We start from the raw sequence: 144,179 nt of genomic DNA, 5'->3' as shown, positions 1-144,179 counted from the left end.
AAGTTTTATAGTTCTGATAATACTGATTCACCCCCCCCCCCCCCCCCCCCTCTCAGTATTATTTCCAACAATTGGTATCAGAGCAGGTCCTTTGGTAGAAGCTTGATCGCTTGAAGGAGATCCGTGGAACAATGGGAAAGAAGCTTAAGAGGAAAGCTCATAAGAAGAAGAAGACATCTCAGAAGATCTATGACAGTGGGAGAGTCGATTGGGGATTAGGTATAAGAAGTTCTTCAGATTCAGAATCAAATTCAGAATCATTATCAGGTATGAATGTGTTATACTCTGATGTTCCTGCTATATTTCCTTGTGAAAGTGATGGAAGTGATAGTGAAACTACTGAACATGCTTTTATGGGTGAGCAAGAAAAGTATCGAATAGAGGCAGTATTTAGAAGGCTTGCAGACAAAGTTAAAGATCAACAAGATCTATTAAACAAAAGGGAATGTGCTTTCAAAGAAGAAGTTACCAAACTAAAGGCCCAACTAGAAGAAGGAAACAAGGTAAGAAAGCTACTCAAGGACAAGGAAGACCAATGTCAAAAATTGCAGCATGAAGTGACATCATTAAGAAAAGAAGTCAACGAAAGAAGCACAACCATCAAGAAACTCAAAGATAGATCCAGCTACTATGAAAATCTTGAAGCTACAATCCCCTCACTAAAAGGAGATCTTGAAGAATCAAAGAAGCAGAATACAGATCTACTCCAAGCTATTGCAAAACAAGAAAACGAAGTCACCAGCTTAAAATCTCAACTAGAATGTGCCTTCCGAGTTCGTCAAATGCAGCGGGATCTGAATGAAGAACAAGAAAAGGAGATTCTCAAACTAAGGCATCAGTTGGAAGAAGGAAGGAAAGATGGAGAAGACATGAAGAAGCAATGTCTAGAAAAGGAGGAACAACTTCAAGTTGAGGTAAATATCTTGAAAGGTAAAATAGAAGAAAAGGATAAGCTTTTACGATTTCAAGATAGTTCTAAAGTCTTGGATGATATTCTTAGTAGTCAAAGGTCTCCTGCTATCAAGACTGGTCTTGGTTTCCATGAATCTATTGAAGGTGAATCTAGTTCACAAGGTGAGGCAAGGAACTCTAAAGAGAAATCCAAAATGATCAACAAGGAGATGAAAGGTCAATCTCATCATCAACCAAGGAAAGAAAGTCTTCAAAGAAAATCTTTTACTCCTCCTATGAATAATGTTGAATGTTATGTATGTCATAATCTTGGACATGTTGCAGCTAGATGTAGAAGAAGAAGAGTTCAAGAATATTATGCAGACAGGTCATCTCAATCAAGGTACTTTAATGGATATTGCTTTGCTTGCAATATGTATGGTCACAAAGCTGCTGATTGCTACAGGAGGAATATGAAACATGTAAGATGTTATACATGTAACAAGCCTGGACATATAGCAAAGGAATGCAGGAACAAAGGATGGACATCACACGAAAAGGAGAAAACCTCATCACACTTGAAGATATGGAGGAAGAAGGAAGTACAGTCAGCACAATGTACTGAGACACAGCACAGCACAGACATATCAGACTCAGGGGGAGCTGAAAGTGTAAAACTTCAGTGTTCTGAATCTCATACGCAAGTTCCTTAAAGGGAATCCGTGTATATACGCGGGTTAGACACTGCAAAGTCGCGTATATGTCAGTCTGAGGAAAAGCAGTGGGGACAGGATCAGAAAAAGGATCTGATATGATTCAGTCTGTTATTTGCTCTATTGGTTACAGTCTGCTGAGGATGTGTGAAAATGTTTTGTTACTTGTATGATGTCTAGAAGTGTTTTTGATCCTAACTTGAGGATGATGATGTTTTGATGCTTATTGCTGATATATGCATGATCAGATCTAACAGATGGCACTAGTTGAGGGGGAGCATATGCCCTTAGTAATTCATTGTTGGCATTATGGTTAATAATCCTTGGTGATGATTCTTATATGGCTAAATGATATATCTTGCTATGATATGATGTTGTGAGTTGTCTATGATAAACTCTCATATGATTCTTGAGGTTACATAGTTGATGATCAGATCAGATTTATGATTGATTCCTTGATGATGCATATATGGTGCTTACATGGTGATCTTCATAAGGACAAGGAGAAGTACAAAGCTTGAATACACATCTTCCTCACTTGATGATGAGTCACTCATATACTGCTGTTGTCATATGCATAAAGATCATACAGTTATGATGCAGGCACTCATGTGGATAAGGATTGTTGCTGTTGATGATATCAAGAAGCTTTGTCAAAAGAGTTTGAGCTCAAGATACATAGTGTTGATTCATGGATGACTACTCAAGGATGCTTCGTTGGAGACATGGTGATGAGTTCTTATCTATATGATGATAGGTTGATACTTACATATGTTGATTGATGCAGATGTTCCCAAGTAATAATACTTGGATCATGTAGATCTTGACGTTGATGAAATGGCTATGGTGGTTTCACACATGATATAATGTGAATGACTCTGAATTCTGTTCAAAGGGATGAATTGATGCAGACATACCTTGTTATAGGTTGATGACTTATTCTCTACAGGACATTTACAGGTTGCTGATATGGAAAGTTGTGTACGCGAGTTGGATAAGGACTATCCGCGTATATACGCTTGTTTATGAAGATACAGTCGCGTATATGATAATTTGAAGGAAATCAGTGGGTCAAACTCAGAATGAGAAGATTCTGATATGGGTCTGACAGAGACCATCTGGCACAGGTTCAGGTGGAGCAGATAATCTTCCAATGATGCATTGTTGGCATTTGGTTCTAGTTCACAAGTTGTTGTTGATTTCAGGTGAAACAAAGTCAGAGGAAGAACAAAAGGATCTCTTGGTTGCTGATCTGAATGGTGATTGACAAGATGCTGGCGATATCAGTTATTTGTGACTTTCATAAGTCTTGGTCTAGATTTGTTGTCTCTATGTCATGTATCTCTTTTATCTCTTTTATGGTGTCAAGGTCATGTAACGGCCTATGTTGGTTTTCCCACTATGCCTGGGATGAAAATGTAATGCTCTTGCCTTATCATGTGTAAACTTTTGATGTATCCCCACTTGGTTGGGTGGATGAGTCAATTTTTGTATATCCTCACTTAGTTGAGAGATGGATGTATGTATGAGTCTTTGGTGATAGGAAGGTCTTTTATGATGCAGAGAGTCATGTTCTTCTTGAAGAACATCTTTTGTAGATCTTGCCTACAGTCAGGAAAAGCATGAACAACACACTTCAGCGGTACAGAGATTCAGCATGTACTCAGAGGGAGCATGGACAGATTGGTACACCTTGGCATATACAAAGGGGGAGATTATTCAAAGATTTCAGCAGGTACTCAGGGGGAGTATGGACAGTGAAATGATTCAGCAAAGGAAGAGAATATCTTGGTCCACCCTTTGCCCTTGATGTCAAAGGGGGAGAGTGATTTGGTGTTGTTGCCATCAAGTCCAAAGGGGGAGATTGTTGGCATTATGATGCATGTGTTGTACTTGATGGCAACCCTCTCATAGAAGAATATCTCACTTATGTATAACTGGATGAATGTTCAGAAAACATATCAGATGTGACTGATGGAGGACGGCTCAAAGGAATCAGATGATAGTTCTAAGTGTGACAAGTTAGTTTTGCCATCAAGTCCAAAGGGGGAGATTGTTGGCATTATGAGACAAGTGTTGTCCTTGATGGCAAACCACACTGATGAGAAATCATAGTGCAGAAGGACAGCAGCAAGGAATTGATGATCAGACTATAAGAAGAAGAGAAAGTTCATACACGCAGGTTCATTAAGCCCAAGTCGCGTGTACACGCAGGTTTGCTTCAGTAAAAGAGCGTGTATATGGAAAACTTATCTTTGGTCCACGGCGGTTATTCCTTGGAAGTTGTGCCTATGGTTTTGGACCTTGGTGTCTCGACGGACGTGTTGATCCCTAGTTTTGAAGTTGATGGTATTGGATTTCTATGGTTGTGGCCCTTGGTATTGAACAAGGCCTAAGGCTATATAAGGAGAAGGAAATCATTAGGCAAAAGTATCTGATCTGTCTTGAATATCTGATGAAGCATTAGATCCAGTATGCAGAGTTATGGGTTGATGATGCATTGCTTAATCTGAGCTAAGGAGAGATCTCACCGGTTGATGGAGAACAAGATCTAAGGAGAGATCGGGATCAAATGGTTTGAAATGAACTATCTTTATGATGCTTATTCTAGATCTACATACTGACGCATGTATTGTTCTATAAGTGTTATGAGTATGACTGATGTCTGGTACAGCTGCAAGTTATGAGAAATTATTTTTAGATCTGTACGCGGGTTGTCTTTGGAAAAAGCGCGTATACACGCGGGTTTGATTCATCTAAGTAGTGTATACATTGTAAAGCTTGATATTTGAAGTTGCAGATGGATTTGATGGTTATTACAGAGTTCTGTGTCTGCTCTGTGTTCTGGTGACTGTTGTTAACAGGGTTTCAGTGATTCAAGGTTTGATGATTGTTTTGAGCTTCAATGATAGTTATGGGTCCAGTATGAAAATTGGATGAAAAGTGGCCTTACAGATTATGTGTTGTGCTTCAGTGTATCTAGTCTGAAAATTGATGAAACATGGTACCTGGAGGTGAGAAGATTGTAGGCAAGCACCTACGTACTAGTATCTAAGCTAGTACAAAAGCTAAAGGAGATCTTTAGAGCATTGTAGCAGGTAGCAGCCTGCGTACTAGTAAATGGATCGGCTAGTACAAGAGAAAAGGGGGTTGTAGCTCCCGTACTGGTATAAGACTGCACCAGTACAAATATTGTAAAAGGATTTTCTTATTAAGAAGAAGATTGAGATGACTTGCAGCAGGTGGTTTTCACCCACATTGGGTTTCCACCTTATATCTTTGTGTTAATATGTGTGGCTCTTGTGTGATGTTCTGTTCTGTTATTCTGCACCTGGTTACTGTTAATATGCTTAATAATGATCTGATGTATTTACTGAAGACTAAGCTAATTGAATCATAAGATTTCTGGATATACGCAAGTTTCTTTAGACACAGTAGCGTGTACACGCGGGTTCGCTTAACTGAAGTAGCGTATATGTTTCTGAGCATTGAAAAAGTTTTATAGTTCTGATAATACTGATTCACCCCCCCCCCCCCCCTCTCAGTATTATTTCCAACATGGAGTTGTGACGAGTTGTACATTAGCTAGAGAGTCAGAGTAATTTGTAAGGGTAGATTGGTTGTCAAAGGAATGACACCAAGCCCTAGTTGTTGTTTTCTTATATCAGTGGATGTATGAGGGCCATTATCACTAGTACATAAACCATAGACTATTGTATTCTTAGTTTGTTAATATAACAAAGTTCGGTTGTAAAAATTTGTAAAAAGTTGTCTATATTTGTGTATGTGTTGATTTACTATTGTATATTATTATACTATGCAAAGTAGCCTTGTTCTGATACTAGGATTGGTAACATTAGTGATTTAAGATTCTATCCTAGACTCTTGTATCACGTAAAAAAAACATAGTATCAAAGCGACTTTGAAGGGGCCGTGAATCAGAGTGTGCATTGTGAAGCAAATCAAAGGGAGCCAGATTATCTAAAGCATGGAGCAAAGGGTTCAAATGAAGTCATGGAGGTGTGGTCTTGAATAGCTTGGAAGTGAAATTGACCAGGAGTTTTGGTGGATTAGTGGAGAACCTAGTGAAAAATAGTTTCTTGTAGGGTAGGTGGTTGATCATGAACTTCCTCTAACATTCCATGGATTTTTGGGAAAGCTCAAGGATTTATTTGACATAGATGATATTGGTTTGATCGATATTGCTTCATGTGATGGAATGGAGATTGGCACGCTAGTTTCTTCATTAGATTGTGATGTTGCATATCTTAGAGGGGAGTATGTGCATAGGTGGTGTTTGATCCAGAAGGATGACTGCTAGTAGGATTGAGTTGGGTTGATGATAGAACATGTTTAACCACAACTTAGACTGGCCTTATAGGACATGAGGTCAGTAATAGATTAATTCATTGGAGACCATGTAGACACAGAGGGAGTCTAGCTTCGGAGGGGGTAACCCGATGGAAGTGTTGAGATCTTCAGGTTAAGATGAGATGATGCAAAGGATCTATCGATATCACAAGGTTAATTCTACATAGTATACTGTAGTGATGGATGCCATATGGGATAGTGTTGTCAGTGATGAAGTTGATGGAGACTTCCTAATGTTGGAGGTGCCTCCCTCGCTAAGAGGAAGTGTTGATATTTGTAGCTTGAGAGGTATTCCAAACACTAAGATAATGGGTTTTGGAAGAATTGGCAGACAAAAGTGACTTGTGAATAAAGAACCCAAGTCTGTGGGCTTTGTATGCAAGCTTGTGGGTGTGAAACCACCAAGAGAAACCATGGTTTGACATAGGGAGGTGAAGGGGTGGCCCTAGAGGAACTAGGGGCCACTTCAAGAACTTAAAAAGGATGTATCAAAATGGAGTTGTGAATTTTTATATGTGGTTGTGGGTTAATTTGTCAAGGAGAGCAGGTCGGATAGGGATAGATTAGCCCTCTTGATAGTTCATTAGGAGCCACATGTTTTTGTATAAATAAGATTTAAGTGGAAGGAATTTCAACACATCTAAGTGCAAAAATATCACAAGGACTACATTTGTTTTGGGCCGCATATATAAGGAGCATACTTCATCAAAGATTAAAGGATTTATGGATGATCTCTAGTGATTGCTGATGGTCTAGTTTGATCTATGGAGGAGGCCAAGACTTGAGAGACAAGTCTAGTTCTATTTGTGCATAGTTTTGGTGGCATATTTCCTATTTTTAGGTGCCAAGATACACTATATGTGGGCCAAGGTAATTATGGGAAGATTGGTGAAATATTTATGTGTGGGAATATCTCCAAAAGGAGTCACATTCTTTTACAATAGTTGGATATGAGGGCTAAAGCCTTGTACCTTCGTTGGAAGGTGTCCAAAAGGCCTAAACAGTGGCTGGAAAGTTCCTTAGATACTAGCATATGGGAGAAATAGCATAAGGGACAAAGGCCACAATATAGGAGGTTGTTGGAGCATTTTGGAAAGTGATAATAGGCTATTAGAAGCACTAACCAGAGGATACAACATAGAGAATCCAACCCTAAGGTATGTATTGATGATGTTTTCAAGGGTGATTTGTTGCTAGAGGATAGGGTCCAAATTGGAAATTTGTATTGGAAACTCATGGACTATTGGAGGGAAGAATGAGAGTGGACCAAGTGTGGCCTAGAGTAGCACCTTAATTGACGAAGGTGACTTCTAGAAGATGCGAAGTTGGATCAACCTAAAGAGAAACTTGTGGAGGGTTGTAGGGGATTTATTCAAGCCCTACGAAACAATTCCCTTAAAGGATTAAGGGATTGTTAGAAGTGGAAAAATAAGATCTCACAAGTATGATCAGCTAGGAGCAGTTTGTAGCCCTAAACTTGTCTTGTGAGAAGGACATCTACAATAGAAATTGGGTAGTCCTCCATACCCTAAGTTCATTATTGGAGAAGGACATTCGATAGTGATAGTGGGAACCCCTCCAGCCCTAAGTGTGTCTTCCATTGGGAAACACAGGAATGCACTAGTGGGAAGAAAGTCCTAAAAGAGATGAGGAGTAGTAGTGGGGGGTTGAGAGTTGTGAACAACTCTACAAGAGTCTCAAGGTGTTAATGTCTTGAAGGACTAATGATCAACTAGAGGGTAGTTGGAGACAATTTTAGTGACCTAATGGAGCTGGTTCATTAATAGAGTCAGATTAGAGTTGTTTCAAATTGGGAACAAAAAGACAAGGCAAATGTGTATAGGGTATGAAAAATGCAACTGTGAGGAGCTCTACATCATCTAGACATTCAAAGTACTTTGTAAGGGTAGAATGTTTGTCAAAAGACTGAAAGTAAGCCCTAGTTGTTGTTATATTGTATCAAAGGATGTATGAGGGCCATTATCTGTAGTATGGAAGCCCTAGACTATTGTATTATCAATTTGTTAGTATAATGAAGTTGGGTTGTAAAAATTTGTAAATACGTTTTCTATATTTGTGCACATGTTAATTTACTACTATATATTATTCCACTATGAAAAGTAGTCTTATTGTGATACTTGGATTGGTAGCATCAGTGATTTAAGAATTTGTCATAGACTCCAGTATTATATAAAAAAAATAGTATGGTTTGGTAAAAAAATCCTAAACATGTCATGGTAAATGGCTATGATGCCTATGTACACATTCTAAAGAAAACAAGGTCTAAACTATGTATCTTTATTGGCTATAAATATGGTTTAAAAGGTTATAAGATTTGGAACATAGAAACTAAGAAGATTATGTATAGTTGAGATGTAGTATTTAGAGAAATCAAATATAATTTAAAATAGGAAGTCCTTCCAAGGGAGATAAAACCCAAGAAGATAGAGTTTCAATTGAATGATGATGTATTAAAATCTACATAAAAGAAAAAAATAGATAGAAGAAGAACCACATATTTCATTATTGGTAAGATCAAATCAGGAAAAAAGGGAGCGTGCAAGATAATGATGTTCTTTCATGACACATTAGTGGCAATGCAGAAATGGAAAAATATCAATCTATTACTTCGAGGATGATTAGAGGTACATAAACAAAGAATTTCAAGATGGTGTAAAAATATGAAATATAGACAAATAAATTAGCTTTCCACATATATAATTTTTATATATAGAAGTGGTGTTTAACTATGTGAATTTTGATTTTTCCTATCATTCATATGTTATATTTCATGTAAAATGCATCTGTTTCCATTTGTGCAATGTTTGACTACCTAAATGATGGAATCTTGCAAGAAAAACTTGTAGAGTTGTAGAGAATACAATGCTCATGTGCACAACTATTTTTTCAAAATTTATTATCTTCATTATATATATATATATATATCTATATATATATATATATATATATATATATATATATATATATATATGTATGTATATGTATGTATATGTATATATATGTATATGTATATGTATATGTATATGTATATATAGATATAGATATATATCTATATATATATATATGTATATGTATATATATGTATATGTATATGTATATGTATATATATATGTATATCTATATCTATATATACATATACATATACATATACATATACATATACATATACATATATATACATATACATACATATATATATATATATATATATATATATATATATATATATATATATATAGATATATATATATTCAATTATGAAAGTCATTATACCTGTGAATTTACAAGACCCTAGTGCAACATAAATGGTTCTTAACATCATCAAACACTCATTTTTTTCTTTCTTTAGCATTGTAGATCGTAATGTCTTCTAGTACACCATATAAATTTTTTTCCAAATGTTTAGGCCCAAAAAAATACACCGAAAATATACAAGGGATTTATTTAAGATTTTGACGTATGTCAAGGGAAAAAAATATTAAAAATAGTAAACATTGTTGACATTAAAAAAAATATATATATTTAAAATTCTCAAGGCACTACAAGGAAAAGACCTTCTAGCAGAGGTTTTTGCAAAATCCCCTATAAAAGCCCAAAAATATGTTTGTAGCAGAGGTCACTAACGGAGGTGGGTGGACAGATGTTTTAGCGAATGTTTTTTTAACAATGCATCTACAATATACAAACACGTCGGTGCTTTACTATCCATAAAAGTATTGGTGTTGAATAGAACACAGTTCACTGTGCAAAATAACAAAACACATCAATGCTTGAATAATCGATAGCAACGGAAAAAGGTTAAATTTTAAAAACTCCAGGTGTTATATACGCCCACACACAATTTCCCTTATTGTAGTAAAACGCCCTGGTGCATACATAGAAAGAGCACCACTATAGTTTTTAATTTTAAAAAAAATGTGGTGTTATATTCCTGTGAAGCAATGGTGTTGTTAATGTATTAAAATGCCTCGGTGCGTCTTATAAAGAGCATCACTATGCAGTTTAATTTTTTTTTTAAATGCAGTGCTATAGTCCAACAAAGAACCTATATGGTACATGTATGAGAATTCCCCAAGGTTTCTTAACAAAATCACCATTGTAGGTTTTTTAATTTAAAAAAGAAAAGCGGTGCTCTTGGATATCTGATGCAAAGGTGTGGTTATGATAATGCACCGGAAGAGAGTTAAATAATAATTAAAAAACTCCCGACTGTAAATTTAATTTTTACTAATTATAGTGTGGATATCTATGAAGCACTGGTGCCACTCTTGCCTCATGAAAACAACCTGGCATAGGTGCTTCTCTCTCTTACCATTCTTTCATATTGTCCTCAGTGTGTGGCTTTCCAATTTTCTCAAATGGTCATGAAATTGGTTTTTCTCAATTACGTGTAAACAATGCCTCCCAGATGAGAAAATGTACAGTTAATGTCTATGTTTATCTCTTAAGTTAATTTTTTACTGCATTAGAATTGAAAATTAACTAAAAAATTCAGTTGTTTTTGAAAAAAAAAAATCTTTCACAGTGCACTCGACATCTTTGGCTCGCACTAATAATGGTCCACCCTATAAATTTATAAGGTGCACTGTCGTTTGTTGTGTGAACATAACACACCACTATTTTGCAATGTGTTTTCTAAATGAAAATGTGCTGGGAAAAGCTATAAATTATACGTTGGTGCATATAATTTTAGGTTACGCTGAGTGCATTTATATCTACCAAATGCATTGCAAAAGTAACATTAAAAAATATAGCTCGGTGCGTTTGATAACCTGAATGTTCCGGACTAGTGAAAAATGGTTATACATGCAGACCAATGAAAATTTTAAGATGCACTGTGATGAAAATTTAAATATGTGAACCAACAATGGTGCATAATGATAGAGATGATCTGTGATGATATGTGATGACACTTGAAGGTTCCATAATGGCATATTGATCAATGGACAGATATTGGTAGGTGGAATTCTCCCTAGTTGAGAGGGAGCATTAATTTTTGAAACTGTGGACAAATTCCACCTTAGACATCTCAAATGACTGAGATAATGATTTCATTATATTCCTATTTTCAAGAGGACCGAAATCGTCCTAAATATCACCCAATTTGGTCAAGCGGAAGTTGCGTTATGACTTATTTTATTCATACATGTATTAAGGAATGGGTCAGCCCTAACCACATGGGTAATTGCTTAACCCCAAGTGGACCCTCATGAAATCCTATAAATAGAATATACCTTAAGCTCATTTAGACACATTCAATCAAGCCATCTTCTATTCTCTTATTGTCTTGGTTTGCATATGTTTTTCGGAGGAAAGTTCGCACAAGGGTCTGCAATCTCAAGATCAAAGCGCACACTGATCTAGGGCTTTCTAGCCCTGGATGTTGGCACAAAACTAGGCATTTTAGTACCTGGACACTTGCACACAAGCCTATGAGAGAACTGGAGACCCATAGACATTGGCACAGAATGTTATGAGAGCGTCCAAGGTTCTAGAGGCAGATCTGGAGATGTCGGTCCCTGGACGTTCGCATAGAGTGGTCCTGAGAGGGTCTACGAGGTCCCGAATGCATGCACAATAACTATAAGAGAGTGTCCAAGGATTTTTTAGCACATCTAGTGAGTTGGTCTCTAGACGCATGCACATAATGGTTTGGGAGCATTCAGGTTTCCATAGACACTGGCATATAGTTCACAGAGAGTGCCGAGGTCTATTATAAATGTTCACACAACTCCTCCTCCCTGCGTCTAAGACTCAAAGATAAGATTTCATTATTCTGAAGTTTCCGCTTAGTGTTTGGTAGTGTTCAACACACTGATAGTAGTATCAAGCAGTCATCTATAGTCAGTGACAACATATTACATTCATCAGAATCAGGGTTTTATTTTCAAGCATGATTAGATCCGTTTCATGGATATCGTATTTTTTTTGTTGCATAGATAAAGTTATGGATCATTGTACTCTCTTTTTCTAAATCATTTGATGACAATCTAAGAATAAGAATATTTGCAAAGGTTTTCCCCATAGTGGGTTTTTCCCTTGTCTCAGACCAATCCTGTTGTCTCTATGTGTGTGCATGCTTTTCTTTTACTATTCCTTTTATGTTATGTTGCATTGATGATGATAATGATCATGTTATTTCTATATAATTGCATATGATGATGTATAATGGTGTAGATCTGGATAATTTCATGATGATATGGGGTAAACTTATTGTATTAATGATGAAAAGTAATTATCAAAACAAAGAAAAATGTACCCCTATGAAAATTTAACAAAAACAAATTCTAATATTAATTGTCGTGTTAACAAATCAAAACAATCTGCCATATATGGGGTGGACGAGGTTTGAAGCCTATCCGCCCCCACCAAATCTTCCAAGCTTAACCATTGGGCCAATGGCCCATAACTTGGCTAATCTGCCAAAAAAATTATATAAGATCTCAATCCATTTTCCTAGGGAGGGCAGCGGAGATCTGGGCGTGGATCCATAAGTGGTAGGGACAGTGGAACCATAAGCGAGGAAATCCACTAGGTGCTAAAAAGATTCCCTTAGAGGGCTAGAGATGCCAATGTCAGAATTTGACAATTTTATAGTCATTTTTGCACATTTTCTCTCTAGGAGTCCAACTTTGTGATCTGTTTCCCCATCTAAGCAACAAAAATTCAGGCATCCAATAGTAAGGAATCATTACATAATCTTGTGCAATATAAAACATTCCTTTGGAGACTAATTTTTTACCGAGGCCAAATGATGCCAACTTTATTGTAATTTTTCATAAAATTTCATAGGGAGTGTATCAGTAAGCTCAGAATATTCATTCAAGTAGCAAATTTTTTGGCCATCCTTGGGAAAGAATCTTTAGGGAATCTTCGAGATTCCCCATGGTCGAAAATTTGATGGTGTCATAAAGGGGCAAATTTTATAGTCGTTTGACACAATTTTGCACCACGAATTTAGTGGTGCAGTCCATTTTATTAGCTGAGATTTTCATTTTCTAGCCATCGCTTAAAGTGGAGGTAAATGATGCAGTTATGCCATGTTTTTCTTCTGATTTGCTGAGATGATGTTTGTTGTTGAGGTCCTTCTTATTATTGTGTTGAAAGAATGCTTGTATGCCACATCATGGTATCGACCCAATTAATATACCCTCTATTTTGTAGGTTTTAACTGTATACAATTAATTATTGCACATAGATTCTTAATTAAATAGAAAATACTCAATTGCAAACACACATTAACACAAATATTTTATCCTAGAAACCCAAACTCGGAAAACCAATAAGATTTTTCTAATATATTTTTCGATATAGTGTTATAACACAATATATATCCCACGACATCCATAAACCACCAATAAATTAACCATAGATTAGAATACAATTGTAGTTTTTTAACTGAAACTAGAAAAACCATGGGCAAAAGCTCCATATACCACAAAACCACTTTTAGCAAAAAACGATGTGCAAAAAACCACCATTATTTTTTTTTGGATCTGGGGGGGGAGGGAACTACCTTCAAACCCCCATGAAAGGGGGCTACTACCCCCCTGTAGCCCCCTCACTATTCCCAAAAAATTGTATAAGACATGGGGATAGTCATGCAAAGAAGATAACACATTCCGAACATATCTCCAAATATATTTTTCCTATATCTAGCTAAGTCTCTTGAGCGAGGCCTTCTAAAATATCCATTTGAACACCTATCATTGCAAATGTCATATGTGACCCTTCTTTAATTTTTCAAAGATGCAATAATGGATTTTTCTAATATCATTTTCAATATTAGAGAGGATCAAATGAGGATATAATTGAAGATGATTATTACAAAGCCTTTCCCATAGGGTTAATAAGGATAATCAACACAAGGAGGGGTTAAAGGTAGGGTATCATAGTTTCATGGAAATTCCAACATACTACAGAACTATGGGATAGAGTGGAGAATAAAGTCTTTACCAACTATTGCATCAAATTTGATGATGAAATTCCCCTAAGCACATGAATAAATATAATACTTCTTTAATAGAAGGGGCTCCTAGCTATATAAACATACCAATATAGGCCACATATTAGTGAAAAAATAGATAATACCATCCTTATCAAAGAAACAAGACTAGCATCTCATTGAGATAGAGATATCAATGGTAGGGATAGGGACCACCTAAAGAGAAAAGGCCATGGCGACACCCAACAGAGTCACCTGAGGGCCCCTTTTTCATTGCATCCTAAAAGGTTGAGCCTTTTACCCCTCCTTCAACAAGGGTACCCTAATTTCTTTTAGCTAAAGAAAACACAATTTATAAACCCAAACGTGTGAAATTTTATGACCTTGTAGGCCATGTGATATGAAGGGTACAAATTTTATCCTAGTTCCCCTTGGGTGGACAAAAATGACTTAGTATTATTAGCCCCCATCTTCATTATATAAGAATCTATGATGCTTGTTGTAACTATTCCCTAGTGGGTGGCAACTCCTTCCCTTAATGGGAATTCATATGTCTGGACCAAACTTTGGAGATAGTGTGGTTTGGATCTATTAGGACGCATGGATTATAGGAACATTTATTATTATTGTCCCTATAACACTTATCAGACTATGTAAGGGTGGAAACACCTATTTCATTATTATCTTAGCACATGTAACTTTTATTCCCCACAATAAATATTTATCTTCTGTATGCACACCACTTTGGCCATGGTCCTCATTTTTCATGGCAGTCTCAAAATACACAATTATTTCACAATCCAAGAGGCATTTATTTTTATTATCCAAGGCAAGAAATAGGCCTATTACACTCTTCATGTAATTACAAATTAACTCCAAGTTAGAGCATCCAAAATTCCCTACTCAAAATTCATTTTCTAATTGATTTTAATCCCTTGGGAGGGGTTCATGGGGGCTTCACTAGGGGAGAAATACCATACCATGTGCATTCATATTGGGGGGTATATATTGAGGAAAGAATGAAATAATATATTGAGCATATATTAGGACGTAAATTGTTTTTATATTGGGAGGTATAAAAAATGGAGATCAAAGTTAGTGAAAAAGTATAAAAGGGTATAGAAAATGTTAATGAAAAAATGGAGATCTACAATATCTAGTGAAAGTAGAGGTTTTTTAAATTGGGAAGGTGTATTGGGTTTGTATTGGTAGGGAGTTAAATAATGTGATTTTTAGAGGTATTTTCTAATACATATCCAAATTAGGAGTATTTTTTAGTATGCCATGAATGCACGTGATATGACAAAAGTTCATTGAGTGAAGCCCCCGTGGAGGGGTTAACTTCTCCTTGGGGAAGTAATGGGGTTAAATGTGGAAATTTTGTACCTTCTACAAGTGAAAAAAGGGTCAAATCAGTTCAATAAAGCATCTATGGAACATTCTCAATCCAAGAAGAAAGGAAAGAAAACCCTAACAAATTAAATGAAGTAAATTCAAATGAAAGCCAAGCAAATTAAAGGAGTTTTCTACTTAATATTTGAATGTTGAGCCTCCTCTACAAAACATTGAGCAAGATAAGGAGAACATTGGATCTTTATTAACCTTGGAAGAAGGAGGATTTGCATACACACACACACACATATATACATACATCTTGCAGTGTGCTTCAAGTAGGAAAGACCAGAACGTCAAGCTCTTACCGATCTATCAATCAATTTGTATAGGGTAGGGGAAAAAATGTAATGATGAATTTTAATGTAATGACTTAGTCTTCAAGTATGTTGTGGATAACAAGTTAATACTTCTTAATGCTTCTTAGCATAAACTAAGGATTTAAAGGAAGATAGTTGTCAAAAGCCTCATCTATGAATATGAGAGCTCCCTCTCCTCCCAAATTGTTGTAATTGTTGGGATCATTGTGCCATAATGCAATATTTCCACGAACCTTTGGTGGAAAATTTTAAGTATCTTTTTCTTGGTTATTCTTCATAATATTAAGATAATATTGTGATAATTCAATATTGCTAGAAGACTATCAAGATCAATCCATTTTAAGGGAAACATTGTCACTTGGAGGGAGACATCTAGGATAAATGTCTCACCTCTCCTTTGTTGGTGTGAGGTAAGCATTAAATTACCTTATTCGGCCATACCCTAGAGGTGCCTCAACAAGGGTTTGATTTTATTCCATTCCGTAATTAATTATGTGGTTGAATGCTTCTCCTTGGAGGGATCCATTCTAGTGGGTCTTGGTTTCACAAATTGTCTTAATTAGAAAACAGGTTAATTTAACCTCTCAGGGTACCATCCTCTTGTCCTAATCCACAAGAATTAGATAACCAACTTAAGAGGGGCATCCATATTGACCCAATTAAGCCTCAATGGAGATGAGCCATTAGCGCTAAAGCCAAAAACCAACCACTTTTTTTTACAAAATTCAATTTCTTGTCTTTTTATTTATTTATGTTATTAAAAAATCCATAAAAATAGAAAACAAAAAAAATAGAAAAAATTTCTAAAAGATAAAAGTACCAAAAATATTCATTTTCAAAGGTTGATGTCCTGGGATATGCACTATTTTTGCATCATCTAACATCCCAAGTATAAATTGTCCCTCTTGTGTATACTATAAATTACTCTAACATTTGTTGTTGAAGGTTTTTTAAGGTCTTGTCATATCTAGAATTAATTTGCAGCTATATTCTTCAAGGATTTGTGAAGCCCCAAGCCTAGGTTTTGAAGGGAAAATGTGAAATATAACCCTTGTAACCATAGATTCACTATGATTTGTTTCAAGTTCTTATTTATTTTATTTAGAAGTAGTTTCTTTCCCCGAACGAGACAAAAAGTGTTTATATTTTAGTGGGAGATCATTTGGGCTTGACTCTAGAGGTAATTCCCTCTTATATATGAAAAATATACTCCAAATTGTTGTCGCATCAATTTTAATTACATAGACCCATTGTTGGGCTATTATCCTATTGGGTCATTTAATTTTTTATTGATCAATTTTGATCGAAAATTGTTGGCAGAAAGAAGAAAGTGAGAACTGGAAAGAGGATATATGGATCAAGCTATTATAGTTGGAAATTTTCAAGTGAGCATGGAAGAAAAATTGACCACATCAAGTGAGCAGTAGTTAGATTGATTTTGTCGGAATGATGTTAGATTGATTTCGTCAAAGAATGGGAGTTAAGTTTCACAATATCAAAGGAGTAGGGTAATTGACGATGTTAATAGGCCAAATCCATAAAAGAAGTCACAAGGTGAGTTACAAGATAGAAACATACACAAAAAAAGACACAAAGAGAGAGAAACCAAAGGAGAGAATTGACACGCATTCGGAAATTGTATTCTTGCTATGATCATGGTATTTTGTATCTATAATTGTCACTTTGATAAGATTTATTTTATTAGTCATAGATATAACTTTGTGGATCAATGGGAATAAGGTTGTAATTTATTATCTAACCTAATTTAATGAAATGGGACAGTTTGTATGGAAATATCTGGTGTAATGTGTCTAGTGTATCTCTGTTTAGTTTTTTTTCTTTATTTCCTAATTAATAGATCACTTCCTTGCGATGATTAATAACTTATTTAAATGGTAAATGAACTTAATCACATTCACAAAACCTCGTCACCATACTTAAAACTCTTAGTAGCACTTTGGGTGGGACCTTCTTCTCTTGCAAAAAATTTAAAATGAAAGCGTAGGATAGACTACGACATAACCATTTTGTTGGCCCCTAAAGCAGAACCGTAGTATTTTCATTATTTTTTTTAACAAATGGTTCTATTACCGAGACCTTGAAATTTAAACAAGGTTTTTCTGATAATTGTGAGTAGGATCTTAAAGAGAAGTATTCATACATGGTGGGAGGAAAAGTGTTATTCTTTCATTCGTCAACAAGAATAGTGACAATTGAAGAAGCTTGATTGGATTCATGAAGAAATCCTTTTATCTGAGCCTACTAGTGACTAGTACAAAATATTTTGGGTTGACTTACTCAAAAATCTATATCAGAGGTTGTGACGGTTGCGGGAGTATTTAAGAGATCGAGGTTCTAGTCAAGTTTACTAGAATTATACTTCATCATATATGGTTGTGTTACATTGCCTAGATCACGAACTTACCAGGGTTGTTTATTTTTGGGTAAAAACTACATTGGAAGGGTATATTATTGAATTTATTGTAGAAAATCATCGGTCTTCCTCGAAAGCAAAAGAATTTTGCATTTTTGGGTTTAGATTAATATTGTTGAAGGAATCCCTTTGTGGATAAAGATCCTATTGGTAGAGGAAAGGTTTCTACCCTTCCCCTCAACTCAACATGGGAGCTTAAAACCCTCGTGCTAGGGGGAGGATCTTGGGGGAGAAAATGACCTATTGCAAAATATAGGGAAGAGTTGCAGTGGAAGGGGAAGAAAGTTGGAGTGATAGAGATTTTAGGGTATCAAGAAGGGATGATATATCTAAGGAATGGAGGGAGATAAATATGAAGGAGACAAGAAGGAGTCAAGAAGAGTTAAAGCAAATAGAGGAATTGTTGGACAACCCAAAGTTGCAGAAGAAAGGGTTGAAAGGAAGTGAGAGTTCTAGCAAAGGAAAGGAAGCTAGAGAAAGGTTTTTAGGAGAACAAAGTTGTGGTTATGATGCCCATCAGGAATGAGGTGAAGCCCAAATACCATACCAAAAGATCGTAGTGATCGACCCTATTACACCTATAGATGAATACATGAATTTTTTATGCATAAGTTGTTACAAGGAGACACTCCTTGCCATGAAATTAGTATTCAACAAGATAGTAGCATGATTGGTTCTCCTCCATCTGTTCCCCTTGAGATTTATTTAAATCTAGTAATTTTATTCTCTAATCTTTCTAAGACTATGAAGTTTCACAATTTTCACAAAGTAGATATATTTGGTAATTCCTCTAGTGGTAGTCAACAAAATTTGGTGATTTTTTCGCAACCTGGTCCAAACGAGTTTGTTTTAGTTTTATCTAGTCTTACTCCAATAGTTGGTAATATAGCGATATCTTTCACTCGATACCGTAAGTTTCGGGGCCGATGAGATGAAGAAGTTGAAAAAAATTGGTACCCATGTGATGTCATTTGGAGGTCCAGACCAACTCTAGACGTGACTAAGTTGGTTGAGTTTTAGACTACATTGAGGGGAAGACCCCCTATATTGTACATCAAGTTTATACCAAGCCTTCAAAATTTGACCTTGGACATATTGGAAGAAGACTTCATTAAAGAATTTAAATTTCCCTAGTTTTAGCAACAGACTTTGACTGAGTTGTGGGACATCAAATAGAAGGAAGGAGAATCTGCATGGGAGTGCCTGTAAATATTCGAAGATTTTGTAGGGAAACTAACCCGTCCCATCCATCTAGATCATCAGAAAGAGTGGTTCATTCAGGATTTGTTACCATTAACAATAATACCCTTGACAAAGTCTGGTTGAACCTTCTTCACCATTCGGAGGCTGCGATATGGTGGCCTTTGATTGGTCTATATGTTGCACAATCACTTTTCCAAATTTACGTATTTTCCAAATTTGCATGCTATATCAGCATGTCGAGTCTGTTTCTTTTTCCATATCATTGTTGTCTGGTTGGACCTTCTTTGCCATTCAGAGGCTACCACGTAGTGGCGTTTGATTGGTCCACATGTTACATAACCACTTTGTCAAATTTGCATGTTTGCTAAATCTGCATGCTACATCAGCATGTCGAGTTAGTTGTTCTTGCCACATCATCACTTGTGCCACATGCTTCTCTTAATTGGAGAATTGTCTTCCACATCATCACTTGTGTTATGTGTTGCTCTTAATTGGGGCATTATTTTCCACATCATCACTAGTAAAACAATACTCCCAGATATTTTTCCAATGCGCTATCATGTCAGTGTTTGTACTACCACGTGAACCTCTGCAAACTTTTTCTCTATTTATTTAAAACTTTAGAACATTATAAATTCTTCATACGACATCTCTTTGAACTCGTTTAGCTAGCGTCGGAAAGTTTTCTCCGAACCCTTTATCATGGAGACCGTTTAGCTAGCATTAGAAATTTTTTGCCGAGCCCTATATCATGGAGACCATTTTTAGCAAAATTTGTAACCATCAATTCTTAAAGGTTTTGAATATCTTTCCGATTCAAATGGAAATTCCTATACTTTAAGTATGGGTACATATGTGCTTCATAAAAAAACAACCAAACACCCCAAGATTAATGAAATAAAAATCAAAACTAAATATTAATGAGATAGGGACCAAAACTAAGTTCTTATTCAGCCACTTCAAAATATCCTTTACCATTTATGAGTATGGTTATCCTTGTACTTGATTTTACCATAAAAATGCTAAGTATCCAATATTGAAAAAATGATAAACAAAACAAGCTTTATCTTAAATCAATTTGGGATGTAATATTTATGGTTATCCATATGAAATGTCCTTTAACATTATTAGTGTTGAATCATTATACTACAATAAATCAAAGCATATTCATAATACAATAAATCAACTATATTAGTAAATGTCACTATCCAATTATGACTACTTCCATTAATATAAAGACTTGAAAAGTATATGCCTCACAAAAAAGCCATGGTCTAACTCAAAGATTATATATATATATAGGGCAAGCACAGACAGGACCATGATCAGGAACGTCATTTGGGAATTCTATATTCTCGCATCCAAAGGTTGCCAACGATCATTTATATTTAAATGAATGAGTCCCTGTGACCTGGCCAATCGTGTCCTCGTACTCATCGTGAACAATGATTAGTATAATGAAAGACATGTTGGGTTGTTGCTTCTGTTGAGAATTTCAAGAAGGCATGTTCTACGCGAATCTCCATTTGCCAGCAACCAGTTGGGATTATATATTTTCTGGTCTGCATAGGCGAATTGTGATTATCTATATATTTAATTAATCATAAAGCTACATTGTTCTGATCTGTACCAAAATATATAAAACATTCCCTATTGGGTTGTCCTATGGTCTTAGCAAAGTGGTAGAATTTTATCACAAACTAGTTCAGCTTTTATATTTTGAAGGCTTTTTTGCACAATAGTTTGCAGTGCAGTAGTTTCTGTGAAGAGAAAAAATTATGATTGCTTTAAAGTTGGCTATTGCTATGATGCTTGTGCTCTCTGTAATGCAGTTTGTTATTTCAGGAAATAATAATGTTCACAATGTTGAGACGCGGGCACTCTTGGCTCTCAATTCTGGTATCATCGATAAATCCGACAGTCTCAAAGACTGGGGCCGCATACAAAGCCCGTCAAATCCTTGCCTCTGGTCAGGCATCATTTGCGATCACAACAACAATGTGATAACTAGCCTGGATCTCTCAAACAAGGAACTCGACAGAGTAATTTTAGCCCAATTTCAATTGTTATCCGACCTCAGGACTCTGAATCTGAGCACCAATTTTTTTTCTAGCTGGTTCCAGCCCACCATTTTCAATCTTAGTGAACTTCAATCGCTAGACATCAGCCAGAACGAATTCCTCAGCCATTGACCCATTAGCATCTCTCGACTCAAAAGCCCAGTGGAATTCAATGCCTACAACAATAATTTCACGGTCTGATTCCCATAGAATTTGCACAGTTGCCCTTCTCCTATGTATGAATTTAGCTGGGAGTTTCTTCGAAGGATGAATTCCATCCTCATTCGGCTCGATTGCCACGTTCACATTTCTTGATCTCACGGGCAATAATCTCACAAGGGCTCTCCCTTCGGAATTGGGGAAACTCAGCAATGTGGAGCACGTCGAGATCGGCTACTATTCCTTCTCTAGCAAAATCCCCCGCCAAATAGGCCACATGACCAAGCTTGGATACCTGGACATTGCACCTTCAGGCCTCTCAGGGACTCTGTCGGTCGAATTAAGCGAACTACGAAACCTTCACTCATTGTATCTCTTTAAAAAGCGAACTACGAAACCTTCACTCATTGTATCTCTTTAAAAACAATCTGAGAGACCTGACTCTTCTAGAGCTGGGAATCCTCCCCGTACTCTGGGACCTAGACCTGTCCCAAAATGGACTCACTGACCCCATTCCGGAGACCTTCATATGGCTCAAACCTCTGAGACTCCTGAACCTGATGATCAACCGCATGACAGGTCAGGTTTCGCGTAGAGTCACAGACTTTCCCAAGCAAGAAACACTAATGATCTCAACTAATTCTTTTACCGACACATTCCCATGGAAGCTTGGAAAAAACCAAAAGCTCAATTCCCTGGATGCCTCGGGCAACCGTCTAGTAGGGCCGATTCCTCTGGGTCTCTGCGTGGCATGTAGCCTTGCAAAGCTCATTCTATTCAACAACGGATTCACATGTGAAATACCTTCAGCTCTCGCTCATTGCCCGACATTGTGGTGTGCAGGACTCGAATCGTGATAGGCTCAATGGTCAGATACCCACTAGGCTCGACCTGCTATAGAACCTAAGCCATTTCGATGTTCGCATAATGACAAGAAATAACTATCAACTGCAAGAAAACATTGGCTGAGCAGTAAATATAATTTCAAATTTCAAATTCCGAGTGGTAAATATAAATTCAAATTCCTATGGCCGTATCTCGCATTCCATTGATTGTCCGTCGTCCATATTTCATAGAATATGTAGTTATATAGCAAGCCAATGATTACATTTGTTTTATTAATTCCAGGTTCTGCGTGCTCAGAAAAATGGAGCCATTGGAAGACATGGAGTAACATGCATGCTCAGCGCGTCACATCTCAGATGTACCTTTAGATGCATAGCATGGTGGATGGCTGCTATCCATTTCATAGAATGGTTAGCATGGCATCTGGTACTGTCATATACTGTCTTAGAGACATTAAATACCCAATAGCATAGAAAATATTGCTTACCACCAAATAACATGGAATGTCATATAAACCGACACATGTTAAGAGCTTGTGTAGATACACGATGAGATATGGCATGTGTTTATAAAGTTTAGAAAGATGACGAGATACGGAAAATGACGAAGGACTTAGGGAAAATACGCTTGTAAAAATTGTTTTATTCGTAAAATGTGAAGTTATGTGTGAATGTTTTTATGTTCATAAGTCCCCGATGGGGGTGCTTCTACGGAAAAATTCATCACGGTCAACTCTCCAAGAGCACATCAAGAAGCAAGTTTCAAGGCAACTATCGTATTACGGGGGACATTACCACGCATTATTAATGATTAGCATGCGGGCCTATTGTTTGGAGATAAGGGTGGTGGTCTTTGATGAGAATGTGTTTGTGCTATATAACAACTCTTCTCATTTCAAAAATTTTAGTATAATACTTTAATAAGAAATGGGCCGCTTTAGAATATAAATAAAATCAATAAAACATTTGAAAATAATTTTTTATAATAGGTCATATAAAATTTGCTTTCAAGGTAGGTTAGATCGCAATTTGCAAAACTTTTGAACCCATGGAAGTCCTTTAAAGAAAATCCGATCCAATCTGATTCATAATAAAACCTTATTGTAAAAAGCTTTATCAAAGGAAATAATTATAAAAGCGAATTGTCCCATCGCTGCATCCTTTATCTCAACGGTGGACTTAAAGTGTTCCATTGAGATCCGTCGATGTGATAACTCTATCGGAAATCGCATATCACTACTCGTTAAGAAACTGTCTCATGTGTTGCATGGAAAACCTCTGATGCAATAAGCTGATCGTAATCGCACATCGCTAAAATCATAAGACACATCCCAAAAAATCCTTTGAAATCTTTCGATGTGATTTCATTATCATATAGCGTGCTTTCGATAAAGGTAAAATATGAAGTATTGTGAACATATGCGGTTTAAAGTTATAAGTCAATTATAAAGAAAATTTAAACGATTTATCAATTTTAAAGCATGCTGCCTCCCCATGTCAGCTCACCACCGATCACAATCGCAACCATGTAGAGGAACCATTTAAGCATGGCACTTGTAACTCCCGATCTGCGATATGCGATTATCGCTAATCGTAGATCGGGGAGTCACAATATCCATTCTAAAAAGGACCTTTGTAAATTTACGATGCGACATACCATTACGGCATTAAAGTTTCACGTTGGAAGTTACAGGGAAATCATTAAGGAGCAGTTATGGCTGAATACTTCAAAGATTTCATCCGTGGTGGCTTAATATATCCTACATTCGTACCATCTATTACGCTTAATAATTGTTAGTCTTGTGCATTGTGTATTAGCATTTAACAAGTTTTTCTACTATTACTCCTTCTATTTCATTTTGCAGAGCTAATCTAAAATCATCAGTCCAGCAAAAATGTCTAAGAAATCTCGAAAAGTAAAGGTCCCCGTCATAGCGAAAGATGAACCAGCAAAGTTGGTGCTGATACTACCTGTCTGGGCCTTGGCAAGACTTCATGGGAGGGTATATATAATCTACTTGGAGCCGAGGATCCAACCAAAATTGAAGAAGTAGGAGGAACGATTAATTCAAGTGATAAATCAGAAAATACTCATAAGCATTTAGCCAGCTCCTTCACAAAATAGCAGCCCATGCAAAAGTGTTACCATACAATGACCTGGTGAGATGGGTAATAGAGAGTATCAGCATAACCTAGAGCATTCTTTATAGCCGATGGAAGGATTTTTGGGACATTCAAGGCAGAAGATGTCCAGAAGATATATCATTTTCCAAACCCCCAGAAACATTACAACAAGGCACTTTTAGAAGCTTTCGCCAAGGAGAATGAGGTACAGTCAGACCCTATTAAGCAATGGAGACATTTCCCAAACAAGCATAAGCATGAATCCTCTGGTATGTACTCCATGGACTCCTTAGCCTCTCACTATTGCTACGCTGGTGCTATGATATGTAGACTCTTTGGAGCCTTTGATTCAGCTAGATTTTCCATAGAAATGGTGCCTTTAATGGAAGCAGCAATTAACTCTTTTATCATGGATTGGGCAACCATTTTATCAGATAAAATGGCCAACCAAATCCTTGATTATAGAAGAAATAGGTATGTAACTACCCGGATAGTACCCCAATTCTATATGAGCACCTACATTATGGATACTATCTGTTTCAATTCTGACTTCCCCATTCTAGGTTGGAAATGGACTCCTCAAGGCCCAATTCCTATTCACATTTATCATAAATATTTGTGGAAGGCCCATTATAAAGATCATATATATATATATATATATATATATATATATATATATATATATATATATATATATATATACATGGTTTTGTTTTACCTGTCCATTAGGCCATATTCAACAGACCTACTCCTCCGTTATCTGATGAGGCCAGCATTGACCTAACATCAATCGGTAGTTGGTTCGGTGAAGAAAAGTTCACCTATGTCAAAGTTTTTGGCAGCATCATAGATCCATATGTTCTACCATTGTACATTCCCGATAATTTATTGGCTAGAGAAATGTCTTGACAGATAACAGAGAAAGGAATGTCCAGGAACCTCAAAGAATCCAAGAAATAAATGTGGTCTACATTTCCCCTCCAATGTGGTACTTACTCACTGCATGATTTCAAACATGCCAAGAGAGAAGCAAAGAAGATAAAAATTCTGAGTTAGCAGTCATCCCTAAGAGACAGTATGACCCAAACGAAGTGGCTTACAACTTTACCACTCAGATGAAAATTTCCAAATTTGAACATGAGAAAGATGACTATGATGACTTGTTCGCTTCAACTGAGTCGTTTTCACAGGTAAAACATCTAACAAGGATCAAATTTAGAGCAGGGGAGATAGATAAGTTTATGTAGTTCAAGACACAGAGGTTACAAACACAACCTCTAGATTTATTGAACACTACCCCTATGGTGCAACAAGAAGTCCACAATGAAGAACACACTACTGAGAAGATTCCCAAAAAGGAGCAGACAAATGAAAAAACCAGCGAGCTCCTAGATACCAATGTGCATATTGATTCCAACTTAATCAAGGAATGGGAGCAATTTGATCATCAAATCAAGAACTATAATGACTCCCAAAACATCATTATACCAAAATCGCCAGCAACACAGGAGCCTATTTTTACTAGTATTACAATTGAAGGGGCAGTCGGCACAGTTGGCACTTAGCATGATATTGAAATAATTCCAGAAAATACTTCTGAAGAGATTGTATTGAAGGTTGAGGAAATACCACCCCTGCATGTATTTTACAGTCCAAAGCATAGGGCTATGGTCAAAAGAGAGAGGAAAAAGAGGAAAATTGACCAGGGACCATACTCAACTCCTCAAGCTGAACTTATGAATGTGCTATGGAAAGACTTAGAAGTAAATCCTTCTGAGGATTTAACTAAGTTATTGCAATATGCAGGTGCCTATACAGCCACTACAAAGGACAAGGCCTCCGAAGTTAGCCAACTGATCAAAGAAAAGGATCTGAGGATCACCCAACTTGAAGAGAAAAAGGCAGTGGAACATCAGAAGATTGGTCAGCTTGAGTAACAGCTAGCGGATCAAAAACAACAGAATGATCAACTGAAAGAACAGTTAAATCTGGAGAAACAAAAGATCGATCAGCAGGCTCTCTAGAAACAACAAAAGTTGTCTCAAGAACTCATCAAGCTTCAAGTGGCACTTCAATAGGGAAAGAAGGCCAAAGAAGAACAAATCGAACAATTGCAATTACATGTAGAGAAATTCAAAGGTTATCCGAAGATTTATGAATTCAAGAAAGAAGCCCTGGAAGTGACTAGAGCCTTATCTCGGCAACTGAATATCCTTTTCCATAAAATATCATTGGTTGACCCATTGTGCATCATCACTGCATCACTCATTGAACAGGCAATTAACACCAGGTTAGAATGTGAAGACGTAGATGACAAGGTCATAAGCTTTCTCTCTTGACAAAGTAGACAAGAGGGCATGGCTACTAATCTACCGAAAATACAAGAATCACACAAAGAATTCTTGCTTTCGAAGTGGAAATCACAGTTAATAAAGGCCGAAAGAGATACTTCCAGAGCCAGGGCTACAATGAACAATCTGATCGAGTTGGTAAATGACAGCTTATATGGAGCTAACTTGATCTCCGATTGCTCCCCAGGAAAGCTCCGAAGGAAAAAGCGCTAGAAAATAAATGGAGACAAGGTCTGGCCAACAGAGAAGAACAAATCGACAAAGTGCAAAACTTGACTTGGGATGCATTTTGGTTCTTCCTAGTCAAACCGCATAGCCAGCAGATGGCCACCAAATGCCTTGCCGACGCTATCAATTGCATGGTTCTTGAGCTTTCAGATGCCACATACACAGGTCAACTACATTCTAGGCCGAGTCATCCTCTGGAAATTCAGGAAATGCTCTCAATTTGTCAGCTGCAAGTGCAAGAGAAGAAGTAGATACAATGAATCAGTTCAAAGGTTATCGCATTGCTATTTTCATAAATCAAATCCCAGATTTTCATGTTTGCAGTTTCAACAGTGCGAAGCGATTTTTATTGACAGTTAGTTATTATTTTGTTATTTAAACCCTTTCATGTGTTTTAAGAAAGGGTCCTCAATTTGTATAGAACTTGACTTGAGAAGTTACACTTTTGTACTTCTAATTATATTTTTATTAGTAGTGGATCAAGGTTCTACATTTTTGTGAAGAAATTTTTTTTAAGAACTGCACTTTTGTATCTCTTGGAAGTTTTCTCAAATAAGAAAGTGGAATTGGAGTGTTATTTACATTGGAAAGACTCAAATGAATGCAATATTTCTATCACTGTTATTTTGTCTTGTTTCCTTATGTGATGAAGCATTCCTTTTAAAAGTTGTTATTGTTGATATATGTATGCTCTTCAAACAATTCTTTATCATGTCATTTATAAAGATTTAGAATTGTTATACTTTAAAGATATATGTCAGTGATATATATTGTTATGAATGCGATATGATTTTTATAATTACTTTGTTTATTTTCTTAAACAAAGTAATCATTATCTATGAATGCATCTTTCTATCGATCAGTAATTCATCTATATGATTATTTGTCTGTTAGGAATAATCAGAAATCACATTGTTAATACATTACTCGGGTTAGATAAGTATATTTGTATATTTTTGAGTTATAGGTTAAAGCACTTATCATCTTTATTATACATTATAAAACAATCATCCATCAAACCATTCATTATATGGGAAACTGGTCCCATAATATCCCATCGGAGCCACCATACCAAACGGCAAAGGAGTTGTACTAAGGTCCGGACCAGGTGGTTATCCTTAATGTTGGTGCTAGGATTTTAGAGGCATCAACATTTTTGGCACTAGAAGGAGGGCATGAACTATGAATGGCGAGCGAATCCAAATCTATAGGCCATTCCAAGAGTAAAACTCCCTCACCATCTCCTCCAACTTCTCCTTCACATTCTAAATCTCAGATTTCTAGGGAAGAAGTTGAAAAGAAAAATACAAAACCCACTGCTAAAACTCTAAACACACCATACAACTCTTCTCTTGAACCCCCTGAAGTGTAGTCTTTAATTCATAAGCTCTATGGGTTTTCGCTATCTCAATAAGAGTCTGAGCTATACCAAGGTAGTGTGACTTCGCAATATATTCCATCCCAGCCTCTTACTAGAGCACAGAGTGAAAATATTTGTATTCCACCAACTGAATTTCCTCTGCCAAGTCGAAAAAGAGCTAGGAAGACACCTTTAGAGTCTGACAGTGAGACTCTTTCCTCCTCATCATCCATTCCATCTAAACCATTACAAAGTCAACCATCTATTTCACAACTCCAAATCATATTCCAAAAGGGTAAAAGTACTCCAACATCCTCTACCCAATCACTTTCAACTGCCTCCTCACTTTCTTCTACTGTTAGCGCAAGAATGGCACAACCTCAACCAAGGCCATGGACCAATCCAGGAGCTATCGCAATGCCTGCACCCTTGACTCAATTACCAGCTCATCCTGAAAAATGGTTACCAAAGTTATTGAGAGCTACAAGTTGGTTTTCTTATTCAAACTCCGTTACTGTATGAGTCAATAGGTCAGTTGTTGTTTACTTAGATGATATAATTGTCTTTTCCAAGAAAAGGGCCAATCATCTACATGATTTAAAAAAGATCTTTGAATGATGTAAAAGGTATGGGATTTCTCTAAATCCCAAGAAATCATTCTTTTCACTTAATGAAGGAAAACTCTTAGGGTTTATTGTATCCAAAGATGGCATATATATTGATCTTGATAGGATAAAAGAGATTTCTGATATACCTTTGCCACATAACAAGAAGTTAATGCAATCATTTTTGAGACAAATAAATTTTGTAAAAATAATTGTTCCTGATTTTTCTCATATAGTCTTGCCTTTGCAAACTATTATTAAGAAAAATTCTGTTTTCAAATGGGGACATAACGAGAAAGAAGCCTTTGACTCAATCAAGCAAGCAGTCATTAATGCTCCTGCATTGAATACTCCCAATCTTTCTAATCATTTTATTTTGTATACTTTGGCCACTGAAACATCTTATGTTGTTGTTTTAACACAAATCAATGATCAGCAAATAGAAGCACCTATATCCTTCTTTAGTTTCAATTTTAGGGTGCCGAACATAACTATTTTGAAGTAGAAAAACAAGCTTTTGTTGTGTTTAAATCTATCAAACACTTTAGACCATTTCTCCTAAAAACACACACAAAAGTAATAGTCCTTTTCTCCACAGTGTGGCAATTGCTAGTGCAGAGGGAAGTAGGAGACAAGAGAGCTAATTGGGTAACAACTTTACAAGAGTGTGATATTGATATTAAACCAACGAAAATTGTGAGAGGGCAAGGTTCTTGCAAGTTATTAGCAGGAGCTTCTAATATTCCAAAACATGAAGATCCAGATAATACTCTTCAAGTGAATGAGATAAGTATCATAAATTTTGAATCTCAATATGTTGATCTGATATTTTATTTGAGAAATGGATATGCGCCCCCTGATTTCAGTTACAAAAACAAATGTGCTTTAAGATTAAAAGCAAAACATTTCGAATCATTGATGATGTGTTATTTAGAAGAAATTATGATTCAATTTTATTAAGATGCCTTGAAAAAATGGAGCACAAAAGGTTTTGCAGGAATTACATGATGGTCCTGCAGGTGGACATTTTGGAGGAGATACTATAGCTCACAAGATAGTACATGCTGGATATTATTGGCCCACTTTGTTTAAATATGTCCATGATTATGTCAGGAAATGCAAGCTATGCCAAACCGCTAGTGGGAGACAAAGGAAACCAACCTTTCCTTTACAGCCAGTAAACATTAAGCAACCATTTGAACAATGGGGGCTTGATATCATAGGAGAGATTGTTCCACATTCTTCCAAGCAACACAGATACATCCTTATAGCCACGGACTACTTCACAAAGTGGGTAGAAGAAATTCCATTAAAGGTAGCCAATTTTGATGCAATCATTGAATTCATTGATCAATTCATCATTACCAGGTTTGGTGTACCTAATGCCCTTATTTTTGATAATGCATCTTATTTTTCTAGGAGTAGTATAGTTGAATTTTCTCTTAAGAGAGGTTTTAAATTAAAATATTCTACAAATTACTATCCTCAAGGTAATGGTTTGGTAGAGTCAACTAATAAGAATCTCATTAACATTATTAAAAGAACTGTTGATCAAAATCAAAAGAATTAGCATAAATCTTTAAATCAAGAGAAGGCCTCAATAGGCACTTCTCCTTTTAACTTAGTGTATGGGAAAGAAGCTGTAATACCTTCAAACTTAGCACTCCCATCTCTAGCCCTAATACAATTTATTGAAGAAAATATTTCTTCCTCTATTCAATTAAGATTTGATCAAATCCTCAAATTGGAGGAAGAAAGAGAGAAGGTCAAAATCATTCATGCTAAAGATCAACAAGTCATTAAATCTTCTTCTGATGCAAGTTCTACTGCCTCAAAAACATTACAAATCAGTGATCTCGTGTTGAAATGGAACAAAGCACATGAAGACAAAGGAAAACATACCAAATTTCAAAAGATGTGGCTTGGACCATTTCAAATCATTGAAAAGATAAGCTCATCAACATTCATACTGCAAGATTTATCAGGAAAGAGAGATTCTCTTCATGTGAATGGGCTTATCTTAAAGAAATTTTTTCGTTAAGGAGGTAACCCCTTCTTACCTATATATATTTTTATGCAAGTTTGTCTATTTTAGAAAATAATGTTGTAAATAGTCTTCCATTGGCCTTTTACTATTGAAAATCTCTTTGAGAGAATATTGTGAATACTTGCTTTCAATAGGTGGAAACTTTTAAGGAAATGATTACAATTTTGGAAAGTTGAATAAAACATGAAACTCTGAGAACCTCTTTAAAGTTTGTAAAATCTTCCAAAACCTTGAAAATACTGTAAATCATTCTACGTTTTATAAAATCGAGAAAGGTTATTCATAAAAAGTAAAGACTTTTCCAAACTTAGCATCCATAACTCTAAAAATTGTCATCCATAAACTCTTAAGGAGAAAGTCATTCACCCCATCCACTAAGTTTATGATTTTTCAGAGTGTAATTCTAAAATATGTCTGATATAAAAGATAAGAAGTCTCATCATGAGCCTGCTTACCATGAAACTAATTAAATTGACATTACCAATACTGCATATCAAAATAGGGTAATGGTTTATAATCATATGACAAGGAGTCTCATTACGAGCCAATTTTTTCATTTCAATTACAAACAGTGAATGACATTGTTATAAGCTGTCTCCCAAACTAGGACAATGACTTCTTATCTTAAAAAATTAAAAGAATATAAAATCAAAAAATATATATGTAAACATATCTTTATGGATTTATCTTTCAAAAGTTATACTCTTAGATGGATGGGACAATGAATGATTGATGGTCAAAAGGTAACCCTGTCAAGACTGTAGATGTTTGCTGGCAGCAGAGGCACTACCTGTGACAAAAGAGTAAATTTAAAAGCTAAGTTGGAGGAGCCCCCTACTTTATCTTTATCAACCAATCAAAGCTTGAAGAAACCAAATTTTTTTTATTTTTAAGGGATTGTAAAAGAAATTGCAAATTTTTTTTATTTTATTCAAAGTTAATTTTTATCTAGCTATTCTTAGATAGTTTTCTTTGCCCTCAATTGTTTCCAATTAAGAAAGTTTTAGATATTGCATTATTTTTCAGAGATAACTGTTTCTCCCGGTGAATCGCCAATTGCTATGTTATACAACAATCCTCCCCATTTCAAAATTTTTCATATAAAACTTTAATAAGAAATGGGTCCCCTTTAAAATATAAATAAAATCAATAAAACGTTTGAAAATAAATTTTTATAATAGGTCATATAAAATTTGATTTCAGGGTAGGTTAGATCACAATTTGCAAAACTTTTGAACCCATGGAAGTCCTTTTAAGAAAATCCGATTTGATTTGAGTCATAATAAAACCTTATTGTAAACAGTTTTTTCAAAGGAAATAATTATAAAAGTGAATTGTCACTATTATCACTCAGAAGTCTTCCCTACAAGTTATAAAAAGAAGGAATAATACGATATCTGGAATTTATCAAGGACAAAGAATTAAAGGTATTATAGACTCATGTGCATGGATGTGCCTATGTTACTTTATGCAACAGGTTGATAAGATTGCGAAATACATAGACATTGAAGCAGTTAGAGAAAACACAACAGGAAAACATGTAATACAACAAGTTTAATAAGGAGTTCACCCAATTCTCCTGGGCTACGTCTCCTAATCTAGCCTTCAGTGGTGGCCTCTCTGTTATGTTTTCAATGCAGAGTTTTTACAACAGCGAGCTCAGTTTGAGTCTCACTCAATAGATATGAATTATTAGGATTGGAGTACACAGACTCTCCTTACTGAAACTTGACCTCTACTAGTCACAGTAGTATGAGCCCAATCTGAGACTCATACATGACAGGCCTATGCCGATGAGTTTGCTTGAACCTCTCAAGCCTTCTCTGGAGTGTACAGACTCTCTGACTCTCTTTGGCTCTGTCTCGATGTTGCCTTTGCTCTACAGGTCATCTTGACTTACTTTCTCTGTTCTCTGCTCTTAGCTTTCTTGCTCGCTTTTCTCATTTCTTTCTAGTTGCTTGCTTTATCTCTGTCAGTTTGTGGCTTTAAAGCCAATCTTCTTTATTATTGTTCGTTTTTACTTCCTGGCGTTTTGGTTCTCTTGCCTCTGTCCATTTGAATTCCCCTGTTCTACGTCATCATCATTGTGTAACGCTTCACAGGGAGGTGGCCACCTGTTTCATAACGAACTAAGTGTCAGTTCTCTTGGAAATGTTTGAATGATCGTTATTTCCATTTAACTCCCAGATTTCCCACAAACATGATTCTCCTGCCAACTCATCATTCATGTCGGACTTCAAACTTTATATAACTTAGCTTGTTTACCCCGTTGAATCCGGTCATCCGTTAGATTGCATGTTCGCCATCGATTTGGAGCTTCTAGATCCTACGGTCTCCATCCATATCGGACGGGTAAGTTGCATGATGTTTACCCATCCGATGTGAGCGATTTTCTCTCTCTTCCACCGGATGCGTGGCACCCAGTGTGTGGCATTGGGCAGGACTCGGTTGAAGCCGCTTACCGCTCGAAGCCCTTCCAATATCCTATTGGTTTTCGTGTGGGACTCGCCTCTGACGGAATCGATGAATTTCGTATGGTTATTGACTTTTTGGTTCCAGTCGCTTGGGGATTTTCCTTCACTGAGGGGTTTTCTCAGCGATATCGCATATCAAAAACCTCCCCCGTTTCTCCAAAAGACTTCTTGTTTTTATGTTTCGTGGCAGCACGCATTACCATGGGCCAACAGTCTACGCGCTTGACCGAGGGTCCTCGTTGTTTCACGTCACTCACAAATTACAACTGTTCCGAGGGTATTCCTGATAAGCTCAACCTTTGTAAGTCTTTGAAACTTTGGCATGAATTTTATAGAGTTATGAAAACTTAGAGAGTGTTTTAGGATCCAATTCGGATCAGGGCCTTCCCATTGAAAATGCTTTTGGACCACCAAAAGTTGGTTTTTAAGCATCCATCAAGTGAGGGTACTGATTCCTCGCTTGCCCAATTTCTATCCATTTTGCACGGCTTGGTTTTGAACCTTTGAGTCCAATATTGAGGTACTCAACATCCCTCTGTGTGTAGTTCTCACCTTCCAGTCCATAACTATATCTTCCTGCAATTCATTAAGATATTCAGGCAACAGATCATCAATAGAAGGCAATTGACTCTGCTCTTCAGGATCTTCAATTAAAGAAGGTTCAAATAGTCTCAAGCTGTCTGCATTAACAATTGAGTAGATGTGCATGTAGGCTGGTAAATCAAGGTGAAAAGCATTCTCACCATTTTTCTCAAGTATCTTGAAAGGTCCATACCTTATTGGCTTCAGCTTCTTACCTTCACCTTGCATTTTGTCTTTGCTGATATACAGCCAGACTTGATCACCAACTTGGAAACTATGCTCCATCTGATACTTATCATGCCTTGCCTTGTACTTGGCTTGGCTCTTTTCCAATTGTTCCTGTACTGCCTGGTGAATCTCTTGGATTTGTTCGATGAAATTGGTTGCCTTGTCCACATCACTATTTCCATCAACCGCTATGTCTTTACCAAAGACAAAATCCAAGGGAGACCTTGGTGTGAAACCAAAACAGGTCTCAAAAGGAGATCTCTGTGTAGAAGAATGTTTAGCTCAGTTGTAAGCATGTTGCACATAACATAAGTGTTCATCCCAAAGCTTGGGATGCTTGCTGCATTAGCCTCTAAGCAACTGGATCATTGTCCTATTGACCACTTCTATTTGGCCATCTATTTGCGAATGAAAAGTTGTGCTCTTTTTCTGTTTCGTGTCCATCAATTCCAACAAACTTGACCAAAATTTCCAACAAATCAGGTATCTCGATTAGATATAATGGAAGTGGGTAATCCAAAATGAACCCATACATGCTGAAAGAACAACTTTACAGTTTGTTTAGCTGTAATATGTTTGTTACAAGGTATTAAAATACACATTTTGCTAAACCTATCCACAACAACATATAAATAGTCATGAACTTTCCTAGATTTAGGCAGTCCCCCAACGAAGTCCATGGAAACACTTTCCCAAGGATGAGAAGGAACTGGTAGTGGAGTGTACAAGCCTAGTTTTCTATTGTTGGGCTTGCTTTTAGCACACATGGTACACCCTCTTACATATCTAGAAATTGTCTCATTCATTTTTGGCCAATAACAAAATCTTTACAGTTGTGCAACTGTTTTACTTACACCAAAGTGACTTGATATTAAAGAAGTGTGTGCTTCTCAAATTATCTTTACTGTTTCAGTTTGTGGAATGTATAACTTTCCAAAATGATACAAGAGTTGGTCCTTAACATGATAGTCCAATTCTTCTACTTGTTTGCCATGACTTAAAGTTGCATATACATCTTTAAAATCTATATCTTAAGCATATTGTTCAATGTATCTTTCATGTAATACTAAATTATGATTAAGTATAGTAGACGCATTGATGATTGGTTTGGACAACATATCTGCAACTTTATTGTGTATGCCCTTTTTATATCTGATGACTAGATGAAACTGTTGTAGAAAACCCATCCATCTATAGTGTCTTGATTGCTGCAACTTAGTTTGGGAGTGTAAATATTGAAGTGGTTGATGATCAGTATGCATAACTGTCTCTTTGCCCATTAAATAATGTTTCCACTTTTTCACACTCTATACTAATGCATACAATTCTTTATCATATGTGGGATAGTTAACTACTGCATAATTAAATGTCTCAGAATGTTAACATATGGGTTTACCGTGCTACGTCAACACTACTCCCATGGCATAGTCACTGGCATCTATTTCAATCTCAAATGGTCTTTGAATATCGGGCAGTGTTAGTACTGGTTCTGTACTAATATTTTTTTTTAAGGTGTCGAAGGCATTCTGTTGTGTGCCTCCCCACTGAAACACCTTGTTCAATCCTATTAAAGCGTGTAAGGGAGCTGCAATTAAGGAAAAGTTAGCAATAAACTTTCTCCAATATTGTGCTGCTCCTAAGAAGCTTCTAACTTCTGTAGTAGTTTTGGGTTCAGGCTAGTTTATAATGATTGCAACCTTAGAGGGATCTATCTTCAATTCACCACCCCCTACAATATGACCCAAATAATTCAAAGATGTTTTTCCAAATTCACATTTTGAGAGCTTAACATAAATATTTTCTCTTTTCAAAACATCTAGAGTTTGCTTGACATGCTTTAAATGTTCTTCCCATGTTTTACTGAATATAAGAATGTCATCCAAATATACAATGACAAAATCATCAAAAAAAGGTTTGAGTACATCATTCATTACTCTCATGAAAGTAGTAGGAGCATTAGTTAAGCCAAAAGGCATAACCAACCACTCATACAATCCCTGCTTTGTTTTGAAAGCAGTCTTCCATGCATCTTGCTCTATAACTCTGACTTGATGATAGCCACTATGCAAGTCCAACTTGGAAAAATAAACAACTTCTTTTAATTGATCTAATAGATCATCTATGCGAGGAAGGGGGTAACGATTTTTTATCGTTATCTTATTCAGTGCTCGGTAATCAATGCACATTCTCCATGAGCCATCTTTCTTTCTCACTAAGACAAAAGGAGACCCACATGGTGATGTGCTAGGTCTTATGAACCCTTTCTTGAGCAGCTCCTGTACCTACTTCTTGATTTATGCATTCTCTAAAGCAGACAACCTGTACATTCCGATGTTAGGCAATGGAGCATCTTGCTGCAAATTAATATCATGTACTATTTCATTTTGGGGTGGTAGACTTTTAGGTTCTTGAAATAGTATATCATATTCTGAAACAACTTTTTCTAAATCAAGTTGCTGTTTAGCATCACAACCCTCAAATACATTGGTTTTATCAGGTTTCTTTTCCTTTACAACCATCAGTAAAAATTGTTTGCATGAATTTACAATTCTTTTCATCTGCCCTGAGTTTATGAAAGTATAATTATTCTTGAGTTTATGAGCTCTTACAATATATTCGATTCCATCTTTAATGAGTTGATACTTGTTCTTAGCTCTATAGAAAATAGCTTTCCTATCATACAAGTAAGGACTTCCTGAAACAATTCCACATATATTCAAAGGAACTATATCTAACTCAACCTCATCTACAAATGCTGACCCAAAAGAAAACTTAAGTTTACATTGTCTAGTCACTTGTAACTTTGTTTTATCACATAACCAACCTAATGGATATGGTTTCTTGTGAGGTATGGTTAGTAATCCCAACTTCTTTACAATTGATTCAGAAATTAAATTTACTTGTGAGCCGCTATCAAACAAAGTATCAATCTTTTGATGCTTGGAAATAACTCGAATATGAAAAAGCTCATGTCTTTTCCTCTCATTTTCTTCATTATTAGTAGATTGTGCAGAATTACTAGTAGATGCTTCAAATTTTTACCTTTTATACCTGTGACTGTGATTGTTGTTTCATCTCCTGAGTCTAACCCCAAATCATTTTGAATCTATGCAACAGTCTTCTTCTTTTTGCCCTCGAACTTCTTGGGTCTCAGCTCTAGATGTAGGATCCAACAATGTTCATCATCATGCCCATCCTTCTTACAGTGAGTGCATGAAGATTTGGTCTTTTGTACAGTATTTGTCTTCCTCTCTTTCCATTTATGTTTTCTCTTTTCCTTGCTTTTGCTTGCAGTGGGTTTTGATGATCCCCCAACTTTTGGGTTCACATTCTTGCCTCTAGCCTCTAGATATGTAGCCTAAATAGATACCTCATCTATGCTAGTGGGATTAAAAATGAGAATAGTGTGCCTTAAGTAGCTGTGTAGACCACCTATATACTTCAGTATAGTTTCAGGTGAGTCTAAAGAAATTCCTAGAATCAAAGCTCTTTTCCTAAATTCTTGAGTGTAGCCTTGTACACTTTTCCCTTTTAATTGGCGAAGTGTTTTCCAGCTCATCATGGCTTGCTGCATATAGGCTAGTGGATAGAATTGCTTTTTAATTGCAGAAACAAATTCACTCTAGACAGAAAATATTTTACCATCCTTCTTCATGTCAGCTTGTGTCCTGCCTTCCCACCATACCAAGGCAGTGCCTTTAAGGCATAGGCTAGCCAGCTGAATCTTACTCTTGTCTGAATCGATCCTCTGCACTCTGCAATAAACATCAATCTATCTGATCCAATTATCCAGCTTCTCTGCATTCAACTCTCCATCATATATCGACAAATCAAATTTAACATCTAATTTAATCAAAGATGTTTTCTTTTTATTTTCAGGGCTACTAGGAGGTGTGGGAAGTTTCTCTTCATTCCCTTCACCTTTAGAGTGGTCATGGAGGAGAGATTCTTCTACTCCTTTATCTTGTTTGGAGTTTGATGGATCTTCTTCTCTACCTTTCTTAAATTTTCTATACATTTCCTCTACCATGGCTTTCATGGTCATGAAACCATCCATGAACTGGGAGTCTAATTCCAAGGGACTTTCTTCTGACATTTTCCTCTTAGGATAGACTCTTCCAATTTCAGGGTTAGCTTCAACCAATTCTTCTTCTCCTAATTTAAGCTTTGATCTAGTTAGCATTCAACAACAAAATCCAGCACAAGCTTGTCTAACCTTAGTAACCTAGAGCTCTGATACCACTTGATCTGGAATTTATCTAGGACAAAGAATTAAAGGTATTACAGACTCATGTGCATGGATGTGCCTATGTTATTTTATGCAACGGATCGATAAGATTGTGAAATAAATAGAAATTGAAGCAGTTAGAGAAAACACAATAGGAAAACATGTAATACAACAAGTTTAATAAGGAGTTCACCCAATGCTCCTGGGCCATGTCTTCTAGTTCAGCCTTCAGTGGTGGCCTCTCTATTATGTTTTCAAAGTAGAGTTTTTACAATAGTGAGCTCAATTTGAGTCTCACTCAATAGGTATGAATCAGTAGGACTGGAGTACACAGACTCTCCTTACTGAAACTTGACCTCTACTGGTCACAGTAGTATGAGCCCAATCTGAGACTCATACATGACAGGCCTATGCCGAGGAGTTCACTTGAACCTCTCAAGCCTTCTCTCGATTGCACAAACTCTTTGACTCTCTCGGGCTTTGTCTCGATGCTGCCTTTGCTCTGTAGGTAAGCTCGACTTACTTTCTCTGTTCTCTGCTCTTAGCTTTCTTACTCGCTTTTCTCACTACTTTCTAGATGCTTGCTTTGTTTCGATCAATTTGTGGCTTTAAAGCCAATCTGCTTTCTTACTGTTCATTTTTGCTTCCCGGCATTCTATTTCTCCTACCTCTGTTCATTTGAATTCCCCTGTTCTACATCATCATCAATGTGTAATGCTTCACAGGGAGGTGGCCACCTGTTTCATAATGAACTGAGTGTCAATTCTCTTGGAAATGTTTGAACGGTCGTTATTTCTATTTAACTCCCAAATTTCCTGTGAACATGATTCTCCTACCAACTCATCGTTCATGCCGGACTTCAAACTTTATATAACTCAGCCTGTTTACCCCATTGAATCTGATCATCCGTCGGATCGCATGTTCGCCATCCAACTAGAGCCTCTAGATCCTACGGTCTGCTTCCATATCGGGTAGGTAAGTTGCATGATGTTTACCCATCCTATGTGAGCAATTTTCTCTCTCTTCCATGGACGCATGGCACCCAGTGTGTGGCATCGGGCAGGACTCGGTTGAAACCACTTACCGCTCGAAGCCCTTCTGATATCCTACTAGTTTTCGTGTGGGACCTGCCTCTGAAGGAATCGGCGAATTCCATACGATTATTGACCTTTTGGTTCCGGTCGCTTGGGGCTTTTCGTTCACTGAGGGGTTTGCCAAGCAATATGCGATTAGTGACTTGTCACTAATTGTATATCAGAAACCTCCCTTGTTTCTCCAAAAGAACTCTCATTTTGTTGTTTCGTGGCAGCGCACGTTACCATGGGCCAATGGTCTACGCACTTGACAGAGGGTCCTCGTTGCTCTGCGCTGCTCACAAATTACAACTATTTTGAGGGTATTCCTAATAAGCTCAACCTTTGTAAGTCTTTGAAACTTTGGCATGAATTTTACAGAGTTATGAAAACTTAGAGAGTGTTTTAGGATCCAATTTGGATCAAACCACAAACCTAATCTTTTAGACTCGGCTTCTAGCCAACCTAAGTCCAAAGAGGGCTCTCTCTTTATAATTCAACTTTGTTTTGGGTGGGATTTTAGGCTAGTTCTTAGTGCTCATGATGTTTTTATTTTCTTTGGGTGGTGGACTTATGGGAACAGATGGGTAGAGGAAGCCTTCAGGCTATTGGGCTACGGAGTCAATCAAAGAGTGGCTTAACTGGAGAAGATCAATTACTAGAGGAGGAGTTCACAGGGCAAGCTAGCACAGCAAAAAGAAAATCTATAGGTTCAAATGGATGAGGTACTCCTAACCAGGGTAAAAGGGCAATGAAGAATCCTTAAATCGGGATCAAGATGAAGAACAGAAGGAGATCAGTAGAAAAGTGTGTTTGGTATTTAATTACTAGGGTAAGTTAAGCTCTTAATTCCTTTATCAACCTGGGAAAGTATGCTTAGAGGTGCTTACCTAAAGTATATAGATCTAGAAAGATCTAAGACTCTAATGACTGCCTAGTGAACGAAATTAACAGTGCTCCCTACAAGAGATCCTTAATTTCCTTTCAATCACTCAAGCATCAATCTAAATGAAACAAATCCTATGAAATTCTAATTGCCTCAATAACAAAAACAAAGTATTGATGATTGATTAAAATCCTACATTCCATTACAAGAATATTGCTCAATAGATTTTTTACAATCACAACAATCCAAAGTACTATCAATAACAAATTAAATCACACAGTGAATAAGATGAGTAGTGTTGCAAATCAATAACAGTTGGATATTTTACAAGAATCACTTATCAAACTGAAAATTGAATTTCACAACTACAATCTAAATCACTTGGAAATAAAAACTAGAACTATCTTTCAAAATCAAAGCCAATAAACAAATTTGGAAATTGTATGACAACAAGCATCTAGATATCAGTTTCAAGATCAGAATTAGTTGGGTCCTTTTACAAGGCTCTTTTCACAACGAATACAAGCTCTTTTCAACTGATAACTCTAATAACATAACATTTACTTTTGCACATAAAATAACTAATTCCTAAATTCGAATTTGCAGCTAGTAAGGAAACTGAATAAAAACAGAGTGTACCAGCGTAGTGATGAGGGCCCTTCAACACTTCACAAGCACACTATACAATGATTCAAAAGAGTGTAGCTACTAGATCTTGAGACATAAAATTGCTGATGAAGTCTGTATTAAGTCTGGAATCAAAAATGCACAAACTGTGTTTTCATATGTTCACAATCCATTCTCCTCTTCATAGTCTTCTTTCATAGGTTATTTATAATAAGTCCTTATAACAAAAGAAGCTATTATTCCTCCATATTATCCTAACAACATTCTATTAATTACATCCCAAGAGGTCAAAATTAGGTCTGTTCCTCTATTTATGCAAAATTCTCAAAATAGAAATTATCTTGTGCAAAAAAATATGGAAAAAGTGTTGAAGTGGCTAGGTTTGACTAGCGTTGATTGGACACTTGTTTTCTTCAAAAATGAAAGTAGATAGGTAATCTACCATCCATGTACATTTAGTTTCATGCCCATATCCTTTGAATTTTCCCACCTATGCTGCAATGTGTCAAACAATGGAGCAATTATGGGTTGTTACAACTTCCTGTAATTTTCTGAAGAATGTCATTTTTAACATAAAAATTTCGAATATTAATGTCAAGCTAAAAATAATGAAAATGAAAACATATCATTTAGTTTCTAAGGATTATAGCTAGAATATGAAGGTTAAATGGTCAAAATGAAAATTAATAGAGGAATTTTAGGTGAAATGGACAGTCATATCTTAATACCAATATTCCCCCAAACTCAGGATTTTGCATGCTCTCATGCAATTGATTTCTAACCTGTCAAACTCTACCTTCAGCCCCTGCTTCTACCTCTGCTGCTTGAAGTAAAGTGTTGATATTTATTTGGGTTGCATACTCTGTCTTCAGAATTTGATACTTGGTCTTGATTGCCCTCTTTTGCTTGTAGAGTTTGTAAGCCCTCCTACAAATTTTCATTTTATAAGGTGTTAGTTTTTTAACCTTACTTTTTAATTTCTCATTCTCATCTTGGAGTTTCTTACTTTGTATTTTGAGTGTTTCATTTTCCTTTTTCACAACTCTTTCCAAGACCTCTGATTCCGTAAGTTGTTGTTGTAGCTTCTCAACTTTCCTCTCCAATTTTCTTTTCTTTTTACTTGAGATCTTCTGTTCTTGTTGCTCCTTTTCCTTGTCTTTATTTTCCAATCCCTGTATGTATTCATACTATGCCTATTGTAGAACATCATCTTCCTCCACCATTTTCCCTCTCTGCCCCATCTTAGTATTTCTATACTTTCTTGTGTAATTAGAGAAAATTTATCTTGTTCAGCTCTTTTAGCCTCCTCCCTTACCATCCTCCTTGTTCTGATACTACTATTGGATGGAACAGAGTTACTTAATCTGTACTCTGAAAAGTCTTCCTCTATAACATCTACATCAATTACTAGTTCTGCATGTTGCTGCTCTTCCTGTAAATTTTGCTGCGTTGCTTGCTTCTCATATGTCATAAACTCATTAGTTACCAAGAACTTCTCCCAGGTTACATTCATTTTTTGCGGTTCAAATTCAATCAAGATTTTTATCAAACCAAAATGATGTAGAATCTTATCCTTGCTTTTCCTTTGCTTTTGTACAGTCTTCGACATTTTGGTTAAACTTTGCAAGAGAAAATAGGGAAAACTTATACTGCAATCTCCTCTTAAGTGCATTAACAATTCGATATGGTAAAGACAGACAACATTAAATATACCCTCACAAGTTATAAATTTTTGAATGATATATACCATTTCATCCCATGGGTGAATTAACCAGCTCCTAGGAATCCTTGATTTCTAGTCAACTGAGGATACCCTTGTCCCAAACGTAAAAGGTGTCCATGATTTCTCTTTGAATTGTTTGGTTTTAAAATATATTTCCCCTTCTGGGCTGATACCTATTGCTTGAGAAATTGTGTCTTCTAAAACCTAAAGGACAAATTCCCTATAATAGCTCTTTCCCCATTAAATGAAGAAGCAAATTCCCTTGTCGTTTTTTCATTATGCCCACTGTATTTTTCTAAAAATGTCAGCCATTGTTTTTCCCTAAGAATATGTATGTAATCGTTATGGTATTCAGAAGGGTCAAATTGTCGAGGTTCTATTCTAACTGCCATGAGGGAAAAAAATTTACTTCTGATTACCATGTGTGTAAGAAGAATTTACAGTTTGTAAAAGCATTCTACCATAGTCTATAAAAAAAAATTACTGTATTCCTTTTTGTTGTGAATCAAATTTTACCAAAGTTATGGTAAGTCAACTACCTAGGCCTGAATATTATGCGTATCTCTTGGAGAATGCTACCAATAAAGTTGAAATTGTCTTTAACCTGGTTACGGTGAGTCTCCCCTGCGTCGAGCCCTTTTACTCGTATGTTGACATTGCCATTGTCAACATACTCGTAACGTTATTCCCTTATGAAATTTTGAAAGAAAACTGGTTTATAACTTTTAGAACAACAATTCTATTTCATAGCGTTTTCTACAAGTTAAAATGTCTACCTATATCTCATAATGAACTCACTTCCTTCATTCATTACCTATTTATGCAATAAACCCTCAATCTCTCCACGCAACATAGTTTTCATTGATACTCCCGTTTAATGTCTTACACAAGGATTTTTAAGTCTTCGGAATCCTGGCAACGGTGAATGACTTACACACAGATTTTTTAATGATATCTTCGGAGTCCTGGTAGCATAAATGGCTTACACATGAATTTTTAATGATGGCCTTCAGATTCCTGGCAACAATCTTTGGATGATTTCCGTGAGCTGGTTGTTAATCCTTCCTTATGATCACATACTCTTCATTTATCGATCATGGTTTATTTCCTAGATTTTAAAACAAAATTTGTAGGTTGAAAACCATACAAATTTTGTAAATCCTTCTTATGCATGACCTATTCTGTGGCTTGATAAATCCTCTGTATTCATGCCCTGATCTTTTTCTTCAAAATTCAATCCTTAAGTAGGCATTTCAATCCTTAAGTATGCATGCTTAATTTGGATAGGTCTGTTGGTATTTATGACTATAGGTCGATTAGAATTGTATATACAAGATCACATCTTAAGGAATATATACAAGGTAAGATTAAGGTTCAGCAATAGGAAATACGTTATAGTTACAGGATATAGGTAAAAGGGCAGGAATAATTCCTACAGGATATAAGAATGAATGATATAGGATAAGCTAGGTATTTAGAAACTAAAATCAATAATTATCATAAATCATCATCTAAAATTTGAAATTAATAAAAGAAATTAAATATTAAAATGAAAATTCTTACAACCCTCCAATATCTCTTTTTGTGGGAGCTGGCTTTTGTTGCTGGATATGTTTAGGTAGAATGTAATGGTGTCCATTTCTCTTTTAAATGTAGTCTCTGTCTTCTTAAGTACAGTCCAGTCTTCAATCTTCTTCTTATTTTCAATCTTCTTCTTCTTGTATGCAATCTTCCTTTTTGCTAAAGTAGTCTTCCTCTGAACATATCCAATTCTAAAAATGTGCTTAGAACAGGTCCCTTGCCTAAGAAATTAATAACAGGTCCCTTTCTGAGAAATTATGTTGAACAGGTCCGTTTCTGAGAATTATGTTGAATAGGCCCTCTCTACGAATTATGTTGAACAGGTCCCTTTCTGATAATTATGTTGAACAGGTTCCTTTCTGAGAATTATGTTGAACAGGTCCCTCTCTAAGAAATTCTATGTAACAGGTCCCTTTTTGAGATATGTTCTGAGTTTACAAACAAATCTTTTTGAAAAATAATCATTTCTTAAGAACCCATTAGAAAATGTAAAGACAAATCTTTTCCTATGTCGGAGATGAATTTTTAGGAAAATAGGAAAGCATGAACAAGTTCAGACTTTCTTCTCCCCAACTGATGATTTGACTTGTCCTCAAGTCATTTTTTTCATTCAGATTCCTTGGATTTTTATTTGCACACTTAACTGAATTAAAAAAGGGAATTCTTACAAGCCAATTTCTTGGTTTTCTAATAAGAACTCGTGTTTAGATGATCCCATCTCTGGTTTTCATATCTAAACATTATTATTATTCTTATTTTATATATATATATATATATTATGTTATATATATATATATATATATATATATATATATATATATATATATATATATATATATATATATATATATATATATATATATATATATATATATATATATATATAGAAATCAAAAACTAATTAAGGTTTGGATATTACAGCTGATTGTTGTACTATCTGTACTTCCTTTTGCTGTGAGATAGTCCTCATGAAGTCTTCTCTGCTTACTGGCTTGTGATAGATCTTTAGCATGTGTCCGTTGACAAGATATGTCTGTCCTTCTTGGTCTATTGAAGTTACTTTGACTGATCCATTCTCAAAGACTTCAAGGATCTCATAAGGGCCCATCCAATGGGCTGTAAATTTAGCTTTATGATCCTTGAATTTTGAGTCAAAGAGTAATTCCCAGTCACCAATTTGAAATTCCTTCTTCTTAATTCTCCTGTCGTGCCACTGTCTCCTTTGTTGTTGTATCATTGTTGTCCTTTGCACTGCCTCTTGTTTCATTTCATCAAGTTGGTTCAATTGCATGATTCTTTCTTGTTGGGCCTCTGAGATGTCTATTCCTAAATCTGCTGCAATTTTATATGTATGTATTTGGAATTCTATTAGCAGCATGACCTCTTTACCATACACTAGCTGATAGGGTATGAACCCTGTAGTGTTTTTCCAAGTAATTCTATATGTCCAAAGTGCTTCATTGAGCTTGTCTGCCCAATCCTTTCTGTTTGTTGCCACTGTTTTTGTCATGATTCCCTCTAATGTTTTGTTTGTAGACTCCACTTGGCCATTGGCCTGTCGATGGTAGGGTGTGCTTCATCTATGCTTGATTTGATACTTCTCTTTAATTTCTTGAACTGGTCTTGATGTGAATTGAGTCCCTTGTACTGTTACTATCTCTCTAGGTACTCTGTATCTAACAAAAATTTCTTCGAAAAGGAAATTGATTACTGTTTGTTCAGTTGCCCTTGCAAGTGCTTTTGCTTCAGCCCATTTAGTCACATAGTCGGTACATACAAGAATGTTCTTCATACCTTTGGATGGTGGATTGATGAGTCCGACAAAGTCGAGAGCCCATTTTTCAAATGGCTCTAGATGCACTTGCGGCTTGAGTGGCATTTCATCGGAAGTGGTTGGTCGTCCCATGCGTTGGCAGCTATCACAACTTCTCACATACTTCTTTGAATCTTTAAAAATTGATGGCCAATAATAGCCAAGGCTTAGAATTTTGTGCACTGTCCTCTTTACTGCAAAATGGCCACCACAAGGTTGATCATGGTAAGATGTTAGTACATCAATTATTTCATCATCTCTAATGCATCTTTTAATGATTATATCATAACCAGTGTAGAACAAATCTCCATTGACCCATGTGTATCTTGTGCTTTTTTTGATCAACCTTTTCTTCTCCTTTGAAGTAAACGATGGTGGTACCTTTCCTATAGACAAATAGTTAGCTAAATCAACATACCATGGAGCTATTACTAAAATTGCAAACAAGTGTTCGTCAGGAAATGAATCTTCAACTTGGATGGCTTCACCTGAATTTTGTAGTCTATAAAAGTAGTTTGCTACTTAGTTCTTTTTCCTTGGTCTGCCTAGTATGGTGAGACTAAATTCCTGCAGTAAGAGTAACCATCTTGTGATCCTACCATTAGTAATAGGTTTGTTCATTAAATACCTAATGGTGGAGTGGTCTGTGTGAACAAGGACTTCATATCATGTTATATAATGATGAAATTTGTTCACGCATGTATAATTGCAAGCATTTCCTTTTCCGTTACTGTATAATTGAGTTCAGCAAGAGTCAAATTTTTATTAATAAAGTAAATGGCATAAATTAAAGTGTCTTCTTTTTGTCCTAAAGAAGCTCCTACTGCCGTGTCAGAAGCATCATTTGAAATATGAAGAGCTAAAGTCCAATTGGATCCTCTTAAAACTAGGGCAGTACTTAGTTTCTCTTTGAGTTTCTCAAAAGCCTTTTGACAAGCCTCATTCCAATTGAATGTTACATCTTTTGCAAGAAGTTTAAACAATGGCAATGCTAGTCTACTAAAGTTTTCAATAATCCTCCTCAAATAACTTGCATAACCAAGAAAGCTTCTTACATCTTTTTTATTTGTTGGAATTGGCAATTCGATTATGATTTGTATTTTGTTTCGTTCTACCTTGATTCCCTCTAGAGAAATATGATGTCCTAAGACTATTCCCTCATTCATCATCATATAACATTTTTCATTGCTTAATGACAAATTGGTTTCTATACATCGTTGTAAAACTTTCTGAATATTTTGTAATGAGTTGTCAAAGGAATCACCATATACTGAAAAATAATCCATATATACCTCAACACATTCGTGGACCAGATCAGCAAAAATCGCTAATACTTCTCTTTGAAATGTTGCTGGTGCATTGCATAAACCAAATGGTAGTACATTGTAAGCATAAGTTCCCCAAGGACAGGTAAATGTTGTTTTATCTTGGTCTCTGGAGGCAATGCTAATCTGATTATAGCCACTAAAACCATCTAGAAAGGAAAATGACATTTTTCCAACTAATGTATCCAAAACTTGGTCAATAGTCAACACAAACTCGCCTTTTACCATTTTTCTTGGGAACTTTAACTAATGGAGATACCCATTGGCTATCAGAGATGGGATAAATGAATTTTACTTTTAGTAACTTTTGCAATTCATCTCTTACAACTTCATTGATCATAGGATTCATCCGTCTCTGAGGTTGCCTCATTGGTTGAATACTAGTGTCTGTATAGATATGGTGAGTGCAAGTTTCCTGGTGAATTCCCTGCATGTCAGTGTAATCCAAAGCGAATGCTTTTTGTTATTTGGTGAGCAAGTCAAGCAATTTCTTTTCTTGATATGTTTCTAGAAAAGCTCCTATGTTCAATGTTTTTCCTAGGCTAATTTCTATTGTTTTGCTTTGTGTGCTTGTAATGGAGTTCATTGGAAAATTTTCATCAAATATTGCTTTCAATGAGTACATCGTACATGTTTCTTGAAATCTTTGTGCCAACATGTACTCTGCAGTAGTGTATTGCTCATTTCTCAACCCTTCTGATACCTAAGGTTGGGAGATAAACATTTCCACTAAATCTACATTGTTGTTTTCCTCGTTATCATACATTTGGTTTATGCTTAGCACAGAGTATATTTCTTCTCGATCATTGTACTTGTCATCAAGCCATAAGTTTTGTGTTACCATTGGGGCTTGGGCTGATGGGTACAAGGGAAGTTGTTTTCTTTCTGTGCCTCTAGAAATAATCATGTTACCAGATCTACATCCAATGAATGCATCAGCAGTTGCCAACCATGGTTTGCCAAGTATGAGTGGGTGTCCTTCTAAGTTGGATTTTGGCTGAAGTACTAAGAAATCAACTGGATACTCCCAAGATTCTAGTGAAACTATTATATTTCTAGTACCCCCTCAGGTACGACTTTAGAGTGATCTGCTAATTCCAAAACAATTAGAGTTGATTGTAACTTTGTTAACTGCAATGTTTTCATTGTGTCTAATGTCATGACATTTATTGTGGCTCCTAAATCAATCAATGTGTTTGGAATTGAAATTTTTTTGATAATTTTTGTGACTCTAGGTATGCCTAGGTCAACATATTTCTCCATAGAAATGACATTTGACATCAAGCCAGCTAAATTTCCAATGACATGTATTGTTTGTGGATCAAATCTTTTCTTTGCAGATTTCTTGAGGCAGAGTTCTTTAATGGCCTTGGTATAAATCGGAATATCCTTGATTGCCTGGAGTAATGGAATTTTGACATACACATTTCTCAATTCATCAAGAACATCAAATTGTGGCAATGGTGTGGGTAATCTTGGTTGAAGTAATCGTTCCGGAAATGGAGGTGTTTGTAATGTTTTGATTTGTTGACCTTGTTCTAGATTGTTTTGTGTTGGGTCACTTTGTTTATTTTGTGGTTGGTTTTCCCCTTCATCATCTTGATTCTCTTTTTGTGTTTGTGTTTGAATAGGTGGAGGTTCTTTATGCAGTGTTCGTCCTGACCTTAGTTCAATGTTTTGCAGTGGCAGAGTTGGGTACAATGGTCCCTCATCTACACTGTAAGTTGGTCTATCTATTCGGTTGTTTGGGTTAGCTATGGGTTGAGCTGGTAGCTGTGTGGGTCTAGATGGTTGGTTGGATGGTAGTTGTAGCTGGGGTGGATTTATTTGTGGAGGAGCAGGTAAAGTTTGTTGAGGATTCTGCTGCGGATAAGCTACTGGTTGCTGAGGGTATTGTTGTGGGTATGGCTGAGAGTATTGTGACTGATAGTGTTGGGAATATGGTTGAGAAAATGGTTGTTGATATTTTGAGGTTGTTGTTGAGGAAAAGAATATTCTCTCCGTCCTTGTTGTGGGTATGTTTGCTGCTGTTGATTAAACCAATTTTGCCAAGGCATAGGAACATTCCAAGAATTTTGGACAGGCATGTTATAATTTGCAAGATTCATATTTTGATACATACCTAGAGGTCTTGGCTGCCATGGTCTTCTAGCGCCCATGAAGTATATGTTCTCCATTTTTTCATTAGCTTCCAAATTGTAATTCTGCAAAATTTTCATCTTTGTACAATGTTTAGTGTCATGGTTTTATGTACAAAACCCACAAATTTGCACGTTATCTAAGGGACATTCTTTCAAAGCATGTTTTTTTTTGCATTTGGGATAGTATATAGATAATTCTAACTCTTGTTCATATTGTCTTTTCTTTGTTTTCAAGGTGTCTATTTGGCTTGCCAAAGTACTTAGAAGGTTTGTTTTGAAATCCTCAAATAAGTTGCCTAGTTCAGCTCTAGTAATATTTCTTGTAGCAGATTTTGTGATCTTTGATGTCATGGCTCTTTTCCCATTTCTTGCCCTACTCCTAGAGTACTTTTGACACAATTCAGCAATCTCCTCAAAAGGTAAATTAGAAATGTCTCCTTTACCCATAAGATTGAGGTCATCTAGATACTCATCCCTGATGCCTTTAAGAAAGATTGTTCGAATAAGATCAATAGACATAGTTCTATGTTTTAATTTTTGTAGATTATATGAGAATCTTTCCAAGTATTCCTCTAAGGTCTCATCTTCTTGTTGAGTCATGGTAAATATGTCATCCTTAGAATCTTTTGATCTACAATAAGGTTGATACTTTTTCAAAAAGAATTTCCTCATGTCATCCCAATTAGTGATTGAATGTTCACCTAATCCCATGAACCACCTAAGTGTTGTTGTTTTTAAGATAGGAAAAAGTCAAAGTCTATGAGCATCATCCATATATCCATAGGTTTGGCATACTATGTCAAATTCAAATAAAAACGAGCCCGGGTCTTCAGATTCCATACCATAAAAGTTTGGTAATATAGATGGCGGTATGTTTTTCATTTTAATTTCCTCATCCATTTGCTTTCCTCTATCTTGAATTGGGAATTTAAATGTGGATTCCTCTGTTTCTGGTGGATTTTGATTTCCTCCAAATAGATTATCATTTTTTTTTTCTTCATTCTTCCTTCTTCTTCTCCTTTCTTCCATTTGTCTCTCATACTCTCTTAGTTGTTCAGGTGTAGGTCCTCTGGATCCTCTGTCTTTAGCCATTGTAATCTGTGATTCTTCTAATATTTCTATCTCATCTTCTTGTTTTAGTTCTTGAGGGAAGATTTGTTCATAGTTAGGTTGTTGAATCTTTGTACTACTCCCTTTTAATTTCTCTAATATAGAAGTCTCAGGGATATATCTTTTCTTGGCTTGATGTGCTAGGAGGATTTGTCTTTCAATGAGAGTGAGTCTTTGGCCTGTTCTTTGTTTTTCCTCAAGTTTTTCCGCAGTAACTTTTCTTGCAGGTGGTGTACTCAATATTTTCTAATTGCTTTGCTCCTAATGATGGATTAATTGTTGGTTGGGGGTTTTTATAAATCTTCCTTTCTCATCCCTAAACCTAGACATAAATAAACATGACTGAAATTTAAATTTAAATCTATGTTTTTGTTGTTTTGTTGATTTTAAGTTTTTTTTTTTAGTCTTTCTAGTTGCACCTCCTGGAAATGGCACCAAAATGTTTGGTCTTTAATTACTAGGGTAAGTTAAGCTCTTAATTCCTTTATCAACCCAGGAAAGTACACTTAGAGGTGCTTACCTAAAGTATATAGATCTAGAAAGATCTAAGACTCTAATGACTGCCTAGTAAAGGAAATTAACATTGCTCCCTACAAGAGATACTTAATTGTCTTTCAATCACTCAAGCATCAATCTAAATGAAACAAATCCTATGAAATTCTATTTGCCTGAATAACAAAAATAGAGTATTGATGATTGATTAAAATCCTACATTCCCTTACAAGAATATTGCTGAATAGAATTTTTACAATCACAACAATCCAAAGTACTATCAATAACAAATTAAATCACACAATGAATAAGATGAGTAGTGTTGCAAATAAATAACAAATGGATCTTTTACAAGAGTCACTTATCAAACTGAAAATTGAATTTCACAACTACAATCTAAATCACTTGGAAATAAAAACTAGAACGATCTTTCAAAATCAAAGCCAATAAACAAATCTGGAAATTGTATCACAGCAAGTATCTAGATATCAGTTTCAAGATGAGAATTAGTTGAGTCCTTTTACAAGGCTCTTTTCACAACGAATACAAGCTCTTTTCAATTGATAACTCTAATAACATAACATTTACTTCTGCACATAAAATAACTAATTCCTAAATTTGAATTTGCAGCTAGTAAGAAAACTGAATAAAAACAGAGTGTACCAGCGTAGTGATGAGGGCCCTTCAACACTTCACAAGCACACTATACAATGATTTAGAAGAGTGTAGCTACTAGATATTGAGACATAAAATTGCTGATGAAGTCTGTATTTAGTCTGGAATAAAAAATTCACAAACTGTCTTTTCATATGTTCATAATCCATTCTCCTCTTCATAGTCTTCTTTCATAGGTTATTTATAATAAATCTTTATAACAAAAGAAGCTATTCTTCCTCCATATTATCCTAACAACATTCTATTAATTACATCCCAAGAGGTCGAAATTAGGTCTTTTCCTCTATTTATGCAAAAATTCTCAAAATAGAAATTATGTTGTGCATGAAAATATGGAAAAACGTGTTGAAGTGGCTGGGTTTGACTAGCGTTGACTGGACACTTGTTTTCTTCAAAACTGAAAGTAGATAGGTAATCTACCATCCATGTACATTTAGCTTCATGCCCATATCCTTCGAATTTGCCCACCCATGCTGCAATGTGTCAAACAATGGAGCAATTACAGGTTGTTACAACTTCCTGTAATTTTCTGAAGAATGTCATTTTTAACATAAAAATTTCAAATATTAATGTCAAGATGAAAATAACGAAAATGACAACATATCATTTAGTTTCTATAGATTATAGCTGGAATATGAAGGTTAAATGGTCAAAATGAAAATTAAAAGAGGAATTTTAGGTGAAATGGATAGTCATATTTTAATACCAACAAAGGGCAACTAAGAATCCTTTACTATGGACCAAAGGGGGGAAAATACGGAAGGAAGGGAGCAATTAAGAATTACCAGACTAAGATATTTTAGCAGAAAACAATGAGAAAGTAAATAGTCAAGACAGAGAGCATTAAAGCTAATTCTGAAATACCATTCCTTCTTTACTATTCAGATTTCATAGAGAAACATGTGAATATTTATAAACATGAAGAGAAAACAGTAATAAACATGAAGAGATAATACTTATTTGATTTCCACTGTGCACAAGAATCCTGTGAAATATCTTTAACTTTATTCCATGATCCAGCAAGCCAATCCAGTCTTGATTACAATAGATCCTTAACTTGATATGAAATGTCTACATAAATGTCTTTTAATCCACCCTAATTAGTTTGAAATGTGAAGTATTTATACAAAAAATATTACAAAATATCTCATAACAGTTTGAGAATTATTCTAGGAAATCAAAAATATCTTCAAGCATGAAGATAGAGACAGATGGAAAACTGCTTCTTGCTATCCCTTTTATTGTGATTGTGCTGGTTGTTGTAGCTTGAATTTGGCTCTTTCAGTTGCTTGATATATGTGTGATGGAATGACTTTATTTCTTTAACCTACTGATAATCTTTACTTGTTACCCTTTGACCCTGTTTCATCTGTTTTACCTGGCTGCCATATGGATTTATTGTAGTAACTTTATAGTAAATCTGTTAAATTTACCCACCATTCATCTTCAGGGAATTTTATCTGCAGCATCTTTCTATATGTCTCATCCGCTTCGGTGTACTTGGCAAAATTTCGCTTGTTGACAAATAGGTGCTTTACCTCATGCTCTAGGAAGAACAAATTTTCCAGATTATCATAAAATACCTTTCCTGTGGGCAGAGATTTTACCCCTGAATTACTAACTTGGTCGTTGGCCAACTTGTTTAGTCTTTCGACGTAGTCCTCTTGGGTCATAAGCTTGTCATGGATGACCATAGGACTGGGGAGACATTTTTCCCTCAAAATAGCAAACTTTTTCATGAATCTATCAATATCAACTTGTATGCTTTGGCATTTCTTCTCAAGATTGAGCATAAGGTTCCTTTTAGTAAGAATCTTCTTGATTTCTATGATGGTCCGTGGCGTATCTTCTATGCCCAGTTCATCCAGTTGATACCTGTTCTTTCTATTCAAAAGTTTTATCAGTTGGTTGGCCTCCTCGATCTTATCTCCCAGATCTTCTCTTGTCTTTTGAATTGCTTCGGTGACCACTTTCAATAGTTCAGTCTGCTAAAAAATTAATTGAAGTGATGGCCAAACATCATTGATAGAGTCAATGATGTTGGACCAGAGCATCTCCTTTATATCTCCTAGTGGTTGTTGCAATGTTAAGTCCTTTTCAAGGATTTTTATCCTTTCACCCATTCTTTGACTCTTCTGAGCTTCTTCTTTCTTCTGTATTTGTGCAAGTTTGCAGTCAGTTTCCAAACTTGACACTTTTTCTGTAAGACTTTTAAGCTTTGTAGCTTGGATGGTCATTTCCTCCATGGCTTTTACTAATTCAGTTGCCTTCTCTGTAGATGTACCTTCACTTGTAGATGTACTTGTGACTAGCATAGTTGTAGCTGGTGGAACTGTTGGTGTTAATGAAGCAGCTAATGTAGATGGCACTATTGTAGAGACTATAGGAATGACAGTCTGTGGAATGGTGGCCAACTCACTCTGTTTAGACTCAATCAATTTGTCTAGCTCTTTCTCTGTTTCTTTTAATTGATCATTTAGCTTAAGGAATAAGTCCATAAGCTCCTCGTGTTCCTTCTGGGTTTCTAGTACTTCAGCTATTTGTGGATGATGCAGATGAGGGATTTTGGATTGCTTTTTCAAGGCAGCTATGTCATCATTTTTCTTTTTTATTAGCTTTTCTACAGCCTTTACATCCTTGGGATCATGCCCCAACTCTATGATTAAGTCCTCTAAGGACTTTATCCTGGTATCCTTGGCCTGTGAAGAGCCATTTTCTAGTTGGAATTGCACTGATATATTATTCAGAGAATTTTGTAGTTGATGTGTTACAATGGCCTTGATAGTCAATGTGGAATAGACCATTTCTCCAGTCTATTTGTGTAATTCTATTTGGTCGATAGGATGTATATCCTTCGCCAACACCTCAAAATCTATATTCAAGTAATCTGCTATAGACCTGGGCTATTGTGTGGTAGGATTCATGATAGTCATTTGCATCTTACCTTCTTTTTCATCAAAGGCTGACATTAGCCTTGTTTGATTAGTGGGAGCCATTTTAAGGTATTGTACATAGCTCTGAGCCTTCAACCTTTCATTTTTGGCCTTTATCTCTTTGTATTTCTCTCTAATGTCCTAGTCCTGGCCAGTTGGAGCCTTGAAAGAGGATACTTCCACACTCTGTTGTCTTTCCAGCATTTGAGCCTGTGTAGTGGAAGGTTCTTGTGTTCCTCTAGAGGGAGTGGTCTGCCTACTCTCTGCCCTTTCTGTATCTGTGGTTCTAGTTGTTTCCTCTGTAAACTCTTGTGTTGAAAAAGGATTTAACCTTTGCCTTTTGACATAAGTCTGTGAAATAGGTCTGCTAGAAGGAGTGGCTTCCTCCCTGTCTCTTTTGGGATTCTTCTCCTGATTTAGATGAGTCTGTACAATAGGAGGAGTACTCATGATGTGTTATGGCTGAGCTAGCTCTTCTGATATGTCTGGTTTCTCTAATTCTTCTTGCTCTTGAGGTCCTTCTTCTGCTTGCTGCTCACTATGTTCCTATGTTTCCCTTTGGGATTGGGATTCTCCTGGCACCTGTACAAAGGAATCTTCATCAAGTATCCTTTCTAGATCAATCAATGCATTATTGACAGAAACTTCTGTGCTATCTCAGTCTACTAAAGTGTTCTCCACCCATTCTAGTTGATTTGCATATTGTTCTATCTTAGGAATTCAGTGGTGGATGTAGGGAGACAATTTGTTCTTTTGTCTTCTATTGCAGCTGATTTCAAAGGGGTCATATGTCCATATGAAGCTTTGTTTTAGTTTGAGCCTTTGAATGATTTCTTCTGCTTCTCTTCCAGTTTCTCTACTGTTGCATATAAAGGGGCCAAGCTGGTCTTTTATTCTGAGTTGAGCTTTCTTCTTGGCCTTTACAAAATGTACCTCATTTGAATTAATTATTTTCCTGTCGTACTCCAGAGGAAACAATCTCATGGAGAGGTATCTGGGCAGTTTGTAAGGTGCTAACTCACAACCATATATCCTGATTTCAGTGTGATTTTGGTATAAATACCAGCCTCCCACTTAATGTTTTTATAGACAACTGTAGAACCCTCTTGATATCTGCACTGATCCTGGGGGGAGGACTTCCTAACAACATAGTTGCCACTAGGTGCACAAAAAAATCTATGAAATATGTATAAGTATATGGAGAGTCATATTGGTGGATTAATGGGGTCCAAAAGATTACTGATATGGGGTTGCCTCTGGTATTAAGCTTCTGAAGTGTGAATGGAAATTTATTACCTTGATAGTATAGGAAAATATGATATAAAACTGATGAGTATTTGAATACTCTTTCATTGTCCATTCTCATGAATTGATCATGCATTTTATCTGCAATGAATTTGACATAATCAAACGTGATGGCAGGGGGCTGTCCAGGAGTGTAAATGGACATGAAGGCTATAATAATATCATCAACATACTCACTACTACTATAGTCTAACACACTAGATATCATTGATATAATGTCTCATCCAGGTTCAGAGAATATGATACACATGTATGGGAGAGGGTCCTTAGGACTGTATTTCTCTTCCATAATGAAGGTCTGGAATAATTGAGCAAGTTTGATGGAGGTGATTCTAGGGAATCTGTCAAGCAGGTCTCCAACAGAAATGGGGGTCAGGTTTTGGCCTAGTTGCAACTGCAGTATGTCATTGATGGATTTAGTAGTGATGGTTAATAATACTGTATGGTAAGGAGTCATCACTGCTCTTTGGCTGGGACTGTAGTTCATATGGCAATAGTGGACAATTTCGAGGAAGATATGAACTCTAGGGAATTGGTATTTGGGCAAATTTGATTCCCAAATACCTATTTTGTCTCTGTGGTTTAAGTACTGGTCCCTGCACCTATAGAATAACTTCAGTGGGGATTCATGGACAGAGGTGTCTTTGATTTGGAAGTCTTTGTCTACCAAAGGGAGATGGTCTAAGTCCCAGCGGGGAGTGGTAATTGGCCGAACATCCATTGCAACTGGAGCAACCATCCTTGGTTCTTGTGTATTCAAGAATGGGGAAAGGGTTTTCAGTTAAACTTGGGGAAAATTGGTTCAATTCATAGTACCTTGGGATTGCTGGACAATTGTTTTACTTAATTACTTAATAACTTAAAGCAATTGAGTAACAGGTCTGGGAATTAGACAGGGTTTCTTGGTGAATTCAGATAAATACCTGGTTTTATCCCAAAATGGGTCGATGGATGACTGAGTACAGGTGCAGGAGGTGCCAGTGATTGAAGAATGGACTAGAAGTTCAGCAGCTTCAGCAAGTTGGCAGTTGGACGTGGGTTGACATTTGCACGTACTCTGGCGCTTGCATGGAGGTCTTAGCATCTTTTTCATGATAAAACTAAAAACAATGAGTTTTTTAGTTTTCTTCGTAATGTCAAACTGTTTGGGCGAGTACACAGGGGACAGGTACAATTGGATTTTTGCGGGAGGCAGGACATTTTTGTAGTTTAGTATGAGGCGGTAAGCGGGTTTGGATCACACCGCTTTTGGGCTGGAGTGGTTTTGAGGGGAGGCCGCCTGATGCCATTCATTGGGTGCCATGTAGCAGTAGGGCGAAAAGCGAAACTACCCATATTGGGTAGGTAAAGGTCAAGCTACAGAGGCCGCCCAATATGATCGATAGCTGTCCGATTAAAGGGGGCCAATCGAACGATGGTCTGGGTGAAAGGTTTGTCATGAGGTTAAATGGAGGGGCCCGACGAAGGTTTAAAAGTGCGGGATTAAATAAATGACTGGTCTATAGAGGATTAAGGGTGTCGGGGGTGATTTCATTGGTGGGGTCGATTATTAATTAACCGCAGATTGGTTGATTAATCTCTATTATTTGGATAGAGTTTATAACGTTTATATTTCAAACTTTTCGGGGTGGGATATTAATATAAGGGATTTTATTATAACTATAGGGGAAGGTTTTATTGCTTTTTAGGGATTTAATATATATAAAGTTAGAAATTAGTATGAATGAATAAAGTGCTAAGTATAGTGCATTTAGTTTATTTGTTTGTTATTTGACATAACACATTATACTTAGGCCTCAAGTGTTCTTTTGGGTTTTGTGACGATAAGGGGTTTTCCCATGGGGGTGATCACTTTGTCTAAGGTTTTATCCTTAGAAAAAGGGGTTTTTTAGGGGAAATGGATTTATTTGGGAATATGAGTGAATTTGAAGGGGGTGAATGTTTATGAGGAGACTTTTAGTACTTAGGAACTATAAGTTATTTGGCCGAGGGTCGGTCCCTCCAGAAGTCAGAGAAATGCTTTGAGCCCCTTTAACTTAAGATTTTAGGTACTTTAAGACTTTTCTTGGAAATTAGTTAAGTGGAAAATGTAATGAATGAGGGAGGTTAATCAATTGACTTTGTGTACTTTGATAAATGCTCAATTTTCATCCATATTTAGAACTTTGAAGATGAAGGTGAATAATGATGATGATCTTATCTAATCAATCATCACAATTCTGCAACCATTCTTCTACTTACCCATTTACTCATCCTACCATTTTTACTTCTCTTTATTAGCGTGCATTTAAGCTGGCAAACCCTTTATCAAAAATTTTCTTTTCTTTTACAAATGTAATCTATCTAAGTCTAACCTTATTACATCCAAGGGCTCAGATTAAACAGTTGAGCTCCTTTTATTTACTCTACCTATCTACTTATCTACCAAGATTAAACAATTTGGTCAAATTTTATTCTCTATCTCTAAGCATAAAATTGAAAACATGAAATAGTCAAGTTTAAACAATTTTGACTATTCATGGATTGTGGCAAAGGTAACAAGTTACACACAATCTTTTATTCTGCATCAAAAGTAAATAGTAGTGGCATTTTGACTTGCACACTTTCATGGTCTTTTTTCTTTCTTGGGGTTCATTTTTTCATCTTTTTTGAACTTATATTATTCTTTTTGTCCTTTGATTTTTCTTTTAGGACATACCCTCTTTACATTTTTTAATTTTTTTGATTTTTTGAATATGGAAAACATTTGCAGAAAGAAAAGGTATGTACATATTACAGATTTGACCTCAGCCATTCAAAAATTATGAATCCTATTAGTATAGGAACATAACAGTGGCTCCACTTGGGGATGACATTTCCCGATGAAATGTCAAGAACTAGTAGATCAATGGCCTTTTGATTACTGTGATATTACTCTGCAACTTTTCCCTTTTATCTTGCTGCATCATTGGTATTTATTACAATGAAACTTTTGAAGCTTAGGGCCTTCTCTTCGGACTTCAACTCCAAAATTACCATCCAATCAACACTAAATTTTTGAAGAATAAAATATGTAGAAGTGATTAGTGAAATCAGTGACTAGGATTTATGTAGTGCTTAAGCATTCGACCATTAACTGGTCCTCCTTCTACTTCTGCACCATCCAATTCTTTGAGGAAAAAAGAATTATTACCCCTGAAAGCATAAATGATGTAAGGGCCTTTCCATAGGAAGTCGAACTTCCCATGTTTACCTTTATCCTCCCTTCTTGAGTCCCATTTCAAAACTTTATCTCCTAGATATAAATCTTCTGCCTTGGTCCTTTTGTCAAAAGCTTTCTTGATTCTCTCCTGCACAACTTGGGATCTGATATACACTTCTTCCCTAGTCTGCTGTAAGTGAATTGTCTGGTTGATCCTCCTTTGAATATCATTTGGCTCAACCTATGCTTCTTGGAGCAACTTCATCGCTGGTGTTCCCAGGGAAGATGGAAAACAACCTCCATTCCATAGACTAGCTGATAAGGACTGGTACCAATGGATTTCTTTGTGGTTAGCCTATCTGCTCACAAGGCATTTACTAGCTTCTTGTTCCAAGTTTTCTTGTTATCTTCCAACAATTTTTTGATGATATTTACTAAGCTCTTGTTGGAAGACTCTGCTAATCCGTTTCCTTGGGGATAGTAGGTTGTGTAGTGACCAAGGGTTATATGATATTTGTTGCAGAAATCAATCATCCTCTTTGATTTGAAAGTTGTTGCATTGTCTGTGATGATTTTGGTTGGGCAACCGAATCTAGATAGAATGTTGGCCTCAAGGAAACCTATTATGACAGTATCAGTAGCTTGTCTTGAGGGTATGGCTTCTATCCACTTTGTAAAATAATCTGTAGCAGTAAAGATCCATCTATGTTGGGCAAAGGGAGGGGGATGAATTTCGCCATAGAGAAGGGTGCTTCGGTAGATATTGGTTTCAAAGGTAATGGTAATAGTTTTCTTTTTCCTTCAAAAATCTGGCATTTGCGACATGAGGTTACAAATTTCCTTACATCAGAAAATAGAGTGGGCCAGTGAAAACCAGCTCTTAAGATCTTTTCAGCTGTGGTTTTCTAGTAAAGATGTCCCCCACAGTCACCTGCATGAAATTCTTGTAATATTTTTATCAGATTCTTCCTTTAACAAACAATTAATAAGGATGCCTTCATGATTTTTCCAAAATAAAGCATTATCAATTGTGCAAAACTTCAAAGATTTCATTTCTAAGAACCTACTTTTAGTTATGGATAACTCAGGAGGAGCTTGAAGATTTTGTAGAACGTATATAATGTCAGCATACCATGGTGAGTCAGTTAAGGCCTGGCTGATCTGTGGAGTCGCCATCTCCTCTTCATTATCCATTTCTGCAGTGAAATTTATGTCTACGGCCTGACAGTTTGATTCATCCATGAGCTTGGCTAAACCTTGGCCTTTGATCAATTTTGTAGGTTTAATTTCTAAGTCGTATTCTAATATGGTAGCTATCCATTTCCCTCTCTTTCCTTCTGGTCCATCCTGTGTTAGGATGTATTTGACTACAACATTGGGAACATAAGCTATTATATGAGAATATAGGATATAAACTCTGAAATCTTTAATGGATTTGACTAGAGAAAAAGCTTGCTTTTCCATTATATTATACTTTAAAGGTGCATCTCTTAGGGATTTGCTAAAGAATTCTATTGGTTGTTCAAAACCCTGATCATTTTTCTGCAGTAGGACTGCAACAATGGTATGTTCTGAGGCGAAAGAAAATATGATGAAATCCCTATCAAACATTGGACTGATGAGAACTGGTGTTTGTGTTAAGGCTAACTTTATATCTTCGAAAGACCTTTTAGCCTCAAGTGTCCATTTAATAGTCGAATCTTTCTTTAACATGTTGTTTAATAATCTAATTAGTTTAGCTAACTTAGAGATAAATCTTCTCAAAAAGTTTATTTTACCTAAAAAGGCTTGGAGTTCTCTGATGCTCCTAGGATATGGTATATGTAAATGGCTTCAATTCTCATTGGGTCGATCCAGATACCATATTTGGAGATTATGTGGCCTAGTAATTTTCCCTCTTCCAACCCAAATAAATATTTTTTAGGATTCAAAGAAATTCCATACTTCCTACACTTGGTGAAGACTCGCCTGAGGAAATCCAAGTGTTGCTGATCTAATTTAGAGAATACTGTGATATCATCTAGGTATATTACCAGGAAGTCATGCATTTCCTTAGCAAAGGCTATGTCCATTGCTCTTTGAAAGTTGGTCCCTGCATTTTTTAACCCAAAAGGCATCTTCACATACATGAATGTGCCCCAAGGAGTAGTGAATGCAGTTTTTGCCTAGTCATCTGGGTGGACTAAAATCTGGTTATAACCAGAAAACCCATCTAGTAGTGAGATTCTAGTTGAACCTACTACCCTCTGTAATATGTGATCCATTTTGGGAAGAGGGTATTTATCCTTGAGTGAAACTTTATTTAGATTCCTAAGGTCAACACACAGTCTAATTTTGCCAGTTTTCTTTCTTGTAGGTACCAAATTAGAAACCTAATCTGAGAATCTAATTGGTGCAATGATCTTGGCTTCGTACATTCTTTTGATCTCCTTTTCAATAGAAGGCAATAGAATGGGGTTAATCCTTCTAAGCTTCTGTCTAAAAGGCTTTTGGTTTTCTTTTAAGGGAATGGTGTGTTGTATTATGCTGGTATCATAGGACTTAAGGTCCTCATAACTCCAAGCAAAAACATCTTGGAATTCCTTTAATAGTTCTATGTATTTCACTTTTTCATTAGGAGGTAAAGACTTTGAAAGTTTTATTAGTTCGAGATCTTCTTTAGAGCTTATGTTACACTCCTCTATGTCTGATTTTAAGTGTTCCATCTTTAGCTTTCTAGGGACATCGTTTGAATGAAACAAGTCCTCCAAAGGAGTTAATCCTTTGGGCAAAAAAATGTCTTTAAGATTGATGACTTCAGATTCTTTGTCAATTGCCTCATCAATTTCAATTTGTTTTAGGTTTTGAATATTTGATTTTGTAAACTTTGTGGGATGGAATCTATCTATCTTTTCATCTTCTACTTTGTTAATTTCTATTTTATCAGTGTAATCAAAATCTAATGTTATGTCAGTATCTATGTTGCTATTTACAAATTCTTCATCTAAAGTCAGAAAATTGTTAATTTGTTGATCGTTATTGAATACTTGCCAGTTCTTTAAGTTGTCAGGAATAGTAGGTCTATGCCTAACCTCAGCAGTGTATTGATGGTTAGGCTGAAATGGTAACTTGCAAGTACTGGCAAACATAGCTAGACTATGAGCTTGCATATTGTGTTTTCTTGGAATAACAACAAGCTTGGTTTCTAAAAAGTATTTAGTATTTCTACAACTGTTCCTCTATAAAATCCTAACCTAGGATCCATAATCATATAAACAACGTTGATTTGTTTTATTACCAACTCAGAATCTCCCATAATAGAGACTCTTATGGCTTCTAACCTTTTGACCAATTTCAGGCCCAAAAGAAGTGCTTCGTACTCGGCCATGTTGTTTGTACATTTAAAGTTCAATCTGTAGGCATGACCCTCTGAATGATCATTTTCTAAGTTGTAAATCCATACTCCTACTCCTGCACCTAGTTTGTTTACTAACCCATCGAATTCAAGATGCCATAGAATTTCATGTTCATAATTCTTACTATTTGGGGGAACAAAATCTTCTTTGACTAAGGTATCTAGGACATCTTTATTATCTGAAATCTCTTGAATTTAGACACTTTGATTTTCTTTTGCTACTACAATTTCTTTTGTTTCAAAAATAATGTTGTTTGAAGTGTCTTCTCGGTTTGATTCAACATTATAAAGAATGAACGAATCGATATCAAAATGCATTGAATATATAGGAAAGTTTTGAGGTCTCTCTTGGGTACTCACTACATACTTCATCAGAGTCTCTCTATACAGTTTTTTAGGATGTCCAGAGACTGATATGGTAGCATACGACATGTCAAGTTGCAGAGACCCCTGGAGTTTGGCACCCCATGATCTAGACAACAACATGCCATATTTAGGTGGTATATCAGCAACAACTATGTCCATAAGAATGGTCTTAGCAGGTACTGCACTAGGGAAACACACAGGTCTTTTATATGTCCTAGCACTTAACTTGGCTTGAATCAAATGAAAACAGGTCCTTGTAAGGCCTAGTGATATCCAAGTTTAGTTTCTCCATAACAGATTTAGGCATAAGATTGTGTGAAGCCCCAGAGTCTAGCATGGAATTATGTAGGATTTTATCATGGATGTTAAGGCTAATGTAGAAGGGTGGTATCCCTCCTTCCACTGGTTTTCCATTAACATTAGGACCGAAAATTAACTCAAGCTGATCATCAAATAAGTTAACAGAGTCTTCATTCTCAACGAAGTTTAAAGATTTTCTTATTTGAGATTTGTAAGTTTCATGTTTAATCAGTTTTGTTAAAGGAAATGAGATTTTAAGCTTGGACATCTCTGCTCCCAAATTGAAAGGCAAAGGGAATTTGTCTGTTTGAACATTTGAAATCTTAACAACAGGGTTTGGAGTAGTTTGTTCTTCTTTTTCATTGTTTGGAGTCTTTTTTATTGGATTTTCTAATATGATTTCTGGAGACTGTTCCACTGTTTCCTTGGAGGGAACTGAATTGGAAGGTTTGTCATTGGTTACATCTTCAATGGTGGGACTGGGAGGGTTCTGATTTGATATAGAAAGGATTTGGAGAGTTTTTGTAATTGGAGCTGCTTTAACTTTCTTGGGCTGATTATGTACTGCTTTCTTGTTTTGGTCCCAAACATTAGTGTTCTTTTTGCTCCTCAAATTGTATTGTTTGTGCACTTCAAAGATAGCAGAATCATACCCTTGCTTGTAGTCGAATGATTCTCCAGTTTGGGTGTGGAACTGTTGAAGCATGTGTAATTCCTGGTCATCTTGAGTCAGAAAGACAGTTTCCTCATCATCTAACCCCATTAAGTTAATTTGGGTGTCTTTCTCAAGGTCTTCTAGATGGGAAGTTTCAGCATAGTTCTCTTGGAAAGGAGGTCTAATGTTTTGATCAGGCCCATTTTTACTAGTATTTTGGTTTTGGTTCTTCCTAAAGTTTGGATTCCTCACTGGAGGTGCCTGTTGGTTATCCCAGTGAGGTTTCCTTTCAATGATTTCTATCCTATCCATCAATTTTTCCATTCCTTTAGCTAAAGCATCCATTTTTTGATCAAAGGGTGAAGTTTCATCTTTCAAGGGTGCTCTTCTTTCATTCCTAACCCTAGCTCTTTTGGCTAGCAGATTAGCTTCTACACTAACTGCTACACTCTGCATATCTTCTAGGGTTGGGGGATTCCTCTCTCTCAGTTGGAAAGCCATATTAGTGTCAAATCCGTCTGGAAACTTTATCAGGGCTAAGCCAGGTGGAGGTCTAAGGTCAAGTGGTATTGCGTTATATACATTGTTAAATCTAGTACAGTAGTCCTGAACAGTTTCATTTGGTCCCCTCTTGATGTTTTCATATTCAGAAAGAATTTGAAGAGGGTTCTTTTTCTTCTCCCACCTATTTAAAAATTGCTGGTAAAAAACTTCTAAATTATCTATACTATTATTAGGCAGATACCTAAACCATGTTCTCACTTCTCCAGCTAGAGTTTGGGCAAAAATTCTCATTTGGACATCTCCTATGTCAATTTCATGCAGTTCAAAATAATTTGTCATTTTTCTTATGTGTTGTTGTGTTGTGTAAGATCCAATGCCATCAAATAGGAAAATTTTACTCTGGTAGTCTTGTGGCATGACACCTTGAGGAGCAGGCATCACAAGAGGGGCATATCTGTTTGCCATAGCTCTAAGTTGGGCAGGACTGAGAACAAGAGTTGGGGTAACAAGGGGTTTTGGATGGGTAGTGATAGGCTGATGGGGAAGTGAAGGTATGAACGGAGGTGTGGAATGAACTTCAGAAATGTGAGGAAATGATGGTGAACTAAAGGAAGTTGAAGCTGTTTCAAAAAGTTCAGGGATCCTAATAGTAGTAAGGGATGACTGAGGGGAATTTAGAAGGTACTGATCGATTGACTGGTTTTCCTTTTGGACCTCAAGCTCTTTAATGAATTCTGGATCTAGAACTAGGTCATCAAGTGCACTTTCAGACTTGGTTCTGAATAGGGAGAGGTCAAATGACTCGTCAAAAGGGAGGTCTTCTAAAAAGAGCCACTCATCAAGACAAGAATCTACTTTGATCAAAGGTCTTGGGCTTACTGAACTTTCTTGTCTTCTGGCTATTCTCGAAATAAGGTTGGGATTGTCAAATACAGGGGGAGGATTTGGATCAGGGTTGGCCCTTGTATAGTGAGTTCTCCTTGAAGCCAGATTTCAAGATTTTTCTAATTATTTTCTTTTTTATGAATTTTTTGAAATAAATTCTAATAAACCCTTTAAGAGGCTTGAAAATAAAAATTTGAAATTTCTCAAAGGTTTATTAAGATTGAGGGTTTGATTCCCCAGTATGGTCGCCACTATGTTATCACTCAGAAGTCTTCCCTAGAAGTTATAAAAAGAAGGAATAATCTGAGGTAACCACAAACCTAATATTTTAGACTCGGGTTCTAGCCAACCTAAGTCCAGAGAGGGCTCTCTCTTTATAATTTAACTTTGTTTTGGGTGGGATTTCAGGCTAGTTCTTAGTGCTCATGATGTTTTGATTTTGATTGGGTGGTGGACTTATGGGAACAAATGGGCAGAGCAAGCCTTCAAGCCATTGGGCTATGGAGTCAATCAAAGAGTGGATTAACTGGAGCAGATCAATTACTAAAGGAGGAGTTCACAGGGTAGGCTAGCACAACAAAAAGAAAAGCTGCATGTTCAAATGGATGAGGTTGTCATAACCAGGGTAAAAGGGCAACGAAGAATCCTTAAACCGAGATTAGGATGAAGAACAGAAGGAGATCAGTAGCAAAGGGAAACTAAGAATCCTTCACGATGGACCAAAGGGGGGAAACTACAGAAGTATGGGAGCAATTAAGAATTCCCAGACTAAGATAGTTTAGAATAAAATAGTGAGGAAGTAAACAATCAAGACATAGAGCATTAAAGCTAATTCTGAAATATCATTCCTAGTTTATAATTCAGATTTCATAGAGAAACATGTGAATATTTATAAACATGAAGAGAAAACAATAATAAACATGAAGAGATAATACTTATTTGATTTCCATTGTGCACAAGAATCTTCTGAAATGTCTTTAACTTTATTCCATGATCCAGCAAGCCAATCTAGTCTTGATTACAATAGCTCCTTAACTTGAAATGAAATGTCTATAGAAATGTCTTTTAATCCACCCTAATTACTTCGAAATGTGAAGTATTTATACAAAAAATATTACAAAATATCTCATAACAGTTCGAGAATTATTTTAGGAAATCAAAAATATCTTCAAGCATGAAGATAGAGATAGATGGAAAACTTCTTCTTGCTATCCCTTTTATTGTGATTGTGTTGGCTGTTGTATCTCAAATTTGGGTCTCTCAGTTGCTTGATATCTGTGTGCTAGAATGACTTTATCTCTTTAACCTACTGATCCTCTTTACCTGTTATCCTTTGACCCTATTTCATCTGTTTTACCATGGTGTCATATGGATTTACTGCAGTAACCTTATAGTAAATCTGTTAAATTTACCCACCATTCATCTTCAAGTAATTTTATATTCAGCATCATTCTATATGTCTAATCCGCTTCGGTTTACTTGGAAAAATTTGGCTTGTTGACAAATAGGTGCTTTACCTCATGCTCTAGGAAGAACAAATTTTCAAGCTTATCATACAATACCTTTCCTGTGGGCAGAGCTTTTACCCCTGAAGTACTAGCTTGGTCGTTGGCCAACTTTTTTAGTCTTTCAGCATAGTCCTCTTGGGGCATAAGCTTGTCATAGATGACCATAAGACTAGGGAGGCCTTTTCCCCTCAAAATACCAAACTTTGTCATGAATCTATCAATATCAGCTTGTATGCTTTGGCATTTCTTCTCAAGATTGAGCATAAAGTTCCTTTTAGTAAGAATCTTCTTGATTTCTATGATGGTCCCTGTCCTATCTTCTATGCCCAGTTCATCCAACTAATACATGTTCTTGCTGTTCAGAAGTTTTATCAATTGGTTGGCCTTCTCGATCTTGTCTCCTAGATCTTCACTTGTCTTTTGAATTGCTTCGGTGGCCACTTTCACAAATTCAGTTTGCTAAAAAATTACTTGAATTGATCGCCAAACATCATTGACAGAGTCAATGATGTTGGACCAGAGCATTTCCTTTATATCTCCTAGTGGCTATTGCAATGTTAAGTCCTTTTCAAGGAATTTTATCCTTTCACCCATTCTTTGACTCTTCTGAGCTTCTTCTTTCTACTGTATTTGTGCAAGTTTGCAGTTAGTTTCCAAACTTGACACTTCTTCTCTAAGCCTTTTAAGCTCTGTAGCCTGGATGGTCATTTCCTCCATGTCTTTTACTAATTCAACTGTCTTCTTTGTAGATGTACCTGCACTTGTAGATGTACCTGTGACTGGCATAACTATAGCTGGTGGAACTGTTGGTGCTAAGGAAGCAGCCAATGTAGAGGGAACTACTATATAGACTGTAGGAATGACAGTCCGTGGAGTTGTGGCCAACTCACTGTGTTTAGACTGAATCAATTTTTCTAGCTCTTTCTCTGTTTATTTTAATTGATCATTTAGCTTAAGGACTAAGTCCATAAGATCCTCCTATTCCTTCTGGGTTTCTAGTACTTCAGTTGTTTGTGGAGGATGCAGATGAGGGATTTTGAGGTGCTTTTTCAAGGCAACTATGTAATCTTTTTTCTTTTTGATTAGCTTTTCTGTAGCCTTTAAATCCTTGGGATCATGCTCCAACTCTATGATTAAGTACTCTAAGGAATTTATCCTGGTATCCTTGGCCTGTGAAGAGGCCTTTTCTAGTTGGAATTGTGCTGATATATTGTTTAGCGAATTTTGTAGTTGATGTGTTGCAATGGCCTTTCTAGTCAATGTGGAATAGACCATTTCTCCAGTCTGTTTGTGCAATTCTATTTGGCGATAGGATGTATATCGTTCACCAACACCTCAAAATTTGTCTTCAACTAATCTACTATAGACCTAGGCTGATGTGTGGTAGGCTTCATGAAAGTCATCTCCATCTTACCTTCTTTTACATCAAAGGCTGACATTAGCCTTGTTTGATTAGTGGGAGCCATTTTAAGGTATTGTGCATAGCTCTGAGCCTTCAACCTTTCATTTCTAGCCTTTATCTCTTTGTATTTCTCTCTAATGTCTGGTCCTGGCTAGTTGGAGCCCTGAATGAGGATACTTCCATGCTCTGTTGTCTTTCCAGCATTTGAGCATGTGTAGTGGAAGGTTCTTGTGTTCCTCGAGAGGGAGTGGTCTGCCTGCTCTCTGCCCTTTCTGTATGTGTGGTTCCAACTGTTTCCTCTGTAAACTCTTGTTCTGAAAAAAGGTTTAACCTTTTCCTTTTGACATAAGTCTGTGCAATAGGTCTGCTAGAAGGAGTGGCTTCCTCCCTGTCTCTTTTTGGATTCGTCTCCTCATTTAGAGGAGTCTGTACAATAGGAGGAGTACTCATGATGTGTTCTGGCTAAGCCAGCTCTTCTGATATGTCTGGTTGCTCTAATTCTTCTTGCTCTTGAGGTCCTTCTTCTGCTTGTTGCTCACTGTGTTCCTGTGTTTCCCTTTGGGATTGGGATTCTCCTAGCACCTGTACAAAGGATTCTTCATCAAGTCTCCTTTATAGATCAATCAATACATTATTAATAGCAACTTTTGTGCTATCTCAGTCTACTAAAGTGTTCTCCACCCATTCTTGTTGATTTTCATATTGTTCTATCTCAGGAATTCTGTGGTGGATGTAGGGAGACAATTTGTTCTTTTGTCTTCTATTGCAGATGAAGTCAAAGGGGTCATATGTCCATATGAAGCTTTGTTTCACTTTAAGCCTTTGAAGGATTTCTTCTGCTGCTCTTCCAGCTTCTCTACTATTGCATATAAAGGGGCCAAGCCTGTCTTTTATTCTGAGTTGAGCTTTCTTCTTGGCCTTTACAAAATGTACCTCATCTAAATTAATTATTTGCCTGTAGTACTCCAGAGCAAACATTCTCATGGAGAGGTATCTTGGTAGTTTGTAGGGTGCTAACTCACAGCCATATATCCTTATTTCAGTGTGATTTTGGTATAAATACCAGTCTCCCACATTGTGTTGTTTAGACAACTGTAGGACGCTCCTGATATCTGCACTAATTTTGGGGGGAGGACTTCCTAACAACATAGTTGCCTCTGGGTGCACAAAAAGATCTATGAAATCTCTATAAGTATATGGAGAGTCATATTGGTGGATTAATGGGGTCTAGATTACTGATCTTGGGTTGCCTCTGGTATCAAGCTTTTGAAGTGTGAATGGAAATTTATCAGCTTGATAGTATAGAAAAAGATGATATAAAACTGATGAGTACATGAATACACTTTCATTATCCATTCTCATGAATTGATCATGCATTTTATCTACAATGAATTTGGCATAATCAAACATGATAGGAGGGGGCTATCCAGGAGTGTAAATGGACATGAAGGCTATAATAATATCATCAACATACCCATTGGTAGTATAGCTTAATACACTAGATATCATTGATATAATGTCTCGGCCAAGTTCAGAGAATATGGTCCACATCTATGGGGGAGGGTCCTTAGGAATGTATTGCTCTTCCATAATGAAGGTCTGGAATAACTGAGCAAGTTTGATGGAGGTGATTCTAGGGAATCTATCAAGTAGGTCTCCAACAGAAATGGGGGTCAGGTTTTGGCCTGGTTGCAACTGCAGTATTTCATTGATGGATTCAGCAGTGATGGTGAATAATACAGTATGGTCAGGAGTCATCACTACTCTTTGGCTGGGACTATAGTTCATATAAAATAGTGGACAATTTTTGAAAGATATGAGCTCTAGGGAATTGGTATTTGGGAAAATTTGATTCCCAAAGACCTATTTTGTTTGTGTGGTTTAAGTACTGGTCCCTGTACTTGAAGAATAACTTTAGTGGGGATTCATGGACAGAGGTGTCTTTGATTTGGAAGTCTTTGTTTGCCAAAGGGAGATCATATAAGTCCCAGTGGGGAGTGGTAATTGGCCAGACATCCATTGCAACTGGAGTAGCCATCCTTGGTTCTTGTGTATTCAAGAATGGGGAAAGGGTTTTCAATTAAACTGGGGGAAAATTAGTTCAATTTAGAGTACTTTGGGATTGTTGGGAAATTTGTTTACTTAATTACTTAATAACTTAAAGCAATTGAATAATAGGTTTGGGAATTAGACAAGGTTTCTCGATGAATTGGGATAAATACCTGGTTTTTTCCTAGAATGGGTCGATGGACGACTGAGTACAAGTTCAGGAGGTGCTGGTGACTGAAGAATTTACTGGAAGGTCAACAACTTCAGCAAGTTGACAGTTGGACATGGGTTGATTGTTGCACGAACTCTGGCGCTTGCATGGAGAACTAAGCGTCTTTTCACGATAAAACTAAAAACAATGAGTTTTTTAGTTTTTTTGGGGAAAATCAACTATTTTGGCGGGTACACGGAGGACAAGTACAATTGGATTTTAGTAGGAGATGGGACGCTTTTGTCATTTAGTATGAGGCAATAAGCGGGTTTGGATCGTAGCATTTTTGGCCTGGAGTGGTTTTGAGGGGAGGCCGCCTGATGCCATTCATCGGGCGCCACGTAGCAGCGGGGCGAAAAAGCGAAACTACTCATATTGGGTAGGTAAAGGTCGAGCTATGGAGGTCGCCCGATATGATTGATAGTCGTCAGATTAAAGGGGGCCAATCGAATGGTGGTCGGGGTGAAAGGTTTGTCATGAGGTTAAATGGAGGGGCCCGACGAAGGTTTAAAAGAATGGGATTAAATAAATGAATGGTCTATAGAGGATTAAGGGTCTCCGGGGTGATTTCATTGGTGGGGTCGATTATTAATTAACTGCAAATCGGTTGATTAATATCTTTTATTTGGATAGGGTTTATAAAGTTTATATTTCAAACTTTTCGGGGCAGGATATTAATATAAGTGTTTTTATTATAACTATAGGGGAAGGGTTTATTGCTTCTTCAGGATTTAGTATATATAAAGTTAGAAATTAGTATGAATGAATAAAGCGCTAAGTATAGTGCATTTAGTTTATTTGTTTGTTATTTGATATAACTCATTATACTTACGCCTCAAGTGTTCTTTTGGGTTTTGTGAGGATAAGGGGTTTTTCCCATGGGGGTGATCACTTTGTCTAAGGTTTATCCTTAGAGAAAGGGGTTTATTAGGGGAAAGGGATTTATTTGGGAATATGAGTGAATTTGAATGGGGTGAATATTTATGAGGAGACTTTTAGTACTTAGGACCTATAAGTTATTGGGCCGAGGGTCCAGTCCCTCTGCTCATCCTACCATTTTTACTTCTCTTTATTGGGGTGAATTTAAGCTAGCAAACCCTTTATCAAAACTTTTCTTTTCTTTTACAAGAGTAATCTATCTAAGTCTAACCTTATTACATCCAAGGGCTCAGATTAAATAGTTTAGCTCCTTTTATTTACTCTACCTATCTACTTATTTGCCAAGATTAAACAGTTTGGTCAGATTTTAATCTCTATCTCTAAGCATAAAATTGAAAACATGAAATAGCCAAGTTTAAACAATTTTGACTATTCATGGATTGTGGCAAAGGTAACAAGCTGCACTTAATCTTTTATTCTGCATCAAAAGTAAATAGTAGTGGCATTTTGCCTTGCACACTTTCATGGTCTTTTTTCTTTCTTGGGGTTAATTTTTTTAGAAAGCAAAGGTATGTACATATTACAGATTTGACCTCAGCTATTCAAAAATTATGACTCCTATTGGTATAGGAACATAACAGTCACATCGCCACATCCTTTATCTCAACGGTGGACTTAAAGTGTTCCATTGAGATCTGCCGATGCGATAACTCTATCGGAAATTGCATATCGCTACTCATTGAGAAATCATCCCATGTGTTCCATGGAAAACCTCCGATGTGATAAGCCGATCGAAATCATGCATCACTAAAATCATAAGACACATCCCAAAAGCTCCTTTGAAATCTTTCGATGCGATTTCATTATCATATAGCATGCTTTCGATAAAGGTAAAATATGAAGTATTGTGAACATGTGTAGTTTAAAGTTATAAGTCAATTATAAAGAAAATTTAAATGATTTATCAATTTTAAAGCATGTCACCTCCCATGCTAGCCACCACTGATCGCAATCGCAACCATGCAGAGGAACCATTTAAGCATGGCACTTGTAACTCCCGATCTGCGATATGCGATTATCGCTAATCGCAGATCAGGGAGTCATGATATATGTTCTAAAAAGGACTATTGTAAATTTGCAATGCGACATACCATTATGACATTAAAGTTTCACATTGGAAGTTATGGGGAAATCATTAAGGAGAAGTTATGGTTGAATCCTTCAAAGATTTCATCCATGGTGGCTTAATAAATCCTAGATTCATAGCATTTATTACGCTTCATTGATGTTAGTCTTGTGCACTGTGTATTAGCATTTAACAATTTTTTCTACTATTACGTCCTTCTGTTTCATTTTGCAGAGCTAATCTGAAATCATCAGTCCAGCAAAAATGTCTAAGAAATCTCAAAAAGTAAAGGTCCCTGTCATAGCGAAAGATGAACTAGCAAAGTTGATGTTGATAGTTGATACTACCTATCTGGGCCTTGGCAAGACTTCATGGGAAGGTATATAAAATCTACTCGAAGCCGAGGATCCAACCAAAATTGAAGAAGAAGGAGGAACAACTTATTCAAGTGATAAATTAGAAAATACTCTTAAGGATTTAGCCAGCTCCTTCCTCCACAAAATAGCAGCCCGTGTGAAAGTGTTAGCATACAGTGACCTGGTGAGATGGGTAATAGAGAGTATTAACATAACTGATAGATCATTCTTTACAACCGATGGAAGGATGTTCGGGACATTCAAGGTAGAATATGTCAAGAAGATGTATCATTTGCTGAACCCCCAGAAACATTACAACAAGGCATTTTTAGAAGCTTTCACCAAGGAGAACGAGGTAGAGTCAGACCCTATCAAGCAATGGAGACATTTCCCAAACAAGCATAAGCATGAATCCTCTAGTATGTACTCTGTGGACTCCTTAGCATCTCCCTATTGCTATGCTGGTGCTATGATATGTAGACTCTTTGGAGCCTCTGATTCAGCTAGATTTTCCATAGAAATGGTGCCTTTAATGGAAGCAGCAATTAACTCTTTTATCATGGATTGGGCAACCATTTTATCAGATAAAATGGCCAACCAAATCCTTGATTATAGAAGAAATAGGTATGTAACTACCCGGATAGTACCCCCATTCTATATGAGTACCTACATTATGGATACCATCTGTTTCAATTCTGACTTCACCATTCTAGGTTGGAAATTGACTCCTCAAGACCCAACTCCTATTCACATTTATCATAAGCATTTGTGGAAGGCCCATTATAAAGATCATATATATAGAATTTGTCATGGTTTTGTTTTACCCATCCATCAGGCCATATTCAACAGACCTGCTCCTCGGTTATCTGATGAGGCCAGCATTGACCTAACATCAATCGACAGTTGGTTCGGTGAAGAAAAGTTCACCTATGTTAGACTTTTTGGCAGCATCACAGATCCACATGTTCTCCCATTGTACATTCCTGATAAGCTATTGGCCAGAGAAATAGCTTATTAGATAACGGAGAAAGGAATGTCTAGGAACCTCAAAGAGTCCAAGAAACAAATGTGGCCTACATTTCCCCTCCATTGTGGTACTTACTCACTGCATGATTTCAAACATGCCAAGAAAGAAGAAAAGAAGATAAAAATTATGAAGTTAGCAGTCATCCCTAAGAGATAGTATGACCCAAACAAAGTGGCTTACAACTTTACCACTCAGGTGAAAATTTCCAAATTTTAACATGAGAAAGATGACTATGATGACTTGTTCGCTTTGGCTGAGTCATTTTCACAGGTAAGACATCTAGCAGGGATCAAATTGGGAGCAGGGGAGATAGATAAGTTTATGCAGTTCAGGACACAGAGGCTACGAACACTACCTCTGGATTTATTGAACACTACCCCTATGGTGTAGCAAGAAGGCTACAGTGAAGAACACACTACTGAGAAGATTCCCGAAAAGGAGCAGACAAATGAAAAAACCAGTGAGCTCCTAGATACTAATGTGCATATTGATTCAAACTTAATCAAGGAATGGGAGCAATTTGATCAGCAAATCAAGAACCAAAATGACTCCCAAAACATCATTATACCAAAATTACCCACAACACAGGAGCCTATTTTTAGTAGTATTACAATCGAAGGGGCAGTCAGAACAGTTAACACTTAGCATGATATTGAAATAATTCCAGAAAATACTTCCGAAGAGATTATATTGAAGGTTGAGGAAATACCACCCCTAGCTGTATTTTACAGTCCAAAGCATAGGACTGTGGTCAAAAGACAGAGGAAAAAGAGGAAAATTGACCAGGGACCATTCTCAACTCCTCAAGCTGAACTTATGAATATGGTATGGAAAGACTTAGAAGTCAATCCTTCTGAGGATTTAACTAAGTTATCTCAATATGCAAGTGCCTATATAGCCGCTACAATGGACAAGGCCTCCGAAGTTAGCGAACTGATCAAAGAAAAGGATCTAAGGATCACCCAACTTGAAGAGCAACGACAGTGGAACAAAAGAAGATCGGTCAGCTTGAGCAATAGCTAGCAGAGTAAAAACAACAGAATAAGCAACTGAAAGAACAATTAAATCTAGAGAAACAAAAGATTGATCAACAGGCTCTCCAGAAACAACAAAATCTGTCTCAAGAACTTAGCAAGCTCCAAGTGGCACTTCAGCAGGATAAGAAGGCCAAAGAAAAACAAATCGCACAACTGCAATTACAGGTAGAGAAATTCAAAGGTTCTTCGAAGATTGATAAATTCAAGAAAGAAGCCCTGGAAGATACTAAAGCCTTATGTCAGCAACTAAATATCCTTTACCATAAAATATCATTGGTTGACCCATTGTGCATCATCACTGCATCACTCATTGAACAGGCGGTTAACACCAGGTTAGAATTTTAAGATGCAGATGCTAAGGTCACAAGATTTCTCTCTTGGAAAAGTACACAAGAAGGCATCGTTGCTAATATACTGAAAATCCAAGAATCACAAAAAGAAGTCTTGTTTTCGGAGTGGCAATCACAGTTAATAAAGGCCGAAGGAGCTACTTCAAGAGCCAGGGCTACAATGAACAGTGTGATCGAGTTGGTAAATGATAGCTTATATGTAGCTAACTTGATCTCTGATTGCTCCCTATGAAAGCTCCTGAAGATAAAAGTGCTAGAAAATCAATGGAGACAAGATCTGGCCAGCAGAGAAGAACAAATCGACAAAGTGAAAAACTTGACTTGGGATGCATTTTTTCTTCCTAGTCAAGCCACACAACTAGAAGATGGCCACCAAATGCCTTGCCAATGCTGTCAATTGCATAGTTCCCGAGCTTTCATATGCCACATACACAGGGCAACTACATTCCAGGATGAGTCATCCTCCAGAAATTCAGGAAATGCTCTCAATTTGTCAGCTACAAGTGCAAGAGAAGAAGTAGATACAATGAATCAGTTCAAAGTCTATCGCACTATTATTTTCATAAATCAAATCCTAGATTTTCATGTTTGCAGTTTCAACAGCGCAAAGTGATTTTTATTGACAATTAGTTTTTATTTTATTATTTAAACCCTTTCATTTCTTTTAAGAAAGGGTCCTCAATTTGTATAAAACTTGACTTGTGAAGTTACACTTTTGTACTTCTGAAAATATTTTTATTAGTCATGGATCAAGGTTCTACATTTTTGTGAAGAAAATTTTTTCAAGACCTGCACTTTTGTATCTCCTGGAAGTTTTCTCAAATAAGAAAGTGGAATAGGAGTGTTATTTACATTGGAAAGACTCAAATGCATGCAGTATTTCTATCATTGTTATTTTGTCTTGTTTCCTTATGTGATGAAGCATTCCTTTTAAAAGTTGTTATTACTCATATATGTATGCTCTTCAAACAATTCTTTATCATGTCATTTCTGAAGATTTATAATTGTTATACTTTAAAGATATATGTCAGCGATATACATTGTTATGAATGCGATATGTATTTTATAATTACTTTGCTTAATTTCTTAAACAAAGTATTCATTATCTATGAATGCATCTTTCTATCGATCAGTAATTCATCTATATGATTATTTGTCTGTTAGGAATAATCAGAAATTGCATTGTTAATATATTACCCAGGTTAGATAAGTATATTTGTATATTTTTGAGTTATAGGTTAAAGCAATTGTCATATTTATTATACATTATGAAACAATCATCCATCAAACCATTCATTATATGGGAAACTGGTCCGATAATATCCAGTCGGAGCCACCATACCAAATGGAAAAGGAGTTGTACTAAGCTCCGAACCAGGTGGTTATCCCTAATGTTGGTGCTAGGATTTTAGAGGCATCAACAAAATGTTAAGCTTCGCACCTCGTGAGGAAAATCGAAACCAATTCCCTCACCTTTATTACTTGCAGGTCAATGGTGGGATAGTGGAGTACACAAAAAATTTTGATGGTAAATTTCCTTGTGTTTATTGGAAAGGTGGAGGAGACAAAGCATAAATAATTCATTCATAAAACATGATTTGTTACTCTTTTATTGATCACACAAAACATGATACTTACAATGAATCCGATTAAGGGCATTTATCCTTTTCCAACTAGCGACTTGCCTTAAATATCTTGATATGCAACTACACACTCAAAGTCATCTATCACTTAACTCGACTTGACTCAACACTCAATCACTCAGTTAACTGGCTCTCTAAGTTTAGCTAACTCCTCGTGGAGGATTAATTATCTTATTTAACACTCCCCCTTAATTACGACCGCTAAACTAAAACATGACTCATGACAACTCAAACATGCCTACTGGTCTATGTCTCAGCTAGGCTTATAACACCCAAGTTTCTTCTATGAAACTCAAACACATATTGTGCTAATGACTTAGTAAATATATTAGCCAATTGATCACTAGATTTACAAGGCTTCAAGTGGACCTCTCCATTGATCACAAGTTCACTAATAAAGTGATATCTAGTATCAATATGCTTGCTCTTCTGGTGAAACACACTATTCTTGGATAGTGCAATCACTGAGGTGTTGTCACAATATATTGCTGTTGAGCCTTGTTGTTTCTGCTTGAGTCCATGAAATACTCTTCTTAACCACACTGGTTGACATGCTGCTGATCTTGCTGCTACATATTCTACTTCTGCTGACGAAAGTGTCACAATGGGTTGATTCTTATATTCCCATGAAATCACACCTGAACCAAGATGGAACACATAACCAGAAATGCTCTTCCTATGATCCAAACTGCCTGCAAAATCAGTATCTATGTATCCAATCAAATCTTTCTTTTATGTTCTTGCATACATTATGCCACAATCTCTATTTCCTGTTGTGTATCTTAGAATTCTTTTTCCTGCACTCCAATGCGTGTCTTTTGGATACTCCTTAAATCTGGAAATCAAAATCACTCCTTGCATGATATCCAGTCTTGTAGATGTGATATACATGAGACTACCAATCAATATTTTGAATGACATTGGATTGACATCTAATCATTCATCATCCTTGATTAACTTTGTACTTGTTACAACTGATGTAGGGACATGTTTGCAATTTTCCATCCTAAATATTTTCAACAAATCTTTGGCATATTTATTTTGACAAATAAAAATTCCTTTTTTTCAGATTGTTCAACTTCTATGCCAAGAAAATATTTCATTTGACCAAGATTTGTCATCTCAAATTCTTTCATCATGGTTGCTTTAAATTCATCTACCTCAAAATCACCCGTAAAAATCATGTCATCAACATATAAGAAAACAATCAAAATTTTCCATGATCATTTACCTTTGTGTATAAAGTAGGCTCAATGCTGCTTCTACAAAATCCATTCTTAATCATGTATCTGTCGATTTTGCTATACCAAGCTCTAGACACTTGCTTCAGTCCATAGAGTGCTTTCTTCAACCTGTAAACTTTCTCTTCATTACTCTCAACTTCATATCCTGGAAGCTATTGCACATAAATTTCTTCTTCTAGAATTCCATTCAAGAAGGCTGATTTCACATCCATCTGATATGATTTTCACTTGTTCTAAGTTGATGTGGCTAGAATTTCTCTTACAGTATCCAATCTCGCTACTGGAGCAAACGTTTCTCCAAAATATATTCCCGGTTGCTGCGAGAATCCTTTTGCTACAAGTCTAGCTTTAAATCTGTCAATTTCACCTTTCTCATTCAACTTTCTCCTGTACACCCACATTACACCAATGAGATTTTTTTCCTTTGTTAAATCAGCCAAATCCCATGTATCATTCTTTTCAATAGCTTCAATTTCTTCATCCATGGCTTAGACCCAATTTTCATCTCTGATTTCTTCTTCAAATGAAGAAGGTTGGAATGACAACAATGAAAAATTTGAACTAACATCCAAATCATCATAAATATCTTTCAAACTTCTCATCTTTCTCTTACCATTGCTTGATTCATCACCTGATTAATTGTTGGGAGAATATTGATCTGTTGATCTACTTGAAGATCCATGCTCCTCTGAAAATCTTGGAGTTCTTGTTGGTCTGGCTCTTTTTGGTGTCTTCACCTATGATTATTGTTGCTCCTTTTTTGCTACATCATCTTCTTCCATCAGTGGCACTAGTGCATCAACTTTTTTGTCTACAGTTCCATTCCATGACTCTTGTTCTTTAAACACAACATCTTTGCTAATTATGGTCTTCTTTGTGATAGGGTTATACAATTTGTAAGCTTTTCATTGCTCACTATAACCAGTGAATATGCATTTTTCACTTTTATCATCCAATTTGCCTCTTCTCTCCTTAGGCACATGTGCATAAGCTACACATCCAAACACTCTGAGATGAGATACGCTGCAAGACATACCTGACCATGCTTGTTCTGTTACTCTATTCATCACACTCTTTATAAGAGATCTATTGATCACATAAATAGCACATGCAATTACTTCTGCCCAATACTCATTAGACAAGTTTATGCCTTTCAACATGCTTCTTACCATGTTCATAATTGTCCTGTTCTTTCTCTCTGCTACACCATTCTGCTGCGGTGTGTACCTGGTTGTAAATTGTCTTCTAATTCCATGTTGTTTGTAGTAATCATGGAATGCCTTTGAATCATATTCTCCACCATGATCTGACCTCAATACCTTGATTTGTCGATTACTTTGTTTCTCTGCTAAGGCTTTGAATTCCTTGAACCTTGCAAAAGTTTCAGACTTCTGCTTCAAGAAGTAAACCCAAGTCTTTATGTTGTAGTCATAAATGAAAGTAAGGAAGTAACAACTTACACCAATAGACTCTGTCCTCATAGGTCCACACAAGTCGGTATGCACTAACTCAAGAGGTTTATTTGCTTTATATGCAACTCCCTTTGGAAAAATATAATAGTGTTGCTTTCCCAAGATGCAACACTCACAAGTACTAGTAGGTTCTTTGATGGGAGGTAATCCTCTGACCATATGTTTCTACTGCAACAATCCTAAACCAAAACAGTGCAAGTGTTCAAATTGAAAGTGCCATAATCGATAATCATTAGAACATGTAACCGTAAAAGAACTCACCTGACCACTGTAATTCATAATTAGAGGAAAGAGTATGTTCCTCGTCATCTGCACTTTTGCTATAAGCTGCTTTCTTGAGGGCTTGTCATATATAACACATTCTTGACCTTGAAAGATAACTCTGTATCCTTTCTGTGTTAATTGACCAACACTTAACGAATTATGTTTGAGACTAGGAACATAATATACCTCTAAGGTTCTCTTTGTCTCCCCCTACTTGGTCAGGATGTTGACCACTCCTTTGCCATACTTCCATAGTCTTTTCAGTCCCCAACTTTACCTCTATTTGCACAGATTGATCGAAATTCGCAGCCAAATCCTTTTTTCCTATCATGTGGTTACTGGAACCATTGTCTAACAGCCACACACTAGCATAAGGTTCATGCATGGTATGGCAAGCTAGGAACATGGAGTTAGTACTCTCTGTAGTGACATTATGTCTGTGGTTCCCTTTATCAACTATCTTCTTCCTGTAATCATGAGCATAGTGACCAAATTTATTACAATAATAACATCTCACCTTTGATTTGTCAACTCTTTAATTATTATTGAAGCTTCTATAGCTGCTTCCAATTTCATGTTCATGCTCTTCTCAACCATCTCTATGACCACCATATCTTCCGCTTCGTCCTTTGCTTCGCGTTCTACTTCTGCCTCGAATTATGTCTATTGAAATAGAAATCTGACTTTTGAAATCGATCTCTAAAGTGGAATCCTTATTTATGTCTATCCTTGTCTCATGTGATAGAAGTGATCCCATCAGCTCATCAACTATCAATGATGCCAAACCCTTGGCTTCTTCTATGGCAGCTACCACAACATCAAATTTGGTAGACAAAGATATGAGGATGTTCTCAACCACTATTTGATCTTTAATGTCTTCACCATAAATATTGAACTGATTTACATTAGTTATGACTCGATTCGTGAAAGAATTGATGTCCTTTGTCTCCTTTATCTGCAGACTTTCAAAATCTCTCCTAGTATTCTGCAACTTAACAATATTGACTTTGGCCATACCTGTATAGTTGGTCGCCAAAGTATCCAATGCTACTTTTGTTGAAGACGTGATCATAATCTTTTGGAACACTTCTCGCTCCACTCCTCATGGGATAAGTTGCAATGCTTGTGCATTCTTCTTCTTGTCTTTCTTCCATTGTTCCCTCTCTGTATTACTGAGAGCATGTTCTTCTGCTTCATTCTTAGGTCCTAAAAACCCAAATTGGACATAATATCAAACACCATGTGCCTACAACGTGGTTTCTATCTTAATGGCCCACACATCATAATCTTTCCCTATAAACGGTGGGAATTGGGGCTAGAAATTTGAGAAAGCCATCTTTCTCTTAAAAAATCTCTTCAAAAAAGCCTTAAATTTTCTCCTTTAATAATCTTTGCAAAGCTTCTTTTCAAAACAAAATCTCTTTTCTTAAAAATCTCCAATTTAAAATAAAACCCTTTATTATTTTTTTAATATATAAAAAAAAAATTATATATATAAAAAAAAAATTATATATATATATATATATATAAACTCTTTATAATCACTCTTTCAAAAAATCGTATGATAAAACCACATGAAAAAATCATACCCACCTCACTTTATGAGTTTAGAAAAGATCATGTGAATTTTAAAGCCTACGTGACTATGCCTTTCGAATTTCAAACAGGTTGACTCTGTATTGAGTTGCAGAAAACACTAACTGTTCTACTAAACGATAGCTTGCCGGTTGACTACTCAATTTCCCGATGGGTGTTCACAGCAGTTGCGGCAGCTTCTTCAAGAAACTTGATCTATGTTGTCTACATACCAAACGAGCTCAGATACAACCCTCAGAAACTTTCGACTATCTTATTACTCACACATTCACGTGCTATTGTAGAAATCTCTTTGTCTCAAACCTAGTTCCGATATTAATTTGTTGGAAAGGCAGAGGACACAAAGCATAAATAATTCAAACATAAAACACGAGTTGTTGCTCTTCTATTGATCACACAAAACATGATGCTTACAATGAACTTGGTGAAGGGTATTTATACTTTTCCAACTACCTACTTGCCTAAAATATCTTGACATGTAACCACATGCAACCACACACTCACAGTCGTCTATCACCTAACTCGACTTGACTCAATACTCAAACACTCAACCACTCAATCACTCAGTTAAGTGACTTTCTATGTTTAGCTAACTCCTCATGTAGAAGTAATTACCTTATTTTAACAAGAAGCGAGTTTCAAGGCAATATGGTACTACGGAGGACATTACCATGCATTATTAATGATTAGCATGCGGGCATATTGTTTGGAGATAAGGGTGGTGGTCCTTAATGAGAATGTTAAGCTCTATACCTGGTAAGGAAAATCGAAACCAATTCCCTCACCTTTATTACTCGTAGGTCGATGGTGGGATAATGGAGTATGCAAAAAATTTAGGTGGTAAAATGCCTTGTGCTCTCATCCCATTACATTTCCCATCCAATGGCGGATTAGCTTACTGCACCATCATTACTAACAGAGGAAGGAAACTCGTTTATGGCTAAATAATGAGGGAATGTTTTGGTAGTGATATACATGGGATCTCTACAACCATCTGGATCATGATGAAGATAGAATAATCTTTTTATCCTCGCTTGCATGCTCTACCCTTCAAGTCTCAGGCTCTGCATATATACACGCTCATGGAAGCAGGGTGGCAAGTAATTTATGGTAATGTCGTCATTTGCGAGTTATTTTTTTTTTTTTTTGGGCTGGAGGACCATCATTAGTGTGTCGATTTCTATTTTTCCCTTCGATTTTAAGTCACGGTGAAGGGAAACCAATGAGATCCTTGTTTTATAACTCTGCCCCTAATGCATAGGGGAAATGTTTTTTTGTGTTGTTTCTTCATAATTCAACGTTTGAGCTAGTGGCGGTTCTACCCTCGAGAGATCTTCCCCATTTAGAACCTGTCAACATTTCTTTTCACTATCCATTTACGGTTTGTGGAGTGCAGAATCAAGCTACCTTTTCCATTGGGTTTTAGTAGGGTTATGGCTCTGGTGGTCAAATTTCTAGTCTCTATGTCATGGCTCAGGCTCTATTATCTAGTCAAATTTTTAGTCATTGTTTCACTGTTTACGCTCCAAATATTGTCTAGTTAGGTACTTTTCCTTTCCTCCTACATGGGTAATGAAGAGTTCGAGGTATTGGGATTTTCATCTATACTCAAATTTCGGGTTTTATAGACTCATACCACAAATGCATATAGTTTTTCTACGTGGTTTGTCATTTAGAGTTGGAGGATGATTTTGAACATAGGTATCCACATCCCCGACCAGTCTAAGTGGGTGTCTGTGTCGTGATCCTTGTTTGTTTTATTTGCAGGTTTATTAGATTAATGGTTAGACAGTAGCGTCTTTCCAGTCGCAAGCGTAAAATATCTAATGGCCCATCCTCGACAAGGGGACAACGTTTATTCGAATGGGAATTAGTTGCATGGTTCTTTGAGGTATCACCACTAGAAGTCTCGAAGGAAATTCTGCATCTGGAGTTGAAGAAGTTTTATGAACATGCCTATTCCTTTGACTCAGAGATTAGATGAATTAGCTTCAAATGGATTCCTGACCCGAGAAATTTTCCTAAAATAAGACTGCATTTTCTCCATTATGTTACTCATCATTGTCAGTTGGATAGTTGGATACTATGCTCATTGTGGTCATCAGAGACAAACAAATTAATAATCATAAGTTGTTTTCGGGACACGAAGAGAAAAATAATTCTTCAGGATATCAGATATAATTTGAATGATATAATGGTGATATTTTCCAACATTGAACATAGTGTGGTATCATACTCTAAAACTCAATCCAATGAACATTATGACATGTCGGCAATCATCAACGATCCAACTCCAAATGCTAACTTTTCTGCAACATCACCAATAATTAGCTTGGACTAAAATGTCTACTTTGCAATTGCTCTATGGTTCTCAGAGTCAAATTTTATGTTTTTTGTAAATGGTATTATCAAATTTTTTGGTAAATATGTAATGAAATACAAAATATAAATTTTGGTAGAACTGATAAACAAACAAAAGTAGCTTGGACTAAAATGTCTACTTTGCAATTGCTCTATGGTTCTCAGAGTCAAATTTTATTTTATTTTTGTAAATGGTACTATCAATTTTTTTTTTGGTAAATACTACTCTTTTAGAAGCGATATATGTAATGAAATACAAAATATAAATTTTGGTAGAACTGATAAACAAACAAAATTAGTTGTCAATTGCTATAGTCCTCGTGAATCTACGTCAGTCATGGATGGATGGGATTCTTTTGGAATCACTTTTGAATACTCAAGAAAAAGCTTGGGTCCATCAAGATTTACAAAGTCATCTGGAAATCTTATTAAGGTGTGCTCACGGTAAGTTTACAATGTAAATTGTTTTTGAATAAGTAATAGAAATCAAAAGAAAATTAAAAATATATATATATATATGTTGATAAATTATTTTTGGAATAAGCATTTTAGAATTGTATTTTAAAAAATAATAATTTATAATTGGATGATAGGGATTTAATTATTACTGGATATTTATAGAATATTTATATTGATATTTGTATTTATTTTGGAATAATGCTTTTAAAATTTTAATCTATATATCAACAATTATTAAGTGGATAATAAGGATTTCTTTATATAATGTTATAAAATATATTGAGTAATAGTAACAAATTAAAGATTGAGATCTATTTCCAAAGCAAATAGTTATGACCTTTGTGTAGTATTAAGTAAATTGATTAATTAAAAGAAATGTCATATGAATAAATATTATAAGAAATAAGTTATATTATTTTTGGGCATGTGGTACCAATCAACCATGATATTGTAACAAATCCTATTTACACGTCAATAATATGCATGATTAAGGGATGATGAATCTCTTACATGTTTTTAAAATGTATAAATATTTAACTTATATTAATTCCTTTAACATATATTCCCCGATGGGTGTGACCAACACTTGGCCAGACCACCTCGGTGTTCATCGCTCGAGGCTTGTAGTAGGTCGAGGAATGATGGTGTATAATGTGATGTGATGGGTTGGCACGTGATCGAAATCTCCAAAACCACCTCTAGTAGCTATGTTTTGCATCAGTGATAGTGTAATGACAAGAGTATCTTGGGCGATGAACTAAGAGTGCAAGGTCGTGGACGAGAGTGTTGAAGGCCATGAGAGCTTTCCAAGGCCATGTGGTAATTGGACTGTTATGGAGTGCTCAGATATTAGCATTGTGACTACTCCAACGAGCTTTAATGCTTTTAAATGGGATCGTGGTTTTTTTAGAGGTATCTCTCCTCTCTGGTGTGATAAGGCTAGTAATGTGAGGTGGAACCCAGGGTTCCACTCAAGGAGGGATGCTCTAGGCTACTGGGTACTCAATAGTCTTTAGGCAATCAAATGTATTTGGCTCTGTTCTTTCTCTGAGTTGTTGATTCTAGTGGTGGCTAGCAAGGATTTGATTCCTCTTGTCCTGTGGAGGGTGAGGCTTAGTCTGTGGAATCGCCTTCATACTGAAGAAAATTATCTTAAGGGTAGTCAGGGTTTGAGGTGGCTCCTACTTTTGTTGTGTCCGCCTAGAAAATTCAAGTAGGGTGAGGGTGTAACTAGTCATGGTACAGTCTTCTAGTCCCTTGTTAGTTGTTTTCTGGTTGTGTCTGTTGTGATATTGGTTAAGTTGTTATGCATGTTGTTGTATGTTTTTGCGTTGAGAATTGCTGCTAGCCCTCCCTAGATATAAATGCAGACTACTGGAGGAATAAGGTTGTTTAGGGGCTTTGTAGAAGTGCTAGTCATGCAAACTCATTGGCTTGTTTGGCTTGGAGATAATTGTGAAGCCATAGAGTGAAAATTGTGGCAATGTTTGTGTCTGCTTTGTCATGTGTAGGTGGTTGATTGCTATTGGGCAGTAGAGTCATCTTTGGTCATCCTATTAAGTGGTATTTGGGTGCTTCCGAGCATGCCACACCAGCATGGGTGACCTTGCCATGGAGGTGGGAATCATGGCCATGTTGGGTATCAAGCTAGTGACTCGAGCTCAGATTCAGAGGATGTGGACATCGGTGAATGGGAGGGTGAGGTAACTCATGCTTGCGAGTGTTCTCTAGGGAGAGTGGAGGCTCGATCCATGCTGTAAACCATTACTGGTAAATTGAGAGCTGTCTGGGGCAACTTGGACATCATGAGGGGTCATTATTATGAAGATCAGAATGAATTGGTGGCCTACATGAATGACATCCAATTCTGCCTCAATGAGACTCTGGAGCTACTCGAGAGAATTCGCCAGAACCAGAGACACATCAATGACCGCCTGTGTGATTTTCAGGCCCAGCTAGAGCACATCTACTTTCATATGCATGAGTGAGATAGATTCACGACTGTTCCTCTTGGACTTTATCCTCACCACCCTCCTTGACATGATTATCTTACATTTTTTGTCTTTTTTAACAACCTTTTGCTATGTAAGGTTGGTAATCCAATAAGAAATAATGATTGCATGGTTATATCTTTTGCTATCTATGACACCTGATGATCTCATATCTCGCTCAAGTGAAGCTAAGGGGGTTGTGTAGTCTATTTTTGTACTCTAGTTTTCATTGTTGATAATATAATTATGCTCTTTTGATCGACAAAGAAAAATATATATAGATACAAAAGCCTATTACTTTATAACCAATATAGATCCACCTTACCTCTAGATCTACAAAGGGTCGAGAGGGATCTTCTTGAGATGAAAACTTATTTCTAAGTGCAAAATTTAAAGAAACGTTTCGACTTGGAAACATTTGACTCCACTGGGCTCTTGGTAGATCTTGAGGATCTATACTAGTTTGAAGCAACATATAATAAAATGTTTTAATTATAAGAAAAAAAATAGTTTCTCTTGCTTTTATAATGTATACTTAGTTTAGATTGAGATATTTTATTTATGATTCACATTCTCTAAATTAAAATGTTATTACATGCCCCTCATATTGAGATTTAGAAAACATCTCTCCCTATTATATATGTGTGTGTGCCTATATCAAATCCATATTAAACATTGAAAGAATTACAAATGTATCTCATACGTTGAATTAGAAACCAGTTATTAATGAAATAGAAGGTATATCACTATTTGAATATATATATATATATATATATATATATATATATATATATATATATATATATATATATATATATATATATAATGTTAAAATCATTTAATCAACATGAATAACAAAATATTTGATTTGTAAGATATTATTTTTTCTTATTATTACTATTTTTTAAATTTAATATATCTTACACATGTCCTAGCAATGGAAAGTGGAAATATAAAGAAATATTGAATTTAAATTACTTTATTCTTCTATATATATAATTGATATGGAATTATTCTATTGAATACCAATATTGAAATTTTTTACTGACTGCAAAATATTTTTGTATTAATATATTTTTGTTTTAAATATTACTTGTAAATTGACTTACACGTCATGTTATACCAATGATATTAATTTCTAACAACGCCATATTAAGTAGTGAAGAAATTAAATATTTCTCTCATTCTAAAAAGTAAATTATTTTTTGGCTTCGAGTTACTCTCTGTATATATAAAGTTGATGTAAGTTAAATAGAAATAGAAGTATTTTATTTGTAGATGACATTAATTTTTTATACTATTTTCAATTTGTTGATGTAAGTATTATATAATTATTTTTAAATGAATTGTTACATAACAACGTCTTCTGTTAGCATCCAACCCTAATCCCTTTCTTTATGTAATAAGCCCAAGTGGCCTTGTCAGAGTTATAGTTAGTTAGTTGAGGCATTAAAGCCCATGAGTGGTTATCTGCATTAATAATAATTGTATGTGTTTGACCTGCATTATAGAAAAGGGACCACAATTAGTTATAAATTGGCCATAGTTAATAAATAAAGTGGTTCACCCCTATTATGAAAGGGACACTTAATAGTTAGGGTTTTGGATGTCATAAACCTATAAATAGTCATAGATAGCAAGGGAAGAGGCATTGAGTTTTATTTTAATTGAGCTATGTTATTTTGGGGGTTTCCCCTCGAAGAGGCAAGTGAACATTGTATTCTGCTTGTGAATAATAAAATATTTTGTAGCTTGTGTCAATTCATGTGATTTTCTTTTCTTTTCTTCTCTCCAAATATTGTTTCATATTTCTGGCATTCTGTTATTCTCGTAAGGCAAGTGAATAACAAGTGGTATCATAGCACTTTGTAGGGCTATTTGTACCAACAATTTTGGCAGAAATTTTTTTAGTCTCAAGACATGTTCTAATATCTTTAAACCATAGGATTTTTTATTGAGTGCATAAACCTATAGATTTGGGGAGGCATGCACGCAATAACTACAAGAGTTGGTCATGATTGTTGGACTCCCTTGTAACCCCTATTAGTACCCTTTGAGTAGTAGCACATTAGAGAAAATGCCGCATGAAATGCACTTCGATTTACCCTTAGGTATACTAGAATCCCCCCCTAGGGTAACCTCAAACCTAACCATAGATAAGTCGTCAATCGTCGTGATGCTATAGTACACTAAGAACAACACTCGAGGAGATTACTCACACATATAATAGGGTATTCAGGTAGTACGGCTACCGGTAAGGTTGATTCTCCTTAGTTACCGCTGTGAAAGATTGGGTCGAGTGCTAATGTTGGACCCCTGCATATGTCACGATTTGTAGCACCGAAAATCCTTTGTGACCATAGTTCCCTTCGTTATCTGAAGATATGATCCAGGTGGATATTGGTGGCGAACCGCCTATTCCACTTCAACCCCCACCATTATTTGTTTTTAGTTTCCTTAATTGTAGCAGAACTTACTATTTTTTGTAGTTTTTCGTGTCCTAAACTTCTGGAGCCATTTTGAGGGACTAAAAGACGTTTTTTAGGAAAAACAGAGAGATCAGAAAAGTCCAAAATTGGTATACATACCTATTTTTGTGCTTCTCTTTGATTTCTTCGAAACAAGGTATTATGACAGCTAAACGAAGATCGTATGCCAAAGTTATGACCTCGGCAAATTGATGTACCAAATTACCAAAACAAGCCAACAATTTTGGTGCTTCATCTCCTAGGGTTAGGTTTTTGGATGTTTAGGGTTTTCCAATGTTTCTCAATAATAATAGACCTTTGAGCCTCATTGTAACACAGTTCAGAGCCATGTAGCCGCCACATCTCTTTTCAGAGATAAGCTACCATTGCCCGAGCTAGTTTATTTCAATTTCTGCATGTAAGTATACTTCAGTTCCTTGATATTAATGAAATGAAGTTTTATTTCTACTACACCTCTATGTTTATGTGTATAGCTGTATTTTTTTCATTCCTGCATAAGTCTGGATTAGTGGTATCAGAGAGATATTCTCTTTCTCTATTTTTCCTTGCATGTCCCCAACGAGGCCAAGGTATAAGGAGTTAGGGCTCAAATTAGTTGAACATTTGCATGACCAGCCTCACAAACCCTAATGACCTCCCATGGTGGAAGAAAACAAAGATGAGGGAGTAGGAGATCCTTTCAAAATATTTCTTGAGGAAGCCCTTTATCGAAAAAGGAACGCGATGATGGATAACTTTTCTTAGATCCTTCGACGACCACCCACAAGTGACACATCTTCATCTAGCAGCCACTCTAAAGGCACCAGTCCTTTTAAGATAAAACTTAACTTTGACATTCCCATATTTGAAGGAAAGATAGATGTAGATGTCATAGATAGATGGTTAAATTTGTTGGAAGACTATTTTTAGTTCATGACTTTTCCCATTAAGAAAAGTAGTTTTTCACTCCTCAAATCCACGCAACATTTCAAGGTATGGTGGGAAACATACTATGAACAAAAAGACAAGAGGGAATCCTCACTTTTTTCATCTGCACACCACCTGGAATTCTTTCTGAGATGCCATAAAGGAACAATATTACCCTCTTGGGAGCTATGAAGATAAATACATAAATTGGACCACGTTGCGGCAGGGAAGGGACAAAGATGTGTCAGAGTTCATAAATGTTTTCCATACCCTTCCCATGAAGTTGGGGATCAAGGATTCTGAGCAGAATTTGGTACTCAAGTACCACGACTGTCTACACAAGTACATCCAGGACGAGATGGAGTTCCTGGACATCTCCTCGCTTAGTGCCACCAATCGATACGATGTTTACAACGAGCATAAATTTAAACAAAAGAAGTGAGACTTTGGATCTACAAATCCAAAGGGAAATGCACCATGGAAAATTTTAGGGGCGAATTTTCGCCCTTGGGCTAAATTAAGGGGTTTTATATTTTTATTGGGCGAATATTTTGTATCATAGTACATTGTTACAAATCATCTCAAATTTATTTTGTAAAAATATTAGATATCGAGGTTAGCCCACCTTATTTTAAGGGAGAGGGTAAAAAAAAGTAAATTTAGCCCTTGAAATTAGGAGTTACAATCTTCCATTCGCCTCATTTTCAAGAAAATGTATTTATGATAGTTATAAATAAAAATATAAATACAGTGGAGGCATGGTAAATAAATAAAAACTCCTTTTATACTTACTCCAAAGGTATGGTAAATAAATAAAAATACAAATAAACTGAAGGTATGGTAAATAAATAAAACCTCTTTTTATATTTAGTCCATAACCCTCTTTCTATTTTAGAAGGCTCAAAAACAAGGTTTCATTTAAGTGAATCCTATGGGCCAAATACCATATTTATAAAAGAGGTATGGTAAATTAATAAAAATATAAATAAACGAGAGTTTGGTAAATAAATAAAATATTTTTTTATATTTACTCCATATGTCACCTTATTTTTATGAACACACAAGCGTGTAAATAAATAAAAATATAAATAAAGTGGAGGTATGGTAAATAAATAAAACCTCTTTTAGTCCATAACCCTCTTTCTATTTAAGAAGGCTCAAAAAGGAGGTTTTATTTAATTGAATCCTATGGGCCAAATACCATATTTATAAAAAAGGTATGGTAAATTAATAAAAATATAAATAAACGAGAGGTATGGTAAAGAAATAAAAACATTTTTTATATTTACTCCATAAGCCACCTTATATTTATGAAGACTCAAAAAATGTGTTATATTTAGGTGAAGCCTATGGGCCAAATTATTATTAATACCATGCAAAAAAACATTATTAACCCTCATATTAGTATTAATAAAAATAAAGATGGCACATGGTATTGACCCATGGTATTCACATGGAATTTAAAGGGGAAATTAAACTAGCATAGATGCATCTTTACTCTGGAAAGAATATCGTGATATGCAAACTAACATAGACTGAAAAAATATTTGATCCCTCTTGGGGCTTGGTAGATCAAAAGTAAAAATGGATCTTGTAATTTAATGCCACTTAAACATTTTAACTTGGTTAAAATAAAAATCAATTATTAATTTTATTAATTTTTATAAATTACTAATAGTAGTTTTTAAGCTCCAGGTTTATGATAACCCATGGTATTGACCCATGGTAATACCATGGTATTCATGTGAGCATAGACTATTTAAAGGGGAAATTCTATCAGCTTAGATCCATCTTAATTTCGGGTCTACCAAGTGCTGGGAGGGATAATAGATTTCATCCCTCTAAGAGTGGTAGATGTGGAGTTAAGATGGATAGAGGTTGGTTTTTATGATAATAAAGATATTAAATAGACTTAGGAAATTATATTGTAAAAAAAATCTTAAGGTGAATGGTTAAAGCTACATTTAGTCACTTCACAAATATAGTAAAAAATACCGATATCTCCATTAATATTGGTTTTTCTAATTTAACAAAAATAAAATTCAAAACAATGAAATCTTAACTCTTTTCACATCACCCTCTCAGAAGAGAGATAGTCACTGCCTAGATTTCCCACCATTTTTCAAACATTCTCAATATGATATCTTCATGAAAAAGTTAAGGTACTGATCTTGGATTAGTTGTTTGAAAAATATGCTGGTTTGTACAACCTTTCATCTTCTCTACTATTCTTAGATTGTCGTAATTATCTGTAGGGGTCGGGTCACTGCACCATATTGTCCTAAATGGTGGAGATTGTGCACCAAAAAGGAAATTAATCCACATGTTACAATGCTGTTAAAAATGGTATGAAGGTAGTGAATTATGCTAATAAGAAATTTAGATTGGGAGAGATGTAATTAAATTTTATTATTTAATTGAAGATTTCCAATTAAAATAATAATAAATCTACATTTATCTATTTATATATTGATTGGAAGGCTTCTGACAACGGTCACTTCTTTCCATTAGATTCCCCTTCAGGCCTTTGGGATACCTACTACTTCATTATATTATATAGTTGGGGCTTGCTACTTGTTGGCGTGTTGGGGTAAATAAACTTGATGTGTTTTTTTTTTATCTGGTAGTTGGAGTCTATGGAATAAGAAAGAAATTTGATAGCTTAGCAAAAGTGGTAGCTTGACAAAAGTGGTAGAGAAAACATTAATCTCTCCTACTGTGACAAACATGGCCACTAAAACTTGCAACATTGTTTGTAGGAAGTGAAAATTATGTTTCTTTTTTCCAAACATGTATGTTAGTATATTACAGTTTAATGAATATGTTTTATTATTATCGTATATGGTTTCATACTTTAACAAAACATTCGCCAAGAATTCACAATGTTTTATTATTCAGTGAAAGATTTTCCAAGATCTTAGAAGATTTTATAATTTAGTGAAAGATTCGCCATGACTTTACAGGATAATATAATCTAATGAGAGATTCGCCAATATATATATATATATATATATATATATATATATATATATATATATATATATATATATATATATATATATACATATTATATTAGTGATAAAATCGCCTCCCATTTTTCCTATGTAACATGGGGATTCACCCATTTATTATACATATAAATTTAGGGTGGTTCTTAAAATTTTCCCTAAAAAGCACCCCAAAACCATAGAACAAAGGACAAAGCCAAGGCAGGGTGACCCAGGACAACCCACCGAAGCTGTCAGCAAAGATGAACACCACAAAGACAAAGAATGACACATGGAAAATGTGTGAGCTCCATAAGAGCCTCAATCACAGCACAAGTGAGTGTTGAACCAAGAAATCACTAGTGGTTGAGCTGAAGGCTTCGAAATTAGATGCATGTTCTGACTCTGAGTCAGAAACCGAAAAGGGGAATGAAAAAGGGAAGTAGATTATCAATGTGGCGTAGTGCCACCATTTCCACCACCAAGATCCATAAGGATGAGCCTAAATATCCATAGGAGGGGAAGTGTCTCTTCCACTCACAGATGTGGGTGAATGGTTCTCCGTTATAGTTTTGTCCACAGCAAGAGGCAAAAAAAGCTCATTTAAGCATAGGTTTTGAAGTGGTTGGGCCTAGAGACCACACCATACCCGCATCCATGTGCCATCGAGTGGCTCCACCAAGGGCGATAGATCTGCATCATCCAATAGTGTCACCTTCCCTATAGAATCAAGCCTTTCACATATGAGGTATTGTGCAATATTGCTCCTCTTGAAGTTTGTGATGTTTTATTAGGCCCACCATACTTGTGGAAGTGGCATGTTTTGTATGAGTCTAGGCCTCATACTATTATTATTACTTTGGGAAACAATTTGTATAGGATACTAGAGGTAGCACCACCTACCTTTGTTTCTTTGATCACTGCGAAGCAATGCAGTACGATCATTTCCCAGATAGGGAAATATGATTTCTTTATGATTCGCCCTTGGGGAAAGAAGAAAATTATCCCATGGCCTGCAGATAGATCTCCTACAGATGACAGAAATAGATGGACAAGGTTGTAGAGGTGTACTGGGACATCTTCAACTCACCCACATGGGTACCTCTACACTGTCAGCTTAAGAAATCCATCAATCTGACCCCTGGCACTCTGCTACCCAATGAACCGCTCTATTAATGCCTTTTTATGGAGAATGATGAAATCAACATGCAGATTCACGAGTTCTTGAATAAAGGGCACATCAAGCCAAGTTCATCACCCTATGGAAGCTCGATCATGTTGGTACAAAAGAAGGATGAGACCTGGAGACTCTGTATTGATTATCAACCATTGAACAAGATCACTGTCTGCAGTAGGTATCCAATCCCATAGATTGCTGACCTTCTGGACCAGCTCAAGGGGCCAAATATTTTAGCAAGATTGAATTGAAGTTCGGTTATCACCAGGTATCGATCAAACCCTCTGATATGTGCAATACTTCCTTCAAATCCAAGGAGGGCGTTTTTGAATGGTTTGTCATGCATTTTGAGTTTACGAATTCCCTTGCAACCTTCATGAGGTTGATCGACAACATCTTGCAGCCCTTCACCAACTCAGTCATGGTGTATTATCTCAATGACAATCTAATTTTCAATCAGAGTTGGGAAGCACACCTCCACCATATTCGATAGGCCCTCCAAACCCTGTGGTCCCACAAGTTGTGTATCCATTTGGAGAAATGTACTTTTGGTATGACCCAGGTTCAATATCTAGGGTAAATCATTGATGAGAAGGGTGTGCATGTGGACCCATCCAAGATACAATTCATTCGGTATTGGCCATACCCAACCACTCTAATAGAGCTCTGTAGCTTTCTGGGTCTTGCCAACTTCTATCTCAAGTTCATGTTGGGGTTCTCTCATATAATTTTGTCTTTGAGTCAATTCACCAAGCGAGGAGCAAATGGAAACTTATTTTGGTTTGAATCCCAATAGAAGGCATTTGTTGAGTTTAAGAATAGCCTCTTCTCTGCATCAATGCTCACATTACCAGACCTGCAACAACCATTTGAGATAGAGACAAATGCCTCCGACTATGCCACGCGCGATCCAGACCCAACTCTTCTTTGAATGAGTGTGGGTACATTTTTGGATACTAGAGTCCATTATCTTAGATCGGGACAGCAGGTTCCTAAGTACATTTTGGTCAAGTCTCTGGTCGATGATGGATACCAAGGTCACTAAGTCGATGACTTTCCACCCCCAAATTGGTGGCCAAACATAAGTCGTCAACAGGATGATCATACACATTTTGCATATGTAAAAATAGAAGCATCCATGCACATGGGATGAAATCCTCCCATATTTCTAGCACAACTAAAACAAATCTCTCCATAACTCAATTGGCCACAACCCTTTTTAAGCGGGCTTGGGATTCCAACCATTATGTGCCATTGATGTGGCCATACCATTTGCAGCTACTCAAGTAGATTTGGTTCATGTCCAGTCTAATGCTGATAGGGCTAACAACTTCATTGAGTGCATTCATCACATCCGCCGGCAGGTCCATGGCATATTGTATAGAGCCAATGCTAAGTAAAAGCAGTGTCATGATCAACATCGTGTGCCACAAAAATTCTAGGTGGGAGACAAAGTTTGGTTATATCTAAAGAATGAGTGCCTAGTTGGGCCCCACCATAATCTTCACCCGCTCTGATATGAGCCTTACACCATCACTAAGGTTGTAGGGGAAAATGATTTCGAGCTCAGCATTCCACCATACCTTCGCATGCACCCAGTGTTCCATGTGGACGACCTTCGGCCATACTTTCCACCATTACTAAACACATCAGACATTGCACAACAACTCACACCAATAGAGCTAAACCCAAACTGCATGGAATATGTCACAACCGATCGAATCATGGACATGCAGATAAAGAACACTCACTAGCAAAAGCTCCAAATGTATCAGGTTGTGAAGGTTGGCTATCTCCTACACCAAGGCATGTGGCTCACCAAGGACCAAGTTTAACAGAAGTTCCCCCATCTCATGGAGGCACTCAATGCAATGGGGATCATTTCTTTTTAAGGGGGAGGATTGATCCAGGTGGATATTGGTGGCCACCCACCTATCCCACTTAGACCCCCACCATTGTTTCTTTTCAGTTTCCTTAATTGTAGCACAACTTACTATTTTCTGAAGTTTTTCGGGTCCTAAACTTCCAAAGACGTTTTGAGGGACTAAAAGATGTTTTTAGAAAAACAAAGAGGCCAAAATATTCCCAAACCAATTCATATATTTGTTCGGCCTTCTCTTTGAGATCTTCAAAATGATGGATTACGATAGCCAAACAAAGATCGTATGCCAAATTTACGGCCTTGGGAAATTGATGTAGCAATTTACCCAAACTGGGCCTACCATTTTGTCGCTTCATCTCCTAGGGACAAGGTGTTGGATGTTTAGAGTTTTCCCTTGCTTATTAATAATAAATAGGACTTTGAGCCTCATTGTAACATAGTTTAGAGGCATGTAGCCACCACATCTCTTCTCAGAGATAAGCTACCATCGCCTGAGATATTTTATTTCCATTTATGTATGTAAACATATTTCGGTTCTTTGATATTAATGAAATGAAGTTTTATTTCTGCGAGATCTCTATGTTTATGTATATATCTGTATTTTGTTATGTTCCTTCATAAGTATAGATCAAGATCATCCCCTACCTTTTCGTCTATATCAAATCCAATAGTTGGGGTTCGGTCGTCGTTATACAAGATGCAACAGTTGGGTTTCTGCCACTGTCATACAGATCAAATTCAATAATTGGGGTTTTAATAATGCAGACCAAAATCTTTGTGCAGGGTATTAGAAAATTAGAAAGACAATAAATCTTTTCTTCTTCTTGATAATTATTTGTGATGTTTCTTATTAATACAATTCTTTGTATCTTCTTTCTTTAGTTCATGTAGCAATTACTAAAAGCAACAACACATAAAAATAATAGACACCAAATGTAGGCACATGCCAGAGAAAAACCCCCCTCGAGGAAAAAAACCCAATCAAGATAATTCTTCCTTTAAATAGTATTCATTGAGACTCTTAACCCTAGACCAAGACCAAACCTTCCTTCCACACCAAGTCAACCTCTTAGAATTTTGACCTCTTCCCAACAACTTCGGCTATGCAGCAACTTATGACAACTAGAAGCTTCCGGTAATAGTGAAACTTGGAAGACTTCGATCTCCCAATCCAAGACATGAAACAAAGAGAGAGAGACACCAAAATTTCTATTTTCCTTGTCTCCTTAAACTTCCCCAAACTCGCATTAGCTTCAGCTTCAGAGAAACAAACTTTGCAGCTACAAAAGAAGTTCGCACTTCTGCCCAACAAAATTATATTTTCACACTTCTTCCATCTACAAGAAAATTCAAACTTGTGAGGGAATGGTGATCCAAATGAATTTGATGAGCTTCCTTTTATAGGATTCTTGTGGGGTCGAATAGGATCCTTAGGCTGACTTGATCTTCTTCTAGGCCGACATGGTGTGGAGGTTACATAATTCATGTTTGACTCAATACTTAACCTTTTTACATGATTCAAAATCCCAAGAAGGGTCTCTTTAAATGTACATTAACTCTATAGACTCAGAATAAATCCTAGAAATCCTCAATGGGGACTTTGACTTGGAACATGGTAACCCAAGTATGAAACCCATGCTTTAATAAGTCAATGATAATAATAATAATAATTTTCTTTATTCTTTTGAAAATTACCTGACATAATGACTCAAGTACATTAATGAAGACCAAAGATAGTAACATTTTATAACACTCCCTGTTAACTAGGGAGGTATTCATAATGTACAAATACAATCGAAGATCCCAAAATATATCAACCATGAAGAACCTTAGCCACCACAATCATGGACTAGATTCCTGACTAGGGAAATATATCTAAACAGTCACTCAACATTTTAGGCATCACAATTCCATGGACTATATTCCTGACCAAGGCAATCTATCTAGGTGGGACTAAGATGGACTCAAGCTTTCAACCCCTTTAGGTACCCTCAGGCTTACTTGCTAACCATCAACCCAAAAATCTAGGAGTGTATCCAAAACAAAGGTCAATGACAAACACCATATTTCCAACTTCGCGACTCAAACATCAACACAAAGTGTCAGCCATATTTTTTTCCCGGGAAATGCTTCACTCACAAAGCCTCGAAACCCCTTGATCCAACAGATCAAAGATGACCAATCTCTCCCAATCAACCTGATTGGTTACCAGCATGCTATCAAATTCTTTGAGAGATTCACCTGTACAAACACAACCCCAATCAATAATATAATTTCACATCTACATAATAAAATACAAACCTTCAGGGTCTTTGAGACGACTTGATGTTTCTTCTCAATTTTCATAGTAGGACTATCAACTGAATCTTTGGCAGAAGATTCCTCAATTATATCATTTCCTTTCCTACTTCTCATCCAGCAACATATACTCTAAAATATATTGTTTTAATCAAAACCATTTATGCCCTCCCTCTCAACTAGGAAGCACCTCTTCATCCAGACTCCCTCTTAATATTAGGGAGATATCTTCTATTCATCCTTCCTCTAGGAGATTAGCTTCTTCTTTTCAACATCAGAGAATCTTTCATGGCTTCCAACCATTTCATCGGAGTTATCATCATCTTCATCATGCTTATCACATCGATGAGCATCTTCACCAAGTTGAAGATAGTGTACATGCACAACATAAATAGCAAGTACAACCAAATCTATAGAAGCATGATGTTAGCCATATTGGAATCACAATATCATTTTATCTTTATATATACTAGATACCCAAACCCAATCACAAACAAGATACATATACCCTTCAACATTTTTCTAGGGACTTTTGTCACACACCCTAAATTACTTTAGAACAGTACTCATTCCATCTAGGGTTTCAATGTTTCTTCCAAAGGTATGACATACATTCCTTCAACATATATCAAACCCTAGAAACAATTCACACAAATATAGATCTACAAAGCATCTAACAACCTTTCAAAATGCATATGTTAGACTTCTCACTAGGGATTTATACAAATCTTGGATTTCATACAAAAGAATCAATCAAAGTCAATCACAGCTTAGTCATTAACCTCACAAACTTACACTAGGGTTAGTACCAACCCATAGATTTTCAATCACCATAAATTAGTCACTAACATGACAAACTATCACTAGGTTTAGTTGCAAACCCTAGATTTCAATCATCAATATCAACCAAAAATTCAAATTTCAACAATCTTTCACAAATCTCAAATTATCATATAGTCATCAAATATTTCTAATTCGACTAGGGTTTAATTCCAAAATCCTAGAATTTCAATTTCACTATCTCAACAATCTTACCCAAATCTCAAACTATAATATTTCAGATATTTTACTTTGACTAAGGTTCAAATCCAAAACCCTAGATTTCTTTTTTCACAATCTCAACAATCATTAAATACATAGATCTTGCATTGTTATATTACACACATTAGACAATGTCACTACTAGGATTTAACTGCACAAACACTAGATTCTTATTTTCCAACAATAATTTAAATAGATTTCAGATTGTTATATCACACATACTAGACAATTTTAACTTTACTAGAGTTTAGCTACAAAACCCTAGATTTCCAAATATCATCATCCTAGATTTTCATACAAGGATTTCCATTAAATCCTAAGACTTATGACCATTAATAATTAGGTCAACAAATATATCTAGGAATTCATAATCATTCATAAGCATATCATATGTCCAATAACATTAATACATTTGACCTAGACCAAGCTAGGGATTCAACCAAGAGGACACATCTATACATGCCTAGATTTCATCATCATGCAAATATATTTCATATCATGTGTTAGTTAAACACACAAACTTTGATTACGATAGGGTTTGATTAGATAAACACACATATTCCAAGGAAATCATTTCTAAGACAATATAAGGGTCTTTCTCACACATTCCACCAAACCCTAATGAGCTAGGGTTCCAATGTAGAAGCATAGAAAACCTAACATAACCAAAACTTCAAAGCTTCAGTATTTTAGACCTTATCATTCCATCGTAACAAGTTAGGTTTTCTTGATCATAGAAAAATTCCAAACATGACATCATCAATAAAAATTCAACTAGGATTCCACAATATCCCTAAGCAGTTTAGTGTTTCATACATTCATATTAGCATACCCTTTGGTTAGGGTTTTCTAGAACCTGTCTAGGGTTCTATGTAGCCAATCAAGAATATTAGTGGGGTGGGTAGATTTATCAAGAGATTAATCACCCAAATAATAATCACTAAGATTCAATATAGCTAGTCATAAAAAAGTTAGTAATAGATCATCAAATGAATAATCCTTTCAATCATTGTATTTAAAGCATACCTCTGTTTCGTGACTAACCTTGTCTTGAGATATCACCTTCTTGCAGATGTTTTCCCTAATCAAGACAATAGAGGGAGAAAAGTGATAAGTATTTAATATAATAGAAAATGAATGAGTACATGAACCCAAAATTGAAAAGACATGAAATACTTATCTTTGGGAGTTGTTGGGGGCTCCCTCCAAAGTTTGAGAGATACCTACAAACTCATAAAAACAATACAAAAATATTTTTTTCCAAAATATTTCCAAAACCTATAAAAACTAAAACATATAAAACAAGATATAAAGCTACAAGCAAATGACTTAGCAGTGTAAGTCCCTAATGTCAAGTTCTTTGGGCTTGACTTTCTTTGAGTCTCCTTATATAGCAATGTTGTCTTGATCCCTTCCTCCCTTCTTATTCTTTGGATTCTCGGGACAGTCACTTTTGTAGTGACCCTTCTTATGACATTGATAGCACTAAATCTTGGAAATGTAAACTTTCTTCCTCAGACCCTTTGATCTCATTCCTTTATGATGAGAAACATAAGAATTTGATACCCCTTTAGGATTGGAAACCACTGAGATCCTTAATTCTTCTTGACTACAGGCAGTCCATAATTATTCAAGGGTGGGAGCTACCTTCCAATTGTTGAGACTTATAGCAAATGCACCCCAAGAGGGTGGCAATCCTAATAGAGTAGTGATCAAAAGTTCTTTGTCCGAAACAATCTCATCGATATCCAAGAATCATCCCTGAGTCTAGATATATTCACAAAGAAAGTTTCCACATTATCTTCTTTAGTCATCTTCATATTCTTAAGCTCATTATTCAACCTTGCTACTTGACCAATTCTCTTAATAGTAAACAATTTTGACAGGGCTTCATACATTTCTTGAGCATGATCAGTGTTGTCTATGAATGGAAAAATATTTTCCTTTATCCCTTCTATAATCAGATTCATGGCTACCAATTATAATCCCATATAATTTGCTTTATTGGCATCACTAGATTCTTTTGTAGGCTTCTTTACATTTCCTCTTACCAAGTCCAACACCTTGTACTTCTCGAGGATTAGGTAAATATTCTTCTTCCAAGACTAGAAGTTAGATGCTCCTTCAAGTTTTTTCTCAAACTTTATTGAGTTAGACATCTTCCTTGAATATAATAGACTCCTTTCATGAGATAGTATCTTGAGACTGCCTTTTTCTTCCTTCTTCACCAAATCTCTAATACCATGTTAGAAAATCCAAAATGCAATAAAGATTTTATTGTTCTTGATAATTACTTGTTATTTTTATTATTATTACAATTATTTATATCTTCTTTATTTAGTTCATCAAGAAATTACGAAAAGCGGCAACACATAAAAAAAATAGACATGAGATGTAGGCACATCCTAGGGAAAAATCCCCCTTAAGGGGAAAACCTAGTCAAGATAATTATTCCTTCCAATAGTATTCTTTGAGACTCTTCACCCTAGACCAAGACCACACCTTCCCTCCACACTAATTCAACCTGCCAGAATTTTTAGCTTTTCCCAATAACTTTGACTATGTAGCAACTTATGACAATTGGCAGTTTCCGGCAACAATGAAACTTGGAAGACCTCAATCTCCCAATCTAGGACATGAAACAGAGAGAGATACACAAAAATTTTGAATTTCCTTGTCTCCTTAGACTTCCCCAAACTTGCATTCACTTTGGCTTCCCAAAAATAGGTTTCGTACCTTTTCCCAGCTACAAAAGAACTTCGTACATCTGCCCAACAACAAGAGATTTTCGTACTTCTTCTAGCTACAAGAGAATTTGAACTTCCGAGAGAATGATCATCCAAATGAATTCGATGAGCTTAATTTTATAGGCTTCTTGTGGGGTCGAATAGGGTCCTTAGGCCGACTTGATCTTCTTCTAGCCCAACATGGTCTGGAGGTTACATAATTCATATTTGGCTCAATACTTAACCTTTTTACATGATTACACTACAAGAAAAAAGGTCATTGGTGAGGATCATGCCTGTGATGGACCTTTAAGGTTCGTCAGCAATGTCGCATATGGTGACGGTATTTAAAAATGCGTTGTTGTAAATGTATATAGTGATGGTCCCTTAAGGTTTTTCACCAAAGCAATTTTAAATGACACTTTTGGTGAGGGTCGTTAAAGGCCCGTCACTAATTCTCTCTTTGGGGACACTTTTGGTGAGGGTCGTTAAAGGCCCATCACTAATTCTATATTTGGTGACACTTCTAGTGACGATCTTTTATTAACCCTCACCAATGCTCTTTTTGGTTACTTTTGGTGACAGTCAAAAAATGTTCGTCATCATTGATCATTCCAATGAGTTTTTGATGACACTTCATGCCTATGACGAACCTTTAAGGTCTGTCACCAATGTCGCATATGGTGACGGTCTTTAAAAAAAGTTTTTGTAAGTGTATATAGTGATGGTCCTTTAAGGTTTGTCACCAAAGCCATTTTCAATAACACTTTTGGTGAGGGCCATTAAAGGCCCGTCACTAATTCTCTCTTTGGTGACACTTTTGGTGAGGGTTGTTAAAGGCTCATCACTAATTCTCTCTTTGATGACACTTCTAGTGATGATGTTTTACTGGCCCTCACCAATGCTCTTTTTGGTTACTTTTGGTGATAGTCAAAAAATGTTCATCATCGTTGATCATTCCAATGAGTTTTTGATGACACTATGTACCTGTTACTATATTTTTTGTCAAAAGATAACGATTTAAGACCATTGTTGTGGAGTGTTTTTCATTATGAGTCCAAGGTCATAGTGGTTATCGTCAGTCAATTTTTTTAAAAGTAATTAGTGTATATCATTTCCCTCAAGTCATAAGAATATAGTTTTCCTATGAGTCAACACATGATTCATCTATATTAGGTTTATTATCTAGCAATTTTCCTTTAAATAAAGTTCCACTAGTGTGTGTAGGAACTATCTTATTTAATACATAATCAAGCTCTGTCAATTCTATTAATGAGAGAGACCTAGCACTCCTCAACACTCATGGAAAACCTTAACATTCTTTGGAATAGTACACTAACATTCCTTGGCACTTGGCATGTCTTGGAACATCCTTGTACCTGGAACATATTTGTACCTAGAACATCTTGCCATGAGTAGGATGCCCAAGCACATGTTGGCATGCCCTAGCATAGCATAGCACTCCCCTATCATGTGTTGGCATGCCGTGTAGTTCCTAACATGCCCTGGAACACCTTAGCATAATATTTCACTGACAAACATTAGCACTGAGCACACTTTGGCACTTGGCATGTATTGGAACATATTATTAGTGTGCCTAGCATGCCCCTTTCGAAAAAGATAAAGTCTAGAGTTATTAAACCTCTTATGTGTTCATTTCCTTACATTTTAGCTTGGTTATTCCTTTTATTGCCTTGAAACTCCTTGACGCAGATTGGCATACTCTGGCACCCTGCACATCCTAACATGTCTTAGCACCTGACATGCATTGGAACTATTTGGCACATGTTAGCACACATCGAAACTACCTAGCACACTCTAACACTTTTTGACATGCCTTGATATTCCCTGGCATGCCTTGCCCATGATTAGCATACCTTCTCACTCCCTCCTTTGCATGACAACTAGCACTCATTGACACTCCCTGACACTCTCCTAGCTAACACATCCTTGCATGCGTTGGCACATCTTGGCCACATGCTACCATAACGCTCTAACATTCCTTAGCGTTGCCAAGCATGCCTTGTCACTCATCCTTAGCACACTTGGAACTCCCTGACACTCCTTGTCATACATTCTTATTCATTCATTTCCATGCATTATGATGTAGTTCTCCCTTATGTTTCCCTAGCACTCCCTAACACTCCTTGGCACACATTGGCACACCCTGACACTTGGAACATATTGACATGCTTTCCTAAGTCTCTATCATGCCTTGTCACTATCTATCATACCTTGTCACTCCCTCCTTAGCACACCTAGAACTTGCTAACACTCCCTATTACACACTCTTATTCATTCATTTACATGAAATTGAAACTAGTTCTCCCTTGTATTTCCCTGCACTCCCCGACATGTGTTGGCGCCACATCCTAGCAACTAATAGATCTTAGCACTTGGCATGTCTTGACATGACAAACATGCCTTGAAAATATCTAGCATGTGTTACCACTTCATGGAATTCCCTACACACCCTGGCACTCCCTAGTTTCCATGCCCTCATACATAGCCTTACTTTTTTTGTGACTTGGGAACCCAACCAAGTCATTGAAAAAACAGTGTTGTGCCTAGCCCAAAGTCTCCCTTTGTCTGAAGCTACATTTTCCATCCCCTTATCACAATCGTAGGCTTGCCTCCTGCAATTCCTATTCTAAAATTCTCCTAACACACTTCGTCCTTGGGACACCTGGAATTCACTAACACTCCTTGACAGACACTCTTATTCGTTTGTTTCCATGCACTTTGACCTAATTATCTCCTATGATGCCCTCGCACCTCCTAAAACTCCTCAACATGCATTGAAATTTTCTGGCATGTGTTAGCACACCTTTTCATTCCTTCTCACACCCAAACACTCCTTATTTATCATGCCCTCACAACTACCCTTATTTTTTTTTAGAATTGGGAACCCAACTGAGTCTTGCTTCGACTACAACATCTTGGCTAAGTTACAGGTACTACAACTATACTATGCCTTGTTTCCCTATGAATGACCTATAAATCATCTTAGGCTATTCATGTCCAATCTTAACTGATCCCACTTAAAAAGTTACCAAGTCAAGGCTCACGTCCAACCATGGCCATAAAAACAACTAAGCAACATAGTTTACATCTTGACATGCCATAACACCTGGCATGTATAACAATACCTTGCCACTATGTGGCACGTGTTAGCATCCCCTGCATTCCTTGGCATTATTTGGTACTCCTTAACACACCCTACCACTCCCTTACATGCCCTGGCACTCTAAGATGCCTTGACACTACCTATCATACCTTATCACTCCTCCTTAGCACAACTAAAACTCATTGACACTCCCTGTCACACACTCTTATTCATTCATTTCCATGCATTTGAAACTAGTGCTCACTTGCATTTCATTGGCACTCCATAATACTCCTTGGCATGTGTTGGCACACCCTAGCACTTGACACATCTTGGTGTGTTTCCCTAGCCTCTAACATACCTTAACAATGCCTAACATACCTTATCACTCCCTCCTTAGCACACCTGGAATTCACTGACACTTCTTATCACAAACTCTTAATCGTTCATTTGCATGCATTATTTTGACCTAGTTCTCCCTTGTGTTTCCCTAACACTCCATAGCACATGTTCGCATGCCCTGAAACCTGGCACATCTTGGACACATACCACTCTGGCACGCTAGCATGACTTAGTGTTGCCTAACATACCATGGCACTCCCTCCTTAGCACACATGGAACTCACTGACACTCCTTGTCACACACTCTTATTCATTCATTTCCATGCATTTTGACCTAGTTCTCCCTTGTGTTTCCCTGACACTCCCTAACACTTAGCACACATTGGCACACCTTGGCACTTAGCACATATTGGTATGCTTCCCTAACACTCTAGCATGCCTTGGAATTGTCTAACATATCTTGTCACTCCCTCCTTAGCACACTTGGAACTCATTGACACTTCATTTCCATCAATTTGAAACTAGTGCTCCCTTGTGTTTCCCTGACACCTGGTCCTAACACTCCCTAGCATGTGTTCATGCCACACCCTAGCACTTGACACATCCTGGCAAGCCTTAGCACTTGGCACGTCTTGGCATGCCTAACATGCCTTTGAACTATCTAGAATTTGTTAGTACTTCCTAGCATTCCCTGACACACCTTAACACTTTTTTGGCATGCCCTCATTGACAACCTTACTTTTTTGTGGCTTGCGAACCCAACCAAGGCATTGGAAAAACAGTGTTGTGCCCAACCCAAAGTCTCCCGTTATTTGAAACTTCCTTGTCTAGCCCCTTATCGCAACCATATGATTACCTCCTACAATTCCTATTATGAACATCTCTTAGTACACTTCATCCTTGGGACACCTAGAATTCACTGACGTCGTTGGCACACACTCGTATTCATTCATTTCCATGTATTTTGACCTAGTTCTACCATGTGATGAACTGGCACACCCTAACACTCCTTAGTATGCATTGACACTATCTGGCATGTATTAGCATGCCTTTTCATTCCTTGGGATTCCTTTTCATTCATTAGAATGCCTTGGCACTCCTTAGCTATCATGCCCTCACAACTACCCTTAATTTTTTTGGGACTTGGGAACCCATCCAAGTCCTTCCTCGACTACAACAACTTGACCAAGTTACAATTACTACAAATAGACTATGTCTTGTTCACCTAAGAACTGACTATAACTCATCTTAGGCTACTCATGTCCAATTTCAACTTATCCCACTTAACAAGTTACAAGTTACCAAGTCAAGGTTCATGTCATTATCCAACCTTTGCAACTATCAATTTTCATTTCTATCTCATCAGGGAAGTAGCTTTCATCGATGAATGGTTACACAACAAGGATCCTATGAGCCAATCATTCATGTCATCGATGTGGTGCCCACATGAAAATGAACGTTCAATGGTTTATCATAGCTAGACACTTTATAATGGGTTTCATAGATACCCAATTTATAACAATGAGTTTCATTGTATTGTCGAAGCCTATAAGTAGTGGAAGAATTATATTTTGCCAAAGTAAATGGCCATCTACACTAGTTGTAGGCTTTTTCCTACTCTAGGTAATCCTTGGGAGTTAGTGCCCGTGGATTTTATGTCATTTTTTTCGTCAGTCAAGAATGCTAATGAATGTGTGTTTGTTGTTGTTGATCACTTCCTTAGGATGGGAATTTTGACACTCTGTAAGAAGAGTGTCACAACAAAATCCACTCATAAGCTCTTCTTTGAGCATATTTTGGTTCATTTTAGGTTTCCAAAGACCATATTTCCTGATAGGGATAGTTGGTTCCTCAGTATTTTGTAGTTTAACCATTGTTCCATGATGGACATCAAGCTTGACCAAATCCATTGCATTCCATCCTGTTGCGGCCTCAGAATTCTGTTGCACCAACATGGGGGATAACCACCCGGTCTAGACCTTAAGACAACTCCTTTTCCATTCAAAATGGTGGCTTCAACTGGGGATAATGGGACTAGTTTCCCAGTGTAGGTTTTAAGATGAGAGTGGGTGGTTCATGAGTGATTGCAATAGAATAACGATAATCTAAATGAACTATTCTATCATGCAAATATCTAACTAACTTATTCTAATATAAACTCGGGTATTTCTGTGTGGTATGTGATGTACAAAGATGTCTTCTTAACATGTGATAATAAAGTTCAATCACACATAAACATAGATGGTAACGTACAAAGACAATTTCTTTGACTAAATAGTTAGTCAAAGAAATTTACAAAATATATTTCATATATGATGAGTTATATATGAAAATCAACAATTTCAGCTAGGCATCATACAATAGTGCAATTAATGCTTAACAGAAAGGATAAATCTCACATACCATTCATGAGAGTAAAGTGTTGTCACTAATTAAACAAAAACAGAATCAATCATACAAGATAATAGTACCATATGTGCGAAGTTCTACTCATTTGACTAATGACATGGATCAACTCCTTTCTTCAAATCAAATTATCTCCCAAGAACACAATAGTGCATCAAAAAAGGAAAGTAGTCTGATATATAAAAGAAACAATCGTGTTCCATAATTTCACCAAAACATTCACAAACTTACAAAAGTGCATTCTTTGAAAATGTTTTTGATAAAATTCTAGACCCTTCTCTAAATGCATGAGAAGGGTACAAATACTATTCTAACTAATGTGCAAAAATAGATTATACAAAAATTTGAGGAGGTTTCAAACAACCTTCCTCCTAATTAGTTAACTAACTCTAAAAATAAACAGTCGCTTGATGAGCAAAGGCTAAGATGATTATTTTCTGTCTACCAGCTTGTCCTTCAAATCACATATATCGGTAATTGGTATGAGTTGAGGAGGTGCCCCAAAATGTGTGGCACTAAAATAGAATGGAGGAAGGTTCTCTATAGAGGAGGATCTCTTCTGTCTATATTCGGTAATGATGGTGGATAAGTTATTAGATAGGATGGTGGCCCAATTCATGATGTTGGAATTAACACAGGCATCAATCAGAGGAATCCATTCTATGGAAAACTTAGCATTATTGAGTAACCCATTTAGTCTACATAACATAGCAGCTACATAGTTGTATGGGTTTGCCAAGGAGGCTATAGCATACATACTCGATTTGTCAAATTTGAATTTGTTCTCCAATACTCTTCAGCCCTGAATCAGCTTGAAGGGGTCTTGGCTCTTCTTTGTGAAATTGGCCACATATGTATTGTCATATATATCCTAAGGGTGAGGTATATGGTACATTTTCTTCCGGTCCTCTGCTCTGAATGACCCCATGAGTTCCATTCTTGAATTCCTGAATTTCCTATCTTCAATGGTGATGTTTTTGACCACCCACCTGATCATATCAGTGTATGGGAGGATTTTATCCCTCGCTCCAATCCTATGAAGGAAAGAACAAGCAACATCCTTGAATTGAATTCACGAAGGTCTTGTTGAGTCAGTTGTTTCTCTTGTGACAATAATCTTGGGACGCTCGTCCTCAAGCCTATTGTATATGACCTCCCAAGCTGTTGCTCCTTCATCTGCGCTGCAGACTATATCAGAGAATAAGGAGCCATCTCTGTAGACTCGGATTCAACAATGCTCCATTTTTTCTATTTTTCCATCACTTTCTGTTATGAAACCAACTCAAGAAAAGATAGAAAAGATAGATCAACGCCTTAGAATTCAGCCTCTTCGAGGGGGAAACCTCCTTTACATTACATAAATGAACAATTCTTGGATGATTCAAATGACAAAACCTCCTTTCTATATATAGGAGTCTAAGGAGTCACAATATAACCCAACCAACCTAACAATAATAATATAAAGCCACAAAAATAACAATAGAGGGATTCTATGCGGCACAGTAATAACAATATGGGGGCAATAGGGGCACAACAATATTAATAAGGGGTATAACTACAATAGTAATGGGGTAATCACTAGTATTATAGGGACCCAACACTTTCCTCAATGACATGTCTTTTGTAGCTTGCCTGAAATGGACAATAGATATCAACACAAATGGTGTTGGGAAATTAACACTGAAATCTTTCCTGAAATGACTTTGGATCGTGAGAAAGGTTTAAATGAGATACTCAACATTAACTACCCATAACTTGGAAAATCATTACCTCTCCTCGGGCCGCTAAACATTTATTAACCTGTCAATCCATTCATTTTTATATTAAAGCACAATTATTTCACACACTTACCGCTCTTATTCGCACATTGCAATCTTTAAATGGATGCAATATAGCGTTGCTTGCTCTATAAGGTGAAATGCAATTTCGATTGTCGCAATATCGCATTTCATAAAACGTTAATGGATGTCGTAGTGGCATAGCTTAATTACTTGCGATTTTTGTGAAGTGCGATTTGCGAAATAACAAGGTGCTTTTGATTGGGATATGGCAACGAGAGGTTTGATCGTGCATTGCAATTTTTTAAAGGTGTTTTATGATCATCACATGGAAAAGCATGATTTGCAATTTGCGATGAGGATCACATCCTTGGGTTGTTTTGCAAGATTTTTTCAAGGCAATTTCTTAGAGTTAGGTTTTATTATCCTAAGACTAAAAATTTAAAAAGGGTCCCCATTTATATCTCTAACCTTAGCTATTGTTATTCATAAATGGGGGGTTGTTTCATAGTACAACAATTGGTGATTCACTTGGGAGAACCAATTATCTCTGAGTAGTTTTCTGAAATTTCTAAAACTTTCAATGTAATTAGAGTTATAGGAATAATAATTACATGAATTATAAAGTAAACAACATTTCTCTAGAATCGTAATCACTTACTCAATCTATTTATTCAACTACTTTACTTTTGTAATGATAAAAATACAAATGTTTACATCTGCCAATAATAAGATTTAAAGTGATATAGCAGGTGTTTTCTAGAGATTAGTATTTGGTGTTTACTCATTTATCATAGATAGAGCCTCTACTGCCAGTAGGCGTTCATAGCCTCGATAGGGTTATCTTTTAACCGACAATGATTTATCGTCCCATCTAAAGAAATTTAAAATTTCAAAATGATATTCACTTGCTTTGAATCTCACTTGGATCTTGTCCCTTTTTCCTTTTATTTTATAATTTTTTTTCTTTTAGGTTTCTTAAAAGACATCGTCTAGGCTTGGTAGCCTAATAATGGCAATTCCATTCATTGGTTGTAACTAAATTGAACAAGCTGGCTCTTGGTGAGACCCCTTCTCTTTTCATCGATGAGATCATTGGCTATTACCTTGTTTTGATATGAAGTATTGGTAATATCAGTTTAATTATTTCCCTATGACCATGGTAAACAAGCTCGTAATGAGATTTTTTATCTTCTAAGTTTTTCATATTTTAGAATTACACTCTAAAAAAGGAAACTTTTATCAGATGGGGTGAATCATTGGCTCTTCTAAGAGTTTTGGATGATAATGATAGAGTTTTAAGATACTCATCTACAGAAAGTCCTTACTAGCACTAGTACAAAATAGCTAATTAATTACTAAAAAAACAACTAAAATTTGCATATAAACGACCATTTTTTAGTCGGTAACCAGTAGTAGCTAATTTACAATATCTTATAACGCGACCAGCTTTTAGTCATTAATTGGTTGTCAATTTTATCGTCTAGTAGAATATTTAGTCATTGATTTAGTCATTAATTGCCACAATTAATGACTAAATATACAACAAAATATATTACCATATGATCGCATGAGAAAACCAATTAATGACCAAAGAAATATAACCAAAATGTTTGTCGTGTTATAAGATACTGTAAATTATCTACTAATAGTCATATATATGCAAATTTTAGTCATTGTTTGAAACCAATTAATAACCAGAGAAATATGATTAAGTGTTGGTCGTGTTATAAGATACTGTAAATTAGCTACTAATAGTCGTATATATGAAAATTTTAGCCATCATTTGTAATCACAAATTTATCATTTTCAGTAGTCATTTATCTTTTCTTGGTAGTTTCATATTCATTATATAAATGACTAATTTAGTAGTTTATATTCATTTCATTTGATTTCAATAATAATCATTATAATTGACTAATTTAGTCGTATATTCATTTTATTTGTGTTCATCATTAATCAATATAACTTACTAATTTAGTAGAGTTAGATTGATTTTATGTATTCATTATTAATCAGCATAAATTAATTAGTATGATTTTCCGACTAAATTTAAAAAATGCCATACAATATGCATGCTCATCTAATATGAAAACGTAAAGTTGCATATGTTAATTACAATACTAAACAATATCAAGTGAAACTAGAAATAATTTCAACCACATAAATTATATTATATGAAACGTTAAAGTATTATATGAGTTTCCAACTTAGTATTGGTTGGACTACAATTTACACATGAAATTATGTTTTGTCACTTCAAAACATTATCATTGTGTTGCCAAGGCATTGCAAGTGAATTCACCAACTCTGAAGACTTGACCATCAGTTTCTATGTGTGTGTCTTATCTGGGGTATTGACTCTAAGGGTATCACTAAACCGAATCTCTTGTCTCTCTCTTTTTGGATTTGTCGCTCCAGTGTTATTGCTCTTGACCTCTTTCTTCAATTCGTGCTTCTTACCATCAATATTGAGTTCCTTTTCTGAAAACAAAAGAATATACAATGCAGAGTGTAAGATATTAAATACAATGAACACTAGAATATAAACTAAAGTAGACTATAAAGAGTTTATATGACATATACCTCAACCTCAGCAATGCCAAACCCATTTTGCCCCATACAAGCAAGAAACTCGAACGATTTTTCTTCAGTTGGGCGATAGTGGCCACTATAATATGGCTAGATGACCTGTATAAATAAAGCAAATAAAATGTCACCATATAAAATAACACCTTAGTAACTTAGTATTCAACCTTCAAGGAAATCTTAGGCACAATCATGCCAACTAAGTTACATGCTAAAAATCTCAAGTTGTAGATAACTTGTGAAAACAAATAATTTGAGGTGTGATGTTTAATTCTTGTCATTTTATTCACAACATTCCATTTTCTAATGCATGAACTTGGTCAAGTATATAAACAACATGTGCTCAAATAACAACATGAAAGTAAACTTTTTTTATAGTCATGAATTTTTTTAAACACAAAATAGCTATAAGGATTCCAATCAATATCGTGTAATACTAATTTCATCTTCAAGCTTTGGTTGTTGTTTAAATGGACATGATACAAAGTATTTTCTATTTCATAGTTAAAGGACAAAACAAAATCAAAAGAAACGTTCAAAATACAATCAAACAATAAACAGAGGATATCATGGAATGGAGATTGCAATTATAAGAAAATTGTTTACTTCTCCATCAATGTCTTGTCTGGCATTCCTAAAACATTTGCTTTCCCAAAAAACCATGAGGTGAAAGAGTCACAACATTAAAAACCATAGGAATCCCTACTAGAAACATTTCCAAAGTCGATGGCTCAAGTTCCTGAAGGATCTCTAACAACAAATGAATCATATCCAAGACATGATCTGCATTGTCTCCCCATTCTTTTTCCAATCACATTTCATGTAACCTACCCACAGTAAAGTCAAGTAACAATCAAACGAAGGAATTAACATTTGTTTTTATCTTTTATATCTATAAAATTTGAATTTGATTTATTTCAGGAACATATTAATTCATATTTAAAGTCTTCCTGACATATGAGAAGGTATCAATCAAGCACGACATCAAAAAAATCGACCTTAATGATGTCCTCAAACAATTTCTACAATATCAATATTTTTCTTGTTATGATATCTTGGGTAGAAAAAAGAACATATCTGCAAAAGAAAAATCCATATATTTCTTATGTTCAAACTCTGTATATGGTGTATTCTTAGACAACTTTTTAAGATGTTCCTCCACCTTTACCAAAGTGAACTATAGCTTGGTTAAACTCTATATCCTTTCATTCGACATCAATTTCTCCAAGATAAATGTCACGCATTATTCTTTCCCATTTCTCAACATGCCACATATGATAAATTGAAAGTCATATAAAACCAAGAGAAAACCCTTTTCTAACCAAAACAAACAAACAAACAGTGCCTCTAATAAAACTTCATTCTAATATCAGTATATGAAAAGAGAGTGGACCATTTTTGCTGCTTGACTTTGCCTATTTTTGTTATGAAAGTGTTTGAGCTTCAGAAACCAACAAATGTGAGGGAAGTTGTAAATGTGAAAAAAATTATGTTGACCTTTGTAGAATTCTTCAAAATGATGTGAATGATGCCATTTTCGAATGTGGTAAATCTCATAATAAGAAATGGCCACATTGGATGCAGAGTTTAAATATAAAAACTTGTGGACATGGCATCTATTCTAATAAATTGCATTGCAATGACTACCATGGGCCTCGACATGTTACAGGTCCTGAGTATGTTAGTATTGATGATGAAAGAGAGATGACAACGATAAGTATGGGTGGTCCTAGTTTGTATAGTGGATATCTTCAAACCAAGATCGTCATCTTAATGAACCTAGGTTCTGACATGGTAAACCTGGATCTGGTCCTCACCTAGTTTCATTCCATCATACTTTTTCAAGACTCAAGAGGACATAATGGTCCTTCAACTTATAATAGGGTTTCTTTTGAGGTTATAGATAAAGCTTATCCAAATAAAATGGATTTTTGGGCTCCAAGAGATATGGATCATTTAAATGATAACAATCATATGTTTTTTTCCCAAGATTCAAATGTAGGGATACATTTTGCAGATTTTACCTGTCCACCAGTGTTTTGTCTAGCATTCCTAAAACATTTTCTTGCCCAAAATAACCATGAAGTGAAATAATCACAACATTAAAAACCATAGGAATCCCTACTAGAAACATTTCCAAAGTCTATGGCTCAAATGCCTCAACTCCTCTTGTATTGGCAAACCATATAATGTAAAAAGTGAACTGCCATAAGCTATTTTGTCTAGAAAATCCTTCATAGTTGAATTTGGAGGTAGTTCTTGCACAGTCATCTATTTAACAACAATAAGCAATCCTTTATTCATGAAATTCATATGATGGTAGAAATTTCAAAAATAATACATAAAAATTTGTGTAAAATATTAGAAAATTAATTTCAAAACAAGAAAATTACAAAGCAACTACATCATAATACGGTGTTTTTAAGAATAGAATACTCACTTTATCATCTTCCAACATAATTACAAGGAGACTATCATTTTTTCCACATGGTGGGCTCTAGAATTTATCCATATGTGGGCAACAATATTTATGGGAAGTGACAATAACACCCATAAATCCATTTGGATGCATTGGATTCTAGGTGAGGAAATCATAGCATGGTAGTATTTTCATATTTACAAAACAACCAACACGTTGAGCATTGACAAGCATATTAATAACAAGAAAAAGTGTCTTATGACCAATGGCTATATAAACATTACTAAATCCCATGATTCTAAAGCTTTAAGAAGTCAAGCCATCATCTTATGAAAAAAATATTATTACATATTTCACAAATGGTTGTCTCAAGATAAATGAGCAAATATTGTTGTAAGTATAGTGTACACCACCCTTTCCATGACATTAGAGGCAATTCAATAAGCTTTAACTACATGTTCACCTGTAATAAGAGGAAAAACTTAAGGAATGCCCCAGCTTACACAAATGGCCATTTTGGACTCCCACACAACAAAGTAAGTGGGAAGCATGGGGTTATGGTTGAGGCATGAGTGTCACTAGTTAAAAAAACACACTAACAACAATAATAATACCTTTCATTGGCATGGACACATTAAATTTTTCCCTGGTTGGCTCTACCTTCAACATGAACAAATATGTTCACTTCATGGCACAAAAAATATGAACAAATTCTAAAACACACCTTGCCGACCATGCCTAAATTCATATGTCTACAAATGAGGTTGGATAGAACCATAATTATCATCCATCAAGAAAACAATATGTCAAAAAAGTAGCAGCCAAAGTTTAGGGATGTTGATGGAAACAATACAGGCTAATGGAATGAAGAGGAAGAATATCCAGATACTAGAGCAGAAGGAAAAGAGTTGGATCAAATATCTATTGCCAAGAGGGATGGCACATCCAAAATGTATCCTCAAGAAACCCAAATCAGTGGAGATGTGGAAAATTTGAATGGATGAGGATGAATCCAAAAAATGATAGATCTAAGAAAAAATACTCTTTCTCAATAGACTCAAAGGGCAATCCACTGGACGGTTTTGGGGGGGGGGGGGTGTGCTTGATCCTGGGGGGGAAATAGAAACAGTTGTGGGTGGGGTCTAGGGAGGCATCAAATAATTGATCAACTGGTCATCATAGGATATTATTCTCTTATTATGAGATACATGCCAAATTTATCCAATCCAGTGGTTCTTAATCATGCAAGAATAATCTCAAGAATCAAACGATAGGAAAAAAGGTTTGATTTCATTGATTTCTACCATGTGCTAAGAGGACTAAACTAGAAGGTAGATCACTCAACAAATGCAGCATCTTTCCTACAAGCCAGAAAACTAGTTACAAATGGAAGGAACATCACTCCTCATTATCCCTATACCATGAGCTCTAATTATGATTTATTCAAAATTTAATGTGAAAGATAGAAAATCAATATCACAGTTCATATGTCAAGACAAGAAGAGGCCTGCAAGCTTGTGGCAAGGATGAGCATCAATATTCTTGTATACAAAATGGTGTGACCATAAAATATTGGAGAAGATTGTTTTTAACATGCCAGTTAGCTCCATAACGGCAAATGTAGATGGAATTGACCTATTGAATGGGTTTTTGTATTGTCATTTCTAAATATTCTGCAACTCTTCCTGCTGGACAGTATATGGAAGGAAGTATGTCAGATCCTTATCCTTCCTTCTCTAGGGATTGGTGTCAAACATCAAGAAAGTATATTCACAGGGAAATGACCACTCTGTATTTTAATGGATGGAAGATAAATCATAAGAAAGAAGGCAACTCATCAAGATCCACTCCTCCAACTTCAGAATGACAATCCAATTGATCTTACAAGAGGAGACTCAGTGCTCGGTACACCGAGATGTTAGAAATAGTAAACTTACAAAAAAATCAAAATGCTCAGCTATAGATAGATTGTGCAAGGACTCAGTGTTCCATTCAACCATGAATAAATATCTGCTATGGGATTTTTATGACAAAATCTTTCGCCTTAGTGCAAATCATTTCACTGTTGAATTTCCATGACCTTGGGTCTAGGTTAGAGTCTTAAAATCACTGACACTGCCAAACCGATAATCTGAACCATAAACTACTTTGCACAGTAGAAATATAAAGCAGTAAATCACATATGCATGGATAATAGACAACTTTTTAATTTTTCAACCCAACTTTGTTATATTAACAACTTATAATACAACAGTCTATGGCTCCCGTACCTGGGATAATGGCCCTCAGACATCCACTGTTACAGGACAAGATACTCTGACCATCTGGCTGTCGCATTCTCCCTCAGCTCCTCTCAGTCATACCTTGTACCTTCCCAGTCCTTCGACTCCTGATCTGCAGCTCCTACCTCTCTCAATGCTCCAAGTCCATCTGGCCACTGAACCTTGACTATTCAATCTTCTCTCTAGTTTTTCCTTTGTTCATCATGGCCACAACACATTGAGATTTTTGTCAAGTTGTTCACAACTCCACTTGTCAACAACTCTTAACTGCCCATTGTTGCTCCTTAGCTACTCAAGGACTTCAACCCACTATGGTCTTCCTATGTTGCACCGCTGAAGACAAACATAGGGCACAGAGGCCTACCACCTATCACTGCAAGATTTCCATCTCCCATAACGAACACAGGCTAGGAGAATTACCCATCATCTGTTGTAGAAGTCCTTCTCCACACACAAGTCTCGGGCTCCACAACTGATCCTCTGGTTCATCAACCCTTGAGCTCTACAACTACCTTTGTCCATCAAGGTGTTGCTCACCGAGCTCTAACTTGGACACTATCACACTATGCTCTGGCAAACCATAAGTGTCCAATCTCATCCACACTTGGTCTTCTCTCATGCTGCCCTGCAATAGTCCACGACAGACCAAGTCCATGTTGTAGCATCTGCTCCTAGTTAGGGCATCCCCACACCTCGGAGACTCTTGCACATGGCTGCCCACAGACTCCACCAATATTCCATGTGTCCTCACCTAGGAAACCATCAATCTTTTGTACATGATTCAATCTGCAACATTCCTTGTTGTTATCCTCTGGCCTCTTGATCTAATGTGACTATTGTCACCTTGGCTACTTGGCAGGCCTTCCAACAGTCCATGTGGGATCCACCAAACAACTCCTAAGGGTTGCTACAATCGACACATCAAACAGATCCTTGCAAGAGTCAACCCTTGACCCAATACAACTCTAAGCACGTTGTTGTTCACCATGCTACACTATCTCTGTGGGATATTTTACTAAGGCATATGATCAACATATTTTCCCCCTCTCCTTGACTCCCACAATTGCCTTACCCTTATCCAAATCTGGTCAACCCTTTGACCGAAAAACCTCCTCAAAACAATGTTGTCCCTTGTCTGCACTTGTTGTCCACTGCAATTCTAGTTAGGGCATACCATGCAGCTGTTAATCCTCCACACAGTTAGCAAGATAAGCCCTCAAGGGTTGCAACTTGCCTTGGAGAGGCACCTCCCATGCCTTGCTATCCCTTCTAGGTTTTTTTCTCCTTAATGATGCCCTAAAGACACCTCCAGCTACTTTCTAATGCCTGCGGCCTAGCACAACAACTTGTTGTAGCAGCGGCCTTCTCCAAAACAGCCTTCAATCAACAACGTTAGCTTCTGCCAACATTGCGGCCTTCCTGCCCGGCAAAATCGACCCTTGAACAACCCTTAGGACACACTCAAGATAACCATAAGACAAACTTAATGTCACCTACAATAAATGGTCCCTGCACAGAACTCCACGCTGCTCCTTAGGCTCCTCTACGCTATCCTTTCGGGCCCTTTCTAGCTACGGCTCAGCCTCCTCCAATTTCAGAGCTCTGCTTGAGATGTATTTTCCGCAATGGATGCTCCAAATGAGACCTCACATATCCTATATATAGCCTTTCAAGGCCTCCACGAAAACAACTTGAACAGACATGTCTAATCGTGATTTACTTCAAGTCGTCCTACCTGAAAAATCCATAATTACCATGTCAACTTCAAAATTCATTTTCTGCCAAATGACAACTCGTATTCTGACAATTTTCGATGTGTTGTAATCATATTTCCGAGCACTATCATCCTCATCCATCACATGTCGTGAAATCATCATGGTTTTGTCCCAAAACATGATGGGTGAAAAAATTCCCAAGCTTGGTCCTCAAGCCCACAAGACCATTTGTGGCACTTTGACCTCCAACCCTCGAATGTTAGGGCTTGGAGTACCTCCCAAGCTACAAAAAAATTAACATTCACAAGGGGCTAAGAAAATGTAACATGGGAATATTACCACTATCACATAAGTAACCAATTCCTCTTTTTAGTGAAATATAAATCCAACACAAGGGAGGATTCCCTTGTAGCCTCAAGGAATCCTTAGGAAAGACAAAATCAAGTCTAGGGCCTTCTATACTAACTACTTATTACTACAACTTAAACCTAACTTTCAAGGTAAGAAATGAAATGGTTTGTGAGGGGATTTTGCAGATTTTAGCATATAAACCTTCTAAGACCATTTTGGGATGTTTATCAAGTTAACATAAGTCAAAGAGTAAACCACAAAAACTACAAATGAAGAAAAAGTTATGGTTGTTGCAAAAATTGCAATTAAGATAGTATATTTCAGAACACAAGTTATTACAACAGCAAATAAATTAGCCCTTGAACTTGAATCCCAATGAAAACTAGGGCTGGAAAGAAAAATTACATTATATTTTAATTAACATACAAATTCTAAAATTAAAAGGGCATATAAAAGCCCTAAAATGCAAACTATGCAGCCCTACGAAGGTTATAAAATAAATAAACAATACAATATATGATGAAAGAGTCTATTTTCAACCATACAAATGCTCAAGTATGAGAGTAGTATTAAACAATTTAGAGAATATTATGGGTCAATTATTGGATATGTTCTAACTTCTTTTCAACTCAAAGAAAGTTAGCACAAATTACGTAGATGAAGAGATATATATCTAACTTGTGTTTCGATATTGTGGTCTACCTTGTACAGGATGAATTGTTATGGGCAGCAGCATGGCTTCATGAAGAAACAGAAGACCAATACTACTTGAACTAGATGATTGATGATGCAGGTCCACTTTCTGGGAAAACATACGATAGGAATGAATTTAGTTGGAATAATAAATGTGCAGGGGTCCAGGTGCTTGCATCTAAAGTCATAGTGCAATATCAATAAATAAACCAATTTTCTAATGATTGTTTATCTAGTTATAAGTAGTGTTTTCCATCAGCTTACATTGCAAGCTTCATACCAATGGCTAGATTGGGCTGCTCATCAACTCAATCAGTTTGGATTGAAATTGAATGGACAATTAGAATTGTCTATGGTCTTTGTCATCATCTTCATCATGAGAGAAACCAACATCTTCATCATGGGCTTTCTAAATTTTAGAAATGGACTTGTCGAGAAACAATTAGAAGATTTTCAAGGAAGTTTTGGAAATATTTGCTTAGCAACAATGACTACCTGAATTTGGAGTGTTGAAAATGGCAACAAGAAATGCTAAAAATAGAAGTGCTAAAAATATCACTGCTATAAATAGCAGTTTGGGTACCAGTGTTGGATTGGGCAATAGGGAATGAAAAATGGAAGTGCTAAAAATAGCATTCTATTTTTAGTAGTTCAGTATGGATTCCTATTTTAGTCAGTCCCTGGACTAGAAATAGAAAGCAAAATTTGAATTTGAACTTAACACTTGTTTGAAAATAAATTAATTAATTCTCCATGAGTTAATTAGTTGTGAAAAATCAAACATGAAGTCTCTGTGAGGACATGCAATAGTTTATTTATTAATTGAGGAATTTATCCATCAGTTAAAGAGATAAGGATGAGTTCTAATTTGAGTAGTAATTAGTTGGCTCAGTTAACTGAGTCAAGTCCAGTTATAATTGATTTAAACAGTTTGTTTAAATTAAGTAAGTTCAGTTAGTTAATGCATGCTTGCATATAACTGTTGCACTTCAGATAACTGAAGATTCTCTCATGAATAACTCATGCATGTCAGTTCAGACAGAGACCCAATTGAGATCAAAGAAGGGATAGTGTACTATCAGTTGGATGAATATTTTTCCTATAAAGGAAGCTCATCCATGATGAGGATTTATCTCCTTCAGGACTGCGTAGTTGGATCAGAGGTTAGTGAGTGTGTGAAGAGGCCAATTCACACAAGTGGCTGCATTGGACCCCAATGAAAATTGCGCAAAGAAATAGGAGGCTTGGAGGGTAGACCAAAGGTTGGATAGATGACTGTGACTGTCTATGAGCAGTAGAGGTATTCCAGAGAGAGCAAGATAGCTTTTGAGCTGATTCTTTTTGTAATACTGGTTATATTTCCACTTGTATGATAATATAGAGATGAGGTTTTACGTTGGTGCTTTCCCCTGGATATTTCTTCTGTGTTATGTGTGATTGATTCCTTCTTATCAGTTATATGTGTTCAATTCATGTTGCTCATGTTTAATTAAGCTTTCGCTAAATTGGTTGTAGAAGTAGATAAAGTATTTTGCTTTAGTATATTGCATTATCAGGTGATCTACAGGTGGGAATTTCTACATGGTATTAGAGCTAGCTGATTTGTAGAAAAATTCTACATGGTATCAAAGCTAGTTGAATTGTAGGAAAATTCTACATGGAGAAATTGTTATCAATTAATGAGGCATCAACATTGAAGTTCATTCCACCTTTTCAAAAATAGCAGAATAGCTATTAATATTGGTACATCTTCATGGAACTAACAAATTCATGGAAGTTTTGAGATATTTCAATTACTTAACAATGAAGAGGAAAGGAATATCCATGTTCTGAAATCCCAACCAATGAAAATTTCCTTATTTTGTAGAGTTCTTAGTGATCAACAATGTGGGGTCAGTTTCAAACCTGTGACTTTGTCATGGCCCACTCAAAATTGGTTGAGATAGGAGGCCCAAGAGTATATTTATTCACATCACAAGGTTTAATATATTGTCAAATACTTCACATTATTTAATGAGAATAGGTAGAATGTTTTTTCATTTTTATTTTTTATAATCGTGATAAAAATGGTAATACTCCTTTCATTTATTTTATTTCTAAAAAGAATCAAAATATATGCTTGGAAATGGAGTTTTTGAAGCCCTTGTCAAGGGAAACATAAGAGCTTGAGTCATGGCATGAATCTCTGCAGTCTTGAACAATGTGCTCGACATGATAAAGGTTGAGATGGACCCTATAACATGGATGTTGGTAAACCTTGGGAATCTTACATGCTAAGGTGCTTTCATGGGGATGGTAAGACATATTAGGCACACATACAATGTGGCAAGTCAAGACGAGGGCTTGGGTGCACACACCATGTAACAAACTGAAAAAAGGGTCATGGATGCACATATCATGTGGTGTATCAATTTCAGTTTTAAGCCAATACATTGTGTGACAGACCTATATAAGGCTCATCAACACAAATTGTGTGGTAGGAAAAGGAATGACCATAATTGAGTAACCAACATGTTCTTAGACAAATGGTCAGAACAACTATGGACTAGCTGGATGAGTGCACTTGATACATGATGAAGCAATCGATATATGTAATGAGAAAGGGGAGAATATTAGGTGTATGAAGTTCCAAGGGGGTCATATGGAGGTTGATTAGACAAGTTATGCCTATTATCTGGTTGTTGTGCAGAGCACATGATGTTGGTGGATGGTAGAATGACTTATATGACAAACCAGGTGGTATTGCAATGAAGCAAGTGACACATAGTTTGACATCAATTTGAAATGATATGCATGTGTCGACATGATGTGTGTGGGAGGATGCACAGGACAACTCACTAAGTTGTGGACATGATGTGTGTTTCCTTTGAAATCAAAACCTCTTGGCAAAAAACTACTCATGGGAAGACAAGTTAGCGTGATTGGTTGAAAAAAATGAGATATGACCCATATTAAGCAAGAAGGAACCTGAAACTTCATGGGAGATAGTTCTAGTCCAACGATTCTCATAGGAAGTGTTCAAATCATTGAAAACATTGGAGGATGTTTTGCATAAGGATGAGGCTGAATAATCTTGGAAAAATGAGGATGTGCCATGGGTTTTCTTCATAGACGAAACGACTTGAAATGGACTGTTAAAAATTTAGAACAATGGATTAGTATTTGGTGTCACAAATGCCTCTCTCATAGAGGTAGGTTGGTTTTGGTCAATAACATTCTAGAAACTATCCTTATTTTTTAACAATATTTCCTCAATCCCAAAGAGTGGTATAAAAATATCAAAAATTGTTGTAACAATTTCCTCTAGAAAGGGTGCTTAAACTTTAAGAGGTATCATTAGGATGGCTAGGAAAAGATAACAAAACCTAAGGCTAGGGGAGATTGGGGATTGAAGGATATTTTACCTTTGGGTGTTCATTAATGGCTAAATCTATTCATTTCCTCTAAAATACTTTGGAAAAAATTCTTGTGCAAAATTATATTTCTCTTGGTTCAATTATTGACTGGATCCACTAGGAGCTAAAATGATTTTAGGGAGGTTCTAATCATTGGAAATATTTTTCATTAGTGTTCCCTCTTGCGAAGAAATTTCTAGCCTAGAGGGTTGGGAATGGTTCAAAATTAGCTTGGGAAAAGATACTATTATGTGTTATAGTCAATACATACTTTTGTTAGATAACTTGATTTGTCACCTACATGAATCCAATTATTTCATGTTAAATCAAATCAACAAACTAAATTCTACAAGTTGATAGTCACAAGGGTGGCTCTTTGCTAAATATCAGGCCTAATTGGGGATTCTTTGCATACATGTATATGTGAGTTAGAAATGGATCAATTTATATTAACACAAGACTACGATTCTTTAATCTAGAGTTTGAATGAAGTTGGAGGGGTTTTCACAATAGAGTTAGGATATAAATAATCTTTAAATTTAGAAGTAAATTCTAAGTGGTGTTGGTCCAATCTTTAGAAGACAATTGCACCAGCTAAAACAAAAATATTGATGTGGCATACTCTTATGGGTAAAATCCTTACTTGCAGTCAATTTCTTAAAGTGGAAATAAGGCCTGGAATATGTCTCCTTTGTAGATCTAGAGAGGAAACCAGTAAGAACTTATTTCTCCATTGTTTTTACTCCATTCAAGTCTTAGTAAAATATGTGCTACAAAACATTTTTCTATTGGTTGTCTATAGCTAATATCCCTATTTCTATTATAAATAATCTTAGGCAAAAAATGTTCAGCTTCCTATGGAGGAATGGTAAAATAGTAAGAAATGTATTCACCTAGCCTATTGGGACTCCCTGTCTAAACTAAAAGTCTTGGAGGGGTGGGCTTTAAAAATCTACATTGGTTTGGTAAAGCTTTGGCCCTAAAAATTATTTGGAGAGGCATGTTTGGTGTGGGACTTTGGGGAAAATTTTTGAAGGAAAAGCATCTAAAAAGAATGTTGGTGATGGAAGTTCTTAGAGGAGAAGCAAAGAAACTTGTCAAGAGGGGATCCATTGTTTGGAAGGCCCTTATTGACTCTCTCCCATTCCTTTTTAATTGGCTTTCCTGGAAAGTTGGGGATGGTAAGAAAGTGAGCTTAGGAAAGGACCCTTTTATAGGTGGTTCTTGTGTCTTCAAATTATCTTCTGATTTGATCCAATGCCTAAATGAAAAATGCCTCTTCTCCCTCCATAATGCTAAAGAATGGTCTTTTATCTATCTTCTAAGAACTATTGGTTGAGTTATGCTAAGTTGGGACTGGATGGTTCTTTGGCAGAGGAGTGGAAATCTTTCATTAAGGAGCTAAATTATCAATGGGGTCTATTTAAGTAACTCCAAGGACTTCCAAGTCTGGAGTTATATTCCTCCTTAGGTAAGGAAATGGTTGGTCTTGCTTAATATGATGCAATAGCCCATTCTGCAATGGTCCAAGATTCGAGTTGGTGGAACAAATTTATTTGGAAATGGATATTCCCAACAACCTAAAATGATTCACCTTTCTTGTTCTTCAAGACAAAGTTCTAACCTAGGAGAACCTACAAAAAAGATGCCTCACTAGACCAAACTATTGTTTCCTCTGAAAATAGTTCGATGAATTTGTTGATCATATTTTTATTTGTTGTCCTACTACTAAGAAAATTTGGCATGCAGTTCTTCTAGTTTTGGGCATTAGGGAGAATCTGGATCAGATCTCCTTTGAGGTCCTTCTTTTTCATTAGGGGGAGAAGTATAAAACATTTTTCACTCTGCCTATTTCTGTTGCCTAGGGTATCTGGTTGCTCAAGAACATGGTAATCTTCCAAAATGTGAGTATTTTCATTCTTCTTCAATCTTCTAAGATTGTTTCTCTCTACAGGGAATATTTCTCTCTTCAAACTAGAAAATTCCGAGAAGGATCGAATTTCCTGGCATCTCACATGAACCCCCCGATTGGGCTCTTCGCATGGAGATTCTCAAGGAAACATCCATGGAGGGGGGGGGGGCGCTAGGATTATTCTGTTAAGGAACATTTTTATCCATTTCATAATTTTCCTAGGATATGCATCCAATACCAAAGTTTAACTTATAGTAAATCAACCTCCCTATTTTATTTTTTTTGTAACTTGCATCACCCTAAACCCTCAAAGGATTACAAAAGCAACATAGTCCTCATAGTCCACACACAAAATTGTCTTGCTGGGGCACTTTAAAGGGTGGAGACATTCAACAAAGAATCCATCACATAATTAATCTACTTCTTGTTAAGATTTTGGAAAAGGAAAGCCCCTGGAAGATATCAGCAGGTTCAACAATTTTGTTTGTTATCATTTTTCATCCTCAAGATAACTTATGGATGGAATTTCTAGATAGGTTTCAGTTGGTGCCCCTAGCACCTGCAGGTCTTGTGTTCCCCTTGGAAATTCCATCAAAGAGTAGTTCTAGAAGGGTATGGATAAAATGACTTCTTGGAGGGACACAAGATATCCAAAGTCGTGGGGATTTGGATCCAATCTCACATTTGAAAGCTTTAGAGTCTACATACCTATCTTTTCCCATTAAAAATTGGATTTTAACAACTTTGTCTAGATGGACATGGAATACCTCAAGGCTTGGGTCCTTAGATCCAATCATGCATTGGAAGGATTTAGAGAATACAAACCTATCTCTTCCTTTTAAAATTAGATTTATTTTGTCAGGAAAGTTGAAAAAAGAAAGAAGATAAATTTGTGGTGCTACAATTGCTGGAAGCACTAGTTCTTTTTAAATAAAAAGTCAGAAAAATTGCCCTAGATTGTTATAGTGGTATAAGAGCAGAAGTCCTGCCATCCTGAATGGTATGTGAAAATGGAACTACTGCAAGAATTTTTTTGGGAAAAGTATGCAGAGTTTTGGGAATAGCAAGCAGTGTCTTGGAAGAGGCTAGAAGAGCAACAAGCAAAAAGGATCTGAAGATTAGAAGAATTCAACAAAAATTCCACAACTGAAGCAAAGGAAAAGGCATGGTCATGGCTATACAAGAAGCAGACAAGTGGCCATAAGGACCAAGGATGTCATAAGTTGGGTGACCAAGGTTCCTGTAGCCCATACAAGGATTCTAATTTTTGCAATAAAATGGTTCAAATGTCTTTACCCACATAAGATGTGAACTCTTTTAAAGATGGTGAAAGTTTGTTTGAAAATTCAACAAAGACTATTTATTTTGAAACAAATCCTTAGCTTGTAAGAGAAATTGTAAAGCATAACAAGCTAACGATCCAAGTGTCAGAAAACCCAACAAAAGTAGTAGAAACATAACAACAAAATGCAGAATTTTTGGGTGCAATCCTGGTTGAAAAGACCCATGTGCCAGAAAGAAAACAATTAACTCCCACTAAAGAAAAATGTACAAAGTTGCATCAACCAAAATTAGGATTTCCCAAGAAATAGAATATGGAAACTGATGTGAATCATGTAAATGGTATTGGCTCAGATTTTGAACAAGAGATTCATGTGGTAAAGAATGCCCCTGATGTCATTAAGCTAAACCAAAATCTGTAGATAAAGCAAAACCTCCATAGTGGAAATAATGAGGAAGGTCTAAATAAGACTTTGGTCAAGCGTGTCTCAAAACTTGAGAAGAAGAAATTAGCAGCAACATCATTGTCCAATGAAACCTTTACTAGTCTACAATGAAGGAAACAACACTATTTTGTGAAGGATGCCTTAGTGTTTTTTAGCAAAGGTTGGTGTGGGCTTTGTAAATCTGACCTGTTTGTTTATAAATTACATTGTTGTTTTGAACACTGCAGAAATTCAATGTATGTTGAAAGAAAATTTACAGTGGATGAGGGTGATCATTTGAAGTATGAACCAACCAACGGATCTCCTTCAGTTTTCCAAAGAGACTGTACCTTGAATAATTGTAGTCCACTCTTAAAATATTCAAATTGAAAGCAAAGGGACCTATATCTAGAATTACTATTATTACCAGCTGAAAGGGTAGATGACCCTATTTCTAGTGAAGGGGACATCTCAATTGAATTTTTAGCTTTATATGGAAGTGTTTCTAATTGTCTTCACAACCTTGGAGGTGTTATTTGGAATGATATGCAACAGAGTAGAGGAAGCCTTAATGCATATGCACCCTAGACATTGTCTTCTATTCCCATTCCAATTGAAGCTCCTCTCCACATGCATAGAAAAGACCCTAAGAAATTGTTGTATGTATGTGGATAATATGGAATCAATCAATTTCAAGAGGAGAATAACAAAAATCTTAGTTTGCAGAAGGAACCCCAAAAGCCCACTTTTGAATCAATACTCATGGCCTCTGAAATGTTCCATGGTGTATATCCCTTCAAGAATTTCATTATCATAAAGGCAAACTTTTATGAGGACTTTCAAGACAAGCCTCTTCCATTAGGTGATCTACCTAAAACACATATGCAACTAGAATCACTTTTAAGACCCACACTTATCTGACTCGACAGGCCAATTATTTTTAAAGATAATCCTTTCCAGAGTTTGACATGTGTTTCTAATCTTGAATGCTTTCTTGAAGTACTTTCAGGTAATGAATATAGTGGGGGACTGTAGCAAGAGGAGCCTATGAAAGAAGTGCAATTTTCAGGGGCAATAGCACCCTTGTTAAGAGTGAAAAGAGAAAGGATACGATTTCATTGTTCTGGCTGATGACACTTGTGAAGAGAATAAGGTCAGAAGGAACAAAGTTGTTAGATAATATCTTAAAATAATATTAGGGGATGCAGTGTAGGCTCATGAACGCTAATATGTTAGGCATGGGAAGCATGTGTATATTCTGCCTATGTATGAACCTGTTATTCTTATGTTACATACAGAGAGTCCATCTAGTAACCTTGAACAAAGACTAGTTGTTGTTTCTTCTGTTAGAGACCCAGAATATCTGTTGGCGAGAAAAATTAATAGTGTCCTTACAACTTTACCTGATATGCCTAATATGGATCCTTGGGAGGCAACTGGTAATAATCACAAGTTAGATGATTGTTTAAAGAAAGACGATGAGAAGATGGGACAAAGTCACCTATGTGCTGCAATGAATCCAAGCATAAAAACAATTAAGTGCCAAGTAATCTCCAACCCAACACATCTTGCAACTCCATCACAGCTCATGTGTATGTTAGTGTCATAAAAAAATATGACTATTAAAAAAGAATCAAACAAAAGGGATAATATAGAAGTGAAGAATATAGAACTTTACACTAAAGTGGAAACTATAACTAGCTTGAATCAATTGTAGAAATCATCTTCCATAAAGGAAGAAGTCCTAAGAAGGCTTGAATTGCCACTTATGGTACCAGACAAAGAAAATGAATAGAAGCTTCTTACTACATTTAGAATATCTGTGGATGCAAAAGAGGGTACAACTACTGAGGTATCAACAACAGATAGGGCGAAGACAATTTTGGCCCTCACATCTCCATATTCTAAACCTGGTGATTTTAGGAGACCTGGTCATACCTTCCCTCTAAAATACAGAGAAGGGGGAGTCCTACAGAGATATGGTCATACAGAAGCATCTGCAGATCTGCCAACATTAGCAAGATTAAATCCTACTATAGTTCTTTATGAGATAGTTGATGATGATGGTTCAATGGCTCGCTTACCAAGGTTGCAAAAATTTGCAAAGGAGCATAATTTACCACTTATATCCATTGCAGATCTTGTTAGGTATAGGAAGAAATGTGAAAAGTTGGTTGAACTAAGTGCTATTGTTAGGTTGCCTACAATGTCGGGACCATTTCAAGCATATTTCTATAGTTCAAAGTTGGATGGCATGGAACATATTTCCATGGTAAAGAGTAACATGGGTGATGGACTAGATGTATTGGTGAGGGTTCATTTTGAATGTCTCATGGGAGATATATTTGGGTCAACTAGGTGTGACTATGAAAACCAATTGGCACGAACTATGCAACAAATTGAGCTAGTTGGGAGAGGAGTGTTGGTTTACTTGTGTGATCATGAGGATAGTAGTATTGGTTTGGGACACAAAATGTGAGCTTACAATCTTCATGATGAAAGTCATGATACTGTTGAAGCTAATGTGAAATTTGTTGGCTTCTTGTTCACTCCCATGAATAACAATGCTAAGGAATCTAAAAAGCAACCCAACCTTCACATGTTTCTTAGCAGATTGAACAAGAGGAGCATCAAATGTTTTTACAAATGCAGGTTCTCTTAGTGCTTTTGATATGGCATCCTCCACAACTTCTTGAGATGGCTGGTCATCATATATGAACAAGGTCTTCATGATTATATCAACTAATAGTCTATTGGTAGCTACCAGGAACCCTGGAGTCTATTGGTAGCTTTTTCTCTGTCATAATATTTATAAAGATGAGGCCTTCATTACATGTGCCAAAGTTTATATTGATATGGACATGGGAAAGAGCTTGCCAAGTGTGATTCACTTGAGACATGTACTATTTTGTACAAACATACTCTAAGAACTAGTGACATAATAAAATATTTTGAAGTAATTCGAAGGGAATTAAAGAAAATATCTAGAGAAGTGAAGACCAGGAGATAAAATGGGAAGTAAAAAACACAGAGAGGAGGCAAAAACAAAGGAAAGAAGAATGCAAAAACATGAAACCTTGGAAAGACCACTTAATTCCACTGAAAGTCAAACAACTGAAGAAATAAAAAATACTCCTTCCAAAAAGGAAAGGGACAGTAAGGATATCAGTACACATGATAAGATCTAGTAGTAAGTTGTGGCTTCACCAAGAGTATGAGGTTGCTGTCAAGAATAATGATAATAGATTGTGTAGCAAAATAGACAAATATGATATGTCCAACAGTGTGTTGCGGATGAGAATCAAAACTAGGTGCAAATCCTGGGTGATTTTGAAAGGGTAAATACACTTCAACAACTGCAACTTAGCCAAAAGGAAGGACTGTTGTAATTGATTTTGTACACTACCTAGAATTATGTGCCTTACACTTCCTGTACAAACACCCCTAACGATTGCCAAGGGTGCATATCCCTTTGCACACTAATTTTCCAAATGCCCTGTTTCAGAGAAGATCTTACAATTCAAAGGGACGTTTTCATATTCAAATATGTTTCTCCCACAAATAGTCCTTTAGCTTCAAGTGGAGTTAAAGTCGGTAAAGGTTAAGTCCGTCTTAAAATACACACCCAATCTTGTGTATAAGAGGTTGGTTTGTTCTATTGTGAGCTTTGCTGGAATCAAATAAGAACCCAGAGTTTTGCACCCAAGAAAATACACATTCATGCCAAGGCTCTAGCAGTAGGCCGAGGAGGCTAACCCACACTATGACAGAAGATGACAACTCTTCAAAGTGATAAAATCTCAAGCTCTATAGTTTCATAAACAAAGAAACCTAACTAACCAATCCTATCATCCATGGATGCTCTTCAAATGGTAAGCCTCTATCTGTAAGATTTGAGAATAAAAACAATAAATATTCCATCGGGATAACTCTTACTGCTACACAATGTTTATAGGGTTTGTCATTAAATTTGATCCATTTAGACACTATATCAAAAAAAATATTGAATAACTACCACACCTCTGGTAATTTATCCCATAGACTAATTGTTATCTTGGGAACATGGGATTAACTATTCCTGCAAGATGACATTACTGATTTGGAAGTTTATTAATGGCAATAGGTTTTGGTGTCTATTAATGCCTACAGGTTTTGGTGTAATGGAAAACTTTTACATGGTATCAGAACCTTGATCCAGGTTCAATTCCTTTGGTTCCCACTCCCTCTACATACACTAAATTTTGCAATGAAACCCCCTAATGTAAGCACCTCATGTAAAAAAGATTGGATGCTACAAATTTTCTTATGGTTATTTTTCCAATGTGGATTAAATGTGGCATCTTCTTATTTGTCAAACTATACATGTTTTGTCATGTTGAGTAGCCACATCATAAATGAGGTTAATGATGAAGGCCTTAATCTACGTTCGTTCATTGCACAAGTCTCTATATTATCATAGTGTGAAGATAAAAGCTTATCATAGTGTGAAGAGAAAAGCTTATCATAGTGGGAAGCATGATAGCAATGATGGCATGATAGCAGTGATGTTACAATGACAACATGATAGTAGCAATGTTACAATGACAGCATGATAGCAGCAATGTAACAATGGGACATCAACAAAGGCATGCTATCAATGAACAAATAATGTGGTAAGCTAGGTGCAGCAAGCACATGGTGATAAGCATGGTGCAGTAAGCACATGGGAAAGTATGGAAAACATGGTGCAACAATGGCACATGATGGTACATGATGCAGTACAACAATGGGTACAATCATGATTGATGAAGCATGATGGGATGCAACATAGTGATGATGGGTGCAACACGATGTAGCACAGTGAGGTGCAACGTGATGACGAGGTGCAACACTATGATGGGTGATGGAGTCACCTTGGAGAATCAATTGAAGATAATAGTCTTCAACTGAGTTTAGCTATCTCTTGTATCATCTTCTTAGAGATGATATATGCTCTTATTTAGATAAGTCAAAGTGTTGACTTCTGTTGTAAATGTACTATCTCTCTCCCTCTCTTTGCTGAACTACTGAAGATCATATAAGAAGAATTGATCAAGGGTTCCCCCACATTGGGGTTTGTCCCTAGCTTGTGCCACATCTTATGTCCTCTTGTCTTGGATTGTCTTCTGTGATTTATGTTTATATTCTATCTGTAGTATACTTTAATGCTGATGTGATTGCTAATCTGGAAACGATATTGAGCTAACTTTGAAAATTGAAATAAATTGATCTAAGCATAGAACATACCTAAAATTAACATGGTATCAAAAATGAGGTGAAGACAAAGCCTAAGAAAGAGTGAAATAGCAATCACCGAAGATAGTTGGGAAAGGACAATAGGATCAGTGGATTCCTCATCCCTCTTCAAATGCACCAAGGTTGAAGTCGAAGTAGAGAACATTATCAGAATACACAATGGAAGCTTCTGATGGCCTACCTAAAAGATCACTTCATTGGGAAGTCTGGATCTAAGGGTGGAAAAAAAGGTAGATACCCTAGTTGTAATAAGTCTATCCATTATGTGAAGGAGTTTCCAAATGATAGGGACACATCACTTGATGATAACAATCATTCCAGGGACATCTTCAATGATTATAGGAATGATGGGTAATGCTGGTCATCAAGGAAATAGCCGACTCTTCAAAGAAAGCAAGGAACCCTAGGTATGAAGAATCAAATGTTGTTTCTAATAAGATAAAGACGCGTTATCTTATATTGGCCCTCTCCTTCAGACTCTTTGGGAATATGGCTTATTGATTGTAGTGCTTCAAGGCACTTCATCAGATAGAAGGGTGCTCTCTCTAATTTGGTAGAGATGGAAACAATCGTGGGATTATACTTGGAGTCGATGCAACATATCCCGGAAAGGGTGTAGGGAATGCTACCCCTCAATTGACTGAGGGTAAATTGATTCATTTACAATAATCTATTTTATGTGCCTGATTGCAGAATTACTTGGTGTCCATTTCGGCAATGGAAGTCAAAGGTTTTAGGGTGGCATTCATCGATGGAAAGGTACGTGTTTGAAAATAAAACTTTCAAAGATGCTTTTACTCACGGGTTCAAGGTTGGAAATTTGTATCAAGTTGCAGGAAGTCCATTGGGGAGCATGTCAGTTGACACATCTCATCTGTAGCACCGGAGGTCTACTTTATGGGGCCTTACCCCATGACGGTCAGAAGGTTACAGGGATGCCTGAATTCAAAAACAGCATGAAGGTACATGTCTGAGATGTACCAAAGAAAAATCATACAAGGGGACCATTCCCCTCATGTAGCAGTTCCACAGGCTTGGAACAACCCAAGGGGTTTGAGATTCATGACAGGAATATCATGTGTGCAGGTAGAAGAAAGCCCTCTATGGCTTGAAGAAAAACACCCCAGGATTAGTATGGGTGGATTGAGAGCTATATGATGAAGCTTTGATTCACTAGTAGTGAAGCTAATCCAAACCATTTCTCGAAAGTTTTGGATGATAGACCTCTCATATCGGCACCTTCTGAGGATGGCCTATTTTTGACAAGTGCAGACCCTCTCATTTGCAGAAGAAAGAGGGAGTTGGATTTCGAATTTGAAATGGTGAACTACAAGCCTATGACTACCTTGATGGAGCTTAACTTTCATAAGTTATGTGGTAGTGATACCAGGCCAGTTTTGGGAAATGCCTCTGAGTTTCATAAACTCATTTTTATTGACATTCTTGGTGAACTTCCGTCTGGATATATGTTTTGCAGCTAGTATATTGGGCTCATATTTTTGGTTGAGCCTCACTAGATTGGTGCCAAGAATCTTCTCAGATATCTTTGGGGCACAATATATCATGGATTGAGATACACTACCAGAAATATGAAGCTGCATAATTATTCGAATGCTGACTGGGCAGGAAGTGTGGAGGATCTCAAGAGCACTTCTGAGTGTTAATTCTCTTTAGGTTTTACTTGATATCCTAGATGAGCAGGAAGCAGAAGACAGTTGCTTTGAGCACCACTGAGACCAAATACATAGCTATGACTATGATCTCGTGTGGAGCTACCTGGTTGTGGAAGCTCTTCAGTGAGCTATTTATAAGCATGATGGATACCATCATGATCTTCTGTGTCAACTAGGGGGGGATTAGATTGTTGAGGAATCTTGTATTCTATGATTTATCCAGCATATAGACATCAGATACTACCTTATCTGGGATATGGTACGTCGATGAGCGAGGAGGCTCCATCACATTGAGACTGATGTATAGGTCGCAAACATTCTGTCAAAGCCCTAGGGAAGGGTCAAATTTGTGACTTTCCTGAATGACTTAGAGTCATTGAGAAACCCTCTTATGACAGTCCTGCATGATGCATTCATTGAGCTCTAGGAGCTCTAGATGGCTTGGGGTACTTCTTGGAGAAACTAAAAACCAAAGGGCAACTCACCCTCCCCTAATGGTGCACTTTGTATAGGGTGAATAGTTAAACCTTCCCCCTGTGATACCCAGTGGCGACTTACGGATAGGATGAGTGGTTCTCTTGTCGAGGCATCCTACCCATGTAGTCTGGGACTCATGGGAAGTACCTCTCATCTGGCCAATGAGCAGGGAAATGGGGTTACGGACCATAGTAGTACCATAGATGGACGCATCATTGTATCTACCATACTCCCTATGCTAGGATGACCCCCAGTGATCTCGGATGAATGAAATTGATTTGGGATTAGTATGAGTGGTTTGAGACACTCTCTTGTGATATTGATCTGGGATCAATGAAATTGAATTTGGGTCATTAAGAGTGACATAACTCACTCTCTTTTGGAAGTGATCTGGGATCAGTAAGATTGTTATGATACACTCTCTTCATATGGCACTAACTTCAGGTTAGTAGAGAATGGTATGAGACATTTTCGATCAATTCTTCTTCTTCATGGTTCTACAGAGCAGAGTAGTGTAGGGCACTGATGGCAGAGATAGTACATTCTGGCAGATGGATTAGTGGATGGAGTTCTCCCTAGATGAGAGGGAGTGTTAAAATTGGAAACTAGAGCCAAACTCCATCTAAGTCATCTTATTTATGGCAACTGATATTTTTCTTGGATCCCTCTCATCGAAGGGCGTAGGATTGATCTAAAGATCATCCGATTGTGATAAGTATTCATTGAGTTATGAATTTATTTGTCTTATGGGACAATTCATCAAGGTTAACAAGCAACCAAATAACCCCCACATGTGCTCAACATTTTAGTATAAAGGGAGATGACTTGAGAGTCATTTCACACACACTTCTCTCTTTATTTCTCTCCACTTGTCTTGGGTTTTAGTGTGAGATTAATCTAGGAGAAGAAGCACTAAACTTTGGAGGAAAGAAGCCTAAGCATGGAGGCCATAACGCAGTCCTACCACCCTAGCCTATGAAAGCTCTCTACACAACCTAAAGAACGCATTCATGAAGGGATGCCCTAATCCTCCACTTTTTCCTAGCTGCAGTCAATATGAAGATATACAATGTGCTAAACATACCAAGGGTGCCCTAGCCATAGGCCTATGGTTTGGTAGATGCAGGCTTAATGTGGCTAAAAAAGTAGTATTGTTTTAGGGCATGTCTCTGGGTGAAGCAGGGCCGAGTTCCCTTGGTGGAAGAGCCGTAACCATAGGACAGTTTTGAGGGAACTTTCGGGGGGTGCATGTCCATTGAAAGGCAGCCGTAACCCTAGATACTCTTGTTGTAGGATGACACAGTAAATTACAAGCAGGTCGAAGGGTAGACAAGTGCTAGGGCAGCCCAAAATTGAAGCAACCACCCTCGGCCCCTCAAAAAAGGGTAGCCACATTTCTTGGGAGTATTTTTGGGCACAAAAGGAAGTCTAGTTAAGGACTGTTGTGTTACCTAACTAGACCTAGTTTGCTGCCACCAAAAATACCTCAACTGTGAGCTAGTACATAGATATTTGGAGCATCATTTTTATCGTGTGTTGCTAGCTAGATAAGTGAGACAACTATCATAGGAGCAGCAATGGATAACTAACGATGGGACAATAGTATGGAAAACATGGAATCTCTATGCCCTAACTAGTCAAAATATAAACAGTAGTGAAAGCATACAATTGGGACAATAGTTATAGTATGAGAGAAATCTAGGAGAAGAAGCCCTAAAGTTTGGAGGAAAGAAGCCTAAGCATGGAGGCCATAACGTAGTCCTAGCACTCTAGCCTATGACAGCTCTACACACAACCTAGAGGATGCAGTCATGAAGGGATGCCCTAATCCTCCACGCTGTCCTAGCCACAGTCAAGATGAAGATATACGATGTCCTAAACATACCAAGGGTGCCCTAGCCACAGGCCTATGGTTCCCTAGACGCATGCTTAATGTGGCTGAAAAAGTAGTACTGTTTTAGGGCCTGTTTCAAAGTGAAGGAGGGTTGAGTTCCCTTGGTGGAAGAGCTGCAACCATAGGAGAGTTTTGAGGGCACTTTGTAGGGGTGCAGGTCCATGGAAAGGTAGCCGCAACCCTACACAGTCTTGCTCTAGGATGCCATAGTAAATTATAGGCAGGCTAAACGTAGACAAGGGCTAGGGTAGCCCAGAATTGAAGCAACCACATACAATTGTTGGAAAATACTGAGGGGGGGCTGAATCAGTATTCCTTAGCAATTATCACTTTTAAATCTTTTCAGAGAATTAGTTAATCTTCAATTATCATTAATGTTTATGCAGTAACAACAGTGAATAAAAGAACACAGGAGGCACCAAAATTTTAGGTGGAAAACCCCCTCCGGGTCAAAAACCAGTGAACGCTTTTCTAATAATTCTTTAGTCTTCAACTCCACTTGAAAAGAAATATCCAACTTCCTAGAATCTAGAAAAGAATTCTTCTCCAGATCCCACTGGATGGATGTTCCAACACCCGAGATTCTTCAGTAATCAACTAAATGAATGCCTCAACACCCAATGAGCTACAACTTACCCTAGCACCACCCTACCACCCTGAAGTTTTCACAAGCTTGAACCTGTTGGTGACTTCATGCACCAGCCTAGCACCAACCTACCACCCTATAGAAGAAGAAAAGAAGAATGGACTCCCATACCAGGGAAAATGGTCCACTTTACAATGATATAGAATGATGTAGAAGAAGAAGACACGTTAGGCCATAACCCCAAATATGACACAAACACCTAATGATGATCCTAGACCTCCCGAAATTGCCTCTTCAACTCTTGGGAGAGAGGCACTTGTACACCATTTACAAAGATGATTTTACAATGACTATGTACAATGATACTTTTACAATGATTGTATGAAGTGCTTCCCACTTGAAGACTTCATATGGTGAACTACTTGTTGTTGTTCTGCACCTCGATTGCTACTCTTGTCATGCTACCCTTTCTCACTCTTCAGAACATTAGATTATGCATTGAGTCTTCTCTTGATGAATATATAATACCTGCAAAAAGACTTCAAGGAAACCCCATCCTAGTTAAAATATCATTGAGGATTTGCACACGAAACTTCTCCTCCACCTCATATGGTGTACCTATATTGTAACTATATGACCCACCAACTCCACAACATATTGCTTGAACTTTGTTGATCTCGAACTCTGGATAATATTAAAAAAAATATTATAATTAATTATAAATTTTCAAGAGCACAAATAGGGTACATGATATAATATTCACACTCCAGATGTTTCTAGTCCATTCCAAATTCCCACTGCTTCTACTTTATTTAAAAATCACACCCTATCCTAGCTTTCTCCACTTTCATTATTTTCAACAGAATTAGCGAGTTATAGGTTTTACATGGATCTCGTTATGGATGTTTATATTTTGGAAGACTATGAAACAAGATGACCGAGTTTCTTTCAACAATATAGAGGTCGTTGATGAGAAGGAGTTCCAGATGCCAAGATGTTGGAATATGTTGATCTCTGTTTCGACTAGTGATAGTCACAACAACATGTTTAAGGAAGACATACTTTTCAATTATTTTAGTCCATAGACCCTTGCCTGAAAATATAAATAGTTCCCATGACCTACATATCAGAATAGTTGAGAAGTAGAATGCCTTCATTATGAGTCCTAAAACATATAGAATCAATTTTCTAAACATACGTTTTTTTACCGAACTATACTTATGCCTTTATGCTTGTCTACCCAAAAATTGAATTCCTTACTTTATGTGTTAAAACAAAACTAAATGGCGTGTATTCACCAGATCTTGTGGCCATGTTTTAACTGACATTGATGATAACCAAACCACACAATTTTAAAAGTTAATATAATTTTTAACAACAACAATAATTTAATTTAATTGTTTTCCATAAATTGTAAAGCTAAGCATGAAATTGTTAGTACAACAAGTGAATTAGGCCAATTGCATTGATTTTGTTCAATAAAATATTTTATAAATAAATTAATTAACCTGAACCTGCATACTTTTTCCCATTGTGGTAGTACAGAGTTTCAGGTTCACATGCTAAATAATTTTTCGAATTGTCATTCAATCGGATAACTTGTTGGAGTTGTCAGGATTTTTCTAGTCTCTTTGAGGTAAAATTTTTCGACACTTCAATTTATTTATGTTTCGTTTCCCATTAATTTTGTGGTGGCACTATTAAATCCAAATCTCACAGAGTTTACCATCACTGAATCTTAATGTCGACCCATTAACATTTCCTAAATGTGTGGAAGTATTGTTGTGCGAAAGGAGGTGGAGCCTGAATGTGCAGAAACATTGATGTGCAAAAGTTTTATTGTGTGGAAATAATTTGGGTAGGGGTGTGGGGAAGTATTCTATGGGGAAGTGTGGAGTGCTAAGGAAGAAGATATTTATACTTAATACAATGTAATAGGAAAAAAATAAAAAACTAATTTACACAATGACAATGCTTATTAGTAGAAGAACAATTCAAATAATTGCCAAGCATCCGAATAATCCAACTTACATCACTCACAACTAATGTAGTTTTTTCTTGGTTTTTATGTGAATTCTCACCAATGAATCAAGGATTGAAACTTTCATCAAACACAAAACCTTCCCCAAGCGAGACGTAACCACCAGAAAATCCAATGACAAGGTTGTTCCCTTAAACCTTAGGGTTCCACATCTCTTAATGTGCATATTTATTCTTCCCTTAGAATCGTGACAAGGCTATTACTATGCAGCATCCTTGCCAAGAGGCAGGCACAATGAATCAATTATTTTATGAGTGTTGTTGAGTCTCAAAATTGCCCTTTCCTTAGCAACTTTTCTCATCCCTCCTTTGTTTTTCCATGAAGAAATGCATTCCTATCATCAATGACCATTATACATTGCCTTAAGGAGAAAATTTTAGTGATTTACATGTTATACTTTTATGTTTGATGTTTGAATAAGTTTTTGTCTTTTAGCTATGGAACGCAGCCTATTCTGCAGCTAATCGGTTGTTCCACAGCTACTTCCATGCTTTTACAGGTTCTAGGTGTCAGAAGGAGGAAATAACTACATGGGCAGCTTGGAAAACATCATGGCATGGATTTTGTCCTATTCATCTAGCCCAGGTCGACAAGGAAGACTCCGGTCAAAGGTAAGTCAAATATAGAAACCTAAGGGAAACAGGACTCTGTTTTGCACACGTTTCACTGTGATGGGATTCGAAACAACTTCCTGAGCCCACGAACTTCATCAACCATCTGTGCAACTGAATCCAATAGCCATCACCTTAGATATATGTCTCCAACAACCGAGGAAGAGAATTATGTGTGCTTGTCTGCCTCTGTGTTTTGCTGTAGCTTATTTTTCTCCATAAAATAGTTATATAATTTCTCTATAAATGCCTGTGTGAAGAACGCAGAAACAATTTGAATTTTCTCATGTGTTAAGTTCATATTACCGCTATGTAATTTTGAGAACTCAGTCTCTGTTTTTTTAATATGAAGACTATGCGTTTCATGGATATCTGAAAGCGTTTGTTGGAGTGTTGATTAACTACATATAACCTGAGTAGTTGTAGAGGGCCCCTGCACTTGCTATGGTTACATTTCATTTTTGTTTTGTCTTTCATAGTCGAACTGTAAATTCACTATGTTTTTCCATGATGTTTATAACCATTTTCTAACCTTGTTCATAATGCAGTCTGTCATATTCTTACTAACGCAGAATAGTTTTCAATACAAAATAGTTCTTTTGTTTAATTTCTTTCTAGTTTCTTATTAGTAGCTTGAAGTTGAGTTCAGTAGTGTAGAGTAAATCATTTCATTTTTTGTTTGATTAGTCTTTGGGTTTTTAATTAAAACTAATCAGTGCCATTACTGTCTTGTCATTTTATTACTAGTTTAGTGACTCATATTGTAAGTGAATGTTTCTAAAAAGCCCTTCTGGTTGATGGTTCATCTTAAACCAAGTGGTTGAATACTTCATTTATGTAATGGGTCTTTTCTGCATTTTTTTATTTACTTTCTCTTAGAATGATGAAGTACAGAATTCCTCAAAATGTTATCACAAGGAGGTTTTTCTCCCAAAATTGTGAAGCAGAGTAACTAAGCACTTCATTTAGCTTCCATAGTAGATAGTTTCAATTTCATTTTCAGTCTTAGTCTTTCATTTAGCTTTGTTGCAATTTCATTTTCAGTTTTTCATTAAGTTTTGATTCTGCAATAGACTAAACAGTAGTTGTAATCTCATTTTTAGTTTAAGTATTTCATTTTAGTTTTATTTCCATCATAGATAGTTGCAATTTCACTTTCAGTTTTAATATTTCACTCTTAAGTTCTTTTAGTTCATGATTTGGAAACAATAATAAGAGCAGAAATAGAAACTCTGTTTTCATTTTCTTCATTAAACTTTACTTCCAAATGTAGCTTAAATCATTCTTAGTCCTCATAACATTCCTTTGGATTCCTCGAAAAAGTAGATTTAATAATTTTGTTAAAATACATTGTAAATCATTAGGGATTAAAGAATCAAATCCCCAAAACAACATAAGACTCAAAAACATTGAAGTAAGAAGGGTCATCTAGCAATATAGTGCACTACACTTCATCAATTTACGATAGCCAGATTGATAATTTATGTAGAGAAATTTAGAACACTAAATTGACCAAACATTTTGTCGTCGTTGTCAGGGAAGTGTAATTAGGTAGCCTTATCTCTTACATTCATATAAAAAAAACAAAAACAACAAAACAAAACAATGACATGCATAGAGAAAGAGACTCTAGGGGTAGATTTATAGCTAGGGGCAGAAGTTAAATTCCTACAACTCCACCTACTCCACCAAGAGTTAGGAAAGACACACATCCATCCCAGACTCATAATCTCAACCATAGGATTCCTGGAATTCAAGGAGCAGAAACTCAATCAGAAGATTCTCCTACATCATCTACCAAAACAGTCCTAGGAGAGAGAAATTTGAAACTCCAACAGTAGGGATAACCTTTTTCACCTCCACAGGAGAGCCTATTGTAGTTGAAGAACTAAGAATACCTGGTGAGGAAGAAAAAGTAGAAACTCCCTCTCATAGTCCATTAATAGAAAAACCAAAGGAAGAGGGAATAACCTTGCAGGTTGAGCCGTATACTGACTCTGAAGAAACTATAATGGTAGAAGAAGAACAAGATGGAGAATTCTCGTTGTTTGGAGGAGGGGGTAGAGGGAGAGGTAGATGAAACAATGGAGGAGGTAGAGGTAATAATGGAGGAGGTAGAGGAAATAGGGAAGTAGATAACTCTTTTGGATTCCCTATAGTGGATGAAGAAACACATGACACAATGAAAAACATCTCACCGTCTGTCCTCCCAAAATTTTATGGGTTGAGAAGTGAGGACCTTGAAACACTTTTGTTTGAGTTTGACATCTTGTGCAGAACATATGACTATCTAGAAGACTTTCAACAACTCAAATTGTTCCCTTCAACACTAAAAGGGGCTGCTTTGAAATGGTTTATGGGGTTAGTCACTCAATCCATTAGAACATGGAATGACATGAAACAGGCATTTTTGGATAGATACTTGGATTATTGTACGCCTACCAATCATAAATATGAATTGTTCAATATGATGCAAAAAGAGGATGAAAACTTAGAGGATTTGCTTGAGAGATTCAACTATAATTTGAAAAGAGCAAAGATGAACAATTTAGATGAAGAAACTTTGAAAGCTCTTTTGTTAAAGGCCATTAGATATGAGTGGATAGATATCCTTAACATGATGGGGAAGGGAGATATCTCTCAAATTCCATAGAGTGACATAGAAGAACTATGTATTCATCTCTTAAGAGGGAAATCTAAAACAAGAAAAGGGCCGAGAGATCCTTCTCTTGTTATAGCAAACAAATCTATAACTGGATCTATAAGTAGGGCGGAAATTGGCAATATGCTTGATGAGTTCAAAATTAACATTATAGGGAGCCTTAGTGAGCAACTAGACACCCTTAAAATTCAAAACAAGTAGAAAACAAAGGTTGGTGCTTTAGCCATTTTTTGTCCAAAATGCAGGAAGAAACATGCTCTAAGGCAATGCCCTTTAGATGCAAAAATTGTAGAAACTTGTATGATTTGTTCAAAAAGTCATGAGATCAAGGGTTGTCCCTTAATCCCATATCTTAAGGCTATCTTTCAAGAGGAAACAGTCCCAAATTCTACAGAACCTCTTTATTTTTATGCAAAAAGACCTTAGCAGGGGCTACCAAATCAAGGATTTAACAATCCAATGTATCTTTAGCCCCTACCAAACTAGAATTCTTGGCAGCAACCTTGGCCTCAACCTCAAACACAGCATCAATCTCAACCATGGCACGAGGGGTACAAAATCCTTATGGGAGATTTGCTCAATATTATCAATACCCTCCATCCTATCAGAATTATCCTCTCCCATAAAATCGGCAACAAAATCAGTAGCCACAACTTCAAAATCAGAATCCTCAACTTTCATTTGCATTTCCACAACAACCTCCACAACAAAATCAAAATCCTCAACACTTTCTACCATTTCAGCAGAAACCAAATCAGCTACCTACCCAACCATTACCAAACCCCAACAATAAAAATCCTCAGAATGCTTACATGATAGAAGGACAACAATTTCCAACTTACATGATTACCCCTCTAGATCTTAATGATGTTCAACTTAGATCTAGTAGGATATTAGAAAAGGAAAAACCTTCTATAGTTATTCAAGAACAAGACACCTCTGAGTAAGATTCTCTAAAAGTCAATAAAAGTTTTGAGGGAACATCCCTCCAAAACCAAAACATTGAAAAAGAAAAACAAAAAGAATCAATAAACACAACTCCTATCATTGAGAAACTAGCATCTACTTCTACATCTCCTTTTCCTAAGAGACTACAAATTGATAGAGGGGTAGAAAAACAGATCTTGTTGCCTAATTATGATTTTCTAGATGAATTGAAGAATGTCTATATCAAAATTCCTTCATTACAAGCCATTAGAGAAATTCCAATTCTAGCCAAGACAATAAAGGAGTTGAGCATTAAAAGACCAGGAAGAATACCAAGAGAAACAAAAAGAATTCACCTGGTAGGAAAGATAGCAGACATCATGATGGGAAAGATTTCCATGCAGAAATATGTGGATCCAGGAAGTCCAATTGTCAAGACACATATAAATGGAATTGAAATTCCAAACACATTGATTGACTTAGGGGCAACAATAAACATTATGAGTAGACAAACTATGGAGCAGCTTAAAATTCCTAACCTTCTTTATACTCCTACCTTACTACAACTTGCAGATAGATCAGTAATCAAACTAGATGGTGTACTAGAAGATATTTCAGTCTCCTTAGATTCTTGGGAATATCCTGTTGATTTCATGATTTTAACTCCCAAGAATAATCTAGGAGGACACCCACTCATATTAGGAAGACCTTGGCCGACCACATCTGATGCTTTTATTAGTTGTAGATCTGGTGACATGTATATTTCTGATGGTAATTCAACAAAGAAATTTACTTTTTATCCCCTAGTAAAAGCAATCACAGAAATAGATGACAAAGAATGGATTGATGATGAAGATGATATTCAACCTCTCTTTACTATATCATAAATTAGTGAAGATAGTCAAATTTTGAACACATTGGAAAATTTTGAAACATCTTTAGAATATGATCATGCACAATTCCAAGAAAAATATAATGTTGAATACTTGTCATCTAGGCAGATGTCTCTCTATTCTATGGAAGAGTTTGGTAGCTCTACAATTGAAATTTTTCCATGTAGGACATTGCACATAAACAAAAACTTGGAGAAACTACAACAAGAATAGCTAACCAAAACATTACAAAAACATTCTGCTGCATTTGCATGGGAATACAACGACATGAAAGGTATTGATCCTAAGACTTGTATCCATCATATCTATATTGAGGAAAACAGTAGACCAATTAGACAACCTCAGAGAAGGATGAATCCAAATCTTAGGGAAATTGTGAAAGAAAAGCTTCAAAAATTACTCAATGTAAACTTTATT

The 144,179-nt window shown here is 36.3% G+C and overlaps 1 pseudogene; it reads left to right on the top strand.

Moving 5' to 3' along the window:
• Positions 1–49,069: 49,069 nt before the first annotated feature.
• Positions 49,070–129,386, top strand: LOC149228058 (bifunctional riboflavin biosynthesis protein RIBA 1, chloroplastic-like; annotated as a pseudogene).
• Positions 129,387–144,179: the final 14,793 nt, after the last annotated feature.

The sequence above is a fragment of the Pinus tabuliformis genome, chromosome J (genome assembly GCF_031772625.1).
Source record: "Pinus tabuliformis cultivar Carrire ecotype Pingquan chromosome J, CPIR1, whole genome shotgun sequence".
Taxonomy (NCBI): domain Eukaryota; kingdom Viridiplantae; phylum Streptophyta; class Pinopsida; order Pinales; family Pinaceae; genus Pinus; species Pinus tabuliformis.
Note: the sequence above shows the minus strand (reverse complement) of the source record. Positions and strands in the feature narration are given on the sequence as shown.